General features: G+C 45.9%; 7 protein-coding genes and 3 long non-coding RNA genes across 18 annotated transcripts in view; 4 read left to right on the top strand and 6 right to left on the bottom strand.

The window, feature by feature from the left end:
- The window catches only part of LOC117415496 (ryanodine receptor 1-like), a gene marked incomplete in the record, with an annotated part of 96,898 nt that extends 75,828 nt beyond the window's left edge, over nt 1–21,070 (top strand). The window contains 19 exon segments of the mRNA XM_059026618.1: nt 1,257–1,286; nt 6,260–6,289; nt 7,696–7,777; nt 8,202–9,517; nt 10,104–10,171; nt 10,491–10,662; nt 11,075–11,161; nt 11,430–11,657; nt 13,970–14,100; nt 14,248–14,290; nt 14,383–14,513; nt 15,206–15,266; nt 15,434–15,580; nt 16,144–16,278; nt 16,616–16,772; nt 17,092–17,156; nt 18,002–18,102; nt 18,544–18,595; nt 18,904–21,070. Of these exon segments, the coding sequence (XP_058882601.1) occupies nt 1,257–1,286; nt 6,260–6,289; nt 7,696–7,777; nt 8,202–9,517; nt 10,104–10,171; nt 10,491–10,662; nt 11,075–11,161; nt 11,430–11,657; nt 13,970–14,100; nt 14,248–14,290; nt 14,383–14,513; nt 15,206–15,266; nt 15,434–15,580; nt 16,144–16,278; nt 16,616–16,772; nt 17,092–17,156; nt 18,002–18,102; nt 18,544–18,595; nt 18,904–18,999 (3,132 nt within the window).
- Nucleotides 21,071–24,268: 3,198 nt separating this feature from the next.
- LOC117415510 (galectin-6-like) lies at nt 24,269–34,244 on the top strand. 3 transcript variants are annotated; one of them, XM_034025990.3, is made up of 13 exons: nt 24,269–24,379; nt 25,375–25,463; nt 25,896–26,100; nt 26,751–26,873; nt 26,988–27,029; nt 27,350–27,382; nt 28,670–28,732; nt 29,777–29,809; nt 30,719–30,754; nt 31,319–31,348; nt 32,153–32,241; nt 33,011–33,176; nt 33,839–34,244. In XM_034025990.3, the coding sequence occupies exons 1-13, from the start codon at nt 24,335–24,337 to the stop codon at nt 33,983–33,985; spliced, it is 1,101 nt and encodes a 366-aa protein (XP_033881881.2). In that variant the 5' UTR covers nt 24,269–24,334; the 3' UTR covers nt 33,986–34,244. The 3 variants fall into 3 exon arrangements, with proteins under 3 accessions (XP_033881881.2, XP_058882605.1, XP_058882606.1); XM_059026622.1 differs by lacking the exon at nt 26,988–27,029; XM_059026623.1 differs by lacking the exons at nt 26,988–27,029; nt 27,350–27,382.
- A 1,956-nt stretch (nt 34,245–36,200) lies between these two features.
- Nucleotides 36,201–66,534, bottom strand: LOC117415498 (tyrosine-protein kinase receptor UFO). 2 transcript variants are annotated; one of them, XM_059026620.1, is made up of 20 exons: nt 66,022–66,534; nt 60,911–61,112; nt 59,662–59,762; nt 57,664–57,846; nt 55,337–55,417; nt 53,856–53,971; nt 50,859–51,036; nt 49,271–49,410; nt 48,974–49,115; nt 48,593–48,616; nt 47,998–48,121; nt 45,579–45,670; nt 42,547–42,642; nt 42,315–42,392; nt 40,655–40,747; nt 40,182–40,303; nt 39,868–39,977; nt 39,157–39,316; nt 38,334–38,470; nt 36,201–38,039 (listed from the first exon to the last, which is right to left on the bottom strand). In XM_059026620.1, the coding sequence occupies exons 1-20, from the start codon at nt 66,101–66,103 to the stop codon at nt 37,559–37,561; spliced, it is 2,742 nt and encodes a 913-aa protein (XP_058882603.1). In that variant the 5' UTR covers nt 66,104–66,534; the 3' UTR covers nt 36,201–37,558. The 2 variants fall into 2 exon arrangements, with proteins under 2 accessions (XP_058882603.1, XP_058882604.1); XM_059026621.1 differs by having other exon boundaries at nt 40,655–40,744.
- A 9,591-nt stretch (nt 66,535–76,125) lies between these two features.
- LOC117415508 (cytochrome P450 2C8-like) lies at nt 76,126–91,749 on the top strand. The gene is made up of 9 exons (XM_034025988.3): nt 76,126–76,388; nt 77,877–78,039; nt 78,788–78,937; nt 79,685–79,845; nt 82,937–83,113; nt 83,251–83,392; nt 87,917–88,104; nt 88,783–88,924; nt 90,808–91,749. Exons 1-9 carry the CDS (start codon nt 76,215–76,217, stop codon nt 90,987–90,989), a joined length of 1,479 nt encoding a protein of 492 aa, XP_033881879.1. The 5' UTR covers nt 76,126–76,214; the 3' UTR covers nt 90,990–91,749.
- Nucleotides 91,750–91,883: 134 nt separating this feature from the next.
- On the bottom strand, nt 91,884–103,239 carry LOC117415511 (cyclin-dependent kinase-like 1). 3 transcript variants are annotated; one of them, XM_034025991.3, is made up of 10 exons: nt 102,832–103,239; nt 100,729–100,910; nt 100,241–100,362; nt 98,068–98,140; nt 97,524–97,614; nt 96,167–96,367; nt 95,874–95,956; nt 95,284–95,340; nt 93,229–93,393; nt 91,884–92,755 (listed from the first exon to the last, which is right to left on the bottom strand). In XM_034025991.3, the coding sequence occupies exons 2-10, from the start codon at nt 100,894–100,896 to the stop codon at nt 92,654–92,656; spliced, it is 1,062 nt and encodes a 353-aa protein (XP_033881882.2). In that variant the 5' UTR covers nt 100,897–100,910; nt 102,832–103,239; the 3' UTR covers nt 91,884–92,653. The 3 variants fall into 3 exon arrangements, with proteins under 3 accessions (XP_033881882.2, XP_058882600.1, XP_033881884.2); XM_059026617.1 differs by lacking the exon at nt 102,832–103,239 and adding an exon at nt 102,135–102,303; XM_034025993.3 differs by lacking the exon at nt 93,229–93,393 and having other exon boundaries at nt 102,832–103,238.
- A 2,464-nt stretch (nt 103,240–105,703) lies between these two features.
- ccdc97 (coiled-coil domain containing 97) lies at nt 105,704–110,735 on the bottom strand. 2 transcript variants are annotated; one of them, XM_034025989.3, is made up of 6 exons: nt 110,562–110,735; nt 109,431–109,732; nt 108,524–108,866; nt 108,054–108,302; nt 107,613–107,727; nt 105,704–106,355 (listed from the first exon to the last, which is right to left on the bottom strand). In XM_034025989.3, exons 1-6 carry the CDS (start codon nt 110,569–110,571, stop codon nt 106,244–106,246), a joined length of 1,131 nt encoding a protein of 376 aa, XP_033881880.3. In that variant the 5' UTR covers nt 110,572–110,735; the 3' UTR covers nt 105,704–106,243. The 2 variants fall into 2 exon arrangements, with proteins under 2 accessions (XP_033881880.3, XP_058882599.1); XM_059026616.1 differs by lacking the exon at nt 109,431–109,732.
- A 292-nt stretch (nt 110,736–111,027) lies between these two features.
- Nucleotides 111,028–119,293, top strand: LOC131737459 (uncharacterized). The gene is made up of 3 exons (XR_009329076.1): nt 111,028–111,249; nt 117,477–117,548; nt 119,066–119,293. It is a non-coding gene; the product is annotated as an uncharacterized LOC131737459 (long non-coding RNA).
- A 1,382-nt stretch (nt 119,294–120,675) lies between these two features.
- On the bottom strand, nt 120,676–122,418 carry LOC131737458 (uncharacterized). Of its 2 annotated transcripts, XR_009329073.1 has the most exons (3): nt 122,107–122,418; nt 121,855–121,927; nt 120,676–121,313 (listed from the first exon to the last, which is right to left on the bottom strand). It is a non-coding gene; the product is annotated as an uncharacterized LOC131737458 (long non-coding RNA). The 2 variants fall into 2 exon arrangements; XR_009329072.1 differs by having other exon boundaries at nt 121,855–122,418.
- Nucleotides 122,419–122,478: 60 nt separating this feature from the next.
- LOC117415530 (uncharacterized) lies at nt 122,479–125,071 on the bottom strand. 2 transcript variants are annotated; one of them, XR_009329075.1, is made up of 4 exons: nt 124,725–125,071; nt 123,363–124,123; nt 122,803–123,168; nt 122,479–122,545 (listed from the first exon to the last, which is right to left on the bottom strand). It is a non-coding gene; the product is annotated as an uncharacterized LOC117415530 (long non-coding RNA). The 2 variants fall into 2 exon arrangements; XR_009329074.1 differs by having other exon boundaries at nt 122,803–124,123.
- Nucleotides 125,072–127,670: 2,599 nt separating this feature from the next.
- Nucleotides 127,671–138,402, bottom strand: LOC131696605 (heterogeneous nuclear ribonucleoprotein L-like). Its single transcript, XM_034025986.3, is given in 13 exon segments — nt 127,671–128,079; nt 128,650–128,757; nt 129,335–129,392; nt 129,506–129,707; nt 129,886–130,007; nt 130,781–130,918; nt 130,921–131,084; nt 131,241–131,315; nt 135,725–135,797; nt 136,448–136,544; nt 136,978–137,063; nt 137,527–137,764; nt 138,255–138,402. Coding segments are annotated over 13 exon segments (1,467 nt in total). The 5' UTR covers nt 138,302–138,402; the 3' UTR covers nt 127,671–128,020.
- Between the last annotated feature and the right edge of the window lie 1,958 nt (nt 138,403–140,360).

Genomic DNA, 140,360 nt, shown 5'->3' with positions numbered 1-140,360 from the left:
ATGGTCCATCGTTTAAAGGCAGTGTGATCTTGTTATGAAGCATACATGTAGCCCACCCTGGCTATCAGATGTATTGGATGCGCATCACGTCACTGCGTATCGGGACATGAGTCTGTAGTTACACCCCTTCCTAAAGCATGGTGACAGCCAGAGCTGGGCTTGTTGCTGCAGATCACAGCTCAGTGGATCACTTGCTTTACACTCCCTAGCAAGTCAGTGGCATTTTTCGCTGATCACTAACCTGGACTGACTCTGTAAATGGTTTCCAATCTCTGGCAAGCTGCATTACAGACCAATACAGTCCACAGTACAGACTAGACTAGCATATACTGACTTGTATTGTGAGAGATGCAGTCAGGCATATAGACCTACAGCTGTGGCCAAATGTTATGCATTGCCTAGAATTTTAGGATTGAGACTTTAATGTAATCAAAGACATTGTAAAATTAAATCGCAAAAGTGTGCCATAATAGTGTTTCGTATTAGATTTCGAAATTTTAAAATGGTCAGTTTTTCGTTAAGTATGTGGGCAAAGCATAAAGCAGTATGTAGTTCAGTATGTTAACGTAACATTATTGAGCAGGTTTTAGTCCACTTTATTTTAAATTCAAAGTTAATTCTATATAGAGGGGGATGCATCACTTTTGGCCAGAGCTGTTTAGAATGGAATAACGTGAATTAAAAACAGTTTTTGCTGCTGTTGTTTTTGGTTTCTTTTAATGTATTGTTTTTACTGACAGTATTTGAATTTTTTGTTCTAATGTTTTCTGTTTTAACTCACTCTGTTACACGTCATGTTAACCTGCTCTCTGCAGCATTTTTGTATTTTTATTTATAAGAACGAACGTCTCTCTCCCTGTCACAGAAGCATGAAGTGCAGTGGTTATGATCAAGAGGGCAAAAGGAATGGAAAAAAACTAGTAGGTTAGCAATATGAAAAAAAAAAAACAAAGCAATGTGACACAGAACTCTCTGACAGCTGAAATATTTTGTTTGAACAAGACATCCAGACAGCAGAGCATTTAAACAGAGCTTGTGGAATTCACAACATTCCCTGACTGAGCAGTAACCTGCGCCCTAGTGTGCTTTGACAGAGACAGAGACAGAGACAGAGACACCTGTTGTGAACTCCACCGGTGCTGCAGATGTAACAGAATTACAGAATGTAGGGGGGGCAGGGGGAGGGAGAGAGACGCAAATACAAAAATGGTGTTAAAAATGTTTCTAAATAACATTTTTATTCTGATGTGTAACAGATGCACCTTCCAGCCGGATCCCGGAATGGCGTAAGACCCTTTCTGTCATCTCACGCATAGTCTCACGCAATGCAGCGCTGGGGGGTTATATTGGGAGGGGTGGGGGGCAGGGGGGAGTGTCTTTGTTTTCATTTTTTAAATTTCAGCCAAGCCGTTTTGGAGGAGATCGCAGTAGGAAGGAGGGCTCTGAATTCAGACTCGCAGTGTAGAGAGTGAGGGGGGGGCAGGGGGGAGCGCTCTGAATTCAGACTCGCAGTGTAGAGAGTGAGGGGGGGGCAGGGGGGAGCGCTCTGAATTCAGACTCACAGTGTAGAGAGTGAGGGGGGGGCAGGGGGGAGCGCTCTGAATTCAGACTCACAGTGTAGAGAGTGAGGGGGGGCAGGGGGGAGCGCTCTGAATTCAGACTCACAGTGTAGAGAGTGAGGGGGGGGCAGGGGGGAGCGCTCTGAATTCAGACTCGCAGTGTAGAGAGTGAGGGGGGGCAGGGGGGAGCGCTCTGAATTCAGACTCACAGTGTAGAGAGTGAGGGGGGGGGCAGGGGGGAGCGCTCTGAATTTAGACTCACAGTGTAGAGAGTTGGGGGGGGCAGGGGGAGCGCTCTGAATTCAGACTCACAGTGTAGAGAGTGAGGGGGGGGCAGGGGGGAGCGCTCTGAATTCAGACTCGCAGTGTAGAGAGTGAGGGGGGGGCAGGGGGGAGCGCTCTGAATTCAGACTCACAGTGTAGAGAGTGAGGGGGGGGCAGGGGGGAGCGCTCTGAATTCAGACTCGCAGTGTAGAGAGTGAGGGGGGGGCAGGGGGGAGCGCTCTGAATTCAGACTCGCAGTGTAGAGAGTGGGGGGGGCAGGGGGGAGCGCTCTGAATTCAGACTCACAGTGTAGAGAGTGAGGGGGGGGCAGGGGGGAGCGCTCTGAATTCAGACTCGCAGTGTAGAGAGTGGGGGGGGGCAGGGGGGAGCGCTCTGAATTCAGACTCACAGTGTAGAGAGTGAGGGGGGGCAGGGGGGAGCGCTCTGAATTCAGACTCACAGTGTAGAGAGTGAGGGGGGGGCAGGGGGGAGCGCTCTGAATTCAGACTCACAGTGTAGAGAGTGAGGGGGGGGCAGGGGGGAGCGCTCTGAATTCAGACTCGCAGTGTAGAGAGTGAGGGGGGGCAGGGGGGAGCGCTCTGAATTCAGACTCACAGTGTAGAGAGTGAGGGGGGGCAGGGGGGAGCGCTCTGAATTCAGACTCACAGTGTAGAGAGTGAGGGGGGGGCAGGGGGGAGCGCTCTGAATTCAGACTCACAGTGTAGAGAGTGAGGGGGGCAGGGGGGAGCGCTCTGAATTCAGACTCACAGTGTAGAGAGTGAGGGGGGGGCAGGGGGGAGCGCTCTGAATTCAGACTCACAGTGTAGAGAGTGAGGGGGGGGCAGGGGGGAGCGCTCTGAATTCAGACGGCTTGGTTGCAATGGTATTATTTACTGTCTGAGCAGAGACAGACAGAGGCTCGCTTTATTCCATTCATTTTGATTTTCTCGAAGCTTTTTTATTTGTTGTGGCTTTATTTCATCCTTTAACCCCTTCAGTGCCTCTGCTTCAAACAATCGCAATAGTATTGATAATAATACAGGACAGTTATTTATAAAACCAAATGCTATATAAATACATATACAGCTGTGGCCAAACATTTTGCATCACCTAGAATTTTAGGATTGAGACATAATTAAATATATATATATATATATATATATATATATATATATATATATATATATATATATATATATATATGAACATAATTTAGATCTTTATTTAACATCATGTAATCAAAGAAACTACGAAACTGTATCGCAAAACTCTACCAGAAGCCATGGTAGCAGTACAGCATTTCATTTTAGATTTAGAAATGACACATTACATTTTTGTCAGTTTTTTCGCGAAGTATACGGAAAACTACAAAGCAGTGTGTGATTCAATATGTTAACGTGACATTATTCAACGATGACGCAAAGTGTGTTCATTCAATAGGGTGATACAAAGCCTTTAGCCCTAGCTGTACTGTATATACTCACTGTAACAGTGGTGCCCAAAAGGGTTGACAACGAATCAGTCGACTAATCATTAGCAGCTGAATAGAAAAATCGAAAAAGCAAAGAAACTGCAGTGGTTCTTATTTTTTTGCCACATGCGTAGAATAATATTAATAAATAAATAAGCGAAACGTCTTCATCGTCAGCACTGACACCCACTGGAGCACATCTTATCCTTGTATTATTAGGTGTGGCTGCCTTCCAGCTTTTATTAGTGCTTCTGAATGACTTGGCAAAGCATGATGTGTCCTACAGTCTAGTGTTGGATGGTAATTGACGCCGCAGAGTTATCAGGACAGCCGCGATGCACTTGAACCGGCTCCCTTTTAATGTTCCCTCCTGTAGTAGAGGCGAAACGCCTGAATTCAATAGCTTTTCCGAAGCCCAGTTAAAGCTGTAACTATATTCATGTGTGTTTGATTCCTTCCCGTCACGTTTAAACCCCAGGCTTATCATTCTGGACAAAAAAAGCCAAACTCTCATCCTGTAGACCCTCCAGAATCTCTTTTCAGCACACAATGTATATTCAAATTAGGCTAAACAAATGATCTGCAATGTCACTGTAACCAGTTACTGCTCCGACCCTAGAACAAGCGTTTGCACACGTGTGTGTGTGTGGGGGTGGGGGGGGGGCAGGGCTGTTTGTCAATCTTATACCAACAGATTAGGTTGAATCTGCCCAATATTCTGTCAGTTTGACATCTCCTGACCTATGCAACCTTGTCTATTCCTCTCGATTGGATTCAGAACAGGAGATGGCCCAATGGAACACAAGAATAAGAATATGTGATGTGTTTTTTATAATTATTATTATTATTATTATTATTATTATTATTATTATTATTATTATTATTATTAATCATTTATTTTCTATCCCCCCCTCCTGAAAAAATAATTTGCATGTGTTGCTTTTCTCTACAAAATAATATGGGATAGCGTCAAGACCTGCGGGCACCACTGCACTGCCTATTTCTAATATAGATATATAGATGTACAGAGACAGAGGGGACTGACAGGGTAAACGCTTGACTTTGCCTCTGATTGCCAGTGTTTGCTTTTCTGCAGAAACATGCACTGTATAACACTGTCGCAGCAAGGTCATTTTTTGTTCATTTTTTTCATTTTGTTCATTTATTTATTTATTTTTTTAACACTCCCCCCTGCACCCCTGACCTAACCTGCCATCCACACACAGTGCCCGCTGTCTGCCTGGTTGGAAACTACAGGGAAACTACATATATATATACACATACACACACACCCTAATTCAATTTGTAATAGTTGAATTGTCAGTTCCATATTAAAAATCCAGGTTAGACTTTAAAATAATGGCCGCAAATTCTTACGATTTCCAACATATGGCTATTTACTGTATATATATATATATATATATATATATATATATATATATATATATATATATATATCTTCAGGACTGGAAAAAAAAAATTGTTAGAAAAGAACAACAGCAAAAAACCTATTTCTTTATTTTGCAAGCCTGTGAAACTCTATTGAAACTCATATGAATTTGCATCCATATGCAAGAAACCGCAGTGGGGATCTTCGTTTGACAGCCCTGTGTTAATATAAAGTAATAATATAATAATATTAATATAGTATACTGTAAATCCCCTTATATTCACAGCCTCTTACACAACAGATTAGTCATAACAGAAAAAATGCTGTGTTGCGCTGTGCAGAACACTGTGCAATCAATATATTGAAATGAGAGTTCATCCATAACTGTAGAGCAGTCATTGCTATTATACATTAACAGTTGTATACAGTTATTTGACAAAAGATTTACCACAGTAAAAGCATAGCAAAGTGTAATACAGCACAGTGGAAGCATAGGGAAGCATTGTAAAGCACAGAGAGGTCTGGTAAAGCATAGGGAAGCATTGTAAAGCACAGAGAGGTGTGGTAAAGCATAGGGAAGCATTGTAAAGCACAGAGAGGTCTGGTAAAGCATAGGGAAGCATTGTAAAGCACAGAGAGGTCTGGTAAAGCATAGGGTAGCATTGTAAAGCACAAGAAAGCATTGTAAAGCACAGAGAGGTCTGGTAAAGCATAGGGAAGCATTGTAAAGCACAGAGAGGTCTGGTAAAGCATATTAATAAACAAACCATGGTAAACTAACCCTTATAAAAGTGTCCCATAGTAAAAGCACAGCAAAGTTTAATAAAGCACAGTGAAAGCATGGTAAAGCACAGAGGTAAACTATGGTAAATGCATGTTAATCAATTATTTAAATCAGTTCTTTTTGTACAGGTAGCTTGCATTAGATTATATTATTTATATAAACAAGGTAATTGAGAAAGACTTGTAGTCTAAAGTGAGTAAAAAAAGTTGCTTTTAGTGTTACAATCGATGAAATGGACAAAGCCAGTTTCACCAAGTTTATAAGTAAATAAAAGTGGGTTTGCATGTACTGTACACACACACACACACACACACACACACACACTGAGACACACACACACTGACACACACACACACACACACTGAGACACACACACACTGACACACACACACACACACACTGAGACACACACACACTGACACACACACGCACACACACTGAGACACACTGACACACACACACACACTGACACACTGACACACTGACACACACACACACACACACACACACACTGACACACACACACTGACACACACTGACACACACACACACGCACACACACTGAGACACACTGACACACACACACACACACACACACTGAGACACACACACACACACACTGAGACACACACTGACACACACACACACACACTGAGACACACACTGACACACTGACACACACACACACACACACACACACACACTGACACACACACACACACACACACACACACAGGCACTTGTTTTGTCTCTTTTTTTTACCCTGTATTTGTTATTGGAATGCCCACAAGGACCACTTTTGGACTAGAACTCACAGTGAGGTAAGACCAGAGAGAGAGTGAGTGAGAGAGAGTGAGTGAGAGAGTGAGAGTGTGATTGAGAGAGAGAGAGAGAGAGAGAGAGAGAGAGGTCTGAAGAGTGCCGAATCTTAAACTCTGTATTAACGTTAAAGCATACGTACAACACCACTCACTAATAACATTCATTAGTAACATTAATGCACACGATAACATGTCATTAATAAATGTGGTCATGACAGGTTTGGGCTGGATTCTCGAAGGCAGTGTGATCAGCACAGAGGAGGGGGGGCGAGAGAGAGAGAGGGAGAGGGGGTGAAGCAAAGCTGCCCACGTTCACAAAGCTTTGAATCGATTTTAAAGACTTTAATTCACCAAAAAAGAAACAGACAATGCTCTGGATTCTCAAAAACATTTACTCCAATTTGTCATTAGCATGATTTTTTTTTTTTTTTTCAGACAGTCATAAAATCTCACCCAGTAAAGCTACCAACCCAGAAATGAATAACTCAAATGTTTAATTAAGGGGCATTGAGTCTGTCTAAAATGGTTTATTGTTATTTGTTTTAGAAATGCAAGCGATGGTTTGGAGTAAATTTCTTTGTGAATTTTGCCCTTAGAGTACAGTAGTTCTGACAATCTGTCTCCTCGTTAAATTGGTTACAATGCAGAACCTGCCCAACCCCAACCTATCCCCCCTTACAGCCTCATGAGGGGTCGTCAATGGAGTTCATTCATCACCTCACTCCTACCCCAAAAACATTTCATAGTTGTACCATCATTATTATTTATCTGAAAATGTACGACCCTGTTCAAATCAACACATAATCAGAATCTGAAGCATTGAATGAATGTACGTTCCCTGTTTAAATCAATACTTTGTAATCTGAAGCATTGAATGAACATAAAAATAAAATCCAGAAAAAGCACAGTTGGCTACACAGGTCTCCAGATGTGGAGTTTTGAAAGAAACACATGTTACGGCACAAGTGTGGTTTCATTTTAAATCATGGTAGTTACCAGATATACCGGGCTGTATTTTCAAAGAGTTTCCTTCCTTCTTTATTAACTCCCTTTGTTAATGTGACAAAATGAAAAATGAAAAACACACTGAGAGAGTTTAAGAGTACTTGAAACATATCACTAGGCTGTTTGGTTCCAGTTTTTAATTAATAGGACTTAATTAAAGACGCTTGGAAAATCTAGTCTGTCGTGTTTTAAAATGAAAGTGCCTGTTTTTTTCTCAATAATGCACATGAGAAAGTGGATCGGAGATTTCCTTTAACCTGATTGGTCAACACGAGGTCTCCAATCTCTGGTAAAGGGCCTCGAGTATCATCTTATGCGATGAATAATCAGAGAAAACGATCAGTGTTTTTTTTACCAGTGTCTGCTGTGCTCCCTCACTGTCTCCCTTGTTTCTGTTGCAGGACTCCAGCCAGATCGGTTTATTGAAGGAGCTGCTGGACCTGCAGAAGGACATGGTGGTCATGCTGCTCTCCCTGCTGGAAGGTACACAGCGATACCAAACAAAAACATGACAGATTAATAAAAAACATTCCAATTTACTGAACGAGATCCTGGGCACAGCCAGCATTTACAGGATGCGCAACCCTGGTCACATTTCAAAAATAAATATTTATGAGTGATTTTTCAAAATTTTAAAAGTGTTCCATATATAGAAAGCCACGTTGGTCCATATTAGAGCTCAATATGGGAATTTTAACCCTATACAAGGAATTGAGCGCTTCCTGTTCAAATGGTTTCTTCTGAGAGTGAGAGTGATCACAGATTTATAAACCCTGTTTCATGCTCCTCACTGGAAAAATGAGAAAGTTAGCATAATGTAAATTTGTGGGAGGATACATATGTCCCTTGTACATTAAAAGGTTCAAAGTAGGTCCATCCTTTGATCGTTTGCTCACCCCCCCCACAGGTAACGTCGTGAACGGGACCATCGCCCGTCAGATGGTGGACATGCTGGTGGAGTCCTCCAGCAACGTGGAGATGATCCTCAAGTTCTTCGACATGTTCCTGAAGCTGAAGGACATCGTGGCTTCCGACGCCTTCATGGACTACGTGACCGACATGCGGGGGCTGATCTCCAAGAAGGACTTCCAGAAAGCCATGGACAGCCAGAAGCAGTACACCCCCTCGGAGATCCAGTTCCTGCTCTCCTGCTCCGAGGCCGACGAGAACGAGATGATCAACTACGAGGAGTTTGCCAACCGCTTCCAGGAGCCCGCCAAGGACATCGGCTTCAACATCGCCGTGCTGCTCACCAACCTCTCGGAGCACGTCCCCCACGACACGCGGCTCCAGGGGTTCCTGGAGCAGGCAGAGAGCATCCTGGGGTACTTCCAGCCTTTCCTGGGGCGCATCGAGGTGATGGGTCCCAGCAAGAGGATCGAGCGCATCTACTTCGAGATCAGCGAGACCAACCGCGCCCAGTGGGAGATGCCGCAGGTGAAGGAGTCCAAGCGGCAGTTCATCTTCGATGTGGTGAACGAGGGCGGCGAGTCCGAGAAGATGGAGATGTTCGTGAACTTCTGCGAGGACACCATCTTTGAGATGCAGATTGCCTCGCAGATCTCGGAGTGCGAGGAGGAGGAAGGGAAGGAGGAGAGCGACGAGGAGGAGGGAAAAGGAGGAGGAGGAGGAGGAGGAGGAGGAGAGGAAGGAGGAGGGGAAGGGGAAGGAGGAGGCGATGCCGCCGAGCCCGGGTCTGCTTTCTCGGAGTTCGTCAACGGATTTCTGGAGTTCCTGGGCATGTTCACGTTCCGGAACCTGCGCAGGCAGTTCCGCAGGCTCAAGAGGATGACCCTGAAGGAGATGGTGGTGGGGCTGTGGTCCTTCTTCTGGGCTCTGCTGATGGGCATCCTGCACTTCGCCTACAGCTTCTGCAAGGGCTTCTTCCTGCTGATCTGGACCACCCTCTTCGGGGGAGGGCTGGTCGAGGGGGCCAAGAACATCACCGTGACGGAGATCCTGGCCAGCATGCCTGACCCGACCCAGGATGAGGTCCACGGGGACCTGCCCAGCGAGGGGGGGAGCAAGGAGGAGCAGGAGGCTGCAGGGACGGCGGATTCGCTGGACCCCTCGAAGGGGGAGGAGACCGCAGACGACTCAGCTGACATGCACGGGGCAGAGAGGAAGGAGCTGGGACCCCCCGGGGGGCTGGGGGATATCGGGGAGACCACCACCGTCGAGCCCCCCACCCCCGAAGGATCCCCGATAGCCAAGAGGAAAGTGGTGAGAGCTCTTTGGTTTTTTAGCGTGTTTTTTTTTTTTTTTTGTGAACAATTTTTGTATTTTATAAACAGAATCTGTAACATAGCAAAGAACAACAAACACATAACAAAACCAAATCACAGCAGAAATAGAAAAGTGGGGAATTGAGCTCTGCAATAAGTTAACCAACATAGGCTATAAAGGTGGAGACAGCCAGCGGCCGACCAGCTAGCCACTGTCCCGAGTCACGGGTTTTGGGGAAAATTTGGATGGATGGGTGGTTGTAATCCCTTACATAAAAGTTGACTATAATAAAAGCATACCAAAGAGAGTTATACTGTAAATGCAAGGAGCAGCCTACCAGGAACATAAGAAAACCATTCGCTTGGAATGGTAAATTAGCCTGATCAACACTGGTGACCCCTAACCTGATTCAGTTAAGAAAAAATCAGGTGACCCCTCACCTGATTTTTTCTTAATTGAATAATCTGTTCATAGTTCCCTGAACTCCCCCCTTCTCAGTTTTTTCTCTCGGGTTGTGTGTGTGTGCATCTGCTCTGAAGCCCACTTTATTCTCTTCTCTTTTCTTTTCTTTTTTTTTTTCAAGCAACCGGAGGATGAGACACAAGAAACCAAAGTGATCGAGGAGCCCCCACCAGAGCCTGAAAAAGCAGAGTGAGGATCTCTATCTCTTCCCCTTCCCCCTCACTCTGTTTCTCCCTCACTCTCTTCTATCGTTCTCTCCTCCGTATCTCTGTCCCGCTCTCTCTCTCTCTCTCTGTTTCTCCCCTCTCTCATGCTCACCTGCTCTCTCCCTCCCTCTCTGTCACACACACTCCCTTTCTCTGCCCTCTCCATCTCTCTGATCCTCTCCCCTCTCTCCTATTTTACACTCTCCTCCTCTCTCGCACACAAACCCCTCTCACACTCCCTCCCTGCTCCCTCTGTCCCCCTCTCCTCCTCTGTTGGTTCTCACTCTCTTTCTCTCTCGCAGTATGGAGAATGGAGAGAAGGCAGCGAAGGAGGGGGGCGAGCAGGCAGAGGAGGGAGGAGAGGCAGAGGAAGAGGCCCACAAGAAGAAGACGAAGAGAGAGAAGAAGCCGGCAGAACCCGAGGGCGAGTTCCAGTTCTGGAGCGAGATGGAGATTCAGAGGATCAAGTTCCTGGTAAGAGCTTCGAAACAGAAATCGCAAATCAATGAGGAAGCGTTAACACCTCAGGCATAGAACAGAAGAATCTGTTTGGTATAATTTGTATAAGAATGTTTGTAAAAACACTTTTTCATGTTTAATAGTAAGTCACGTTTTTATACCGTTAAATATGCCAAAAAAGCACTGGCCTCTATTTTATGAAAGTTTTCCACTGTAAAAACAAAGTCAAGTGAAAGCGTGCTGAAGCACTGATAAACACAGCAAACCAGGGTGTAACCAAGGGAAAAGCATGAGGGGACACAGAAATACAGTGCTACATTTTTATAATTTTATAATTTTATAATTTTCTGTACTGTTGGCTTGAAAGGTGCTTTGGAGCAAAAACAAATCTTTACTTCTTTTTTTTTTCTTTTCTTTGTTTCCCCAGAACTACCTGTCCAGAAATTTCTATAACCTGCGCTTCCTGGCCCTGTTTGTGTCGTTCGCCCTCAACTTCATCCTGCTGTTCTATAAGGTACAGCCACGCTACTGCAGACCAGAGCTCCTTTCAGCAAGAAAACACACACACTCACGCACGCGCACGCACACACACGCACACGCACACGCACGCACGCACGCACGCACGCACACACGCACACTCACACTCACACTCACACACACGCACTCACACACTCACACTCACACACACTCACACACACACACACTGTGCTGTATCACAGTTTGTGATGTTACTGTGGGAAACTCTCTTATTAGGGATGTTCTGTGCATTTTGTTTTTGAAAGGTGTCAGAGTCCCCCTCTGGCGACGATGATTTCGAAGGTTCGGGTCTGTTCGAGCAGGAGATGGAAGGATCCGGGTTCGAGGAAGGAGGGGATGAGGATGAGGAGGACAGTGTGGTCTTTTTCTTCCTGGAGGAGAGTACAGGGTACATGCAGCCCACCCTCTTCTTCCTCTCTATCCTCCACACTCTCATCTCCTTCCTCTGCATCATCGGGTACAACTGCCTCAAGGTAAGAGAGCAGGGATGTTTGAGTGCTGTTGTCCATTGAGGGCTTGGGGGTCCAGTGGTTAAAGAATAGGACTTCATCCCAGGAGGTTCAAATCCCGGCTCAGCCACTGACTCACTGTCTGTGGGACCCTGAGCAAGTCACTTCACCTGCTTGTGCTCCGTCCTTCAGATGAGACGTAAAACAAACGAGGTCCTATCGGAAGTGACTCTGCAGCAGCAGTTGATGATGCATAGCTCACCCCCATAGTCTCTACGTCGCTTTGGATAAAAGCATCCGCTAAATGACTGAATAACAGACTTAGTTGAGTCTGAGTCATCAGGGTCCAAGTCCGGGTCCGAGTCACTATCATTCGAGTCCAAGTCCGAGTCCTAGAAACAAACTCAAATCAATTTACAGTTTACCTAACGGACCACTGCAAAGTTGCACAAGTAAAGAAAATGTACAAGACCCAATGTATTGCATACCGATATATATTCACATACTGTTTTCTTAATGGCTACTGGCTGATCTCTCAAGTGTCGTTTCCCTACATGGGTCTTCATGAATTCAGTGACAAATGTGTCTTCCGTGTTTAATAGAAGTTAAGTTACAGAACAAATACAATCTGTGCAGCGGGGCTGAGTCTCTGTGCAGCGGGGCTGAGTCTCTGTGCAGCGGGGCTGAGTCTCTGTGCAGCGGGGCTGAGTCTCTGTGCAGCAGCGCTGAGTCTCTGTGCAGCGGGGCTGAGTCTCTGTGCAGCGGGGCTGAGTCTCTGTGCAGCGGGGCTGAGTCTCTGTGCAGCAGCGCTGAGTCTCTGTGCAGCAGGGCTGAGTCTCTGTGCAGCAGCGCTGAGTCTCTGTGCAGCGGGGCTGAGTCTCTGTGCAGCAGGGCTGAGTCTCTGTGCAGCGGCGCTGAGTCTCTGTGCAGCAGCGCTGAGTCTCTGTGCAGCAGGGCTGAGTCTCTGTGCAGCGGGGCTGAGTCTCTGTGCAGCAGCGCTGAGTCTCTGTGCAGCGGGGCTGAGTCTCTGTGCAGCAGGGCTGAGTCTCTGTGCAGCAGGGCTGAGTCTCTGTGCAGCGGGGCTGAGTCTCTGTGCAGCGGGGCTGAGTCTCTGTGCAGCGGGGCTGAGTCTCTGTGCAGCGGGGCTGAGTCTCTGTGCAGCAGCGCTGAGTCTCTGTGCAGCGGGGCTGAGTCTCTGTGCAGCGGGGCTGAGTCTCTGTGCAGCGGGGCTGAGTCTCTGTGCAGCGGCGCTGAGTCTCTGTGCAGCGGCGCTGAGTCTCTGTGCAGCGGGGCTGAGTCTCTGTGCAGCGGGGCTGAGTCTCTGTGCAGCGGGGCTGAGTCTCTGTGCAGCGGGGCTGAGTCTCTGTGCAGCGGGGCTGAGTCTCTGTGCAGCGGGGCTGAGTCTCTGTGCAGCGGCGCTGAGTCTCTGTGCAGCGGGGCTGAGTCTCTGTGCAGCGGGGCTGAGTCTCTGTGCAGCGGGGCTGAGTCTCTGTGCAGCGGGGCTGAGTCTCTGTGCAGCGGGGCTGAGTCTCTGTGCAGCGGGGCTGAGTCTCTGTGCAGCGGGGCTGAGTCTCTGTGCAGCGGCGCTGAGTCTCTGTGCAGCGGGGCTGAGTCTCTGTGCAGCGGGGCTGAGTCTCTGTGCAGCGGGGCTGAGTCTCTGTGCAGCGGGGCTGAGTCTCTGTGCAGCGGGGCTGAGTCTCTGTGCAGCAGCGCTGAGTCTCTGTGCAGCGGGGCTGAGTCTCTGTGCAGCAGGGCTGAGTCTCTGTGCAGCGGCGCTGAGTCTCTGTGCAGCGGCGCTGAGTCTCTGTGCAGCGGGGCTGAGTCTCTGTGCAGCGGGGCTGAGTCTCTGTGCAGCGGGGCTGAGTCTCTGTGCAGCGGGGCTGAGTCTCTGTGCAGCGGCGCTGAGTCTCTGTGCAGCGGGGCTGAGTCTCTGTGCAGCGGGGCTGAGTCTCTGTGCAGCGGGGCTGAGTCTCTGTGCAGCGGGGCTGAGTCTCTGTGCAGCGGGGCTGAGTCTCTGTGCAGCAGCGCTGAGTCTCTGTGCAGCAGCGCTGAGTCTCTGTGCAGCGGGGCTGAGTCTCTGTGCAGCAGGGCTGAGTCTCTGTGCAGCGGGGCTGAGTCTCTGTGCAGCGGCGCTGAGTCTCTGTGCAGCGGGGCTGAGTCTCTGTGCAGCAGGGCTGAGTCTCTGTGCAGCGGGGCTGAGTCTCTGTGCAGCGGGGCTGAGTCTCTGTGCAGCAGGGCTGAGTCTCTGTGCAGCAGGGCTGAGTCTCTGTGCAGCAGGGCTGAGTCTCTGTGCAGCAGGGCTGAGTCTCAGTGCCACAGTCCCTTTCTCCAAACAGGTTCCTCTGGTCATCTTCAAGAGAGAGAAGGAGCTGGCCAGAAAGCTGGAATTTGACGGTCTCTACATCACTGAACAGCCCGAGGACGATGACATCAAGGGACAGTGGGACAGACTGGTCCTCAACACACCGTAAGGGACTGGGCTGGACTGGGGGGAGGAGAGGGTTTACAGATTTATTACAGGCTTTAGGGTGATAATAATAATAATAATAATAATAATAATAATAATAATAATAATAATAATAATAATTTGTATTTGTTTTATATGTATCTACAGCTCTTTCCCAAGCAACTACTGGGACAAGTTTGTGAAGAGAAAGGTGAGCTTGCGTGTGTGTGTGCTGAGGAGGGACTGGGAGGGAGGGAGACAGCACTCTCTTGATCCCACATGCCCCTCCCTTTGTGCCCACAGGTTCTGGAGAAGTACGGTGATATCTACGGCAGGGAGAGGATTGCGGAGCTGCTCGGGATGGACCTGGCCTCTCTGGATATCAGCACACAGCATGAGAAGAAGCAGGAGCCCGACAGCTCTGTGCTGTCCTGGTGAGTCTCCCGTCGCTTCTGCACAGGGCTGAGATGAGCGTGAACAGAGACTCTCCTCTCTTTTTTTCATCTCTCCTCTCTCTCACCTCTCCTCTCTCTGTCCTCTCCTATCTCTCCTCTCCCCTCTCTGCTCCTCTCTCTCCCCTCTCTCTCCTCTAACCTTAACCCTTGTCCTCTCTCCTATCTCTCCTCTCCCCTCTCTGCTCCTCTCTCTCCCCTCTCTCTCCTCTAACCTTAACCCTTGTCCTCTCTCCTATCTCTCCTCTCCCCTCTCTGCTCCTCTCTCTCCCCTCTCTCTCCTCTAACCTTAACCCTTGTCCTCCCTCCTATCTCTCCTCTCCCCTCTCCGCTCTTCTCTCTCTGTCCTCTCTGCTGTCTCTCTCCTGTCCTCCCCCCTCTATCTCCTCTCCTCTCCCCTGTCCTCTCCTACCTCTCCTCTCCCCTCTCTTCTCTCTCTGCTCTTCTCTCTCTGTCCTCTCTGCTGTCTCTCTCCTCTCCTCTCTCTCCTCTCCCCTCTCTTCTCTTCTCTCTCCTCTCTTCTCTTTCTCTGCTCTCTCCCCTCTCTCCCCTCTCCTCTATTGAGATCCAACACTGTTTACATCATTATGGGTGCATGGAAAGGGGGGAGGAAGATCTCCTGACATGGGAGAGAGAAAGCTGTGATGAATAATGAAGGCTTCGTCTTTCCTCAGGATCACCTCAATTGACATCAAGTACCAGATCTGGAAGAATGGAGTGGTCTTCACTGATAATGTGAGTAGAGCTTTATAATACACACAGTGTTTTATATATGTCAATTCATTCAATATATATGATATATACATATACAGCTCTGGTCAAAAGTTTTGCATCACCTAGAATTTTAGGATTGAGACATAATTAAAAAAAATATATATATATATCTCCTCTCTCTGTTCCAGACCTTCCTCTACCTGGTTTGGTACATGGTCATGTCGTTGCTTGGCCACTACAACAACTTCTTCTTTGCCTGTCACCTTCTGGACATCGCCATGGGGGTCAAGACGCTCCGCACCATCCTGTCCTCCGTGACACACAACGGGAAGCAGGTAGGGGGCGCCAGCGAGCTTCGGGAAACACTACCAGTGGAAAAGTTGGCACTGACTTTATTACATTGAAGGCATTGAGAAAGACTTCTAGTGGAAACGTCAGTCATTGAGAGAGACTTCTAGTGGAAACGTCGGTCATTGAGAGAGACTTCTAGTGGAAATGTCGGTCATTGAGAGAGACTTCTAGTGGAAACGTCGGTCATTGAGAGAGACTTCTAGTGGAAATGTCGGTCATTGAGAAAGACTTCTAGTGGAAACGTCAGTCATTGAGAGAGACTGCTAGTGGAAACGTCGGTCATTGAGAGAGACTTCTAGTGGAAACGTCGGTCATTGAGAGAGACTTCTAGTGGAAACGTCGGTCATTGAGAGAGACTTCTAGTGGAAACGTCAGTCATTGAGAAAGATTTCTGAGAAACGTTTGTCACTGAATTTACTAAGTTTCTTATAGTGTTTCTATTGAAGACACTGAGACAGACTTGTAGTGGAAGTCACTGAAGTTTATTTGAGTGTTTGTATGGCAGATGACTTGTTGTGTGTGTGTGACGCCCTGCTCTCTCCTGCAGCTCATGATGACGGTGGGGCTGTTGGCGGTGGTGGTGTATCTCTACACCGTCATCGCATTCAACTTCTTCCGCAAGTTCTACAACAAGAGCGAGGATGAGGATGAGCCGGACATGAAGTGCGATGACATGATGACTGTGAGTCCCAGGAACTGTGTGTGCGTGTGTGTGTGCACGCGTGTGTGCGTGCGTGTGAAGGACTGTGTGTGTGTGTGTGTGTGTGTGAAGGACTGTGTGTGTGTGTGTGTGTGTGAAGGACTGTGTGTGTGTGAAGGACTGTGTGTGTGTGTGTGTGTGTGTGTGAAGGACTGTGTGTGTGTGTGCGTGAAGGACTGTGTGTGCCTGTACAGTATTTGTATTTCTGTGTGGGTTTTTTTTCTGGGTATATGAGTGTGTGTTATTGTGTGTGCCAGTCTGTATCTCTGTGTGTGTGTTTTCCGTGTCTCCCCTCACCCCCCTCCCCCTCTCTCCACAGTGCTACCTCTTCCACATGTACGTGGGGGTGCGGGCGGGCGGGGGGATCGGGGACGAGATCGAGGACCCCGCGGGGGACGAGTACGAGCTGTACAGGGTGGTCTTCGACATCACCTTCTTCTTCTTCGTCATTGTCATCCTGCTGGCCATCATCCAGGGTGAGACTCCTTTGTCTGGAAACGTTTGTTAGTACATTAATGTTGCTTCTCCATGACCAACACACCACTTATAGGAGTGCCTGTCTGGCTGCATTGCACACATGGGTGAGTCATTGCACGCTTCTGGTTGACCGATCATTGAGTACCTAAGTTACCTGGTAGTGGCGTTAAGGCTAAAAAAATAAATAAGAAAGAAGTACGGTATGAAGGATGAACCCCTTTCACCCCGTGCCTGCAACACTTACTGAAGGCCATTGCCACAGAGTAACTGAAGAGTGTTAAATGAGTGTGCTGCTGTGTCGCCCCCCTTCCTCCCCAGGTCTGATCATCGATGCCTTTGGAGAGCTGAGAGACCAACAGGAGCAAGTGAAGGAGGACATGGAGGTGAGTCACTTCTGTGGAGAGGAGCAGGGCTGTGTGTTCTCTACAGAGCCAGCACTGAGGCACTGAAACAGCGGGATTAGCCTTATAGAAGAGTCCCACAGTAAAGTGTGATACATCACAGTGAAAGCATGGTAAAGCACAGAGAGGTGTGGTAAAGCATAGGGAAGCATTGTAAAGCACAGAAAGGTGTGGTAAAGCATAGGGAAGCATTGTAAAGAACAGAGAGATGTGGTAAAGCACAGGGAAGCATTGTAAAGCACAGAGAGGTCTGGTAAAGCATAGGGAAGCATTGTAAATCACAGAGAGGTATAGTACAGCATAGGGAAGCATTGTAAATCACAGAGAGGTATAGTACAGCATAGGGAAGCATTGTAAAGCACAGATAGGTGTGGTACAGCATAGGGAAGCATTGTAAAGCACAGAGAGGTCTGGTAAAGCATAGGGAAGCATTGTAAATCACAGAGAGGTATAGTACAGCATAGGGAAGCATTGTAAATGACAGAGAGGTATAGTACAGCATAGGGAAGCATTGTAAAGCACAGAGAGGTATGGTAAATGCTTAGTATAACCAAGGGGGAAGAAACAGCTGCTTGGTTTGTGAAGATCGCTGCTGTTCTTAGACTCTGTGGAGGAGAACAGCGATCCACACAAACCCAGGCAGCTGTTTCTACACTCGTTTCACTCTGAATGGTGCATCAGCCCGATGGACAGCAGCGACCCTCCCCTGATTGTCAGTGCCTGATTTCTGCGGAGATCTCGATTAATCTTATACAGGGTTCGTGCAGCGCTGCTGTCCGCCTCTCTGTGTCCGGTGGGCTGACCCCATCCCTGTTTGTGTTCCTCAGACTAAGTGCTTCATCTGCGGGATCGGGAGCGATTACTTCGACACGACTCCGCACGGCTTCGAGACGCACACGCTGGAGGAGCACAATCTGGCCAACTACATGTGAGTCTCACGCCAACCACACGTACAGCTGTGACCTGCAGCTTTGCATCCCCCTGTAGAGTGAACCCAGCTGTGACCTGCAGCTTTGCATCCCCCTGTAGAGTGAACCCAGCTGCACCCTGCAGCTTTGCATCCCCCTGTAGAATGAACCCAGCTGTGACCTGCAGCTTTGCATCCCCCTGTAGAATGAACCCAGCTGTGACCTGCAGCTTTGCATCCCCCTGTAGAATGAACCCAGCTGCACCCTGCAGCTTTGTATCCCCCTGTAGAATGAACTCATTTTGCTTCATAAAGTCGATTGCAACCTGCTGATTAATGTGACGCTAACATATTGAATGTTGTGGTTTTCCCTATTACTTAATGAAAAACTGACAAAAATGGAAATGTTGTTGTTTTTAATTGAAACATTTAACTGAACTGCTGTTTTTTTTTTCTTCTCAGGTTCTTCCTGATGTATTTGATTAATAAGGATGACACAGAACACACAGGGCAGGTGAGTTCAGAAGCCACTGCGCTATCTCTTCCTCTCTTTCTCCCACTCTCTCTATCTCTCTCACCCCCTTTACCCTTCTTCCCATACTTTCTCAACCCCCTTTCATTCTCTTCTCCACTCCTTTTCCCATCTGTCTTTCTTTTACCCATACTCACCCCCCTCCCTTTACACTCTCACTCCCTCTCCCCTCATTATCTCCCCCTTACTATCCCCTCTCCCTCTCTCCTTCTCTCCCCCTTACACTGCCCTGCGCTCTGCTCTCACTTTCTCTCTCTCTCCTTCTCTCCCTCTCTCTCCGTCTCTCTCAGGAGTCCTACGTGTGGAAGTTGTACCAGGAGCGCTGTTGGGATTTCTTCCCGGCCGGAGATTGTTTCCGGAAGCAGTATGAGGATCTGCTGGGATAAAAAAGAAATCAATACTGGGAAGGATGAGGGCCGCATGACACACGAACGAGCAAATTAAAAACAGTGCCCTCCTACCCCACTGTGCGAGAGAACCAGCGCGTCTGAATGAAACTGAATGAAGAGAGAGAGGAGGGAGGGAGGGAGAGAGGGAGAGTGGTAGGGTTAGTTAATTGAGATTTTGTAATAATTGATCTGCCCCAAAACTGTATTGTTGATTATTTTCCTGTGTTATCGATAGGAGTTAAAAAAAAAAAAGTGTGCCGTCTCTGTTAAGTCCCACTGTCAGCTATGCTTGCAGAAGCACTGGGTTTAGTGGGGGAAGATTACTGGGAACCAGTCTCTGAATGGTTTACGGGTGTGTGGCCCGGTTTTTCACACTTTAATAAAATCTAAACGCGACAAAATCCTTATAAAAGCTCACCGTGGTAAAAGCACAGCCAAGTGTAATAAAGCATGGCGACAGCATGTGGAAAATGCAAGGGTTCAAAAAATCTGCAAACCAAAAAAAACAACCTAAATAACACGTAGTAGAGGAGTAGACAAATAGAAAATGATAGCGTTTGAACTATGATGTGCCTTATCTCAACACACCTGTTAGGTTGACCAGGGGCGTTGCAGTCATGAGTGTGCAAATTACTCACCTGTGCTGAACAAAGCAGGGGAAAGGTAGGAAGCTTCAGATATCCTTTACATTTCTCTAGGTGTTTTAAAACAGCGTGTGCTTCAGTCACTCTGAGTGGTTCTGGGTCCTGCTTATCCAACACTGAGTTCATTTAGTATCTAATTCTGTCTTCAAATGGCTTTGAGCTCAGCGCTCTCTCTCTCTCTCTGTCTCTCTAGAGAGGTAGATAGAGAGATAGATAGAGAGATAGGTAGATAGGGACAGAGATAGATAGATAGATAGAGAGATAGATAGGGAGAGATAGATAGATAGTGAGATAGGTAGATAGGGACAGAGAGAGATAGATAGATAGAGAGATAGAGAGATAGATAGGGAGAGATAGATAGTGAGATAGGTAGATAGGGACAGAGAGAGATAGATAGATAGATAGAGATAGATAGGGAGAGATAGATAGAGACATGGCACGCATCATTCTCCAGACAAGCTCAAAGGAAGCTCAAAGCCAGGTGGAAGCAGACTTGGAGAGAAAGCCCATGATAGCTCAATACAGGAGGAGCAACTGAACCCCCCCAGAACCCACGGCGAAGCCCCCATACAACAGCAAGGGGAAATCCACACAGCACAAATAACAATATTAGAACTGTGTTCCGCCAGCTGCCAAGTTAAAGGATTTCTGCGCTGCCATTGCTGTTGTTTTATAGATAGATGTAGGAAATCCTGCTTGCACAAATAGGAGGGGTGTGTGTGGTGCCATGGCAATGGTTTCTACTTGTCTTTAACCACACAACCCCACCCCCACCTGCCGAACCCCCATCTTACTGTCTCCCCCACTAAAAAAAATCCTGGCTGCCAAATAAAGAAAATCCTACGCTTGCGTTATTTATTTTGTGTCGCTTGTTCAAATCTTTTTTTATGTGTTCTTTCTCTCGCTTCTTTACTTGTTGCCAAACGGGAGAGACGTTAGCTTATGAGTTTAATGTCCCCACCTCCGTCCCCCCGCCCCCCCCCCCCCCCCCCCGAACTCCTCAGATCTCCCACTTCAAACATTTCTCAATAGGGCGGGGGAGTGCTTTGAGTGACTGCTGTGCCCACAATAGCATTGATTAAACATTATCACTGATAGCACAGTTTACATAGGCAAGCCCCTCACACTCCGTTCTGGTTTTTCCATTGTAAGCGATTCACAGCAAAACCATAATTAACAACCACATTCAAGATGTACATTTAGCAATGGTGACAAAGCAAGAAGAAAAAAAAGCAGGATCGCAATCACGTTGCAGACTTTTCTTTTAAATTGCAAGTTGATTATTGTTTTTGTAGTTCTTCTTCACAGGTGGTAATAACTATCCTGTTCTGTACCTGTTTGTGTTTTATTGCTGCGTCACCCATTGTACTTGCAAAAATAATAATAATAATAATAATAATAATAATAATAATAATAAATACAATTTAGAAAAATATGTTTTCAGGGAGTTCAAAAAAGTTGTCTTGTCAAACCATGTCAAATAAATCGATTTAAGCACTGCTGTAAAAACCTGTGTTGGTGTTTTATTTGTTGGCTTCTTCGTGTTTTGTTTACTTGCATGCAAGTCTGCGTCCACTTCATCGTGAGCAGGCCTCCAATTACAGAGGCTACAAGTCAGTCAGTCAGTGTGCAGGATTGGGCAGAGGGAAGTACTAGACTTCTATAAGGGTTTCATAGTCGCCTGCATTGGTTTTTTCCCCCTGGACACTTATCACCCTTCCTTAAATGTGCTTTACTTGCTCTTATCTGCCCCCTGTTTTACTGCATTTAATCCTGTACTTTAGAGTACTGTAATCTGTCAAGTGTTATTTAATCTGTAGTATTTTGTATTTAATCATATCCTCATGTAACTATCACTGACACTGTTATCTGCTCCGTTATTGAATCGTATTTTGTTGTACTTGATAGAACCAAAGTCATTGTATTTATCTTGCTCTTAATTGTATTATTACTTGTACTGTGATACTTGAAATGTATTTTTGTTTACGACTGTAAGTCGCCCTGGATAAGGGCGTCTGCTAAGAAATAAATAATAATTGTCCATCGGGGTTGTGGATAAACAGTGGTGTGGTGGAGACGCAGAAGGAGTGGGTGGGATCCCCCAGTGGCTCCCCTGATAGAAGCGGGTTACCACAGGACTCTTTGGCACAGTTCAGGCTTTTTAAGTCCTATTTTCAGTAATAGAGATCCACTCTAACAGCAAATCTCCCCACCTTTATTGACCTGACCTGCAGTCTGTCAACACTGCCAGCCAGCGTTGCTGTTTCACTCATACAACCCTTATTTTAAAAGATGGAATCATTTCTATATATGGGCAATGTTTCATTCGCAGCCGTTAAACATTCTTATCGCTCTGTGTGTGAAAAGTTATCTTAAAAAAGCAGTGAGGTGATTTGTTCTGTTATCGCTGGTCCCTGGCGTACTGTTCTGACTGTTTCTTTGTGTAAGGAGCAGTGGTTCTTGACAAAAGTCCCAGTTCCCCTCCTGGACAATGCTGTAAAGGGTGTGCCTTCTCCCTTTGCAAGTTTAAAATGAAAAGTAAAATGTCTGTTGTTGGGACCAAGGGGTGTGTCTGGGGGGTAATCGAGTCACAACTGTTTGAAATTGTTTATAAGATTTTCTCGACCAAGAAAAGATGCAAAGCTTTGTGAAGTTGGGCAGCTTTGTTTCGTGCTCTTTGACACACTCTCCCTCCCTCTCTCCCTCTCCCTCCCTCTCTCCCTCTCCCTCCCTCTCTCTCCCTCCCTCTCTCCCTCTCCCTCTCTCCCTCCCTCCCTCTCTCCCTCCTCCGCTGTGCTAATAAAACTGTTTCTCTCCCTCTTGGCAAACACTCAGTTTCTGAGGTGTACACAGGCCTGGGTGTGTGCTGTTTCCTGCCGTGAATTTTCTGTTAACCTTATAAAAGTGTACTGTAGTAAATTTGCAGTTATTTGGCAGTTTCCGCTTGGGTTTACTATGCATTTACCATAGTTTTTTTTTTTTATATCCTTTACCATGCTTACCCGTGCTTTCACCATGCTTTATCACACTTTACCATGCTTTTACTATGGGAAACTTTTGTAAGGTTTAGTTTACCATGGTTTGTTTTTAAATGTGCTTATAAAGCAAACAGTTGTAATAAAGCACAGTGAATGTAAAATAATAGGGAAGCATTGTAAAGCACAGAGAGGTCTGGTACAGCATAGGGAAGCATTGTAAAGCACAGAGAGGTCTGGTAAAGCATAGGCAAGCATTGTAAAGCACATAGAGGTCTGGTAAAGCATAGGGAAGCATTGTAAAGCACAGAGAGGTCTGGTACAGCATAGGGAAGCATTGTAAAGCACATAGAGGTCTGGTAAAGCACAGGGAAGCATTGTAAAGCACAGAGAGGTCTGGTAAAGCATAGGGAAGCATTGTAAAGCACAGAGAGGTCTGGTACAGCATCGGGAAGCATTGTAAAGCACATAGAGGTCTGGTAAAGCACAGGGAAGCATTGTAAAGCACAGAGAGGTCTGGTAAAGCATAGGGAAGCATTGTAAAGCACAGAGAGGTCTGGTAAAGCACAGGGAAGCATTGTAAAGCAAAGAGGTATGGTAAAGCATAGGGAAGCATTGTAAAGCACAGAGAGGTGTGGTAAAGCATAGGGAAGCATTGTAAAGCACAGAGAGGTCTGGTAAAGCATTGGGAAGCATTGTAAAGCACGGAGAGGTCTGGTAAAGCATAGGGAAGCATTGTAAAGCACAGAGAGGTCTGGTAAAGCATAGGGAAGCATTGTAAAGCACAGAGAGGTCTGGTAAAGCACAGGGAAGCATTGTAAAGCACGGAGAGGTCTGGTAAAGCATAGGGAAGCATTGTAAAGCACAGAGAGGTCTGGTAAAGCATAGGGAAGCATTGTAAAGCACAGAGAGGTGTGGTAAAGAATATTAAAAAACTTGTCAAACCAGGGTGAACTGTGGTAAATGCAAACTATCGCCATGGGGGAAAACTGCAAAATCGCTGTGCAAATTTACAGCAGTTGACTTTTATAAGGATAAAAAAAACCTTATATGATTTATTATTATTATTATTATTATTATTATTATTATTATTATTTATTACTTAGCAGACGCCCTTATCTAGGGCGACTTACAATTATTACAAGATATCACAGTACAAAGTATCACATTACAAAATATCACATTATGAAATATCCCATTACAGAATATCCCATTACAGATAAGAGCAGTTATAAAGTACAATAAAATCAGTAGCAAATAAGATCAAATTGAAATTAGAGCAAAATAAGGAATTCAGTAAATAATTTCATGTAAGAGCGAGTTCGACTGAGAGGAGTTAACTTCTAGTAAAAATATTTGCTTCTACGAGTCAAGTCCATTAAGAGCACACAGTGAGCACGATAAGTGAGTGAGAATGATTTCAAATAAGAGCAGTTACAAAAAAAAAAAAAAATACAGAGCTCATGAAATACAGAGCGAGTGAGGACTGAAAGAAGATTGCACTGTTACTGAGCAAACAACTTTAAAAGGGCTTTGTGCTGTAACTATAGCAACAGTGCCTGGTGTCGCTGACCACACTCTGAACCAGCTAGTGACTGCAGAGTTACAGCATCCGCCCCGCCCCACCTCGCCCCACCCCGCACCCATGGCAGCTATAAGAGCTGACCCCCCAGTCTGGCTGGCTTACCTGTCCCGTCTCCAGCTGGATTCAACATGGCTTTCATTCCTCCACCAGGATACCAGCCCATCTACAACCCTGTGAGTACCGTCGCTGAGAGAGACCGTTTGTGTGATTAGAACAATCAATCAATCAATCTTTATTATATATAGCGCCTTTCATAGCGTGCTTTACAAGAGAGTGAGGAACAAAGCATAATGCATTAAATACAGTGAAATACAGGGCATGGTACATGAAATACAAACAGTAAAAAACAATGCAAATACATTAAAGACAGTGAAATACAAGGCTAGGATGTGAAGTCTAAGCATTGTGGATGCCTGTGTCGTGCCTGAAATAGAAGCAGACATTGTTAAACACGCTTTATGGATTTAACCCTTTCATGCATGAAATATTGAAAATATCGAAGAAAGATAAAAGTAATGACACATAATCTATATCTTTTCATTTGACATTGACAAGTTTATTTCCATGACTTTATATGGGGGGGGGGGGGGGGGCATATGATGCTCTCAAGCATTTGTGTCGTCCGTATGTCCCCATAGATATAAAGACTAGAAGAGTTTGATTTTTTTTGTATTTATTTTTTTATATATACACGTGTGCTTAAACTTTATTCAACCAGAAAAAATCCTGTTGAGATTAAAATCTAAATTGAAAAAAAAAAAAAAAAAAAAAAAGGTTTTCAAGGGAGACCTAGTCAAGAAGTTTTGCCTTACAAACAACTATGTGCCAGCGCTTTAGTCTTCAGAGAAAGAGAGATTAACATAGGAGACGGCAGGTGTTGGTTTCGAAACAAGAAAAGCTGTCCCCAGGTAACTTCTGCACTGAGTGGTTTATATATGAACATAATTTTGATCTTTTAAAAAATTATATCACAAGTCTGCCCGGAAGCCATACTAGTAGTACAGCATTTCATGTTAGATTTTGAAATGTCAGTTGTCAGTTTTCAGTGAAGTATCTGGCAAAACTACAAAACGGTGTGTAATTCAATATGTAAATATGTAGCTAAATGAGTTCATTCTACAGGGTGATGCAAAACCTTTGAAGCTGTTGTACTCTCCCTCCCCTACAGCCCGTTCCCTACATCGGACCCATCTATGGAAACCTGCGGCCTGGAATGTCCGTGTACATCCACGGAGAAGTCCCTCACAGGATCACCAGGTATCAGAAAACGAACCAGAAAAGCAATCTGGGAAAAGAAAACGTGTTTGCAGTCAGAGCACTTCTCTTATGGTTTCTGATGACTCATACAATATTGATCTGCCTGGCAGTTGTGTTGTGTTAGTGCTGATAGCTTTAATATCTTTGATCTCTGAGTCACTGTTAATACCTTAATGGCAGCTTACCACACAGTCATTTAACAAAGGGGTAGATTGGGTGATTAAGCACATGCATGGAACTTCTTTTTAAAATGTCAGTCTTCGCGAAGTCAAGCCAGACAAATCTGTACAAACCACAAAGATACCAACGGTGATTAACTTCCACACTTCTTTGTCTCAGAAGATAAAGAAGTCCAATCTGTATCCACCATAGTGACGAACAGTGATGACTCAGAGCTCCTGCTCCGCTCTCATCCTCTGTCGCCCCCCGCAGGTTTCAGGTGAACCTGCAGTGCGGAAACTACGAGGGCTGCGACGTGGCCCTCCACTTCAACCCACGCTTCGACGGCTGGGACAAGGTGGTGTTCAACACCTTCCAGAACGGGAGCTGGGAGGGGGAGGAGAAGAAGAGGGAGATGCCATTCAGGAAGGGGGAGGACTTCGAGCTGATCATCATTGTGAACCAGGACGGGTACCAGGTGAGAGGGGGATAGGGGAGAGGGGAGTTGATCATCATCGTGAACCAGGAGGGGTACCAGGTGAGAGGGGAGAGGGGAGAGGGGAGAGTGGAGAGGGGAGCTGATCATCATCGTGAACCAGGAGGGGTACCAGGTGAGAGGGGGGAGAGGGGAGAGGGGAGTTGATCATCATCGTGAACCAGGAGGGGTAACAGGTGAGAGGGGAGAGAGGGGAGAGGGGAGAGGGGAGCTGATCATCATCGTGAACCAGGAGGGGTACCAGGTGAGAGAGGGGAGAGGGGAGAGGGGAGCTGATCATCATCGTGAACCAGGACAGGTACCAGGGGAGAGGGGAGAGGGGAGAGAGGAGCTGATCATCATCGTGAACCAGGAGGGGTACCAGGGGAGAGGGGAGAGGGGAGCTGATCATCATCATGAACCAGGAGGGGTACCAGGGGAGAGAGGAGAGGGGAGAGGGGAGCTGATCATCATCGTGAACCAGGAGGGGTACCAAGTGAGAGGGGAGACGGGAAGAAAGGAATTCGAGCTACCGGGTAATGAAGGAGAGGGAGAGAGAGAGACGGGAGGGGGAGATGGAGAAGGAGAGGGGAATGGGGGAGAGAGCTGAGCTACCTGTTATCCCTGAAACCCTCTCTGTCCCGTCTCCTCAGATCAATGTGAACGGACAGGAGTTCTACCTGTTCCAGCACCGCATGCCCTGCGAGCGAGTCAACACTCTGGACATCACGGGGGACGTCATCATCAAGAGCCTCAACATCATCGGCGGGGGCGCGGTGAGTCACGCGGCAGGGGAGCGAGGAAATATATAGATATATACTGTATAGATATATATACTGTATAGATAGATAGTGATATTTGTGTGATGTTCTCTTGTGGTTTCCTCTCAGCCTCAAGGAGGAATGCCTGGTTATGGAGGAGGGTTCATGCCGGTGAGTTTGGGTCTCCGCGGTACTTTCTGTTCTGTGTGTTGTCATAATGAATTGTTATAACACTAGACTCTGTGTGCAGTGTACTGTAGTGCAGTGCAGTGTTTTCAGATCTGCATTGGAGCAGCACGTGCCCTTTGTGTGTTTGTTTGTTTTTTTGTGGGTGTTATTTATTTATTTTTTTTGCACGTTACAGTGCATTAAGGGTACATTTTTTTCCCATGTTCACTTTTACCCTGAGATGGCAAAGCTGTGCCTGTTGTCTCTCTGGGTGCAGCTGTTCCAATAAGCTGTTATTCTAACTCCTGCATCTCTCTAAACAGCAGGGCGGAGGGATGCCGGGATATGGAGGATCGGTGAGTGACACAATCAGAAACCAACGGCCGAACCCAAACTCTAACAGACTTAACAAGTGCCGGAACAAATTCTGGAACAGGAGGGGTGGAAATAAGACTCCCATTGCATAGCGGTTTGATCCTTTCCTGGTTTCTCTATAGTGACCGATTTTTTAATTTATTTTCCCCCAAATTCGGAATGTCCAATTATTAGGGGTGCAACCGTTAATCGATGCATCGAGTTATTGATCGTCAGTCCTTACATTTCCCGAGCTTCGATTACATATTGGTGAATCAAATTAGAGCCCAGTTTGAAGTTTTGCAGTAGAGTGTGCTTCTGTTAGGCCAGCACAGTAGATGAGCGCGTTGCTAGGATACACACCTTAGGCCTCTACATTCGTGTTGGATTAGCCCTATCCTATTCACGTTTTTTTATTTCTCGTTTCAAAGCGTGCTGTGTTTGGATTATATGGCAACATTAAATAAAAAGAAGCAGAATTTAGTACGCTAGTTAAATTAGTCCGGATTTGTGAGATTCATTCAAATGCTTTTGCTTAGCTTTTGGACATAAAAACTGTAACAAACAGCCGTAGTTAAGATAGAAATTACTTCTGTTAAAATATAGTAATTATTATTATTATTATTATTATGATTATTATTATTATTATTATTATTATTATTATTATTAAAGGGATCTCTGATGCGGACGCACGCATTTTCTTTTCAGTTGTTCAAAACTCGTCTGTATTTTTTATATATATAATCGGAAGTGTTCTTATTTGAATGTCGTGCCTTTCTGTTTAACTATGATGCACAACGTTGTTTTTAGTTATTGGATTTTCTGTTAAAAAAAACCAAACAAACGAATGCTTGTTCTTTATTTTGAAAAATAAAAACGTACATGCACCAGTTATCGTAGATAAATGTCTACACGATAATCGAATACGAATTTCAGGTGCCGATTGAACCACTACCAGTTATGTTTTTTCTCCTCACCCTGTGGCGTCGCTTTAACTGGATGAGCCACTCGGGGACTCTCTTCACTATGAAGTTAATAATAAGACACACCTGAGCTTGTTATCCGCACACACTGGGGCTGATCAAGCTCGTAGTAAAACCTGGACTGGGTGACACTGCTGTGCAACAGGAGTCTTACTACCATCCCTGAAGCAAACACTGCTTGAAATGTATTAGTTGACAAAAATGACTACTTGTTTACGTTCATATAATAGAATTTATGAAAGATTGTATCAAAGAGGTGTTTTTGTAACGCCTGTGTCTCTCTCTGTGTTTCTCTGCAAACATCAGGGAGGAGGCATGCCAGGCTGTGGAGGACAGCAGGGAGGAGGCATGCCAGGCTATGGTGGACCGGTGAGTATCACACAGGAAACCAGCCCCACACACACTGCCCTCTGCTGGTGAGATTGGTACTGCACTGCACGGAGGATTCAAAACACTTAGTCGTCACACACACACACTCCCATTGAAGAACGCACACACTCACACAGACACTCACACACTCACATTGAAGCACACACTCACACAGACACGCACACAGACACTCACATTGAAGCACACACTCACACAGACACACACTCACACAGACACGCACACTCACACAGACACACACACACTCAGAAACTCGCACACTCACACAGACACACACACACTCACACACACTCACACAGACACACACACACTCGCACAGACAGACACAGACAGACACAGACAGACACAGACACGCACACAGACACGGACACAGACACGCACAGACATACACAGACACTCTCACACACACACACTCACACAGACACGCACAGACACGCACACACTCACACAGACAGACACGCACACACTCACACAGTCACTCACACAGACACTCACACACTCACATTGAAGCACACACTCACACGGACACACACACACACACTCACACAGACACGCACACTCACACAGACACTCACACACTCACACAGACACGCACACTCACACAGACACACACACACTCACTCACGCACACACTCAGACACTCGCACACTCACACAGACACACACACACTCACACACACTCACACAGACACGCACAGACAGACACACGGACACGGACACAGACACGCACAGACATACACAGACACTCACACAGACACTCTCACACACACACACTCACGCACACTCACACAGACACGCACACACTCACACAGACAGACACGCACACACTCACACAGACACTCACTCTCTCACTCACACACTCACACAGACACTCACACAGACACTCACACACTCACTCACACAGACAGTGTACTGTACAGTTCACTGCATATCCCTCAGACAGGCTCCTTGTTATTCCTGTAATGTGATTGTTCAGCGTGCTGTAATTGTAACGGCTGTGTCTCTCTCTGTGTTTCTCTCCAAACAGCAGGGAGGAGGCATGCCAGGCTATGGGGGACCGGTGAGTATCACACACACAGAGCTCCCTTTCAGCTGAGAGCCCTAATCAGCGTTCTTTCTAGAGCACTGCTCTGCATCAAACCGCTAGCGATCTGGTGCTTTCATCTAGCAATCGTTGCTCAGATTGATTGATTATCAGGATAGTTAACCGAAGAATATCGCTCAGTTGGCAAGTTGCTGCACTTTTTTTAAAAGCATATTTCTTTACCCAGTAAAGTATGCAGCATTCAGTATGAAACGAGTTTGCTATTCCAGTACAACAGCAACCAGTCCCTCAAACGTTTCCCTCCAGTGAAAGCATAGCAGAGTGCAACAAAGCATAAAACATGGTAAAGCATAGGGAAGCATTGTAAAGCACAGAGAGGTGTGGTAAAGCATAGGGAAGCATTGTAAAGCACAGAGAGGTCTGGTAAAGCATAGGGAAGCATTGTAAAGCACAGAGAGGTGTGGTAAAGCATAGGGAAGCATTGTAAAGCACAGAGAGGTGTGGTAAAGCATAGGGAAGCATTGTAAAGCACAGAGAGGTCTGGTAAAGCATAGGCAAGCATTGTAAAGCACAGAGAGGTGTGGTAAAGCATAGGGAAGCATTGTAAAGCACAGAGAGGTCTGGTAAAGCACAGGGAAGCATTGTAAAGCACAGAGAGGTCTGGTAAAGCATAGGGAATCATTGTAAAGCACAGAGAGGTGTGGTAAAGCATGGGGAATCATTGTAAAGCACAGAGAGGTGTGGTAAAGCATAGGGAAGCATTGTAAAGCACAGAGAGGTGTGGTAAAGCATGTTAAAAAAAAACCTTTGGTAAATGCATAGTATAATTATGGGAAAGAGATGGAAGTTTACCGCGGTGAACTTGTAGAAGGGTAGGGTTAGAGTTTGGCATGGATGGCAATTTGTTCTCTTATATTTCAACAGGGAGGGATGGAGGGATATCCAGGAGGGAACCTACCGGTGAGTTTCAGTCAATCAATCAATCAGTCAATCAATCAATCAATCAATCAATCCCTTTATTTAAAAAGGGGTAAAAAAAAAACAAAAAAATCACACACTCTCACACACACACACGCACTCACACACACACTCTCACACACACACACGCACTCACACACACACTCTCACACACACACACACACTCTCACACACACACACGCACTCACACACACACTCTCACACACACACACGCACTCACACACACACTCACAGAGCAAAAAAAAAAAAAAACTACATGAACGTAATTTTCATGTATCAAATTATGTAATCAAAGAAACTACGAAATGAAATTGCAATAAAAGTCTACCAGAAGCCATAGTATTAGTACAGCATTGCGTGTTGGATTTCAAAATGTCACATTATTCTATTATCAGTTTTTCATTAAGTACATGGAAAACTGCAAAGCGGTGTGTAATTTTTATATTTGTCATTTCGTTCATTATATGGAAAACTACAAACATTTCTGAACGCCCAGTGTGTTTCATTTATTAATTTATTTCTTGTTTTCTTTACTTTTCATTTCAGGTCATGGGAGGGCCAGCTGTCTACAACCCAGTAAGCAGACTAAACACACTCTTTGATTCTCCTATTATTATTATTATTATTATTATTATTATTATTATTATTATTATTACATGTATAATAGATCATACAAAGAAAATAGCCTGTTTAGTTTTTTCTTTATAGTTTGTGTAGAATTAGTTTTGTTTGTCATGTTAATCAATGCAGTGGTGATGGGTGATTATATTAATACAAATTATATATATATATATATATATATATATATATATATATATATATATATATATATATATATATAGGCAGTGTTGTGTAGTGGTCAGGGTTCTGGACTCTTGACCGGAGGGTCGTGGGTTCAATCCCAGGCGGGGGACACTGCTGCTGTACCCTTGAGCAAGGTACTTTACCTAGATTGCTCCAGTAAAAACCCAACTGTATAAATGGGCAATTGTATGTTAAAATAATGTAATTGTATGTAAAAATAATGTGTTATCTTGTAGCAATTGTAAGTCGCCCTGGATAAGGGCGTCTGCTAAGAAATAAATAATAATAATGATATAGGATATGTTTAGGATTTCATATAAAACGGTACTATATGTCCAGTAGTTTACTCAGTGCCACCCACAGATATTTTAGGGCCTGGGACACGTTTGTAGGCCAGTGTTTCCACCCCAGACTAGCCCCGGGCGCTGAGGCCAGTGCAACGCTGCACAAGAAGACAGGCAGCTGGGCATGCCCGGGGTTCGAACCAGCCTGCTCCTGTGTGCGCTACCCCCCGGCAGCGCCTGTGGAGTCACACAGTGATGCTCGGTCTCCTCGTCTCCCCACCTCTCTCTCTAGGTTGTTCCCTACTCCAATATGATCCCAGGAGGTCTGACTTCCAAGAGGACTATCATTATTCGAGGGATGGTCCCACCCGGAGCCAACAGGTAAGACAGAGCGGGACTTTCTTCTGAAAAAGGAGTCCCTTCTAAAAGCCTGCACAGTCAGCATGGAGAGTCGATACCACGGCACAAATCTCTTTCAGCCTTTTCTGTCAGCCCAGAAGCGATTCGGCAAGCATTCGTTTTAATAGAACGCACAGTGTAAACACGTATTATACAAATGTCCTGTTTTAATATCCATTGTCAATCCTTCAGTCTCCTTCTTTGCAAAGTGTCACCATATGTTTTGTTTAGCTCGTACTAAAGGTTATTTTACCATGGTTTGTTTTTTAATATGCTTTACCAGACCTCTCTTTGCTTTACAATGCTTGCCTATGCTTTACCAGACCTCACTGTGCTTTACAATGCTTCCCTATGCTTTACCACACCTCTCTGTGCTTTACAAGCTTCCCTATGCTTTACCACACCTCTCTGTGCTTTACAATGCTTCCCTATGCTTTACCAGACCTCTCTGTGCTTTACAATGCTTCCCTATGCTTTACCACACCTCTCTGTGCTTTACAATGCTTCCCTATGCTTTACCAGACCTCTCTGTGCTTTACAATGCTTCCCTATGCTTTACCAGACCTCTCTGTGCTTTACAATGCTTCCCTATGCTTTACCAGACCTCTCTGTGCTTTACAATGCTTCCCTATGCTTTACCACACCTCTCTGCTTTACCATGCTTTCACTGTGCTGTATCACACTGTGCTGTGGTTTTATGATGGGGTACCTCTCTCAGGGTCTCTGTGCTGATGCTGTCTCCTGGCTGCAGGTTCAACATTAACTTCTTGGTGGGCTACTCGCGTGACATTGTGTTCCATCTGAACCCGCGCATCTTGGAGAACGTCGTTGCGCGGAACAGCTTCATCGGGGGCAGCTGGGGCCAGGAGGAGAGGGAGCTCGAGTTTAACCCCTTCCAGGCAGGACAGTACTTTGACGTGAGTGCAGCAACAGCGCTGTTCATCCATCACGAGTGTGAACTTAGAAACATTGCAATACAATAAAAACACAATGTGTTCAACAACAAGCGTTTCCACTGGAAGCTTTTCTCAGTGTCTTCAACAGAAACACTACAAGAATAATTAATGGTTTCCACCAGAGGTCTTTCTCAATGTCTTCAGTGTAAATTCAATTTGAATTACCCATATTCATTCCATGTCAAAATGTTTGTCACGGAATTTACACTGAAGACACGGAGAGAGACTTCTAGTGGAAATGTTTGCCATTGAATTTACACTGAAGACGCTGAGAGAGTCTTCTAGTGGAAATGTTTGCCATTGAATTTACACTGAAGACGCTGAGAGAGACTTCTAATGGAAATGTTTGCCATTGAATTTACACTGAAGACACTGAGAGAGTCTTCTAGTGGAAACGTTTGCCATTGAATTTACACTGAAGACGCTGAGAAACATTTGTCATTGAATTCATGAAGTTTCTTTTAGAGTTTCTGTTGAAGACACCGAGAAAGACTTGCGTGTCATTGAATTTCTCAAGTTTCTTTCAGTGTTGGTTTTGCAGTGAACACAGTGAAGCTCACGTCTCTCTCTCTCTCTCTCTCTCTCTCTCTCTCTCTCTCTCTCTCTCTCTCTCTCTCTCTCAGATCTCGGTGCGCTCCGGTAACCAGCGTTTCAAGGTGTTTGTGAACGGCCAGCATCTCTGCAACTTCAACCACAGGTTCATGGAGTTCCAGCAGGTGGACACCATTGAGGTGCAAGGAGACGTCCAGCTGTCCTACGTCCAGTTTTAGTAACCCCAGACCCCAGACTACCACAGTATTATTTTTGACCTCAAAATAACAGAAGCTCTATGTGAACAACAAACTCCTTGTGCTGTGTTCTGTTCAACCTTCTTCCCAAACATGTGGCCTGTTCATATAAATACAAAAATGATCATTAAAATATTAGGTGTGCGATTCACGTAACGAGAAATTATTTTCACTTAAGTGTCTGACTTGAGTAAAATATGTTTAAAATTTGGCCCAATTTAAATAAAAATGTAACGAAAAATATACTGTACCTTATGTAATCTGTTGAAGTATCAGTGTGTGTGTGTGTGTGTGTCAGTGTGTCTGTGTCAGTGTGTATCTGTGTGTGTGTGTCTGTGTGTGTGTGTCAGTGTGTATCTGTGTGTATCTGTGTGTGTGTGTGTCAGTGTGTCTGTCAGTGTGTATCTGTGTGTTTGTGTGTGTGTGTGTGTCTGTGTGTGTGTGTCAGTGTGTATCTGTGTGTATCTGTGTGTGTGTGTGTCAGTGTGTCTGTCAGTGTGTATCTATGTGTGTTTGTGTGTGTGTGTGTGTCTGTGTGTGTGTGTTAGTGTGTATCTGTGTGTATCTATGTGTGTGTGTGTCTGTGTGTGTGTGTCAGTGTGTATCTGTGTGTGTGTGTATCTGTGTGTCAGTGTGTATCTATGTGTGTGTGTGTCAGTGTGTATCTGTGTTTGTGTGTGTGTGTGTCAGTGTGTATCTGTGTGTGTGTCAGTGTGTCTGTCAGTGTGTATCTATGTGTGTGTGTGTGTGTGTGTGTCAGTGTGTATCTGTGTGTGTGTGTGTCTGTGTGTGTGTCAGTGTGTATCTGTGTGTGTGTCAGTGTGTGTGTGGGCAGGTATTACTATCAGTTGGCGGACAAAATTTGAGAAATTGTCCCCACAAAGGTAGTAACTCCTGAATAAACGATGTTGTGGGGACGTCCCCACTTTGTAAAACACCTTTTTAAGAACTAAATATGCCTTCAAAAAAACTTTAAAAATAATATATTTAATTTGTTGTCGACTTTCACCCTGTGTGAAGTTTTGTCTGGCTGGAGTTAGGAATGGTAAATAAAAATATAGTGAGAGTGAATGAGAAGTCCCCACAAACATAGGAATGCAAAGGTGTGCGTGTGTGTGTGTGTGTGTGTGTGCGTGTGTGTGAGTGTGCGTGTCTGTGTCTCTGTGTGTGTGTGTGTGCGTGCGTGTGTGTGTGTCAGTGTGTGTGAGTGTGCGTGTCTGTGTCTCTGTGTGTGTGTGTGTGTGTGTGTCAGTGTGTGTGAGTGTGCGTGTCTGTGTGTGTGTGTGTCAGTACTTGTGTATTTGTTTATTTGAGTGTGTTTGGGATAGAAGGTCGGTCAGGTAAAGTAAATGCAAATATTTGTATTTTTCATTTTTTTGAAAAGCTTTATTCAAAAGCATGTATATACAAATTAAAGGTGCACACCCTGAGTGTTACACATGCATGCAGACAAATACACTCACACTCACACACACTGACACAGACACACTGACAAACGCACACACTGACAGACACACACACACACTGATACAAACACACACGCAAATGTTTGCTCTTACAAACACCTTGTCCGTGCTCACACACACACACACACACACACACACACATTTCTGTTCACAATTCATAAAACATACAACCATACGAGACATGAAACTATACAATGTAGATTATTATTATTTTTTTGAAAAGGAAGTATATTCTCTTCTGTGATCAGAGACAAATAACGTACAAAATACAAAAATGCATTAGTTTGCAAAGGCTCTTATAAAAGTTAAGAGGGTACCTCCTTGTTTTAAACTACTGGTTAACTCGAGTCTGAGAAAACTGTCTGCATACCTGTATAACAGCAAAGCTAACTGGGCAACACATTACATGAAGTGTCTCTAATGAAATAGTAGTGACTTAGTAAATACACATGTGTGCTTACACAGCATTATTACAATGTTGCAATGGACTCCGAAAATCTTTTTGCACGATATAATCCGAATCATAACCATTTTCTGATACAATTGTGTACTTGCATGTAGCGTACAAAAACACTTCCACGTGAAGTCCGGTGTAACCCTGCATAATGACACTGTAGTCTATTTACAAAGTAACCACTGTGTAAACACACAGTCATTAGAGACACAATGGAAAGTGCTACCATTACCTTGTGATGTGGCACAAAAGCAGGTAGGTTATACATGTATGTGTGTGTGTGTGTGTGTGTGTGTGTGTGTGCGTGTGTATAGATAGATAGATAGATACACACACACACACACCCTGCTGTTTGAAAGTCTTAGACATGTTGCATTTTTCTCCTCTGATGCATTATGAGCATCAACAATTTACTCAAAGCCTCCACTGGTGTTTTCTTAGAACAACCTTGACTTGCATAAGCAAGGAGTTGAAAAATGCAACATGTCTAAGACTTTCAAACAGCGGTGTATATTATGTAATGTATTGTACATATTTATGATATACATTTATATTAGTGCAAAATATAATTTCAACATTTATACATAAAATAAAAAAAACATTAATCATGTGCTTAATTATTATTATTATTTTTTTGTGATTGTTAAGATCTCGATAGAAAGAACAAAGAAGCTTGCGAGCTTCTTAGACCGAAGTACCGTGTGTCTGGCAGTGATAAAGTGAATAATTCTACGAGGCACAGGTGCAGCTGAACCCAGTTAACTCCTGTCACTGTTGAGCTTGTTATTCCAGCAATAGCTGGTTTAATACCAGCTTAATCAGCCACTTAATCAGTCTCTATAGGTAACAAACTCAGGTGTCTCAAACTCATAGTGAAACCAGGAATGGATCACACTGCTGTGCAACGGGAGTCTTGTTTCAATCCCTGGTACTGGGATACTGTACTGGTTTTACAGTGGGATTGTACTGGGGAGCTGCGAGAGTCTGGGCTGTTTTTTTTATGGATGCACAGATCATTTTCTGTGGGTCTGGAATGATATTGCAAGCGCAGCAGCAGTTTTGCACTGGAATGTACTGCTGTTATACATGAATCCACCTAAATCGAGTTATTGGCTATTCCTAATGACGTCCTCATCGTCTGTGTCGTGGTTGTCGAGGACAGGAGTCTGGTCACTCATGGACTGGTCAGCTGGCCAGTCCCTGAGTGACCAGCATTGAAGTTACTGGTCTACTTATCAGTCCCATATTGTCCATGTCCATCTGTTCTCTCCCAGTGACAGCGGAAGGAAAGCAGTGAAGTTACTGGTCTGGTCAGTCCCAGTTATGTGTTACCAGTTGTCCCAGCGACCTGAGAAAAGTGGTGGCAGTGAAGGCACGGAGAAAGACCTCCAGTCGAAACGTTTGTCACTGAATTTTCTGAGCCACTTTTAGCATTTCAAAGCAGAAAAGTTACTGGTCTAGCGATCCGTCCCAGTGCATATCAATAAATTGTATCCCAGTGATTGTGCTGTGGAAGCGAAGCAGTGAAGCGTCTGGTCTGGCGATCAGTCCCAGTAGATCTATCGATCAGTTTCTCCTGAAAGGATAAAGCAATCCTCTCAAACCCCAGTTCAGGCTCCAAAGCTACCAGCTCAGTCACTGCCATGGGGCTTTGGGTTTGGCTTTGGGAGGTGTGCAAGGGGGTGGCCGGAGACCCGCCTCTGCCTCTTCTTCTCCCTCTCCCTCCTCTCTGCTCTCTCCCAGCCCCAGGCTCTCCCTAGACTCTGCCCTCAGCATCCTGGAGCTCTCCTGCTGGGCAGGGCACAGCACATACCTCCCCGACCTGTGGTGCACATCCACCGAGGTGACCGAGGAGCCCCCCTTGAGCGGGGGGCCCAGGAGGGAGAAGGGGGGCCCCTTGAGGCATTCGGAGGGGTCCTGGCCCCCCACGGCCCCCAACTCTGGGGCCTCGTCCCTCCCCTGGCCCTGGGGCTCCTCCATGTTCACGTACAGGATCTCCTCTCCTTCCTGGAGACTGGGCAGCTCCTCCAGGGCTTTCTCGAGGTCGCAGCGCAGCGTCTCAAACCTGGGTCGCTCCTTGGGGCTCAGCAGCCAGCAGGAGAACATCAGGGCGTAGCTGCAAGAGGAGATTGAGACATCATTAAAAAACGATATGAACATAATTTAGATATTTTATTTAACATCATGTGATCAAAGAAACTACAAAATTATTTTACAAGCCTACCGGAACCCATAATAGTAGTACAGTATTTTACATTGGATGTCACATTTTTCAATTTGTCGGTAATTGTGTAATTCAATATGTTAACGTAACATTATTCAGCAGGTTTTCAGGCTTTATGAAGCAGTAGTGTAATTCTATAGGGAGAATGTTTGTCCGGAGCTGCAGCTGAAGGGAGGGGTGACCTACATGAAGTCCAGACAGTCGGGGGGCTGCTTCAGTCGGTTCCCCTGCCGCAGGTAGTCGTAGATCTCACTGTTCTCAACGCCGGGGTACGGGGTCTGACCCCGCGTAGCAATCTCCCACATCGTCACCCCAAACGACCACTGAGAGAGAGGGGGAGAGTGTGAGAGAGAGGGAGGAGGAGAGAAGGAGGGTGTGAGAGAGAGGGAGGGGGAGAGAGAGGGGGGGTGTGAGAGAGAGGGGAGAGGGGAGGGGAGGGGAGAGACAGAGGGAGGAGAGAGGAGAGGGGGCGATAGAGTGTGTGAGAGAGGGGGAGAGTGTAAGAGAGAGGGAGGGGGAGAGAAGGGGGGTGTGAGAGAGAGGGGAGAGGGGAGAGACAGAGGGAGGAGGAGGAGAGAGGAGAGGGGGCGAGAGAGTGTGAGAGAGGGGGGAGAGTGTGAGGGAAAGTAGAGGGAGATGGAGAAAGAGTTTGAAAGTGATGTGAGAATAGAGGAAACAGAAAGGATAGAGATGGAGGAACGAGAGAGAGATAGAGGAGGGGTGTAAAAGTGATGTGTGAGAACAGATAGAAAACAGAGAAACTAGACACAAAGAGAGACGGATAGTTTGGAAGTGACGTGAGAGAAGACAGAGAGAGAGAGAGAGAGCTGGTGTTTCACAACAAGTGTGCGACACACAGATAGCTGGACAGGCAGGCAGTGTACCCCTCTACACAGCAGACAGAGAGAGAAATAAATAAATAAATAATCTGGGTGTGTTCTTGGTAAAGTCTCGGTTCTGAAGCTCGGGCTGGTTTGACGGGACGTCCCCAGGCCCCGGTCTGACTCACCACGTCGCTCTTGCTCGTATAGACCCGGTCGGCCAGGCTCTCGATGGCAATCCACTTCACCGGCATCTTGGAGATCCGGCCCTGCCGGTAGTAATCCCCGTTGTAGATCTTCTTAGAGAGCCCAAAGTCAGCCACGCACACCGTCATGTTCTCATTCAACCTGCAGGGGGAGGCGCAGAGTCAGACAGGATCGTGCATGTACAGCCTTAGAAAAGTGACCCATAGTAAAAGCACAGCAAAGTGTAATAAAGCACAGAGAGGTCTGGTAAAGCATAGGGAAGCATTGTAAAGCACAGGGAGGTCTGGTAAAGCACAGGGAAGCATTGTAAAGCACAGAGAGGTCTGGTAAAGCATAGGGAAGCATTGTAAAACACAGAGAGGTCTGGTAAAGCATAGGGAAGCATTGTAGAGCACAGAGAGGTCTGGTAAAGCATAGGGAAGCATTGTAAAGCACAGAGAGGTCTGGTAAAGCATAGGGAAGCATTGTAAAGCACAGAGAGGTATGGTAAAGCATATTAAAATAGACAGATCTACACCCTTTGCTAATTATTTTTTTTTCAATCATTACTGTTTTATGATTAAAACGAAACTTCTTTTCTGGTTTGATTATTACCATTCCAGCCATGCTGAAAATGAAAGCGCGTTCAAAAGGGTTGTTATTTTTTTTTCTTAAAGGGTTGCATCATCGGCGTGCGCGTGTGCGTCACTCACATGCAGTTCCGGGCGGCCAGGTCTCGGTGAATGAAGTTCTTGTTGCTGAGATACTCCATCCCTCGAGCGATATCCGTCATGAACCTCACAAGCATCGGCACAGGCAGGTACTGAGGGGGGAGGGGGAGGGGGAGGGGGAGGGTCAGACTGACTGACACACACACACACACACACACACACACACTCTCAAAGGCTTCTTCATACTTCAGATTCTACTAGGGTTGAGAAAGATTTGGTTGCCCTCTACAACCCAGCCCCTATAGCCAGCCCCCTCTGCACCCAGCCACTATACTATAGCCAGTCCCGATACGCACCACAGGGCTGTCTCCGAGCCGGGAGTACAGCAGGTAGCTGTGCAGGTCTCCGTGCTTCATGAAGGGCAGGATCACCACCGGGGAGGGGTACCCCTCACTCTCCACACTCTGCAGACACACGCCTGGGGGGAGATCGGAGTGAACATGGGGAGTGAGGCAGAGAGGAGAGCGAACAGAACACAGTAATGACGTACAGCTGGCACTAGAATTAAAGATTAAAACCCAGTCGGGCTAGAAATTATGACTTGCCTCTTAATAGGAAACACCTATTATATATATATTCTCAAAGTGCTTTACTACACTTTGAGAAGGGGCTGGTTCATTATCTTCTCTGTGCTTTACTACACTGTGCTGTGCTTTTACCAGGGGGATACTAAAGCAGTACACTTTGAGAAGGGTTATTGTAAAGCACAGACATAGACACACACACACACACACACACACTGCTGTACAATATAAAGGGCCTCCCTCACCAATCAGTTTCATGACGTTGGGATGATCAAACTCCTTCATGCAGGCAGCTTCCCGAAGAAAATCCTCCATCTCACTGCGTGTGCAGATAGCTACTGCAGAGAGAGAGAGACAGTGAGATGCTAACATCACACACTCGCTACTGCAGAGAGAGACAGTGAGATGCTAACATCACACACTCGCTACTGCAGAGAGAGACAGTGAGATGCTAACATCACACACTCGCTACTGCAGGGAGAGAGACAGAGAGATGCTAACATCACACACTCACTACTGCAGAGAGAGACAGCGAGATGCTAACATCACACACTCGCTACTGCAGAGAGAGACAGCGAGATGCTAACATCACACACTCTCTACTGCAGGGAGAGAGAGACAGTGAGATGCTAACATCACACACTCACTACTGCAGAGAGAGACAGAGAGATGCTAACATCACACACTCGCTACTGCAGGGAGAGAGACAGAGAGATGCTAACATCACACACTCGCTACTGCAGGGAGAGAGACAGTGAGATGCTAACATCACACACTCGCTAGTGCAGGGAGAGAGACAGTGAGATGCTAACATCACACACTCGCTACTGCAGGGAGAGAGACAGTGAGATGCTAACATCACACACTCGCTACTGCAGGGAGAGAGACAGTGAGATGCTAACATCACACACTCTCTACTGCAGGGAGAGAGACAGAGAGATGCTAACATCACACACTCGCTACTGCAGGGAGAGAGACAGAGAGATGCTAACATCACACACTCACTACTGCAGAGAGAGACAGAGAGATGCTAACATCACACACTCTCTACTGCAGGGAGAGAGAGACAGTGAGATGCTAACATCACACACTCTCTACTGCAGGGAGAGAGACAGAGAGATGCTAACATCACACACTCTCTACTGCAGGGAGAGAGACAGAGAGATGCTAACATCACACACTCGCTACTGCAGGGAGAGAGAGAGAGAGATGCTAACATCACACACTCGCTACTGCAGAGAGAGAGACAGACCGTGAACACGTCACACTAGAGAGGGAAAAGAGAGAGGGAGGGAGGGAGGGATTCTGTTTAATATAGAGAGAGGGAGGGAGGGAGGGAGGGGGTATTGTTTAATTGAGGGAGGGGGGATTCTGTTTAATAGAGGGAGGGAGGGGGATTCTGTTTAATATAGAGGGGGGAAGGGGGTACTGTTTGATATAGAGGGGAAGGGAGGGATTCTGTTTACTGTATTAATATAGAGGGAGGAGGGATACTGTTAGTATTAAGAAAAATTCTTTGTCTGTATATTTGAGTTGGTTATGCCATGTATGTGCTTTGGCAACACAATTATTTTTATTGTCATGCCAATAAAGCCAATTTGAATTGAATTGAATTGACAGAGAGATGCTAACATCACACACTCGCTACTGCAGGGAGAGAGAGACAGTGAGATGCTAACATCACACACTCGCTACTGCAGAGAGAGAGACAGAGAGATGCTAACATCACACACTCGCTACTGCAGGGAGAGACAGTGAGATGCTAACATCACACACTCGCTACTGCAGAGAGAGAGAGACACAGAGAGAGATACAGTGAAAGAGACAGCGAGACACTCTCTGCATGTGCAAAGAGCTCATGCAGAGACACACAGAGACGCTACAGTAGTGCTGGTGCTTCCTCACTTTTCATGGTCTTCACGGCAACTTTGAGGACGTAGTCCTCCTGACTGAGCTGCCCTTGCATCACCGAACCGAACTCCCCTGAGAGAAACAACAAGAACAAGGAACGATGAATACACTCTTAAAACGAGGGAGGGGGAGAGAGGGAGGGAGTGTGCAGTACCTTCTCCCAGTGTCTTTGCTAGGGAGAGATGGAGAGAGGGAGGGAGGGAGGGAGGGAGGGAGCGTGCAATACCTTCTCCTAACGTCTTCCCGAGTGTCAGTCTGTGTCGATCCACCATCACATCCTGCAGCTTCTCTTTGAGTTCGTCACTGATGCCCAGAGTGTTTACTGCAAGACAGGGAGGAGAACACAGTGTTAGTAGGGTGTAAGGTGTAAGGAGGCTTTGTGGTCCAGTGGTTAAAGAAATGGGCTTGTAACCAGGAGGTCCCCGGTTCAAATCCCACCTCAGCCACTGATTCATTGTGTGACCCTGAGCAAGTCACTTCACCTCCTTGTGCTCCGTCTTTCGGGTGAGACGTAGTTGTAAGTGACTCTGCAGCTGATGCATAGTTCACACACCCTAGTCTCTGTAAGTCACCTTGGATAAAGGCGTCTGCTAAACAAACAAATAATAATAGTACTGCATACACTGTGCAGCATTACACAGGGCTGGGCTTTACCACCTCTCTGTGCTTTACAATGCTTCCCTATGCTTTACCACCTCTCTGTGCTTTACAATGCTTCCCTATGCTTTACCAGACCTCTCTGTGCTTTACAATGCTTCCCTATGCTTTACCAGACCTCTCTGTGCTTTACAATGCTTCCCTATGCTTTACCATACCTCTGTGCTTTATGATGCTTCCCTATGCTTTACCAGACCTCTCTGTGCTTTACAATGCTTCCCTATGCTTTACCAGACCTCTCTGTGCTTTACAATGCTTCCCTATGCTTTACCAGACCTCTCTGTGCTTTACAATGCTTCCCTATGCTTTACCACACCTCTCTGTGCTTTACAATGCTTCCCTATGCTTTACCAGACCTCTCTGTGCTTTACCAGACCTCTCTGTGCTTTACAATGCTTCCCTATGCTTTACCAGACCTCTCTGTGCTTTACAATGCGTCCCTATGCTTTACCAGACCTCTCTGTGCTTTACAATGCTTCCCTATGTTTTACCAGACATCTCTGTGCTTTACAATGCTTCCCTATGCTTTACCAGACCTCTCTGTGCTTTACCAGACCTCTCTGTGCTTTACAATGCTTCCCTGTGCTTTACCAGACCTCTCTGTGCTTTACAATGCTTCCCTATGCTTTACCAGACCTCTCTGTGCTTTACAATGCTTCCCTATGCTTTACCAGACCTCTCTGTGCTTTACCATGCTTTCACTGTGCTGTGCTGTTACTATGGGAGACTGTTATAAGAGAACGCAGGACTAGGTATCTCCACGCATATCTGTCTGTGTTCAACACAGACAGGTCGGAATGCTTCACAGGTGATGATGTCATTCATGACCTCAGATTAAAGGAACACACAAAACACAAATCATGTTCTAACACGCGCTGCAGATCCCACACAGGGCTGGCTGCTACTTTTATTTTTAAAAGCAAATTCAGACAAAAGTCCAGGGAATTCTATTGCAAAAAGATGATCCATTTCCTAGTTTTGAAAGCTGATTGGAAGTGATTTTTCCTCTCGTCCGGGGAGCTGGAAAGCTTACAAAAACTAAGATAAAAAGCTAGTTGGTAAAAAAAAAATGAACAATTAAAACAAAAAAGAAATTAAATTGGTCTCTATGGCCTGTGTGTTTGGAGCAGTTGAACGGTCTCTATGGCCTGTGTGTTTGGAGCAGTTGAACGGTCTGTGTCGCCTGTGTGTTTGGATCTGCACCAGCATTGCTGAGACTGAAACCCTCTTGTTTTCTGTTTCCCTCCAGCTGAGTGACATCAGCAGGAACGCAGACATCTCTTAATCTGAGTCGAATTTTCCACGGCGCGGCGGCCAAGAGTTTCAAACAAAAACAAGTGAGGGGGACAGGGAGGGGAGGGAGAGAGGGGGGAGGAGGAGAGGGAGAAAACCCTCACCTTTTACAATTCTGTGAACTGACATTTATTTAATACCAGCTGACAAATACTTGTCTAAGGTATCAGTACACCCCAACTTCGAAGCGCCACACACAGTACTGTCCCTCAGCATTTGAACGAGCAACGAAACTGAGCATAGAAGTATAGACTGCATCCTCCATAGCCAGGCTCTAGAGGGCGCAGTACTGCACGATAGCCACTAGAGGGAGGCAGTAACGCATGGTCGTCTCTGGAGGGACTTCATGTCATGTTTTTCCAGCTGTGGGCGTTAATTGTGGAACAGCGGTCCCTGGGTGTGTGTGTGTGTGTGTTTATAAAGACCAATCTGACATCGTGCCTGACTCACTACAATGTACACGGGGAGTTTTAAAAAATAAATAAACTTTGTAATATTAAAAAAAAAAAAAAAAAAAAAAAAAAAAACTTGTTTGGACGATCCACCAAGCTAATACTTGAAGCAAAAATGGAAGCTGCTGTAAGTCGAAACAAGGAAGAGGGATAGCATTTTTTTAAGACTCGGTGCCTTTTATTTTCCAAACTAACCCTTGCATAAAACTGTAAACAATGCAGTCTGCCGACAGCGTCTCTGTCTAGTTGCTTGTAATTAACATGCAGGATCGTTGCAGCACGTCTGAGAGGCCGCGCGGCTGAGCTGCCAGAGTCTTTGTGACGCGAGGGGTCGCCGTGGCAACGCGCGTCTCAACGCAGGGTGAATGCACAGTGTCCCTCTGTGTGCGTTGTGCTGGTTTGGTTCCGAGCTAAACTTAAGTAGCTCTTATCAAGCCTTTAAATATATATATAAAAAATGGGTACATGCTGTGTCGCTGACAGTACAAAACCGCAGTAGTCCCCCCCACCCCCACTTTAAATGTTTTACAAAAAGTTGAGAAAATATGGTAGCGCTTTACATTGCGCCTCTAATGACTGTGTGTTTACATAGTGTTTATTATAGACGTGTGCTTCCACAGCTCTACAGTGTCATTATGCAGGGTTACACCGGACTTCACGTGGAAGTGTTTTTGCACGCTATATGCAAGTACACAATTGAAAAGGGTTAGGTTTTGTGTTAGGGTTATATCCTGCAATAAAAATGTACTTCTGCAAAAAGATGTACTGCGACTCCCATAGTGAAAGCACGGAGAAGCAGAACAGGAAGGCACGGCGTTTTCACAGCGTTGTTGCGTGCTCTGTCAGCGGTACTCACGCGTGGCCTCTGTGGTTCTGCGGCTGTAGGATCGCCGCGCTCGGTAGCGCACCACCAGCTCTCCTCTCTCCATCATCGGCTCGAACGCTTCCCTGCGAACAAACGCAGGAGACAGGGAGTCAGGAGACGCTCCCGGTGCAGCGCAGGTGCATTCATGGAGGCACACTGAGACGCTTGTGTGTTACAATGGAACATATTCAATGCAGTTCATTTTATTTCATTTCAATTCAGATCACTTATATGCAGTTCAGTTCAGTTCAATGCAAATCACTTGTATGTAATTCAATTCAATTCAATGCAAATCACTTGTATGTAATTCAGTTCAGTTCAATGCAAACCACTTGTATGTAATTCAGTTCAGTTCAATGCAAACCACTTGTATGTAATTCAGTTCAATTCAATGCAAATGACTTGTATGCAATTCAATTCAATTCAATGCAAGTCACTTATCTGCAATTCAATTGCATTGTATCATCTTCAGTGAAATCCCTGCTTGTTTTCTAGATGAAGATATGTTCACTCTTTGAACCCGTGCTCTGTGTGTGTGCCTCTCATGTCATTCATTCCTGGGGAGCTTCCTCAATGTCGACAGCATCTTTTCCACGGTCAGTTTGACGTTTTAGACTGTGGGGATTGGGTTGTGTTTGCTTCTGCTGCTCCAGTTGATTCTATTTAAAATGTGTTTTTTATTTTATTCGGAACTTGTGTGTGTGTGTTTTTTGTTTTTTTAATATACCTCTCTGTGTTTTACAATGCTTCCCTATGCTTTAGCAGACCTCTCTGTGCTTTACAATGCTTCCCTATGCTTTACCAGACCTCTCTGTGCTTTACAATGCTTCCCTATGCTTTACCAGACCTCTCTGTGCTTTACAATGCTTCCCTATGCTTTACCAGACCTCTCTCTGCTTTACAATGCTTCCCTATGCTTTACCAGACCTCTCTGTGCTTTACAATGCTTCCCTATGCTTTACCAGACCTCTGTGCTTTACAATGCTTCCCTATGCTTTACCAGACCTCTCTGTGCTTTACCAGACCGCTCTGTGCTTTACAATGCTTCCCTATGCTTTACCAGACCTCTCTGTGCTTTACAATGCTTCCCTGTGCTTTACCAGACCTCTGTGCTTTACAATGCTTCCCTGTGCTTTACCAGACCTCTCTGTGCTTTACAATGCTTCCCTATGCTTTACCAGACCTCTCTGTGCTTTACAATGCTTCCCTATGCTTTGCCAGACCTCTCTGTGCTTTACAATGCTTCCCTGTGCTTTAGCAGACCTCTCTGTGCTTTACAATGCTTCCCCATGCTTTACCAGACCTCTCTGTGCTTTACAATGCTTCCCCATGCTTTACCAGACCTCTCTGTGCTTTACAGTGCTTCCCTATGCTTTACCAGACCTCTCTGTGCTTTACAATGCTTCCCTATGCTTTACCAGACCTCTCTGTGCTTTACAATGCTTCCCTATGCTTTACCACACCTCTCTGTGCTTTACAATGCTTTCCTATGCTTTACCAGACCTCTCTGTGCTTTACAATGCTTGCCTATGCTTTACCAGACCTATCTGCTTTACAATGCTTCCCTATGCTTTACCAGACCTCTCTGTGCTTTACAATGCTTCCCTATGCTTTACCAGACCTCTCTGTGCTTTACAATGCTTCCCTATGCTTTACCAGACCTCTATGTGCTTTACAATGCTTCCCTGTGCTTTACCAGACCTCTCTGTGCTTTACAATGCTTCCCTATGCTTTACCAGACCTCTCTGTGCTTTACAATGCTTCCCTATGCTTTACCAGACCTATCTGTGCTTTACAATGCTTCCCTATGCTTTACCAGACCTCTCTGTGCTTTACAATGCTTCCCTATGCTTTACCAGACCTCTCTGTGCTTTACAATGCTTCCCTATGCTTTACCAGACCTCTCTGTGCTTTACAATGCTTCCCTATGCTTTACCAGACCTATCTGTGCTTTACAATGCTTCCCTATGCTTTACCACACCTCTCTGTGCTTTACAATGCTTTCCTATGCTTTACCAGACCTCTCTGTGCTTTACAATGCTTGCCTATGCTTTACCAGACCTATCTGCTTTACAATGCTTCCCTATGCTTTACCAGACCTCTCTGTGCTTTACAATGCTTCCCTATGCTTTACCAGACCTCTCTGTGCTTTACAATGCTTCCCTATGCTTTACCAGACCTCTCCGTGCTATACAATGCTTCCCTATGCTTTACCAGACCTCTCTGTGCTTTACAATGCTTCCCTATGCTTTACCAGACCTCTGTATGCTTTACAATGCTTCCCTATGCTTTACCATGCTTGCACTGTGCTGTATCACACTGTGCTGTATCACACTGTGCTGTATCACACTGTGCTGTGCCGTTACTGTGTTTAATGGTTACGAGGGGCGCAGGGTTTTTTAGGACTCACCCGTATTGCGTCTCTTTCTTGCGGAGTCGTGCGACGTACACGCCGACCATGACCGCGCAGGCAATCGCCACGGCAACAGCCATGGCAACGTACCACCAGTGCCAGGAAAACACAGCTGGTGACACTGGAGAGTGAGAGAGGGTGAGACAGAGAGTGAGATAGAGAGGAGAAAAGAAAGAAAGAAAAGGGATATATATATAGAGAGAGAGAGAGCTGTACATTAATATATCCCTATTGAAATGAATGGAGTGGTCCAGTCCTCTACAATCCCTATTGAAATGAATGGAGTGGTTCAGTCCTCTACGATCCCTATTGAAATGAATGGAGTGATCCAGGCCTCTGCAAGTATTAAAATCAGTGGAAGTCGTGTGGTTTTTCTTTTCAATGTTTGTACGTTGATTTCACACACACACACACACACACACACACACGTCACTCAACTAAGTAGTGACTTGGTAATACTTTTTGGTGAGGAGCCATGATCTGTCTATCGATGGAAAGACAGGGGGAGGGAGATAGGGAGAGGGAGAGACAGAGGGAGGTTTGTCTCTTCTCTACAAACAGTCCACAAACTCTAACCCCCGGTTCTTCTTACCTCCAGATTGCAGGCCTCCCATCTCTGTGTGAACAAGGAAAAAAGACAAAACAGCTGTCAGTGATTTCATTGAGATATCAGTGATTTCATTGAGATATCAGTGATTTCATTGAGATACAAGCTGTGTGTCTAGCATGTTAAACATGAGGCTCCTGCTCTCGTGTGCTGTGCAGTCGTGAAACACGAAGGCTTTTTCCTTCCATTAGTTCTACATCTATCGTTTTTGTCTCCTTATGCTTTACCATGCTGTCACTGTGCTGTGCTTTTACTATGGGAAACGTTTCTCAGGGTTCGTTTGGTTTTTTTGGCCAGCTCTGGGTTACAGTAAAGCAGCGTGTTTTGTTCAGTTTTGTTGCAGTCTCGGAAATAGCAGGCCCTCACCTGGCTGGAAGGAGGAGAGGCTGAGGGGGAGACTCCAGGGCCCCTGCCCCGCCCCGGTGTACGCGCACACCCGCACAGAGAGGTTGCTCCCGGGAAGGGAGAGGTTGAAGGTCATCTCTGTGGCGTTACCTGTGTCTATCAACTGCAGCCAGAGAAAGAGAGAGAGAGAGGTGAGTGAGAGTGAGAGGGACAGGGGAGGGGGAGAGGGACAGGGGCCAGGGGGAGAGGGACGGGGACAGGGGCAGAGGGAGAGGGACAGGGGCAGGGGGAGAGGGTCTCTCACAGTCAGTAGCTCACCTCTCCTGATTCCTGGCTCCGATAGGCCAGCCGGTATCCTCTCAGAACCCCGTTCAGCCGACCCGCTGGCTCCTCCCACTTCACTAGAGCGAGGCTGCCGTTGTACTCTGCGCTGACATTAGCGGGAGCGAGACTCGGCACTGAAACAATAATAACAATAATAATAATAATAATAATAATAATAATAATAATGGCAGAGGAGTAGAAGGATGGGCCAGGCTTTTCAGTGAAGGCTCAGCTGAGATTATTTCATTACCGAGCTGATGTCCCGATGTATATTTTTCTCTTGCACATGAATCTTTGTAAGTTTCACAACCAGATTGAGGCACAGATTTCCGTCAGTCGGGATTCTAAAGCTGAGGGAACACGAAGCCACTTTGCAGCTTGGAACTTCAGGAGGCAGGGCTTCAGGCCGCTGCACAGCAGGCCAGACCAGTGGAGACTTGGGCTTTTGCCTCAAACTAGGTCTCCCGGGTTTCAAACCGCTGTTCCTGAAAAAGTGGCTTTCTGCTCAACTCAGCTTAACGACACGCTCGTAAACGTTCTGGAATGTTCTGACATCTGGTGTTTTCATTGGCCGAGAGTGGCTTTATGATTTAATAATATGTGATATAATAATAATCATCATCATCATCATAATCATAGGCACGAACCCCTCCCCTCTCCCCTCTCCCCTCAGTCACTCTATTTCCTGCCCCTGCCTTGGATCTCCAGCTAGCGATGATGATGATGTCAGGAATTCGTTTTGGGGCTTCAATTGTTTCCACATGTGTCTGATAGATCCAACCCAACCCCCCCCCCCCCCCCCTCCTCCTCTCCACTCCCACGTTTTCTCCACTCAAGAACCCCCCACCCCTCCTCCTGACTGTTCCAACAGTGAGAGAGAAGGAGAGAGATCAAAGAAGGAATGGAGAGACGGAACAGTTGGAATAGTGGACGAGAAGAGAAAGAGAGAGAGAGAAAGAAAGAAGAGTGAGGGATGAGAGGGAGAAAGAGAGCAGGAGAGGGAGAGAACGAGAGAGGGAGAAAGAGAGAGAGAGAGGCGGTAACATAAATCTTAAAAGTTCAGCAGACCAGCGTTTCCTGTCCAAGACAAGCAGCGAATGGCTGCGTCTCGTTTAAATCTGAATACACCGCCGTTGGCTGGGAGAGCTTTTCCCAACACCCACACCTTTGGAAAAAGCTTGGGAACTCTGGCTGGAATCCGGGGATGCATTTGTGGTTTTTAAATTCCCACTCCATTCCTGCTCCCACAGAGATCTCATGTATTTATTTACTTAGAGAGGGGGCTGGGGGACTGAAAGACTGTGACTGTGTTTTATTTATTTAATTTGTTTCGTTTTGTTTTGTGTACACCGCTGTTCAAATCTGAAGGTTATGTTGAAACACGCCGAGGTAAAGTTCGACATCCCGCTAGAGTGTACAATTCTCAGTGCATTTTACTCGAGGTCGTCATTAACGCATTTTTTTTGTCAAAGTAAAAAAAAAAAAAAAAAAAAAAAAAAACATAATTTGACTTTCTAAAACAAATTACAGTTCATAAACCATTTTAGACGAACCGCAGAGCTGAACGCATTTAAAGACGCACCTCCTTCCAGCGTTGCCATGGTCACCCAGTCTGTCCAATCAGAAACCCCCTCGCTGCTGCGGCAGCGCAGACGGACGCGGTATTCTGTGAATGGAGCCAGGCCCGGGATCACGTGACGCAGGGGCGGGGCCTTGACGTTCTGATTGTAGATCACGTGGCCTCCGCTGAACTCGGAGACCTGTGGCAATAGAAAAAAAAGTGTAGAGGGGGCGAGTCAGCGTTTTAACAGAGCGCCCATTAGCCCTCATCTCCCAGCAAAGGAGAAGTTGAGTTACATCTGCTTTATCCAGGGCTGCGAGTCACGTCTTCTATAGGTGGAAATCCCAATCGACTTGAATTTCCTTCATCTAAAAGTGGGGAGATTGTTGGGGGGGGGGGGCAGGTTAATGGTTACACCCTGGTGTACAGAGGTCTATGAAATAAACTACAAGAAAAACACATTCATTTAGATAACTGTAATATCTCAGGCATGTCCTTCAGATACCAGAGCTGGAAATAAGACTCCTATTGCACAGCAGTGTCACCCAGTCCAGGTTTTACTACCAGCTTGATCAGCCCCCAGTGTGTGTGGATAACAAGCTCAGGTGTGTCTTAATATTAAACTCCTAGTGAAACCAGGACTGGATCACACTGCTGTGCAACAGGAGTCTTATCCCCATCCCTGAGATACCTTGAATAAAAAAAAAACAGCAGTTACATTTTAAAAAAGACTGGGACAATCTCTTGAAAAATAAAGTCCTCTAAAACATGATGAATCTGTCCTTTTTAAAAAAAACAAAACTTCGGACAGACTTTTCGACGCAGAAGCGTTTCTCAATGTCTTTGGTCAAGAGTGGCCGTCTGGAGTTACTAGCAGGTCATAAGAATGCACTAGCAAGCATATCTTCAGAGAGAACACAAAAATCCCCCATCGAACTGAAACCGCATGGCTGCTGATTTTAATTCCCAGCAGTGGTGCTGTTGAAGCAAAAACAAAGAGAAAATCTGTCTCTGTGACCTGTGTGCCATTCTGTCCTATAGCTCCTGGGGTCCCTGTGATCCCAATAACATTGAGAGCGAGAGAGAGAGAGAGAGAGCAAGAGCAAGAGCAAGAGCAAGAGCAAGAGCAAGAGAGTCCTGCACTTTGCTGGCTTTTGATGATGGAACAAATATATATTATAAAGACATTTCAGAGGGCTGGATCGCATCAATATCAGGGTCTTGTGCTGTATATTATAAAGACATTTCAGAGGGCTGGATCACATCAATATCAGGGTCTAGTGCTGTATATTATAAAGACATTTCAGAGGGCTGGATCGCATCAATATCAGGGTCTAGTGCTGTATATTATAAAGACATTTCAGAGGGCTGGATTGCATCAATATTAGGGTCTAGTGCTGTATATTATAAAGACATTTCAGAGGGCTGGATTGCATCAATATTAGGGTCTAGTGCTGTATATTATAAAGACATTTCAGAGGGCTGGATCGCATCAATATCAGGGTCTAGTGCTGTATATTATGAAGACATTTCAGAGGGCTGGATCTCATCAATATCAGGGTCTAGTGCTGTATATTATAAAGACATTTCAGAGGGCTGGATTGCATCAATATCAGGGTCTAGTGCTGTATATTATAAAGACATTTCAGAGGGCTGGATTGCATCAATATTAGGGTCTAGTGCTGTATATTATAAAGACATTTCAGAGGGCTGGATATATATATATATATATATATATATATATCTCCTTATAAAAATGTATTATGGTATTTTTGCAGTTTTCCCCCCATGATTATATGATGCGTTTGCCAGTTTATACTGATGTATCATGCTTGCCGATGCTGTACCATGCTTTCACTGTGCTGTATTACACTCTGCTGCGCTGTTACTGTGGGAGACTTGTATAAGGTGAGAGGCGACTGCAGCATGCCTGAAAGAACCACAGTGACTCATGACCTTCTGGAAACAAACATGTCTCAAAACACTGACCAGACTCACAAAACAATCGTTTTGTTTTTCATAAGAAACCAAACTCAGAGAGTGAGAGAGAGAGAGAGAGAGAGAGAGAGAGAGAGAGAGAGAGAGAGAGAGAGAGAACTGTGATGTTTGATGAATGAGATCATGATGCATGAAGGGCTGGGTACTCAGTACCAAAGGGATTGCTCATTTCCGAGGTAAAACAGTTAAAAAAAACTGTAACAATCTGTAATTCAAATCCCTTGTAAAAGTTCACAGTAAAGCACAGTGAAAGCCTGGTAAAGCACTGTAAAGCACAGAGAGGTATGGTAAAGCATAGGGAAGCATTGTAAAGCACAGAGAGGTCTGGTAAAGCATAGGGAAGCATTGTAAAGCACAGAGAGGTGTGGTAAAGCATAGGGAAGCATTGTAAAGCACAGAGAGGTCTGGTACAGCATAGGGAAGCATTGTAAATCACAGAGAGGTGTGGTAAAGCATAGGGAAGCATTGTAAAGCACAGAGAGGTCTGGTAAAGCATAGGGAAGCATTGTAAAGCACAGAGAGGTCTGGTAAAGCATAGGGAAGCATTGTAAAGCACAGAGAGGTGTGGTAAAGCATAGGGAAGCATTGTAAAGCACAGAGAGGTCTGGTAAAGCACAGGGAAGCATTGTAAAGCACAGAGAGGTCTGGTAAAGCATAGGGAAGCATTGTAAAGCACAGTGAAACACGATTGCTGGTCACTGGAGCACTTAGGGAGAAAACCAGAGAGAGAGAGAAATAGAAACCGAGAAAGAGAGAAGTGAAAGAGCTGAGGTAGCAGATGGGAGCCAGGGTCCAGTGAGATGAGCTGACCACTGCATTGCTGAATGAAACCACTGAGTCATAGCACAGCACCCGACTCCACACTCACACTGACATTGAAGGGAGACACACACACACACACACACACTAACACCCACACACTTACACAATCAGACACACACAAACACATTCAGACTCACACTGACACACACACACACACTGACACACACACAGACAGACAGAGTCTTATTTCCATCCTACCTCCATGGAGTACACAGTTATGGGGTACACCCCCCCGAACCCGGGCTCCCATGAGATCTCCAGCGACCTGTTGGTTCTTGAGTACAGCTTGAGTTTCTGAGGCTTGTCTGGGATAACTTCCGCATGTAAAAAATAAGAATTATTAAAATAAAAAAACACACGCAACTTTCAGGAAATCACTTTTTAGTTGTTGTTACTCTTATAATAATTACTACAGTAATTTACTATAGTTTAGCTACCTCTCTGTGCTTTACAATGCTTGCCTATGCTTTACCAGACCTCTCTGTGCTTTACAATGCTTCCCTATGCTTTACCAGACCTCTCTGTGCTTTACAATGCTTCCCTATGCTTTACCAGACCTCTCTGTGCTTTACAATGCTTCCCTATGCTTTACCAGACCTCTCTGTGCTTTACAATGCTTCCCTATGCTTTACCAGACCTCTCTGTGCTTTGCAATGCTTCCCTATGCTTTACCAGACCTCTCTGTGCTTTACAATGCTTCCCTATGCTTTACCAGACCTCTCTGTGCTTTACAATGCTTCCCTATGCTTTACCATACCTATCTGTGCTTTACAATGCTTCCCTATGCTTTACCAGACCTCTATGTGCTTTACAATGCTTCCCTATGCTTTACCAGACCTCTCTGTGCTTTACAATGCTTCCCTATGCTTTACCAGACCTCTCTGTGCTTTACAATGCTTCCCTGTGCTTTACCAGACCTCTCTGTGCTTTACAATGCTTCCCTGTGCTTTACCAGACCTCTCTGTGCTTTACAATGCTTCCCTATGCTTTACCACACCTCTCTGTGCTTTACAATGCTTGCCTATGCTTTACCAGACCTCTCTGTGCTTTACAATGCTTGCCTATGCTTTACCAGACCTCTCTGTGCTTTACAATGCTTCCCTATGCTTTACCAGACCTCTCTGTGCTTAACAATGCTTCACTATGCTTTACCAGACCTCTCTGTGCTTTACAATGCTTCCCTATGCTTTACCAGACCTCTCTGTGCTTTACAATGCTTCCCTATGCTTTACCACACCTCTCTGTGCTTTACAATGCTTCCCTATGCTTTACCAGACCTCTCTGTGCTTTACAATGCTTCCCTGTGCTTTACCAGACCTCTCTGTGCTTTACAATGCTTCCCTATGCTTTACCAGACCTCTCTGTGCTTTACAATGCTTCCCTATGCTTTACCAGACCTCTCTGTGCTTTACAATGCTTCCCTGTGCTTTACCATACCTCTCTGTGCTTTACAATGCTTCCCTGTGCTTTACCAGACCTCTCTGTGCTTTACAATGCTTCCCTATGCTTTACCAGACCTCTCTGTGCTTTACAATGCTTTCACTGTGCTTTATTACACTTTGCTTTGCTTTTTATTATGTGAAACTTTTATATGGGTGAAGTTGCCTTTACTTCCCACCTCGCCCCCTGAATTTTGGGGAGCCCCTAGCTTGGCACAGTATGAAGTTTAGGGACCCTACCTGTGACTGTGCCCGTCGTGGACGTGGCCACCCCTTTCTTGTTGTGAGCTTCACATGAGAACGAGCTGCTGCTGTTGAGCCCTGCAAGACAGACACACAGACACACAGACACAGACACACAGACACACAGACAGACACAGACACACAGACAGACACACAGACACACAGACACAGACAGACAGACAGACAGACAGACAGACAGACAGACACACAGACACACAGACAGACACACAGACAGACAGAGAGGAAGAAAGGGAGTTAGTCACTCAATAACAAAGTAATCTTGAGTTCAGGTCAGGAATCCTGTTCACAAAACCCCAAGGACTGTCTTAAGGAATTTTAATTCACATTTCTGTTGAAGACACTGAGAAAGACTTTGAATGTATCTTTTAAGTATCTCTGAATAGGACACAGAATACACAGGTCACAGACGCTGCAGAATCTCCTTTAACTGAACGAGTGCTGTTACGGTTTCATGTTGGAGTTTTTGGTTTTTTTTGTTTTTTTTCAAGACGACTCACGCCTTTTTGTTCCTGAAGTTTGCAATTGAAAGCAGATGGCTTCAGGAAGCGGGCTCGGTGTCGTGCTGACGAAGGGAACAGGATGTTTTTTATTTTAGTTTTTGTGGGTTTTTAAAAAAATAAAGCTGAGCAACAAATCTTGGTTCTGCTTTTTTGAAATCCTTATTCATAAGTTTTATTTTATGATTTATTTAAACGACGCTAAAGGGGTTTGGGGGGGGGGGGGGTTACTGTGGTGTATATTTGAAAGCCTTGTTTAGCACTACATGAAATAAGGGAGGTGGTGATAATATTACTAGTGCTAATGAGATGTAAAATAAATACATATTAAAACTCTGGCTAGTGCTCTTTGTAAATGGGAGGCTTGGAGGTTCAGTGGTTAAAGAAAGGGGCTGAACCTCCTTGTGTGCCGTCCTTCAGAAAGCTGAGGTCCTATTCAAAGTGACTCTGCAGCTCACCAAAAAAAAAATTTTTTTTTTATATATAAAAAACAGAGCAGACGTGGCCACCCAGATACAAGGAGGGAGAATGAAATCAAATAAAACAGTTTCGTGGTTAAAAAAAAAAAGCTCCCAACATCTGTTGTTTAGAGCCAGCTCTGCGATCCACAGTGACTAATACAAACGCTAGTTAGTCTAAATATTTATAACTTATGATTCAGTAGCTTTGTCTGACCTGACTGGAGCTGGAGCTGGAAAGCTCTGAGGCTTCTTCATATATCTGGCAGTGAGGGATACCCTTATCGTACACAGCAGAGCCTGATATTGATGCGAACCAGCCCTCTGAAATGTCTTTATAATATACAGCACTAGACCCTGATATTGATGTGATCCAGCCCTCTGAAATGTCTTTATAATATACAGCACTAGACCCTGATATTGATGCGATCCAGCCCTCTGAAATGTCTTTATAATATACAGCACTAGACCCTGATATTGATGCGAACCAGCCCTCTGAAATGTCTTTATAATATACAGCACTAGACCCTGATATTGATGCGAACCAGCCCTCTGAAATGTCTTTATAATATACAGCACTAGACCCTGATATTGATGCGATCCAGCCCTCTGAAATGTCTTTATAATATACAGCACTAGACCCTGATATTGATGCGAACCAGCCCTCTGAAATGTCTTTATAATATACAGCACTAGACCCTGATATTGATGCGATCCAGCCCTCTGAAATGTCTTTATAATATACAGCACTAGACCCTGATATTGATGCGAACCAGCCCTCTGAAATGTCTTTATAATATACAGCACTAGACCCTGATATTGATGCGATCCAGCCCTCTGAAATGTCTTTATAATATACAGCACTAGACCCTGATATTGATGAGATCCAGCCCTCTGAAATGTCTTTATAATATACAGCACTAGACCCTGATATTGATGCAATCCAGCCCTCTGAAATGTCTTTATAATATACAGCACTAGACCCTGATATTGATGCGATCCAGCCCTCTGAAATGTCTTTATAATATACAGCACTAGACCCTGATATTGATGCGATCCAGCCCTCTGAAATGTCTTTATAATATACAGCACTAGACCCTGATATTGATGCGATCCAGCTCTCTGAAATGTCTTTATAATATACAGCACTAGACCCTGATATTGATGCGATCCAGCCCTCTGAAATGTCTTTATAATATACAGCACTAGACCCTGATATTGATGCGATCCAGCCCTCTGAAATGTCTTTATAATATATAGCACTAGACCCTGATATTGATGCGATCCAGCCCTCTGAAATGTCTTTATAATCTCCTGATGGATGTATTGATCGGTGGGGTGTCCGTACCTCTGAGAGTGAGAGTGGAGGGGGACAGGGCGATGGGATCGAGCAGCGTGTTGAGGGGGGCCCCGTCCTGCAGCCAGATCACCCTCACTGGCTCCGGGGGGCCGTGCGCTCGGCAGCTCAGATTGAGGGTCCTGTTCGCTACCACGGCAAAGTCCCGGGGCTCCTCGGAGAAATGAGGTAACCCTGGAGAGAGAGGGGAGAGACAGACAGCGAGAGAATTAAATGAGGGTCCCTTAGAATATATAGCAGACCCTGATATTGATGCGATCCAGCCCTCTGAAATGTCTTTATAATATACAGCACTAGACCCTGATATTGATGCGATCCAGCCCTCTGAAATGTCTTTATAATATATAGCACTAGACCCTGATATTGATGCGATCCAGCCCTCTGAAATGTCTTTATAATATACAGCACTAGACCCTGATATTGATGCGATCCAGCCCTCTGAAATGTCTTTATAATATATAGCACTAGACCCTGATATTGATGTGATCCAGCCCTCTGTAATGTTTTTATAATATATAGCACTAGACCCTGATATTGATGTGATCCAGCCCTCTGTAATGTTTTTATAATATATAGCACTAGACCCTGATATTAATGCGATCCAGCCCTCTGAAATGTCTTTATAACATACAGCACTAGACCTTACAATAACATGAAGAATAGATAACTGTGATATTTGAGAGCGTGCGGTGCTTTGCTTTGCTTTCATTGTTTGTTGTGTCTTCATCATACACCGCAGGACACTTTTATAAGGGGACTGCAACTGAGAATGTCTAGGAATGCTTTTCCAAAAAATCTGCCCTGACGGGACCCCTATTTCCTCTCAGTGCTGCGGGCAGACTAAACAGAGAGGCGCTGTTCACCCCTTCATCTCCAGCCACCACTTCCCTATATGGAATCGGTGGGCTGCTTCTAGTTATCTTCAAAATGTAATTAGATTTATTTTTACCAGGAGAATTTGTATATGAAGACATTGAAAAAGACCTCCAGTGGAAACTTCTGTCATTGAATCTGTTTAGTTGCTTTTAGTGTTTTTTAATGCAGTCATTTCTCGCTGAGGGGGTCGCTAATTCTTTTGCACAGCCTCCTCTCTCTGTGCTGTCTTGCTCATCAGTCAGGTGCTGGCTGCTGTTGTTGTTTTGCAGTTTGAACGGATTATGCTGACTGTGCTGCCAAATGTGCTTCCCTTTGCACTCTCGTTGCCAGTACCAGCAAACGATAAAGGTTATAAAGAATGCACTAATAAACTCATAAAGGATATCTGTGTGTGTGTGCATTGTGGTGATAAACAGTCATACTGCATTCGCAAGCACTGTGTAAAAGTTCACCACAAGTGAACCTAGTATTTTGCAGTATTTCCCCATGCTTTTCCCGTGGTTATACTGTACTCTGCATTTACTATAGTTTACTATGGTTTGAAATATGTTTTACCGTGCCTCTCTATGCTTCCCTGTGCTTTACCAGACCTCACTGTGCTTTACAATGCTTCCCTATGCTTTACCACACCTCTCTGTGCTTTACAATGCTTCCCTATGCTTTACCACACCTCTGTGTTTTACAATGCTTCCCTATGCTTTACCAGACCTCTCTGTGCTTTACAATGCTTCCCTATGCTTTACCAGACCTCTCTGTGCTTTACAATGCTTCCCTGTGCTTTACCAGACCCCTCTGTGCTTTACAATGCTTCCCTATGCTTTACCAGACCCCTCTGTGCTTTACAATGCTTCCCTATGCTTTACCATACCTCTCTGTGCTTTACAATGCTTCCCTATGCTTTATCATACCTCTCTGTGCTTTACAATGCTTCCCTATGCTTTATCATACCTCTCTGTGCTTTATTACATTTTGCTGTGCTGTTACCATGGGAGGCTTTTATATGAGTTGTCCATGGCCTTCAAGTCTCTGATAACATTAACACATTTAAACCCCATTCTTCCAGCTGAATGCTTGGATCTCTGAATCACCAAGAGTCCTGTTGCGAGTCCCTACCTTCCAGCTCCAGGTAGCCCTCTTCAGAGAGGAGCTCTCCCCCCTCCTCAGTCAGGACACACCGGTACCCCCCCATGTCAGACAGCTGCACAGACGAGATCCTGGGAGGGAGAGGAAGCCAGTGAACAACAAGAAGCATGCAAACACTCTCTCACTCCATCCTTCCGTCGCCCTTCAAAAAGTTTACCCTGGTATTGTTTAACTGTGATTTTGCAGGTTTACCCCCAAGCTTTAGTCATTCTATGCATTTGCCATACAGTAGTTTACTTACTGTTTTGCCATGTTTTTAATGTGCTTTATTACACTCTGCTATGCACAGCACATTGTAATAAAGCACAGTGAAAGCATTGTAAAGCACAGAGAGGTGTGGTAAAGCATAGGGAAGCATTGCGAAGCACAGAGAGGTCTGGTAAAGCATAGGGAAGCATTGTAAAGCACAGAGAGGTCTGGTAAAGCATAGGGAAGCATTGTAAAGCACAGAGAGGTCTGGTAAAGAATAGGGAAGCATTGTAAAGCACAGAGAGGTCTGGTAAAGCATAGGGAAGCATTGTAAAGCACAGAGAGGTCTGGTAAAGCATAGGGAAGCATTGTAAAGCACAGAGAGGTCTGGTAAAGCATAGGGAAGCATTGTAAAGCACAGAGAGGTCTGGTAAAGCATAGGGAAGCATTGTAAAGCACAGAGAGGTGTGGTAAAGCATAAGGAAGCATTGTAAAGCAGAGAGAGGTCTGGGAAAGCTTAGGGAAGCATTGTAAAGCACAGAGAGGTCTGGGAAAGCATATGGAAGCATTGTAAAGCACAGAGAGGTCTGGTAAAGCATAGGGAAGCATTGTAAAGCACAGAGAGGCCTGGTAAAGCATAGGCAAGCATTGTAAAGCACAGATAGGTATGGTAAAGCATAGGTAAGCATTGTAAAGCACAGAGAGGTCTGGTGAAGCATAGGGAAGCATTGTAAAGCACAGAGAGGTCTGGTAAAGCATAGGGAAGCATTGTAAAGCACAGAGAGGTCTGGTAAAGCATAGAGAAGCATTGTAAAACACAGAGAGGTGTGGTAAAGCATAGGGAAGCATTGTAAAGCACAGAAAGGTCTGGTAAAGCATAGGCAAGCATTGTAAAGCACAGAGAGGTCTGGTAAAGCATATTAAATAACATGGCAAACCAGTAAGTAAACTATGGAAAAGCAGGGGGAGAAACTGCAGAGATATAGTGCACATTTTCTACGGGTCGGTCTTGGTGTCGCTGACAGCTCACCGCAGCTCGCTGATGGACAGCCACTCTTCCTCCACCCCCAGGGGCAGGGTCATCTGGTTGGTGTCGGACATTTCCAAGGGCTCCCCGTCCCTGCTCCAGCCGATCTCGGGGGGTTCCCCAAAACCCCGGATCCCGCAGCGGAGTCTTACAGGCTTCCCCAGCGATGAGGTCACATTCCCGGGGCTCTCCTCAAACTGCCTGCCTGTGGAACACAAACAGAGGGGGGCTCGGAACAGAGCTGATGGGAATGCGTTTCTAAAGCTAGGGTTCTAATGCCGAGCTATAACCATTTTTTTTTTTTTTTATCCCTTCATAAAATTTCCCCCTACAGTGAAATCATTGCAAAGTGTGGTCAAGCACAGAGAGGTCTGGTAAAGCACAGGGAAGCATTGTAAAGCACAGAGAGGTGTGGTAAAGCATAGGGAAGCATTTTAAAGCACATAGAGGTCTGGTAAAGCACAGGGAAGCATTGTAAAGCACAGAGAGGTCTGGTAAAGCATAGGGAAGCATTGTAAAGCACAGAGAGGTCTGGTAAAGCATAGGGAAGCATTGTAAAGCACAGAGAGGTCTGGTAAAGCATAGGGAAGCATTGTAAAGCACAGAGGTCTGGTAAAGCATAGGGAAGCATTGTAAAGCACAGAGAGGTCTGGTAAAACATAGGGAAGCATTGTAAAGCACAGAGAGGTCTGGTAAAGCATAGGGAAGCATTGTAAAGCACAGAGAGGTGTGGTAAAGCATAGGGAAGCATTGTAAAGCACAGAGAGGTCTGGTAAAGCACATTAATAAATGAACCGTGGTAAACTAACCCTTATAAAAGTGTCCCATAGTGACAGCACAGCACAGTGAAAGCGTGACAAAGCCCAGGGGAGCTTGCAAACCATTTTTCCACGGAATTTGTTTAACAAGACCAGGCCAGGAGCAACAACAACATAAATCCCAGGAATAATTTCTCCTCGGAATGCTGTTTCCTTTCCTGCATCCCAAGTGGTTTAAAAGCCCCCCGGGGGGGGGGGGCACTTTATTTTTGTTCAGCCTTTAGATCTTCGCCATGGGATAAGGGAGCAGAACTCTCCCACACTCCCCCTCTCCCTTCCTCCCTCCCTCTCTCTCACAGTGAGGGAAAGAGGAGGGAGGGAGCTGCATTTCTGAAATGACTGCTCTGTTTCTCAGGCTGTGCCCCCCAGCTAACCCCTCCCAGACCCTGTTTTATATCAAACCCATACTGAATGAGTTGGGAATAGAATCCTGTTCAATGTCTTTTGGGGTTTCACTCTTTCACTGCTGGCTGGGCGAGCTGACTTTTTTATTCTGACATTCGGATATTGTTTCAGAATCGGAAACAAATATTATTCTGTGATTTTGAATTAGCTGGATCCACTACTTCTTAGTTTCAGTGGAACCCTTCATCACCAAGTCTGTTCCATTCTCTTAACGTATTTCTAAAGACTTCTAGTGGAAACGTCAGTCATTGAGAGAGACTTCTAGTGGAAACGTCGGTCATTGAGAGAGACTTCTAGTGGAAACGTCAGTCATTGAGAGAGACTTCTAGTGGAAACGTCGGTCATTGAGAGAGACTTCTAGTGGAAACGTCGGTCATTGAGAGAGACTTCTAGTGGAAACGTCGGTCATTGAGAGAGACTTCTAGTGGAAACGTCGGTCATTGAGAGAGACTTCTAGTGGAAACGTCGGTCATTGAGAGAGACTTCTAGTGGAAACGTCGGTCATTGAGAGAGACTTCTAGTGGAAACGTCGGTCATTGAGAGAGACTTCTAGTGGAAACGTCGGTCATTGAGAGAGACTTCTAGTGGAAACGTCGGTCATTGAGAGAGACTTCTAGTGGAAACGTCGGTCATTGAGAGAGACTTCTAGTGGAAACGTCGGTCATTGAGAGAGACTTCTAGTGGAAACGTCGGTCATTGAGAGAGACTTCTAGTGGAAACGTCGGTCATTGAGAGAGACTTCTAGTGGAAACGTCAGTCATTGAGAGAGACTTCTAGTGGAAACGTCGGTCATTGAGAGAGACTTCTAGTGGAAACGTCGGTCTGAGAGAGACTTCTAGTGGAAACGTCAGTCATTGAGAGAGACTTCTAGTGGAAACGTCAGTTATTGAGAGAGACTTCTAGTGGAAACGTTAGTCATTGAGAGAGACTTCCAGTTGAAACGTTTGTCATAGTGGAAGAAAGACTTTGTCATCTGTATTGATCTCTGTTGTGTGTAACAGTGATGGGTGTTATAATAATTATTATTATTAGTAGTGGCAGGCTGGCAGTGATTCACTGAAGACACAGAAAGGACTTCCAGTGGAAATGCTGCTCATCGAATCTGTCTCGCCTCTCTAAGGATCTCTGTATTTAGCACACTATCGAGTGTTTAACAGCGCTGGTGTCTTGTTAATGTCATTTTATTTGACACACTGATTAATATATTTCCACAGGTGGCACAGCTTTCCATCTCTAGAGCAGAGGGAGGGTGAGGGGTTCGATTTGAAGTCAGTAAGAAAGGCTTCTAGTCAAAACGTGTTTTTTTGTTTGTTTGTTTGTTTTTTTAATTTAATTTATTTTTGCATTTCTAAAGAAAATAACATGTCTAAAGTCTAACAGTTATTATCCCCATGCTAATGGAGTTCAGGGTTGTCCCACGAGATTGTCAAAACCAGACCTGAGACTCAGTGCTTATGTTTAAAAAAAAAAAAAAAAAAAAAAAGGCATGAGGCCTTCTCAAAGATCCTTATTATTCCCTGTCTATCTCCTCCCCTCCCCCTCCACTCTCTCCCTCCCCTCCCCCTGCTTCCTGACCCTTTCTCACAGAAGGTTTTTCGATTGTCAGTTTCAGCTGAAGATACCTTTGTGTGCCGAGACTGGGGGAGTGTAGCTCTTTGAAAAGGAATGGAGCGACAGGGCACAATCAAACAGCAGAACAGGTTTATTATGAAAGCACATAACCTCCAGATTTTTTTTCTCTCTTTCTATCTCATTGTAAAGCACACAGAGGTGTGGTAAAGCATAGGGAAGCATTGTAAAGCACAGAGAGGTCTGGTAAAGCATAGGGAAGCATTGTAAAGCACAGAGAGGTCTGGTAAAGCACAGGGAAACATTGTAAAGCACAGAGAGGTCTGGTAAAGCATAGGGAAGCATTGTAAAGCACAGAGAGGTCTGGTAAAGCACAGGGAAGCATTGTAAAGCACAGAGAGGTCTGGTAAAGCACAGGGAAACATGTTAAAGCACAGAGAGGTCTGGTAAAGCATAGGGAAGCATTGTAAAGCACAGAGAGGTGTGGTAAAGCACAGGGAAGCATTGTAAAGCACAGAGAGGTCTGGTAAAGCACAGGGAAGCATTGTAAAGCACAGAGAGGTCTGGTAAAGCATAGGGAAGCATTGTAAAGCACAGAGTGGTCTGGTAAAGCACAGGGAAGCATTGTAAAGCACAGAGAGGTCTGGTAAAGCATAGGGAAGCATTGTAAAGCACAGAGAGGTCTGGTAAAGCATATTAATAAATTAACCTTGGTAAACTAATCCTTGCTAATATTGCACAGCAGTTTGATCCATTCCTGGTTTCACTAGGAGTTTTGTAATGAGACATCTGAGCTTGTTACCTAGATGCACTGGGGCTGATCAAGCAAACTTAGGACTGGGTGAAACTGTTGTGTAACAGGTGTGTTCTTTCCATAGCAGCAGTTCTTTTAAGGTGGTCTTTAAACAAGTGAAATATAAGAAAAACAAAGCAATGTTGTGATCTCTGTGATCTTGTGTTTGGGCACGGAGAGACAGCTCTGACAGCGCTGAACTGCCACTGCAGTCAGAGCGCTCGTTTAGCAGAGTTTCACGCTCCAGACATTTAATTACATCAACAAACCAACCACAGCATCAGACCTGTAGTTTGCGTAGAATCCCTTAACTCCATTTACCCTGTTTTTACAAGGACGTAGCCGTGAACAGTGCTAGTTCTGAACAGTGCGACATTATTTATCCTATGAATTTGTATCTATTCTATATCAATAGAAACTGCATTTAAAAAAGTAAATAAATGCAGAACCGAGCAAGTTCGGTTTTGTGAATCGGTCCCTTGGTTTGAGGAGCGCGTACACTGATCGCATACACTGTGTGTCCGAGCTGATGCTTCAATCATGCTTGGAGTACACACGAGCTAAGAAGCAGCCCCCCACAGCGACTTCTGACGACATCAATTAAGATATTTACCATGTCAGTCTCAATGAAACGTTCACCCTGCGCAACACACCACAGACCATTTACAATAAATAACTCCTCTTATTTGGTCGTTCTCATATACTATATTAGCCTACTATATAAAAAAATAAAAAATCACCTAAGTATTTTCTTTAAATTGGTAAAGTAGTCAAATATTAAATTGACTTAAGTTTGTTTGTTTGTTTTTTGCCCAAAAAAACCACATTCGCTACATAGTGTCTACTGCCTTTAGTTTATAATTAAATCAATCAAAACTACTTAAACGTTCCAGAGTAAAGTTATTTGACCCCAAATAGAAGTTCTTGCAAATAGATCACTTAATTAGCATGCAATTAACCAGGTTTCCGGTAATTGTAGATTACCGGAACCCTGGTTAATTAGGCTGTGTGGTCCAGTGGTTAAAGAAAAGGGCTTGTAAACAGGAGGTCCCCGGTTCAAATCCCGGCTCAGCAACTGACTCATTGTGTGACCCTGAGCAAGTCACTGAACCTCCTTGTGCTCCGTCTTTCGGGTGAGACGTAGTTGTAAGTGACTCTGCAGCTGATGCATAGCTCACACACCCTAGTCTCTGTAAGTCGCCTTGGATAAAGGCGTCTGCTAAATAACCAAATAATAATAATAATAATAATAATAATAATAATAATAATAATAATAATAATAATAATAATAATAATAATAATAACCCGCACTAATTCAAAATCCAAGGTACCACGGGAGCATCTACATTTGCATCTCAGAAACTTGCATTAAATAGATGTGTTTGCGACTTGGACAGTGTACCTGCATTGCAGAAGTGTTTCAAAAAGAACGAGCGCGATTCAATCTGCACTGAATTGTGCGCGCTCCTGATGGCTGCGTTCTGAATTCGCGTTTCCACTCTGGCTGTTTATAAACTGGCAGCGCTTACCTTTTTGAGCGACAGTTTTTCTCCAAGCAAAAGCGCAGGTAAGCAAAACCATCAGCGCGAGGTATCCCAAGTTTTTTCCCATGTTTGAGCCCACTTTTTTTTTTCTTTTTTATCGTTTTCCAGAATTGAAAGCAGCGACCACTGCCTAGGTAGTTTGGATGTTGTAAAATGTAACCCTGGAAAAAAATATCACTATCTCTTCGGGTGATCGGTTTAATTTCAGAAAAAAAAACTTTTTTTTTTTTCTAAGACGGGTAAAATAATAAAGTAAACTGAAGTCGAGAAAGAAACTTCAATAAATCGTTTACATTTTTCAAATACTGTTTACCACTTTACAAACACAAGAAAGCCGTTCTGCTCTGCGGCAGCGTACATAGCCTGCACTAGGATCACAATAGAAAATAAAAACTTTCTCAAACTATTTCCTTCTTCTTCTCGCATTCCGGGTTCATGCCAGTACCACCTAAATTGGCTTGTCTGTGACTAACTTTTAAAATGACTGTTTTTCTTTTTTTCACACAGGGGTGGCGATAATAACCCATTCCCTCCGCCCCTCCCTCTCTTTATTGGAATGCACGGAGTTAATCTGAGATTCTTTAAAGGGACAGGCGCCTGAATACTGACGCCCAACCCAATTATAATACAATCGCAGCAATTCAATTCTATAATAAGAACATAAGAAAGTTTACAAACGAGAGGAGGCCATTCAGCCCATCTTGCTCGTTTGGTTGTTAGTAGCTTATTGATCCCAGAATCTCATCAAGCAGCTTCTTGAAGGATCCCAGGGCGTCAGCTTCAACAACATTACAGCGGAGTTGGTTCCAGACCCTCACGATTCAATGATACAGCAAGCAGTTTAAATCTGTCAATACTGAAGCAAGAAAGACTTTTTTGTCGGGATACACAAAGGTTATATATATATATATATATATATATATATATATATATATATATATATATATATATATATATATATATATCAAACATTCAAAATCCTAAAAGGTATAGACAATGTCGACCCAGGGGACTTCTTTGACCTGAAAAAAGAAACAAGGACCAGGGGTCATAAATGGAGATTAGATAAAGGGGCATTCAGAACAGAAAATAGGAGGCACTTTTTTACACAGAGAATTGTGAGGGTCTGGAACCAACTCCCCAGTAATGTTGTTGAAGCTGACACCCTGGGATCCTTCAAGAAGCTGCTTGATGAGATTCTGGGATCAATAAGCTACTAACAACCAAACGAGCAAGATGGGCTGAATGACCTCCTCTCATTTGTAAACTTTCTTGTGTTCTTGTAATTATATATTATAATTCACTTTCTTGTTACAATCTGTGATTAGTTCACAAGCAAAAGTACAGAACAAGGAAGCTGTTCCTTCTGAAAGTTTCACTCTGAATACGAAGCACATCAGGATGGACTAAAATGACATTTTCACTTATTGGCTAAAAATCAAAGACTTGGCTGTATGAAAGAGTGGCGCTATTTAGATCTGCCAGTGTTTAGATCATTAAAATATGATTAAAGTACAGTGAAGTGTAATACAACACAGTGAAAGCATGGTACAGCATAAGGAAGCATTGTAAAGCACAGGGAGGTCTGGTAAAGCATAGGGAAGCATTGTAAAGCACAGAGAGGTATGGTAAAGCATAGGGAAGCATTGTAAAGCACAGAGAGGTCTGGTAAAGCATAGGCAAGCATTGTAAAGCACAGAGAGGTCTGATAAAGCATAGGGTAGCATTGTAAAGCACAAGGTGTGGTAAAGCATAGGGAAGCATTGTAAAGCACAGAGAGGTATGGTAAAGCATAGGGAAGCATTGTAAAGCACAGAGAGGTCTGGTAAAGCATAGGGAAGCATTGTAAAGCACAGAGAGGTCTGGTAAAGCATAGGGTAGCATTGTAAAGCACAAGGTGTGGTAAAGCATAGGGAAGCATTGTAAAGTACAGAGAGGTATGGTAAAGCATAGGGAAGCATTGTAAAGCACAGAGAGGTCTGATAAAGCATAGGGTAGCATTGTAAAGCACAAGGTGTGGTAAAGCATAGGGAAGCATTGTAAAGTACAGAGAGGTATGGTAAAGCATAGGGAAGCATTGTAAAGCACAGAGAGGTCTGGTAAAGCATAGGCAAGCATTGTAAAGCACAGAGAGGTCTGATAAAGCATAGGGTAGCATTGTAAAGCACAAGGTGTGGTAAAGCATAGGGAAGCATTGTAAAGCACAGAGAGGTATGGTAAAGCATAGGGAAGCATTGTAAAGCACAGAGAGGTCTGGTAAAGCATAGGGAAGCATTGTAAAGCACAGAGAGGTCTGGTAAAGCATAGGGAAGCATTGTAAAGCACAGAGAGGTCTGGTAAAGCATAGGGAAGCATTGTAAAGCACAGAGAGGTCTGGTAAAGCACAGGGAAGCATTGTAAAGCACAGAGAGGTCTGGTAAAGCATAGGCAAGCATTGTAAAGCACAGAGAGATATGGTAAAGCATAGGGAAGCATTGTAAAGCACAGAGAGGTCTGGTAAAGCATAGGGAAGCATTGTAAAGCACAGAGAGGTCTGGTAAAGCATAGGGAAGCATTGTAAAACACAGAGAGGTCTGGTAAAGAATAGGGAAACATTGTAGAGCACAGAGAGGTCTGGTAAAGCATAGGGAAGCATTGTAAAGCACAGAGAGGTCTGGTAAAGCATAGGGAAGCATTGTAAAGCACAGAGAGGTCTGGTAAAGCATAGGGAAGCATTGTAAAGCACAGAGAGGTCTGGTAAAGCATAGGGAAGCATTGTAAAGCACAGAGAGGTCTGGTAAAGCACAGGGAAGCATTGTAAAGCACAGAGAGGTCTGGTAAAGCATAGGCAAGCATTGTAAAGCACAGAGAGGTCTGGTAAAGCATAGGGAAGCATTGTAAAGCACAGAGAGGTCTGGTAAAGCACAGGGAAGCATTGTAAAGCACAGAGAGGTCTGGTAAAGCATAGGGAAGCATTGTAAAGCACAGAGAGGTCTGGTAAAGCATAGGGAAGCATTGTAAAACACAGAGAGGTCTGGTAAAGAATAGGGAAACATTGTAGAGCACAGAGAGGTCTGGTAAAGCATAGGGAAGCATTGTAAAGCACAGAGAGGTCTGGTACAGCATAGGGAAGCATTGTAAAGCACAGAGAGGTCTGGTAAAGCATAGGGAAGCATTGTAAAGCACAGAGAGGTCTGGTAAAGCATAGGGAAGCATTGTAAAGCACAGAGAGGTCTGGTAAAGCATAGGCAAGCATTGTAAAGCACAGAGAGGTCTGATAAAGCATAGGGTAGCATTGTAAAGCACAAGGTGTGGTAAAGCATAGGGAAGCATTGTAAAGTACAGAGAGGTCTGGTAAAGCATAGGGAAGCATTGTAAAGCACAGAGAGGTCTGGTAAAGCATAGGGAAGCATTGTAAAGCACAGAGAGGTCTGGTAAAGCATAGGGAAGCATTGTAAAGCACAGAGAGGTCTGGTAAAGCATAGGGAAGCATTGTAAAGCACAGAGAGGTCTGGTAAAGCACAGGGAAGCATTGTAAAGCACAGAGAGGTCTGGTAAAGCATAGGCAAGCATTGTAAAGCACAGAGAGATATGGTAAAGCATAGGGAAGCATTGTAAAGCACAGAGAGGTCTGGTAAAGCATAGGGAAGCATTGTAAAGCACAGAGAGGTCTGGTAAAGCATAGGGAAGCATTGTAAAACACAGAGAGGTCTGGTAAAGAATAGGGAAACATTGTAGAGCACAGAGAGGTCTGGTAAAGCATAGGGAAGCATTGTAAAGCACAGAGAGGTCTGGTAAAGCATAGGGAAGCATTGTAAAGCACAGAGAGGTCTGGTAAAGCATAGGGAAGCATTGTAAAGCACAGAGAGGTCTGGTAAAGCATAGGGAAGCATTGTAAAGCACAGAGAGGTCTGGTAAAGCACAGGGAAGCATTGTAAAGCACAGAGAGGTCTGGTAAAGCATAGGCAAGCATTGTAAAGCACAGAGAGGTCTGGTAAAGCATAGGGAAGCATTGTAAAGCACAGAGAGGTCTGGTAAAGCACAGGGAAGCATTGTAAAGCACAGAGAGGTCTGGTAAAGCATAGGGAAGCATTGTAAAGCACAGAGAGGTCTGGTAAAGCATAGGGAAGCATTGTAAAACACAGAGAGGTCTGGTAAAGAATAGGGAAACATTGTAGAGCACAGAGAGGTCTGGTAAAGCATAGGGAAGCATTGTAAAGCACAGAGAGGTCTGGTAAAGCATAGGGAAGCATTGTAAAGCACAGAGAGGTCTGGTAAAGCACAGGGAAGCATTGTAAAGCACAGAGAGGTCTGGTAAAGCATAGGGAAGCATTGTAAAGCACAGAGAGGTCTGGTAAAGCATAGGGAAGCATTGTAAAACACAGAGAGGTCTGGTAAAGAATAGGGAAACATTGTAAAGCACAGAGAGGTCTGGTACAGCATAGGGAAGCATTGTAAAGCACAGAGAGGTCTGGTAAAGCATGGGGGGGGGGGGGCAGCGAAATGTACCGGCACTTCTCCCAGGCATCTCGCTACACGTAGTGCCGCTCTGCTTGGTGTGTCTCTGGGGAGCCCAGGCTGACACAGAGTCTGACAGGCTATCAGCGAGTTGTGTTCAGACCAGCGACTGTGCTGAGAAGTCAAGCAGCACACAATCCTTCTCCCTGCTGGTCTGTACAAGGCTGGCTCCAGGACCATGTAGCATTCCAGCTCTGCTGTGTTTGAGAGGCACACGAGAGGAGCTTTTAAATGGAGCTCCTTTCTTCCTTTTCTTCTCACTAATGGGCTGAGCAGCCAAGCCTGTTGCAAAGACTAATTACACATCAATACGCAAGGGGATCGGGAGAGACGCAGCAAGACTGTAGAAATCCGACACAAGGGTCTTGCACAGAACCTGTATATTCCACGCACTCATTTTTGTTGTGGAACTTAACCCTTTAATGCATGAAATATTGAAATTAGCAGGGGGACGGGACGACTCGTTTTTGACACACAATACATTTATTTTTTTCACATTTTTTTCATTACTTTATGTGATGGGGGAAAAATGGCATCTGACACATATGGGGCTCTCATGCATCTGCGTCTTCTGTATGTCCCCATAGATATGAAGAAGAGAAGAGAGTTTTTAAAAACTAAACTGAGTCAAGCAGACCAGCGTTTGGGCTCTAGTGCCTTCATCAGCGTTACTGAAACTAAACTGAGTCAAGCAGACCAGCGTTTGGGCTCCAGTGCCTTCATCAGTGTTATTGAAACGAAACTGAGTTATTGAAAGTTAAACATTCATCTAGCCCCTTTCTTGGTGTACAGTGATGAAGGCGATGGCTGAAACGTGCCCTTGTGAAAAGCTAGAAAACCAGAAAGGGTTCGAGTAGGCTTCTGTTTGAGGAGAAACTCGCTAGACAGGAGAGTGGATGAAAGGCAGGCAGTGGAATCAAGTCAAGCTGGCTGGAGCAGTGATTACTCAGGAATGCATTCGTAATTATCATCACCTGTGCAGGAATGCTAACCCCTGTCAGGCGATTAACACGGATGAGCTCGTTAGGGCCTGTTTGAAAGTCTCGAATCGCGTTGTCAGGGTCTGCACGGGGTCTGGTTGCATGAGCCCCTCGGATATTAGTGTTAAGTGTAACACTTAAAGATGCATTTCGCCTTACCTAGGGTGTTGACTCTTAAATGTGTTCAGCTGCTTTCTGCAACACCCTTAATTTAAAGAAACGCTTCCTTGAATTCGAGGCGTTTTATGCAAGTGAGTCAGCTGAGAGGGGTGGATAATCAGGTGCAGGCTGTGTACGGTGAGGGGGAGTGAGTCAGAGAAACGGCACTCCACAGCTCAGCAGCAATCACCCATAACCACACACACACACACACACTGAAACACAGACGCTGACTCACTGACACACATACCCCCACACACACTCACTGAAACACAGACACAAACAATGATACCCACACGCTGACACACACACACACACTCACTGAAACACAGACGCTGACTCACTGACACACATACCCCCACACACACTCACTGAAACACAGACACAAACAATGATACCCACACGCTGACACACACACACACACTCACTGAAACAGACACAAACAATGATACCCACACACACACACACACTCACTGAAACACAGACGCTGACTCACTGACACACATACCCCCACACACACTCACTGAAACACAGACACAAACAATGATACCCACACGCTGACACACACACACACACTGACTGAAACAGACACAAACAATGATACCCACACGCTGACACACACACACACACTCACTGAAACAGACACAAACAATGATACCCACACCCCCACACACACTCACTGAAACACAGACACAAACAATGATACCCACACACACACACACACTCACTGAAACAGACACAAACAATGATACCCACACACACACACACACTCACTGAAACACAGACACAAACAATGATACCCACACGCTGACACACACACACACACTCACTGAAACAGACACAAACAATGATACCCACACACACACACACACTCACTGAAACACAGACACAAACAATTATACCCACACGCTGACACACACACACACACTCACTGAAACAGACACAAACAATGATACCCACACACACACACACACTCACTGAAACAGACACAAACAATGATACCCACACACACACACACACTCACTGAAACACAGACACAAACAATTATACCCACACGCTGACACACACACTCACTGAAACACAGACACAAACAATTATACCCACACGCTGACACACACACACACACTGACTCACGGACACACTCACTCACACACACACACACACACACTGACTCACGGACACATTCACTCACACACACACACACACTGAAACAGACACTGGCACAGACACAAACAGTGATACCCACACACTGGCACAGACACACACACACACACAGACGCACACACAGACACACACACACACACGAGGGGGGAGAGGGCGACAGAAGACAATGAACAAGGAAGGGGTGGGGGAGCTCAGGAGAGATATGTGTCCCATCCGGAGCTGTAGTAATCTTTGTGTGTCCCTCTCTCCCACACTGCAGATAACTTGTAACCCCCTTATCTCCTCGCTTAGTCTCACTCCTCACTGGCCCCATTGTTTCAGACATGCCACTAAGAGGCACAGTGTCTGCACACAGTCCCATGCAACTGGGGTCCACCCCTCCCCATTACATCACACTTCCTAGCTCAGGACCCCCACACAATGAATCCATGGAAACGGGAGTGTGATTAGTGATTATTAATTATTAGTGCCAAAGACAAAGCATTCAAAACGTTTAGACCACAACAGGGTCTAAAGAAACGGATACATAAAGAGCACAAGAGAAAGTCTGGACCATGCTGATTCATTTCTGAGTCATTTGCTCCATCTAGTGTTGAGAGTGGAGTTCTCTTTCCTATAGACCTCTATACAGCTCTGCAGTGTGGAGCTCTCTTTCCTATAGACCTCTATACAGCTCTGCAGTGTGGAGTTCTCTTTCCAATAGACCTCTATACAGCTCTGCAGTGTGGAGTTCTCTTTCCTATAGACCTCTATACAGCTCTGCAGTGTGGAGTTCTCTTTCCTATAGACCTCTATACAGCTCTGCAGTGTGGAGTTCTCTTTCCTATAGACCTCTATACAGCTCTGCAGTGTGGAGTTCTCTTTCCTATAGACCTCTCTATACAGCTCTGCAGTGTGGAGCTCTCTTTCCTATAGACCTCTATACAGCTCTGCAGTGTGGAGTTCTCTTTCCTATAGACCTCTATACAGCTCTGCAGTGTGGAGTTCTCTTTCCTATAGACCTCTATACAGCTCTGCAGTGTTGAGTTCTCTTTCCTATAGACCTCTATACAGCTCTGCAGTGTGGAGTTCTCTTTCCTATAGACCTCTATACAGCTCTGCAGTGTGGAGCTCTCTTTCCTATAGACCTCTATACAGCTCTGCAGTGTGGAGTTCTCTTTCCTATAGACCTCTATACAGCTCTGCAGTGTTGAGTTCTCTTTTCTATAGACCTCTATACAGCTCTGCAGTGTGGAGTTCTCTTTCCTATAGACCTCTATACAGCTCTGCAGTGTTGAGTTCTCTTTTCTATAGACCTCTATACAGCTCTGCAGTGTGGAGTTCTCTTTCCTATAGACCTCTCTATACAGCTATGCAGTGTGGAGTTCTCTTTCCTATGTACATGTCATTGAATTTACACTGAAGACACTGAGGAAGGCTTGTCCCTGATTGTATTAAATCCCTTTCTGTTTTCTAATGAAGGCATGGAGACAGTCTTCTTGTCCAAAGTGTCTTTCAGTATTTCTAAGTTCAGCCTTGTTGAGTGTTGAACAGCTGTATAGGATGAAATGAAATAAGAGTGCAGCCTTCTGCTCGTTTGGGATTTGGCTTTGTCACTCTGAGTGCATGTATTTGTGTTTGTTGGTGTTCTCTGCTAGTTAGGGAACAGGTCACTTGTTTGTTTGCTCTTTTCAATTTACCAAGCCTGATTCAACAGGATCAACTGTGCAACAGGAGTCTGTGTTTCAGTTGATCTAATAAATACTATTGCAATTATATGAATGAAGAGATGCAGTACATTGCTATCATTTTGGTTATGCTATGTGTTAATTTATGCTGTGCTTTACAATGTTTCCCTATGCTTTACCAGACCTCTCTGTGCTTTACAATGCTTCCCTGTGCTTTACCAGACCTCTCTGTGCTTTACAATGCTTCCCTATGCTTTACCAGACCTCTCTGTGCTTTACAATGCTTGCCTATGCTTTACCAGACCTCTCTGTGCTTTACAATGCTTCCCTATGCTTTACCAGACCTCTCTGTGCTTTACAATGCTTCCCTATGCTTTACCAGACCTCTCTGTGCTTTACAATGCTTGCCTATGCTTTACCAGACCTCTCTGTGCTTTACAATGCTTGCCTATGCTTTACCACACCTCTCTGTGCTTTCATTGTTTTGCTTTTATAATTGTGAAGTTTGAGAAGGATAGTTTCACACCTTAATAGTGTTTTCCAGTATATCACATATACTGTATAACATATTTACATGCCTAAAAATACATTTACCTTAGTCATCCTTAAAAGCAAAACAAAAGTGAAGTGGGACCCGTGTTTAAAGTTGAAAACACTATCAGGCATGAACCTTTGCTTATACCCAGCTTTCCAAACACAAAGCCAGACAGGAAAATATTGAGCATTCGGGGAAAGTTTATCAAGGTGAAGTTCAAACAAGACAACAGTGCGGTTCTGGAAACAAAGCACAGAGAGGTGTGGTAAAGCATAGGCAAGCATTGTAAAGCACAGAGAGGTGTGGTAAAGCATAGGCAAGCATTGTAAAGCACAGAGAGGTGTGGTAACGCATAGGCAAGCATTGTAAAGCACAGAGAGGTCTGCTAAAGCATAGGGAAGCATTGTAAAGCACACAGAGGTCTGGTAAAGCATAGGGAAGCATTGTAAAGCACAGAGAGGTCTGGTAAAGCATAGGCAAGCATTGTAAAGCACAGAGAGGTCTGGTAAAGCATAGAGAAGCATTGTAAAGTACAGAGAGGTCTGGTAAAGCATAGGGAAGCATTGTAAAGCACAGAGAGGTCTGCTAAAGCATAGGGAAGCATTGTAAAGCACACAGAGGTCTGGTAAAGCATAGGGAAGCATTGTAAAGCACAGAGAGGTCTGGTAAAGCATAGGCAAGCATTGTAAAGCACAGAGAGGTCTGGTAAAGCATAGAGAAGCATTGTAAAGTACAGAGAGGTCTGGTAAAGCATAGGGAAGCATTGTAAAGCACAGAGAGGTCTGGTAAAGCATAGGGAAGCATTGTAAAGCACAGAGAGGTCTGGTAAAGCATAGGGAAGCATTGTAAAGCACAGAGAGGTCTGGTAAAGCATAGGGAAGCATTGTAAAGCACAGAGAAGTATGGCATAGGCTATTTAAAAAAAAATTGTCAAGTCATGTAAACTACGGGAAGGGTAAACTGTAAACTTTTCTAAGGGGTATCCAGTAGCAAATGTCTATTTAGTGCAGCGGAAAGTCAAGTTAACCCTGCCTCCCTAATTTGTTTGCACTTTGATGAAATGCGGAAACACAAACCACGTGGTCATCCCTGAACTTCGCTCCGTTCTGAGCCCGTCGAAAATGTAGAATGACGCTGCTTAACTAGTGGCGCGTCCAGACGCAAGGACCAGAAGACATGGAGCTGTCCGCTAGCCTCGTCCTCGCTGCTTGTGTCGTGGTTTTACTAGTTTTTCTAATCCGTAGAGATTCGGGGAAGAAATACAACCTGCCTCCTGGTCCCTCACCGCTCCCTGTCATTGGAAACTTACACCAGTTGGACATCAAGTGTCTGTTTCAATGTTTTGCCAAAGTAAGTTTATTTATTTATTTATTTATTTATTTATCTATTTGTTTGACAGACGCCTTTATCCAAGGCGACTTCACAGGTGTTACAGGGCAATACAAGGTTACAATGCAAGCGTTATATTTAAATACAGTGTAGCGTAAAGAAACAAGGACCAGGGGTCATAAATGGAGATTAGATAAAGGGGCATTCAGAACAGAAATTAGGAGGCACTTTTTTGCACAGAGAATTGTGAGGGTCTGGAACCAACTCCCGGTAATGTTGTTGAAGCCGACACTCTGGGATCCTTCAAGAAGCTGCTTGATGAGATTCTGGGATCAATAAGCTACAAACAACCAAACGAGCAAGATGGGCCGAATGGCTTCGGAAACTTTCTTATGTTCTTAAAGTAAGTGCAAATAGTCATACTACTAGACTACAATATGTGTTAGAGTGCAGCAAGTTAGAGTTACAAAAAGTCCTATCCCAAGCCAAGCAAACGTAAATATAAGCATTGTAGTTTCCTTCATTGTAGCGCCAGCGAAATAATCATGATCATTTAAAACAACGAAGTTAGGCAGTTAGTCTTTGAGTCGCGTTCCTAATTCACTGAACGTTCGTGCCAATGTCATCAACACTCCCTCTCCCAACACAAAACAAAGTACGAAATGGCGAGTCCGCCCTACATTTAACACCAGAGCAAAAGAAGAAAAAAATCTGCCTGTATGGGTCTGAAAATAAGAAAGCGAAACATCGCGAATGTTTTCTCGCCTAAGTGAGGCGCATACTGTTAATCGAAGGACAACTGGAGACATTGTAATGGATAAAAACAAATGTCTTACCCTGAAGGAACGGGTTTAACCTGAAAAAGACTTGACGAGGTCTAAAATAAGTGACTTTTAAAAACCACAGTAAATGTAAAAAAAAAAAAACACTAGAGAAGGAGGTTTGGTTTTTTAACGTGCAAGTTTTGCACAGTTGAAGGCTGACTTAAACTAATGCATCGGTTTTGCATAATAGTTTTTGTAAACAATACTGTTGAGTTTAAATTGCTCACCCTCCCCCCCTTCACCCACACCATCCCTCTCACCCTCACCCTCACTGTCTCTGCCTCTCCCCCTCCCCTTCCCCCTCCCACTCACCCCACCCCCCTCATCCTCTCCCTCACCCTCCCCCCCTCACCCACACCCTCCCCCTCACCGTCACCCCCCCCTCCTCCTCTCCCCCTCCCTCCCCCTCCCCCTTCATCTCCCTCCCCCTCCCCCTCCCCCTCACTCACACCCCCCTTCACCCACACCCTCCTCCTCGCCCCCTCACCCCCCCTCTCCCTCCCCCTCACCCTCCCCCCCCCTCCCCCTCACCCACACCCCCCTCACCCACACCCTCCCCCTCACCCCCCTCTCCCTCCCCCTCACCCTCCCCCCCCCCCCCTCACCCCCCCCCCCCCCCCCCCTCTTAAATCTTCAGCTCAGTATTTGAATTCTGTCCGCGTGTGTTTTGGGTCCCTCTCTTCAGTTAAGCGAGCGTTACGGTCCTGTGATGACAGTGTACCTGGGCTCCCAGCGCATGGTGGTTCTGAATGGGTTTGAGGCGGTGTGGGAGGCGCTGCAGGATCACGCAGACGAGTTCTCTGGGAGAGCGCACATCCCCATCATGGAAAGGCTCACAGAAGGATACGGTAACAACGAGTCTTAGGAAAGCACACCCCAGTAAATCTGCACTGCACTTTTCACAGGATTACACTGCTTTTACAAAGGCTTGTGTTTTTCTTTTTAATATGCTTTACCAGACCTCTCTGTGCTTTACAATGCTTCCCTATGCTTTACCAGACCTCTCTGTGCTTTACAATGCTTCCCTATGCTTTACCAGACCTCTCTGTGCTTTCCAATGCTTTCCTATGCTTTACCATACCTCTCTGTGCTTTACAATGCTTCCCTATGCTGGGGCAGCAGTGTGGAGTAGTGGTTAGGGCTCTGGACTCTTGACCGGAGGGTCGTGGGTTCATATCCCGGTGGGGACACTGCTGCTGTACCCTTGAGCAAGGTACTTTACCTAGATTGCTCCAGTAAAAACCCAACTGTATAAATGGGCAATTGTATGTAAAAATAATGTGATATCTTGTTACAATTGTAAGTCGCCCTGGATAAGGGCGTCAGCTAAGAAATAAATAATAATAATAATAATAATAATAATACCAGACCTCTCTGTGCTTTACAATGATTCCCTATGCTTTACCAGACCTCTCTGTGCTTTACAATGCTTCCCTATGCTTTACCAGACCTCTCTGTGCTTTACAATGCTTCCCTATGCTTTCTCATGCTTTCACTGTGCTTTATTACACTTTGCTATTTCCTTTTATATATTGTCTCCCTCTCTTCCCTCTCCCTATCCCTCCCCCTCTCTTCCCTCTCCCTCGCTCTCCCCAGGTCTGCTTGTGAGTAATGGGGAGAGATGGAGACAGCTACGTCGGTTTTCCTTGACGACGCTCCGGAATTATGGGATGGGCAAGCGAAGCATCGAGGAGTGGATCCAGGAGGAGGCTCGGAATCTCGTGGAGGAATTCAGGAAAAACGTAGGTGAGGACAGCATGGCCGGAGCACCCAATCAAGAGAGGGGAGCTCTGAACCCCAGGACTGGGTGCAGCAGCAGCAGCAGCAGGGCTAGTGTGAGTTTGTAACCCTGCTCAAACTCCTGGCTCCTGATCATTTCAATATTAATAATAATAGACTTCATTGAGGGGAGTTCTGAACCCCAGGATTGGGTGCAGCAGCAGCAGCAGCAGCAGGGCTAGTGTGAGTTTGTAACCCTGCTCAAACTCCTGGCTCCTAATCATTTCAATATTAATAATAATAGACTTCATTAAGGGGAGCTCTGAACCCCAGGACTGGGTGCAGCAGCAGCAGCAGCAGGGCTAGTGTGAGTTTGTAACCCTGCTCAAACTCCTGGCTCCTGATCATTTCAATATTAATAATAATAGACTTCATTAAGGGGAGCTCTGAACCCCAGGACTGGGTGCAGCAGCAGCAGCAGCAGCAGGGCTAGTGTGAGTTTGTAACCCTGCTCAAACTCCTGGCTCCTGATCATTTCAATATTAATAATAATAGACTTAATTGAGGGGAGCTCTGAACCCCAGGACTGGGTGCAGCAGCAGGGCTAGTGTGAGTTTGTAACCCTGCTCAAACTCCTGGCTCCTGATCATTTCAATATTAATAATAATAGACTTCATTAAGGGGAGCTCTGAACCCCAGGACTGGATGCAGCAGCAGCGGCAGGGCTAGTGTGAGTTTCTATCCAGGATGTGTGATCGTTCTCCCCCCCCTCAGGCTCCCCTTGTGACCCCACTTTCTTCCTGAGCCGAGCGGTTTCCAACGTGATCTGCTCCATGGTTTTTGGGGAGCGGTTCGAGTACCAGGATAAGAACTTCATCCGATTGCTGGGTCTCATCAACAGCACCTTCCGCTTAATAACCAGCCCCTGGACCCAGGTAAGAGATCCTCAAACAAACCGGGGTAAACTAACCCTTATAGAAGTGTGTCATAGTACAAGCACAGCACAGTGTAATACAGCACAGTGAAAGCACAGCACAGAGTAATACAGCACAGTGAAAGCACAGCACAGGGTAATACAGCACAGTGAAAGCACAGCACAGAGTAATACAGCACAGTGAAAGCACAGCACAGTGAAAGCACAGCACAGGGTAATACAGCACAGTCAAAGCACAGCACAGTGTAATACAGCACAGTGAAAGCACAGCACAGAGTAATACAGCACAGTGAAAGCACAGCACAGGGTAATACAGCACAGTGAAAGCACAGCACAGAGTAATACAGCACAGTGAAAGCACAGCACAGTGAAAGCACAGCACAGGGTAATACAGCACAGTCAAAGCACAGCACAGTGTAATACAGCACAGTGGAAGCACAGCACAGAGTAATACAGCACAGGGCAATACAGCACAGTGAAAGCACAGCACAGTGTAATACAGCACAGTGAAAGCACAGCACAGTGTAATACAGCACAGTGAAAGCACAGCACAGTGTAATACAGCACAGTGAAAGCACAGCACAGGGTAATACAGCACAGTCAAAGCACAGCACAGTGTAATACAGCACAGTGGAAGCACAGCACAGAGTAATACAGCACAGTGAAAGCACAGCACAGGGCAATACAGCACAGTGAAAGCACAGCACTGTGTAATACAGCACAGTGAAAGCACAGCACAGTGTAATACAGCACAGTGAAAGCACAGCACAGTGTAATACAGCACAGTGAAAGCACAGCACAGTGTAATACAGCATAGTGAAAGCACAGCAGAGTGTAATACAGCACAGTGAAAGCACAGCACAGAGTAATACAGCACAGTGAAAGCACAGCACAGTGTAATACAGTACAGTGAAAGCACAGCACAGTGTAATACAGCACAGTGAAAGCACAGCACAGAGTAATACAGCACAGTGAAAGCACAGCACAGTGTAATACAGCACAGTGAAAGCACAGCACAGTGTAATACAGCACAGTGAAAGCACAGTACAGTGTAATACAGCACAGTGAAAACACAGCACAGTGTAATACAGCACAGTGAAAGCACAGCACAGAGTAATACAGCACAGTGAAAGCACAGCACAGTGTAATACAGCACAGTGAAAGCACAGCACAGTGTAATACAGCACAGTGAAAGCACAGCACAGTGTAATACAGCACAGTGAAAGCACAGCACAGTGAAAGCACAGCACAGTGTAATACAGCACAGTGAAAGCACAGTACAGTGTAATACAGCACAGTGAAATCACAGCACAGTGTAATACAGCACAGTGTAATACAGCACAGTGAAAGCACAGCACGGGTAATACAGCACAGTGTAATACAGCACAGTGAAAGCACAGTACAGTGTAATACAGCACAGTGGAAGCACAGCACAGAGTAATACAGCACAGGGCAATACAGCACAGTGAAAGCACAGCACAGTGTAATACAGCACAGTGAAAGCACAGCACAGTGTAATACAGCACAGTGAAAGCACAGCACAGTGTAATACAGCACAGTGAAAGCACAGCACAGTGAAAGCACAGCACAGGGTAATACAGCACAGTGTAATACAGCACAGTGAAAGCACAGCACGGGTAATACAGCACAGTGTAATACAGCACAGTGTAATACAGCACAGTGAAAGCACAGCACAGTGAAAGCACAGCACAGTGTAATACAGCACAGTGGAAGCACAGCACAGTGTAATACAGCACAGTGAAAGCACAGCACAGTGTAATACAGCACAGTGAAAGCACAGCACGGGTAATACAGCACAGTGTAATACAGCACAGTGAAAGCACAGCACGGGTAATACAGCACAGTGAAAGCACAGTACAGTGTAATACAGCACAGTGAAAGCACAGCACAGTGTAATACAGCACAGTGAAAGCACAGCACGGGTAATACAGCACAGTGAAAGCACAGTACAGTGTAATACAGCACAGTGAAAGCACAGCACAGTGTAATACAGCACAGTGAAAGCACAGCACAGTGTAATACAGCACAGTGAAAGCACAGCACAGTGAAAACATGGTAAAGCGCATTCATAATGTAGGTACATCCTGCAACTACTCCCCCCATTTTCTTTAAAAAACATACTTTACATGTAAAGTCTTTACACCTTTTTCACCCTGTGTGGCAGAAGAAGAAAACTTTCTACATTACATAAAAGCTTTGTCTTGATAAATCTTAACGTTTCCCCCCTCCAATATCCAGACCCCCCTCTAATATCCGGACCCCCCCTCCAGTATCTGGACTGCCCTCCAATATCCAGACCCCCCCCTCCAATATCCAGACCCCCCCTCCAATATCCAGACCCCCCTCTAATATCCGGACCCCCCCTCCAGTATCTGGACTGCCCTCCAATATCCAGACCCCCCCCTCCAATATCCAGACCCCCCCTCCAATATCCAGACCCCCCCTCCAATATCCGGACCCCCCCTCCAGTATCCGGACCGCCCTCCAATATCCAGACCCCCCCTCCAATATCCAGACCCTCCTCCAATATCCAGACCCCCCCTCCAATATCCAGACCCTCCTCCAATATCCAGACCCCCCCTCCAATATCCAGACCCCCCCCTCCAATATCCAGACCCCCCTCCAATATCCGGACCCCCCCTCCAGTATCTGGACCGCCCTCCAATATCCAGACCCCCCCTCCAATATCCGGACCCCCCCTCCAATATCCAGACCCCCCTCCAATATCCAGACCCCCCCTCCAATATCCAGACCTCCCCTCCAATATCCAGACCCCCCTTCCAGTATCTGGACCGCCCTCCAATATCCAGACCCCCCCTCCAATATCCGGACCCCCCCTCCAATATCCAGACCCCTCCTCCAATATCCAGACCCCCCTCCAATATCCTGACCCCCCCTCCAATATCCGGTCCCCCCATCTAATTCCCTAAGAAAGCAAGGAGAGTGAAGGACTGTGCTGTGCATTCGAAGGGGTGTTATTGAATTCAGACCTTAACTATGCATTCGTCTTTTTCGATAGTTTTTTTTATAAATTGTGCCACATGAACGAATACAAGCATGTGTTTGTTTAGATTTACAACACTTTCCCGAGAGTCCTGAGCTGTCTGCCCGGGCCTCACAATAGAGTATTGGAGAACGTCAAGGAGCTGAAAGCCTTCATCGCGGAGATGATCGAGAGACACAAACAGGAGTTGAAGCCGGATTCCCCGAGAGACTACATCGACAGCTTCCTCGTCAAAATACAGGAGGTGAGGACAGGGGGGCAAACTACGGGGCTTGTCCAAAAAGGGTCACATTTCACAGAAAGAAACTCATGTAAAAAAAATAATAATAGCCATCATAACTAATCCGGAAACACCTCCTGTATTTTTGTCTTTATTTTTAGGAAAAGGAGAGTCCTTCTTCTGAGTTCCACGACAAAAGCATGCTGAATTCGGTTTTGAACCTCTTCGCAGCCGGGACAGAGACCACGAGCACAACCCTGCGATATGGACTGCTGCTTCTCATCAAATACCCCCACTTTCAGGGTAGAGCACTAAGAGAAAACAAAGCATTGCTCTGGTCTCAGCTGTCTCACCTAGATTCTCTCTCTCTCTGTCTCTCTCTCTCTCTTTCTCCCTCTCTCTCTCTCTCTCTCTTTCTCAAATTCAAATTCAAATTCAAAAATGCTTTATTGGCATGACGAGAGCGCTCAGGTATTGCCAAAGCTTTTATAATACAAAACAGAAATAATAAAACAGAAATACAATTACAGAACATAACAAACACAAAAAACCATTGTTCCCTTCCCTTTGAACGATATAACTACCTCCCTCCCTCTCTCCCTCTTTCCACCCTCCCTCCCTCCCTCCTCATCACCAGTGACCCATGGTCGTGCATGCAGGGTGTCACACACTGTCCCTCAGGTTGTGGCAGGCAGACACATACTGTGCTGCTAGATTTGCAGTTCGCTCCTCCTCTCCTAGAAGGATGGGGATTTTACTCGAATTGGAGAGGAGGTTAAACTCTGCCATTTGTTTTTTGAATTGGGGGATATATCTCTCCCGTATCTCTGTGTATTTTGGGCAGGACAACAGGAAGTGCATTTCTGTTTCTACCTCTCCCAGATCACAGTGACAGCACAGCCTTTTTTCTATGGCAATCCAGGTTTTTTTGTGCCGGCCAGTTTCGATGGCCAGGCTGTGGTCACTGAGTCTGTACTTGGTCAGGATCTGTCTATGTTTTGTGTTTTTGACCCTGACCAGATATTCTGCCAGGGTAAATTCTTTTTTTAGGGCCAGATAGCATTGTAATTTATTGTGTGATTCAATTTCGTTATTCCAATGTACTTTATAAATGTTTTCCAGATTTAGATTAATTTGTTTCATTTTTTGTGCTGGGAGTTTTTTGTTGGTGGTGTTCTGAAGTTCGCTGGTATTAATTTGACTTATTTGGCTGAGCTTCAGTACCATTCTACTGAGGGGATTCTCTTGTGGGGGCTGTGAGCAGCTCCGCAGTGCAGTGTGGTGGTAGGACTGCGGATCAGCCTGCTGTAGATGGACCCAGTAGTGTTCTCTCTGTCTCTGTCTCTCTCTCTCAATTCAATTCAATTCAATGGTGCTTTATTGGCATGACTTACAATAGCAGGTGTTGCCAAAGCAATTATACAATACATACATGTGTATATACAATGCATCATGAATACATACATATAAACAAACTGATTGTTGTGTATGCCTACATACACAACAACATACATACTGTATATACATAAGTGTGTGTGTCTCTGTGCAGAGCTCTCATTGTGTGTCCCTCAGTCTGTGACATGCAGACACATACTGGGCTGCTAGTTGGGCTGTGCTTCCCTCCTCTCCCAGGAGGATTGGGACTTTTTCAGCATTGGGAAGTTTGGGAGGGAATTTGCAATATTTTTTTAAATGTTTGTCTATTTTCTGAGTATTTCTTACACTGAAGAAGGAAGTGCATCTCTGTCACGACCTCTCCTGTCTCACAGTGACCACAGAGCCTTTCTTCTTTAGGAAGCCAGGTCTGCCGGTGACGGCCTTTCTCAATGGCCAGGCTGTGGTCACTGAGCCTGTACTTGGTCAGGATCTGTCTCTGCTCTCTCTGTGTCTCTCTCTCTCTCTCTGTCTCTGTCTCTCTCTCTCATTCATATATATATATATGCTGTTATTGGAATGCAGAGAAATCTGAAAACACGTAAATAGACAACAAACAGTGCTTAGAATCCCATCTCGTTGTCATGGGAACGGTCTACTGTTAGTACGTATAACAAAGAAGAAAGTGGGTCAGTGTTTACATGTATATCTATCCACAGAGAGAGATTTTTTTAAACTGCTACGTGCCATAGTGTTTAAACATTCATAAAAATGTACCAAAATGCACATCCCTGGAGTCTGTTAGCCTTTGTGTTAAAACGTGTAAATCTATCTATCTATCTATCTATCTATCTATCTATCTATCTGTACAATTTGAAATAGGAAAACGTCTGTGTATCAGAAAGGAACAAAATCGAAAAGAAAAGGCTAATGACGTAGGTACATAAGTGTTAATAATTGCTGAAGGACTTGTAGTCCCAAACGTCCTAATGCAATTAATTTTTTTTTTTTTATAAATGATTAACCTTTTTATGTACCTACATATATATATATATCTATAACAAGCATGGGTATATCTAGCGTGGGTTACATTTGTGTTATTCCACTTAAGCAGGAAACTCTCCTTGATGGTTTCCGGAGATGTGCTGCATCGTTGCGCGTGTATTTTGCATCGTTTCTGTATTCACGTGTATTTTGAGCGTCGTTCCTGTATTCGCTGGTTTCGTTTCGCTCGCGTGTATTTTGAGCGTCGTTCCTGTATTCGCTGGTTTCGTTTTGCTTGCGTGTATTTTGAGCGTCGTTCCTGTATTCGCTGGTTTCGTTTCGCTCGCGTGTATTTTGAGCGTCGTTCCTGTATTCGCTGGTTTCGTTTTGCTTGCGTGTATTTTGAGCGTCGTTCCTGTATTCGCTGGTTTCGTTTCGCTCGCGTGTATTTTGAGCGTCGTTCCTGTATTCGCTGGTTTCGTTTCGCTCGCGTGTATTTTGAGCGTCGTTCCTGTATTCGCTGGTTTCGTTTCACTCGCGTGTATTTTGAGCGTCGTTCCTGTATTCGCTGGTTTCGTTTCGCTCGCGTGTATTTTGAGCGTCGTTCCTGTATTCGCTGGTTTCGTTTCGCTCGCGTGTATTTTGAGCGTCGTTCCTGTATTCGCTGGTTTCGTTTCACTCGCGTGTATTTTGAGCGTCGTTCCTGTATTCGCTGGTTTCGTTTCGCTCGCGTGTATTTTGAGCGTCGTTCCTGTATTCGCTGGTTTCGTTTCGCTCGCGTGTATTTTGAGCGTCGTTCCTGTGTTCGCTGGTTTCGTTTCGCTTGCGTGTATTTTGAGCGTCGTTCCTGTGTTCGCTGGTTTCGTTTCGCTCGCGTGTATTTTGAGCGTCGTTCCTGTATTCGCTGGTTTCGTTTCGCTCGCGTGTATTTTGAGCGTCGTTCCTGTATTCGCTGGTTTCGTTTCACTCGCGTGTATTTTGAGCGTCGTTCCTGTATTCGCTGGTTTCGTTTCACTCGCGTGTATTTTGAGCGTCGTTCCTGTATTCGCTGGTTTCGTTTCGCTCGCGTGTATTTTGAGCGTCGTTCCTGTATTCGCTGGTTTCGTTTCACTCGCGTGTATTTTGAGCGTCGTTCCTGTATTCGCTGGTTTCGTTTCACTCGCGTGTATTTTGAGCGTCGTTCCTGTATTCGCTGGTTTCGTTTCACTCGCGTGTATTTTGAGCCTCGTTCCTGTATTCGCTGGTTTCGTTTCGCTCGCGTGTATTTTGAGCGTCGTTCCTGTATTCGCTGGTTTCGTTTCGCTCGCGTGTATTTTGAGCGTCGTTCCTGTATTCGCTGGTTTCGTTTCGCTCGCGTGTATTTTGAGCGTCGTTCCTGTATTCGCTGGTTTCGTTTCACTCGCGTGTATTTTGAGCGTCGTTCCTGTATTCGCTGGTTTCGTTTCGCTCGCGTGTATTTTGAGCGTCGTTCCTGTGTTCGCTGGTTTCGTTTCGCTCGCGTGTATTTTGAGCGTCGTTCCTGTATTCGCTGGTTTCGTTTCGCTCGCGTGTATTTTGAGCGTCGTTCCTGTATTCGCTGGTTTCGTTTCGCTCGCGTGTATTTTGAGCGTCGTTCCTGTATTCGCTGGTTTCGTTTCGCTCGCGTGTATTTTGAGCGTCGTTCCTGTATTCGCTGGTTTCGTTTCGCTCGCGTGTATTTTGAGCCTCGTTCCTGTATTCGCTGGTTTCGTTTCGCTCGCGTGTATTTTGAGCGTCGTTCCTGTATTCGCTGGTTTCGTTTCGCTCGCGTGTATTTTGAGCGTCGTTCCTGTATTCGCTGGTTTCGTTTCGCTCGCGTGTATTTTGAGCGTCGTTCCTGTATTCGCTGGTTTCGTTTCGCTCGCGTGTATTTTGAGCGTCGTTCCTGTATTCGCTGGTTTCGTTTCGCTCGCGTGTATTTTGAGCGTCGTTCCTGTGTTCGCTGGTTTCGTTTCGCTCGCGTGTATTTTGAGCGTCGTTCCTGTGTTCGCTGGTTTCGTTTCGCTCGCGTGTATTTTGAGCGTCGTTCCTGTATTCGCTGGTTTCGTTTCGCTCGCGTGTATTTTGAGCGTCGTTCCTGTATTCGCTGGTTTCGTTTCGCTCGCGTGTATTTTGAGCGTCGTTCCTGTATTCGCTGGTTTCGTTTCGCTCGCGTGTATTTTGAGCGTCGTTCCTGTATTCGCTGGTTTCGTTTCGCTCGCGTGTATTTTGAGCGTCGTTCCTGTGTTCGCTGGTTTCGTTTCGCTCGCGTGTATTTTGAGCGTCGTTCCTGTGTTCGCTGGTTTCGTTTCGCTCGCGTGTATTTTGAGCGTCGTTCCTGTGTTCGCTGGTTTCGTTTCGCTCGCGTGTATTTTGAGCGTCGTTCCTGTATTCGCTGGTTTCGTTTCGCTCGCGTGTATTTTGAGCGTTGTTCCTGTATTCACTGGCTTCGTTTCACTGGCTCGTTTGCAGACAGGGTTCAGCAGGAGATCGACTCTGTGGTCGGTCGGGATCGCCCCCCCGCCATGGAGGATCGCAGAAAGATGCCGATCACAGACGCCACGATCCACGAAATACAGAGATTCGCGGACATCGTGCCACTAAACATTCCGCACAAGACCACACGGGACACCAGCTTCCGGGGGTACAGCATTCCTGAGGTGAGGCTCCGAACAGCTCGCCACGCCACAGCACGGCAGGGCACCGCATGTTATCAGTAGTGTACCTGCTTCTCGTTTAAGGAATAAAGCGTCTGCAGGGATGGGAATAAGACTTCTATTGCACAGCAATACCACCCATTCCAGGTTTTACTACCAGCTTGATCAGCCCCATTGTGTCTAGGTAACAAGCTCAGGTGTGTCGTATTAAACTCATTGTGAAACCAAGAATGGATCAAACAGCTGTGCAATGGGAGTCTTATTCCCTTCCCTGTTAATGGCTGTATCCCTCTCTCTCCCCTGCCTCCCTGTCTGTCGGTCTTTGTGTGTCTGTGTCTCTCTCCATGACTCTGTGTCTGTCTGTCTGTCTGTCTATCTCAATGTCTCCCCATATGTGTCTCCCCTGTCTCTGTGTCTCTCTATCTCAATGTCTCCCTGTGTGTCTCTCCCTTGTCTCTGTGTCTCTCTATCTCAATGTCTCCCTGTGTGTCTCTCCCTTGTCTCTGTGTCTCTCTATCTCAATGTCTCCCTGTGTGTCTCTCCCTTGTCTCTCTGTCTCTCTATCTCTATGTCTCCCTGTGTGCCTCTCCCCTGTCTCTGTGTCTCTCTATCTCAATGTCTCCCTGTGTGTCTCTCCTCTGTCTCTGTGTCTCTCTCCCCTGTCTGTCTGTGTTTCTCCAGGGCACGGTGGTCTTGCCAGTGCTTCACTCGGTCCTGTATGACGAGACGCAGTGGAGTTCCCCCAACTCCTTCGATCCCACAAACTTCCTGGATGAAAACAGTAGCTTCCGGAAAAACCGTGCTTTCCTGCCCTTCTCCACAGGTGCGGCCTTTCACCCTGGTCTGCCATGTTTACTAATGTGCTTCCCCAGACCTCTCTGTGCTTTACAATGCTTCCCTATGCTTTACCAGACCTCTCTGTGCTTTACAATGCTTCCCTATGCTTTACCAGACCTCTCTGTGCTTTACAATGCTTCCCTATGCTTTACCAGACCTCTCTGTGCTTTACAATGCTTCCCTATGCTTTACCATGCCTCTCTGTGCTTTACCAGACCTCTCTGTGCTTTACAATGCTTCCCTATGCTTTACCATACCTCTCTGTGCTTTACAATGCTTCCCTATGCTTTACTAGACCTCTGTGCTTTACAATGCTTCCCTATGCTTTACCAGACCTCTCTGTGCTTTACAATGTTTCCCTATGCTTTACCATGCTTTCACTGTGCTGTATCACACTTTGCTGTCTTGCAGAGTGTATATTTCCTGTGTGTTCAGCGTGCCGGCGCTGTGTGTGTCTTGCAGAGTGTATATTTCCTGTGTGTTCAGCGTGCCGGCGCTGTGTGTGTCTTGCAGAGTGTATATTTCCTGTGTGTTCAGCGTGCCGGCGCTGTGTGTGTCTTGCAGAGTGTATATTTCCTGTGTGTTCAGCGTGCCGGCGCTGTGTGTGTCTTGCAGAGTGTATATTTCCTGTGTGTTCAGCGTGCCGGCGCTGTGTGTGTCTTGCAGAGTGTATATTTCCTGTGTGTTCAGCGTGCCGGCGCTGTGTGTGTCTTGCAGAGTGTATATTTCCTGTGTGTTCAGCGTGCCGGCGCTGTGTGTGTCTTGCAGAGTGTATATTTCCTGTGCGTTCAGTGTGCCGGCGCTGTGTGTGTCTTGCAGAGTGTATATTTCCTGTGCGTTCAGCGTGCCGGCGCTGTGTGTGTCTTGCAGAGTGTATATTTCCTGTGTGTTCAGCGTGCTGGCGCTGTGTGTGTCTTGCAGAGAGTATATTTCCTGTGCGTTCAGCGTGCCGGCACTGTGTGTGTCTTGCAGAGAGTATATTTCCTGTGTGTTCAGCGTGCCGGCGCTGTGTGTGTCTTGCAGAGTGTATATTTCCTGTGTGTTCAGCGTGCCGGCGCTGTGTGTGTCTTGCAGAGTGTATATTTCCTGTGTGTTCAGCGTGCCGGCGCTGTGTGTGTCTTGCAGAGTGTATATTTCCTACCCCAGCGTGCCGGCGCTGTGTGTGTCTTGCAGAGTGTATATTTCCTGTGTGTTCAGCGTGACGGCGCTGTGTGTGTCTTGCAGAGTGTATATTTCCTGTGTGTTCAGCGTGCCGGCGCTGTGTGTGTCTTGCAGAGTGTATATTTCCTGTGTGTTCAGCGTGCCGGCGCTGTGTGTGTCTTGCAGAGTGTATATTTCCTACCCCAGCGTGCCGGCGCTGTGTGTGTCTTGCAGAGTGTATATTTCCTGTGTGTTCAGCGTGACGGCGCTGTGTGTGTCTTGCAGAGTGTATATTTCCTGTGTGTTCAGCGTGCCGGCGCTGTGTGTGTCTTGCAGAGTGTATATTTCCTGTGTGTTCAGCGTGACGGCGCTGTGTGTGTCTTGCAGAGTGTATATTTCCTGTGCGTTCAGCGTGCCGGCGCTGTGTGTGTCTTGCAGAGTGTATATTTCCTACCCCAGCGTGCCGGCGCTGTGTGTGTCTTGCAGAGTGTATATTTCCTACCCCAGCGTGCCGGCGCTGTGTGTGTCTTGCAGAGTGTATATTTCCTGTGTGTTCAGCGTGCCGGCGCTGTGTGTGTCTTGCAGAGTGTATATTTCCTGTGTGTTCAGCGTGCCGGCGCTGTGTGTGTCTTGCAGAGTGTATATTTCCTGTGTGTTCAGCGTGCCGGCGCTGTGTGTGTCTTGCAGAGTGTATATTTCCTGTGTGTTCAGCGTGCGTGTGTCTTGCAGGGAAGCGCTCCTGTGCTGGGGAGGGTCTAGCCCGTATGGAGCTCTTCCTGTTCTTCACGACGCTCCTGCAGAATCTCTCCTTCCGCTCCCAGGGGGATCCTGGGAAGATGGACGTGACTCCGGAGGTCAGCACTTTCAGCAAAGTGCCACGGCGCTTCGAGCTCATCGTGCGCAGCCGATAGAAACGTGCCTTCGAACCCGAGCCAGTCACTTCACCTCCTTGTTCTCCGTCCTTCGGATGAGACGTAAAACAAACGAGGTCCTATTGGAAGTGACTCTGCAGCAGCAGTTTGTGATGCATAGCTAACCCCCTAGTCTCTGTACGTCGCTTTGGATAAAATTTAATAATAATAATAATAATAATAATAATAATAATAATAATAATGTGTATTACCAGTCCACGTGTGTTATTGTTCTAATACTGGGATGGAAATGAGACTCACTTGCATGGCAGTTCCTGGTTTTACTGTGTGTTTAAGAAGACGCACCTGAGCTTGTTATCCACACACACTGGGTCAAGCTCATAGTAAAACCTGGACTGGGTGACCCTGTTGTGCAACAGGAGTCTGATTCCCAACCCTGATGTGCATATACTTGCTGTACAACAATATTCAGGACCATGAATGCTTCGACTGAAAGAGAACAATAATCAAATAAATCTAAATAGATAGATTTCAATTATACTAATTGCTGGTTGGGAACTATTGTTTGAGACAAATAACATTGCACACACAAACATTCAATTTCATTGTTTTATTATGATGACTATTAGAATTTTGTTTTTATTCATCATCATTAATAATTCAACTTTCCAAAGACATTTATAAGATACTTGTGTTTAATTATGTATTGAAATGCCACACTGTCATCCTTTAAGCTACAAAACTGAATTTTTATTGTAGATCAAAGCTGTGAAAATAATAAATAATAATAATAAAACAATTCTCAGTATTTTTTTAGAGTGCTGCTATTGTAATAGAACTACAGGGTCCCTGTGCTGCGTTTCAATTTTGTACAGAAAGAAAATACCCAAACTGCACACCCATGCTGCTAAACAAGTCTAGCTCATTAACTGCATTACAGTTACAATGACAGAAAGAACTGAAATGGAAGAGTTGTTTTCTTTTTAATTCATTTTAATTCTCCTGTACATGGATGACATCACAATAGATGACAATTGATGTAAGGGGATGACATCACAATAGGTGACAATTGATGTAAGGGGATGACATCACAATACATCTTTTTCAATCTTCTGGGGGCCCCTTTTGAAGTCTATCGTAACCCCCCCACCCATCCAAAATAAAACTATTAAATAATATAGTATAGAAATGCATCAATATGTCGATTTCTAACATCAACAGAATTGTATCGTTCTAAATCAGACAGCCTTTCACAGCACAGCTCTCCACAGCCTATTCACTGCAATGGAAGAGACTGAACAGCTCAAATGAATTACAAAGACCGGAGTCAGTCGGATTGCGAGGTGGGCAAGGCTTCGTTTGTGCTTTCGGAGGACACCGATTGGAAATTGCTTTTCTACGGGAACAAACGTGTCTTAACATCCTATCTGCACCCCTCCCACAACTATAGAAAAATATCACAGAAACGCTAAAGGAAACTTTGTAACAAATTACGTTTTTAAACTGCAAGCAAATTGCATTGAAGAACGAAGACATTGTTAAAAACCACAAAGCCGCGCTGCAGCAGTCTTTATAACGCGCGGCGAGTTTTACAAAGTTCATTTTATTATTTCTTACTATTCACATCAAAAAGGTGGGTATCCCATGCTGAATTTAGGGCTGTAGACACGCCCCCTTCTAACCAGGCCCCCCCCCTCCCTCGCTCAGATGTTTGGAAGGTGATGGTCTAACTTGTGTTTGAAGTGCTTCTTCACTTCTGGAGCTGGGGAGATGTTGCTGCTGGCTAGCTGGGGTAGGTACTGCGGCTACAATAAGAAAATAAATTAATACACTTTAAATAAAATAAATAAAACAGATTAAATAAATATGTAGGCAACTGCATCCAGAGACACTGCATACTGTTAATAAGATTGCTGCTACTTACAGCAGTAGGGGGTTAAGAAATTGTCTCTTCCGTCTATCACTTGCCCAATGCTTGTCCTCTGTATATATTGTATAGCCATTATTTCAGTACCCCTGTCTGTCTGTCTGTCTGCATCGCCACTGAAGATCATTTAGGGTACAGTTGGCACACTGTGGACCCATTCTACCAGCCTCACCCCATTGCCGTTGTCTTACACTTGCGCTGCTACTGCAGATCATTTTGGCAGAGTGTGGTCCCATTCTACCAATGACCCAGCCCCCCTCTCATGTCTCTCTGTTGTGTATTGAGGTGTGTATTGCTGTGTGTTCTGAGTTGTGTGTATTGCTGAGTGTTGTGTGTGTTGCGTTTCCTCACCCCCTGCACTCTCCTCCTGGCCCCCCTCTCGTGTCTGCGCCCCGCCCCTCTCTCAGGGTCCCGGGACCCCCCCTCGGTGTCGTCCCCTCGCTGGCTCTCGAAGTACGACAGCTCGAGCAGAGCTTCACAGGACATGCGGGACAAGGGGTCCATCACCAGACACGCCTGGGACAGAGCATGGAGGAACAGCGATCACGACCCCACCACAAACACCAGGACTCACTGAATCTCAAGAACCGGGGAGAGGGGGAGAGTGGAAGGGATAGAGAAAGAGAAGGGGAGAGAATGGAAGGGATAGAGAAAGAGAAGGGGAGAGAGTGGAAGGGATAGAGAAAGAGAAGGGGAGAGTGGAAGGGATAGAGAATGAGAGGGGGAGAGAATGGAAGGGATAGAGAGAGGGGGAGAGAGTGGAAGGGATAGAGAGAGAGGGGGAGAGAGTGGAAGGGATAGAGAGGGAGGGGGAGAGAGTGGAAGGGATAGAGAATGAGAGGGAGAGAGTGGAAGGGATAGAGAAAGAGAGGGGGAGAGAGTGGAAGGGATAGAGAGAGAGGGGGGAGAGTGGAAGGGACAGAGAGAGAGAAGGGGAGAGTGGAAGGGATAGAGAAAGAGAAGGGGAGAGAGTGGAAGGGATAGAGAATGAGAGGGGGAGAGTGGAAGGGATAGAGAAAGAGGGGGAGAGAGTGGAAGGGATAGAGAGGGAGAGAGTGGAAGGGATAGAGAAAGAGAAGGGGAGAGAGTGGAAGGGATAGAGAGAGAGGGGGGGGAGAGTGGAAGGGATAGAGAAAGAGAGGGGGAGAGAGTGGAAGGGATAGAGAAAGAGAAGGGGAGAGTGTGGAAGGGATAGAGAAAGAGAGGGAGAGAGTGGAAGGGATAGAGAAAGAGAAGGGGAGAGAGTGGAAGGGATAGAGAATGAGAGGGAGAGAGTGGAAGGGATAGAGAAAGAGAGGGGGAGAGAGTGGAAGGGATAGAGAGAGAGGGGGGAGAGTGGAAGGGATAGAGAGAGAGAAGGGGAGAGTGGAAGGGATAGAGAAAGAGAAGGGGAGAGAGTGGAAGGGATAGAGAATGAGAGGGGGAGAGTGGAAGGGATAGAGAATGAGAGGGAGAGAGTGGAAGGGATAGAGAAAGAGAGGGGGAGAGAGTGGAAGGGATAGAGAGAGAGGGGGGAGAGTGGAAGGGATAGAGAGAGAGAAGGGGAGAGTGGAAGGGATAGAGAAAGAGAAGGGGAGAGAGTGGAAGGGATAGAGAAAGAGAGGGGGAGAGTGGAAGGGATAGAGAAAGAGAGGGGGAGAGAGTGGAAGGGATAGAGAGAGGGAGAGAGTGGAAGGGATAGAGAAAGAGAAGGGGAGAGAGTGGAAGGGATAGAGAGAGAGGGGGGAGAGTGGAAGGGATAGAGAAAGAGAGGGGGAGAGAGTGGAAGGGATAGAGAAAGAGAGGGGGAGAGAGTGGAAGGGATAGAGAAAGAGAGGGGGAGAGAGTGGAAGGGATAGAGAAAGAGAAGGGGAGAGTGTGGAAGGGATAGAGAAAGAGAAGGGGAGAGAGTGGAAGGGATCGAGAAAGAGAAGGGGAGAGTGGAAGGGATAGAGAATGAGAGGGAGAGAGTGGAAGGGATAGAGAAAGAGAAGGGGAGAGAGTGGAAGGGATAGAGAATGAGAGGGAGAGAGTGGAAGGGATAGAGAATGAGAGGGAGAGAGTGGAAGGGATAGAGAATGAGAGGGAGAGAGTGGAAGGGATAGAGAAAGAGAAGGGGAGAGAGTGGAAGGGATAGAGAATGAGAGGGGGAGAGTGGAAGGGATAGAGAATGAGAGGGAGAGAGTGGAAGGGATAGAGAAAGAGAAGGGGAGAGAGTGGAAGGGATAGAGAGAGAGGGGGAGAGTGGAAGGAATAGAGAGAGAGAAGGGGAGAGAGTGGAAGGGATAGAGAAAGAGAAGGAGAGATAGGAGTGCCTTCATGAACACCAAACAGGTTAGTTGACCCAATTCTTGTTTTTACTGCTATGCCACTGATGCAGTCAGAACCTCAGACCCGTTTGGACTTGGTTCAGAACCAGTGTCTCACCTTCATGACGACGAGAGCCTGGCCTGACACGTTATGGAATCTCTTCTCCAGGGGCTCCTGTGGATCGGAACCAGAACCACAATCAGAACAAAGCTTAACAAAACGCCACAAAATTCAGCAGTTTAGAGAGAGGTTTTTATTTTTTGCCTGTTTATTTATTTATTTACTTATTATATAAAACATTTTTTAAGCAGTAAATTTGTATTAGTAGTAGTCGTAGTAAACTTTTTATAAGGGTTAGTTGTTTTTTGTTTTGTTTTGTTTTAAATATGCTTTACCAGACCTCTCTGTGCTTTACAATGCTTCCCTATGCTTTACCAGACCTCTCTGTGCTTTACAATGCTTCCCTATGCGTTACCAGACCTCTCTGTGCTTTACAATGCTTCCCTATGCTTTACCAGACCTCTCTGTGCTTTACAATGCTTCCCTATGCTTTACCAGACCTCTCTGTGCTTTACAATGCTTCCCTATGCTTTACCAGACCTCTCTGTGCTTTACCATGCATTCACTGTGCTGTGTTACACTGTGCTGTTACTGTGGGTAGTGCTGAAAGGAATGCATGTTTAGCATGTTGGAGGCGTGCTGCGCACCGTGGTGTCGGGTTCGGGAATGCTGACTCCACTGAAGAACAGATTGGATCTGAACACCTGCTGGTGCCGCGGGATCAAGTCACCTGGGGGTCAAAACAGAGCAGGGGGGTCACCCAGGGGTCAAAGGGGCACCTTCACCAGCCACACCCACACCCCCTGCGCCCCGGGTTCAAATCCACACACACACACGCACTGAGACGCAGTCACACACTGACACACAAAGACACAGTCAACGACACACGAACACACACAGACACTGACACACACACACACACACACAGCCTCTCTCTCACCCAGGCTCCTGCGTATCAGGTACAGTTGATCCACGTCGGATCTGCCTGGCCACAGCGGGTTTCCTGACAGCAGCTCTGCGAAGACGCAGCCGATCGCCCACACGTCCACCGGGGGCCCGTACTGGGTGTCCCCCACCAGCAGCTCCGGGGCCCGGTACCAGCGCGTCGCCACGTAGTCTGTGTAGTCATCACCCGGACCCGCTGAAAGTGGGGCGAGGCACAATGTTACTGAGCATGCGCGGGGCTCCAGAGATCATCTTTATTATTTCAATATTCAAATATTCAAACTAACTCAGCTTGAAATGTAGAAACGTTTGCCATTGAATTTACACTGAAGACGCTGAGAATGACTTCTAGTGGAAACGTTTGCCATTGAATTTACACTGAAGACGCTGAGAGAGACTTCTAGTGGAAACCTTTGTCATTGAACTTACACTGAAGACCCTGAGAAAGACTTCTAGTGGAAACGTTTGCCATTGAATTTACACTGAAGACGCTGAGAGAGTCTTCTAGTGGAAACGTTTGCCATTGAATTTACACTGAAGACGCTGAGAGAGTCTTCTAGTGGAAACGTTTGCCATTGAATTTACACTGAAGACGCTGAGAGAGTCTTCTAGTGGAAACGTTTGCCATTGAATTTACACTGAAGACGCTGAGAGAGTCTTCTAGTGGAAACGTTTGCCATTGAATTTACACTGAAGACACTGAGAGAGTCTTCTAGTGGAAACGTTTGCCATTGAATTTACACTGAAGACGCTGAGAGAGTCTTCTAGTGGAAACGTTTGCCATTGAATTTACACTGAAGACGCTGAGAGAGTCTTCTAGTGGAAACGTTTGCCATTGAATTTACACTGAAGACACTGAGAGAGTCTTCTAGTGGAAACGTTTGCCATTGAATTTACACTGAAGACACTGAGAGAGTCTTCTAGTGGAAACGTTTGCCATTGAATTTACACTGAAGACACTGAGAGAGTCTTCTAGTGGAAACGTTTGCCATTGAATTTACACTGAAGACGCTGAGAGAGTCTTCTAGTGGAAACGTTTGCCATTGAATTTACACTGAAGACACTGAGAGAGTCTTCTAGTGGAAACGTTTGCCATTGAATTTACACTGAAGACGCTGAGAGAGTCTTCTAGTGGAAACGTTTGCCATTGAATTTACACTGAAGACGCTGAGAGAGTCTTCTAGTGGAAACGTTTGCCATTGAATTTACACTGAAGACACTGAGAGAGTCTTCTAGTGGAAACGTTTGCCATTGAATTTACACTGAAGATGCTGAGAGAGTTTGCCGTTTGCCTGAATGTATTATTAATTAAGCGGCAGGAGTGTGAGCAGATGAGCACAGGAGAGACTCACTGAGAATGCGCGCAAAACCGAAGTCACACAGCTTGATGATCCCGGTCTTGGTGAGCAGAATGTTCTCAGGCTTCACATCTCTGTGGATACACTGAGAGAGGAGAGGAGAGGTGAGGTGAGGTGAGGTGACGTGAGGAGGGGAGGGGAGGGGAGAGGTGAGGAGAGGTGAGGGGAGAGGTGAGGAGAGGTGAGGGGAGGTGAGATGAGGAGAGGTGAGGTGAGGAGAGATGAGGAGAGGAGAGATGAGGAGAGGAGAGGCGAGGAGGAGAGGAGTGAGGAGAGGTGAGGAGGAGAGGTGAGGAGGGGAGAGGTGAGGAGAGGTGAGGTGAGGAGGGGAGAGGTGAGGTGAGGTGAGGAGAGGTGAGTTGAGGAGAGGTGAGGTGAGGAGAGTCCACTGACAATCAGACACACAGTGTATCATGACATGTGGGTCACGGGGGTGGAAATGAGACTGACGTTAGTGTATCATGACGGTAGTGAATCATGACGGTAGTGAATCATGAGGGGGGAGGGGGGAGGGGGGGGAGAGAGGGGAGTTACTCACGTTGTGTTTGTGACAGAAGTTGACGGCCTGCAGTGTCTGCCACACAATGCTCTTGAGAAGAGACTCCGGGACACTGGAGAAACAAGACCGACAAGTGAGCAGGTGAGGAACAAGCAGGGTCTGTGATACACGAACACCTTCACAAAGAAAGAGTCCCATAGAACAGCACAGCACAGTGACAGCATGGTAAAGCATAGGGAAGCATTGTAAAGCACAGAGAGGTCTGGTAAAGCATAGGGAAGCATTGTAAAGCACAGAGAGGTCTGGTAAAGCATAGGCAAGCATTGTAAAGCACAGAGAGGTCTGCTAAAGCATAGGGAAGCATTGTAAAGCACAGAGAAGTCTGGTAAAGCATAGGGAAGCATTGTAAAACACAGAGAGGTCTGGTAAAGCATAGGGAAGCATTGTAAAGGTCAGAGAGGTCTGGTAAAGCATAGGGAAGCATTGTAAAGCACAGAGAGGTCTGGTAACGCATAGGGAAGCATTGTAAAGCACAGAGAGGTCTGGTAAAGCACAGGGAAGCATTGTAAAGCACAGAGAGGTCTGGTAAAAGCATAGGGAAGCATTGTAAAGCACAGAGAGGTCTGGTCTTAGCCCACTTTGCTGTTTTATTTTTATATTACTGCCAGAAAATAAAATCATATCTCAGTAGGATAGTTCTGTGGTTTGATTTCAAGACTGTCGGTCTTTCGCCTTCCCATCATGCACTGCAGGTTGAAACCCGATTTGCCCCCCCACCACCCTTGAAAACAAAGCTTGTGGTTGCCGGGGTAAACAGCAGTTTTGTTGTTACGGCAACAGGAGCAGGCTGCATTTGCTGCTGCTTGGGGCCTTGATTAACGGGACAGCGTCTCGTTTAATCTGTGAGGAATTACACTGAGCAGTGGTTCCCTCCCAGCTCAGAGCAGCTCTCTTTGAAGGGGGCTGGTCTGGGATATCCGAACCAGTTACCCAGACCTCCCACCCTGAATAATTGAACGCAAGTCCCAGGGAAGAGTGGGGTTACCTGGGCAGGTGTCCGGTGTCTCCGACCGACACAGAAAACACAATCCACTGTGGAGAGAGAGAATTAGCAGAGAGAGAGAGAGAGAGGGAGAGAGAGAGAGAGAGAGAGAGAGAGGAGAGAGGGAGAGAGCCCTTAGAAAAGATTCCCACAGCAAAGTGTGGTGAAGCAGTGACAGTATGGTAAAGCACAGAGAGGTCTGGTAAAGCATAGGGAAGCATTGTAAAGCACAGAGAGGTCTGGTAAAGCATAGGGAAGCATTGTAAAGCACAGAGAGGTCTGGTAAAGCACAGGGAAGCATTGTAAAGCACAGAGAGGTGTGGTAAAGCATAGGGAAGCATTGTAAAGCACAGAGAGGTCTGGTAAAGCATAGGGAAGCATTGTAAAGCACAGAGAGGTGTGGTAAAGCATTGGGAAGCATTGTAAAGCACAGAGAGGTCTGGTAAAGCATAGGGAAGCATTGTAAAGCACAGAGAGGTGTGGTAAAGCATAGGGAAGCATTGTAAAGCACAGAGAGGTCTGGTAAAGCATAGGGAAGCATTGTAAAGCACGGAGAGGTAAACTAATGCATAGTATAACTGTGGGAAAAGCTTGGGGCCCAGGCGCTGGCTTGTGTTTCTACAGCAGCTCCAACACAATGTGAAACTCCTTCAATGAGTCTCCCCACTCAACCCAGCAGAACAATGACACAGCATTCCATCCCGCTCGGTCGTCTAGCAACAGCCCCCCCCCCCCCCCCCCCCCCCTTTGAGGGTTCTCCACCCCCCCACCATTCCTTCAGAGACTGGAAACCCCTCTCTGCTTTCTTATCCTCCCCATCTCTCTACCCCTTTCCCTCTCTCTCTCTTCGTTTCCCTTGCTCACCCCTTCCTTCCTTTCTCTTGTATTACTTCTGTGACAGAATTGCAACTACTAAATTCAACGACAAATATTTTGACTAGAAGTCTTTCCCAGTCTTTGTTTCTTTCTTTCTCACCCTCTGTCTCTCTCCCCATCCCTCCCTCAAACACACACACACACAGTCAACAACACAAACACACAGATAGACAGGCAGACTGACACACAGTGACACACAGACAGCGTGACAGACAGACAGACACGCAGACAGCGGGACAGACCGATGGAAGGAGGGACAGTGTGACCGATGGAAGGAGGGACAGCGTGACTGACCCGCGGGGGTGTCTGTCCAGCTCGTGCAGCACGGTCTGCTCACAGAACTCAAACACCAGCTGCAGCTTTCTCTTCCTTCGGAACACCTCCAGCAGATTCACCAGATTCACATGCTTCAGTTGCTGAGGAGAGGGGAGAGGGGAGGAGAGGGGCAGGGGGAGAGGGGAGTGGAGAAGGGAAAGGAGGGGAGGGGAGGGGAGAGGGGAGGGGAGAGAAGAGGTGAGGAGAGAAGAGGAGGGGAGAGGAGAGAAAAGAGGAGGGGGAGGTGAGAGGGGAGGGGAGAGGAGAGGAGAGAAAAGAGGAGGGGGAGGTGAGGAGTGAGGGGAGGAGAAGAGAAGAGGAGGGGAGAGGAGGAGAGAAGAGGAGAGAGGTGAGAGTGTGAACGACACGTGTTTAATTGTGCTGTCTGTATTTTGCAGTTGTTTGATTAGACTTTGCGATGGTCCTTTGCATAGTTTTCCAGGACCCCCTTATCATCGAGCTCACACCTTGAGCATGCGGATCTCTCGCAGTGCGATCTTCTTGATCACAGGGTCGTCCTCCGACTCCACAAATTTCTTGATGGCCACGATCTGTCCCGTGTCTCTGTTGCGGCACTTGAACACGACCCCATAGGAGCCCTCGCCGATCTTCCCCAACTTCTCGTACTTCTCCATGGCATGAGGGGGGGCTGCAAGGAGAAACTCAATAAATCAGCAAAGAAACCCCCCCCCCCCCCCCCCCTCAGAAGTGTCTGTCCACGGTCCGCCTCCCTTTCCCTTCTCATCAATTCCAATTCCAAGTCCTTCAAAAGAATTCCTACAAAGGCTGGTTCTACCATGCTTTTCCTTCTTCATAGGGAATTCCAAAACAACAAACATCATTCTATCTATCAATCTATCTGTCTATCAATCTATCTATCTATCTATACACACATGGATGAAGGCTGTATTTGCATCCTGAGCCATTTGAAAAAAAAAGTCATAATCCCAAAGTTGTGACGTCAAAAAGCGATAATTAATCTAGAGGAAAATATACTTGAATTTTGACCCATTCGACTCCACGAGACCGTCGCTTTCAATTCAAAACACAAAATGTCTCGTTTTCAATCGCTCGACAACACAGTCCAGAAATGTTCATGTAATGATAAACGAAATGAGAATACATAAAAAAAAAATAATAATAATAATGATGTAAAGCTGGTACATTGGTATCTCAGAGGAACGGGAAATTAAAACAAGGTAAAGGCGATCATCCAAATAAGGCTGAGACACAGAACGTCTGCACAGCGCTGAAACACAACGTTTGAAAAAACAAACTCAACTGTACTGCTGAACCTCGTCTTTAATATCAGCATCACTGGGGTATTCATGGATGAGAAAAAAATAATAGACGGGCCTCTTCAGTGAGTTACAGGAAAACAAATCCATCTCGGGGATCTGTAACAGTTTAGAAACTCCACCTTCGCTCTCGTAGTTTATGACGTCACAGAAACCCTAGATGTATAATAATTATTTTCCTGTAACTCACTGAAGCCCATCTATTATGTAGTACAGCATAGTCCTAATGTGTATGTGTGTGTGTGTGTATATATATATATATATGCATGCTTTTCTTTTTTATTGAATAGTAGTTTGTGTGTCTAGTTTTTTTGTTGGTTTTTTTTGGTATGGGTGTCTCTTATTACGATAAAACATGTTGCTGCTCTCAGGTTTAACACAGTGCTGATCTGCAGGTAACTGGAGCCTGTCTGACACCCTGTAGAAAGAGAGAGCTAACACGCACACACACACACACACACACACACACTCACTCACTGACGCAGACAGACACAGATACACACACACACACACAGAGACAACCCACATAAGTGATTTCAAAACAAACAAACAAAAAATCCATATAATTACAGTACCTAAAAATCCAGGTGTGTTTTTTTTTCCCTTTGTTTAGTCGTCTACAGTCCCCTTTCTTCTGAATGCGTGTGTGCGTGAGAGCGAGAGAGTTGTTTTCAAAACAGTACAGCAGCCTGCTGTATTTCAATAGACAACTGAACGCCGTTACACAGGCCGGCTTTGCAATGCTTTTGAGAAAGGCAGCGCTGTTTCCTTGGTTACCATGTTTCTAATCTGTGTAGTTTTTTCGCCTTAATAATTATCCGATTATATCTGAGAGATAAATGTTTTGTTTTTTTTTAAAATTGTATTTCGCTTCATTCTTCTGCGATTGTGTTCGCCGTTATTGTTTAAGTTGTTTACAGTGTTTACAGAAATAGGGATTTACAAACAAACAAACAAACAAACAAACAAACAAACAAATAAATAAATAAATAAATAAATAAATAAGCCGATTTTGTGGATTATATTATTTTGCTAATGTATTTAAAAAATAAATTATATATATTTTTAAATCAACTTCAACTCCTTCGTCTTCGCGTTTTCCACAGTTAAAAATATCTGTTCTTAACTTACAGTTGTTATTACTTCAATTATAACAACGCACAACACAGTGCTTTCCATAAATACACATCCCGACAACAAAGCACCCTGCAACTTTTTTTTTCAATTTATTTGTTAAAACATTTTTGCTGAAATGTAACATTATGAACCCACCTGTCTCCTCGCAGTGTCCGCAAAATGTTCTAGCCTGACATACAGTCCATGATCAACGGGCGTATATAATATAATATAATATAATATTATATTATATTATATTATCCTAGCACTGGGGTTTGACTGGCGATTAAGTAACCCCGGTTCGATGACGTCGGTGCTTTTCCACAGGTCTATGAGTTTATTTGTATCACGCAAAAGTGCTCCCGTGGGTAATGTTGTGTTGTGTCGCGGGTCTGTCGCCGCCGGTCCGCAACGCCAGAACCGTCCACGCCCGAGCTGTCAGTCAAACGGGGACGGTTCATTTTACAGAAATTAGCCAGCTCAGCTGTGCCAAAACTGCTGCACCACCCCCTGTAGAATTAATTAATGATTACAGTATTGTTATGTGTTTTTAACAAGCACTTTACAGCGCTGAACGAAATTTAGGCGCTGTGACTTTAAGAACAGACTCCGTCTTGGGTCACGTGACTCCTCGCGGCCAATGGGTCCGCTCGTTGTCAGGTTGCTAAGGAAGTGGCAAGGCGGCGCTGGCGCTGCAGAAACCTGTTTTTTTTTTGTTTATTTATTTATTTATTTATTTATTTATTTATTTATTTATTTACTTACTTACTTATTTTAAGTAATTTAAATACGTATTTTGACTATAAGAAAAGGTAGGAATTTAAACTTTAACACGAATGATACATTTAATGCGATATTTAAAAGAGATGAATGCAAACACAGTTTGTAATTTAATCCGCACACAGGGTGTCACGGAGATTTTGCAAACTACCAACTGCCACAAGAAACGCGTTTTTATAATTATAAGTTACAGATTGAATAAATAAGCGTTTCTGTTGCGTACATTTCTGTTGTGGTTTTGAACTGGGTAAATATTGTTTATATGGAAACACGTATTTAAGTAAAACGGTTTTTGTGTTTTTTTATTTACTTTTTGTAATAGCACACAAATAAAACGACTCGTTAATTAAGAGATATATATATATATATTCCACTGTAAAAATATAGCAAAGTGTGTAAAAACGCAGTGAAAGTGTAGGGAAGCATTGTAAAACACAGAGAGGTCTGGTAAAGCATAGGGAAGCATTGTAAAACACAGAGAGGTCTGGTAAAGCATAGGGAAGCATTGTAAAGCACAGAGAGGTGTGGTAAAGCATAGGGAAGCATTGTAAAGCACAGAGAGGTCTGGTAAAGCATAGGGAAGCATTGTAAAGCACAGAGAGGTATGGTAAAGCACAGGGAAGCATTGTAAAGCACAGAGAGGTATGGTAAAGCACAGGGAAGCACTGTAAAGCACAGGGAAGCATTGTAAAGCACAGAGAGGCCTGGTAAAGCATAGGGAAGCATTGTAAAGCACAGAGAGGTCTGGTAAAGCATAGGGAAGCATTGTAAAGCACAGAGAGGTCTGGTAAAGCATAGGGAAGCATTGTAAAGCACAGAGAGGTATGGTAAAGCACAGGGAAGCACTGTAAAGCACAGGGAAGCATTGTAAAGCACAGAGAGGCCTGGTAAAGCATAGGGAAGCATTGTAAAGCACAGAGAGGTCTGGTAAAGCATAGGCAAGCATTGTAAAACACAGAGAGGCCTGGTAAAGCATAGGGAAGCATTGTAAAGCACAGAGAGGTCTGGTAAAGCATAGGCAAGCATTGTAAAGCACAGAGAGGTCTGGTAAAGCATAGGGAAGCATTGTAAAGCACAGAGAGGTCTGGTAAAGCATAGGGAAGCACTGTAAAACACAGAGAGGCCTGGTAAAGCATAGGGAAGCATTGTAAAGCACAGAGAGGTCTGGTAAAGCATAGGGAAGCATTGTAAAGCACAGAGAGGTGTGGTAAAGCATAGGGAAGCATTGTAAAGCACAGAGAGGTCTGGTGAAGCATAGGGAAGCATGGTAAAGCACAGGGAGGTCTGGTAAAGCATAGGGAAGCATTGTAAAGCACAGAGAGGTCTGGTAAAGCATAGGGAAGCATTGTAAAGCACAGAGAGATCTGGTAAAGCATAGTGAAGCATTGTAAAGCACAGAGAGGTGTGGTAAAGCATAGGGAAGCATTGTAAAGTACAGAGAGGTTTACGTTATAAATGTCTTTGCTGCCAAAAGGTTCCAGTGCTGCTGTTGCTTTTTAAATGGACTCACCACACTGGCGAGATGACTTTTAAAGATACCCTGAAATCCCTTTCCCTCCACCCAGCCCCCCAGACCTGGCTCTGAGTCGGCTTCTTGTTGTGGTGCACAAAAAATTATTTCATTCATTTCCTGTTGGACTCTCTTTGTTTTTGTCGTCCAAAAAAAAACAAAAAAAGAAGCTTTTAAAACTTAAAAATTAAAAAAGAGAGACTTGAAAGTGTGCCTGTAACATGGCTGGAATGAGAGAGACGGGACCAAACCCTATCGGTGCAGTGCAGGCGGGGGAGAGATTAGAGAACAGTTCGCTTGTCAAAGTTTAAACTGCGTTCCCTATTCCATTTTTTTCCCCACATTGGCTCTGTCCAGCGAAACACAGGCACGCATCTGATTTCATGAAGGACTATTTTAGTTAAAGACACGCATTAAACGAGACCGGCGGGAGTGTGGATGAGACGTGAGATTTAATGCAATTGTGATGAAACAAGTTATCGAGGGTTTCAGAAGCTAAGGGCTGTCTGTCTGCCAGATTTACAGATACAGGTAGAACATGTCTCTCAGGACAGTCCTTTGCACGTTTCTGACAATATCAGAATCTAAGGTGGGATGCCTTTTAATTACATTCCCTTTGAGAATTAACTAAAATGTATCAAAGACCGGTATGTAACTTCTATTGGTGGTGTAAGACGCCTCAATGGTGCAGTCTGGTGGTGAGATCATGGTACAGCAACAGAGTCACACACACAAAAAAAAAATACTGCAATTTTTATTTAATTGTGTATTTACGCATCAAAACACGGTACACAATATATATATTTGCAGTGACATAATATCCCCATTTTTTTTAACAACCTAACATAGTAACCAATCTTAATAACATTACCAGTAAAAAATGCTTGTTCCACTATATTTTTACTGCATCAGGACTGGTAATAAGACTCCTATTCCACAGCAGTGTCACCCAGTCCAGGTTTTACTACCAGCTTAATCAGCCCGTGTGTCTAGATAACAAGCTCAGGTGTGTCTGATTATTAAACTCCTAGTGAAACCAGGAGTGGATCACACTGCTTTGCAGCGGGAGTCTCGTTCCCATCCCTGCATATGCAGCTGTGTTAATAATGAGCAGATTTTTTAACCCCCTTTTCAGAAACAGACAAGCAGATCAGAAGTTATACAAAACAAATTATAATAACAACAGAACCACATTTGTAGATTATTTTACAAGCGTTTTTTTTTTTTTTTTTTTTTTGCAGTGCGCGTTGTCGTGGCTCTAGCCCCCGTCTGTGAGCCTCACTGCGTCTCCATCTCCTCCATCTCGTCCGAATCTTCATCAAAGTATTTCTCCTCCTCATCCTGAGTCACAATGTCCAGGTTATCATAATCGGGGTTCTCATCCACTTCACTGAAACACAGAGGCAGACAGAGACACACACAGACATACAGACAGACACACACACAGAGACACACACACACAGACAGACAGACACAGACAGACACACACAGAGACAGACAGACAGACACACACACGACACAGAGACAGACAGACAGACACAGACACAGACAGACACACACGACACACCGAGACACAGAGACAGACAGACAGACACACAGACACAGAACAGGTAGTGGTTTTTTAATCATTTTTTTATTGAAGGGGTCATATCTGATCAGGCACTTTGGAAAGACACGCATTCATTTCGACTGCCGTGCGCTGAAGTCACTGGACGCAAGAACGGCGAGGCACACTGTGGTGAATAACCAGGGGACAAAACTGCAAACTGACCACTGTTCTCGTCCCCGTCACTGAAACGGGTGCCGGTTTTACTGTAGCGCTCAGATGAAGAGATGCACAGTCAATGCTTCAGTGTCACTGCTTTTCTTCTGCAGTGTTTGAGTACCAGGTGTTTTGTAAAGAGCGTCATTTATTAAAAAAACACTTCATTGCCTGGTTGCACAGGATTAGTGTTGTTGCCCGGACAGCAGATACTATATTGCAGAGTTTGTGGAAATGTGAAAAAGTTTTTCATGCAAACAGATGAAAAAGATTTTCACAACCTGCCTTGATTAAAGTGGGGCTCATTTAGGAATTGTAAATTCAGACAAAGATTGCGCTAATGGTGATGTTGTGTAAGAGCTTGAAGAATGGAGCCCTTTGTGTCTGTCAGTGTGTGTGTGTGTGTGTGTGTGTGTCTAAGTCTCTATCTGTGTGTGTGTCAGTCTATCCTTGCCAGTGTGTTTCTCTGTGTGGCAGTGTGTGTGTGTCAGTCTCTATCCTTGCCAGTGTGTTTCTCTGTTTGGCAGTGTGTGTGTGTCAGTCTCTATCCTTGCCAGTGTGTGTCTCTGTGTTTCTCTGTGTGGCAGTGTGTGTGTGTCAGTCTCTATCCTTGCCAGTGTGTGTCTCTGTGTGTGTCAGTCTATCCTTGCCAGTGTGTGTCTCTGTGTTTCTCTGTGTGGCAGTGTGTGTGTGTGTCAGTCTATCTGTGTCAGTGTGTGTCTCTGTTTCTTTGTGTGTCAGTGTGTGTGTGTCAGTCTGTCTGTGTCAGTGTGTGTCTCTGTGTGCTAGTGTGTGTGTGTGTGTCAGTCTATCTGTGTCAGTGTGTGTCTATGTATGGCTGTCAATCTTTCTCTCTGTGTCCGTGTGTCTCAGTGTTTTCCTAACCTGTAGTTGAAGTCCTGGTCCTTGCCCTCCAGGAAGCGTTGGTGCATTCGGCTAAGAAACTCCTCCCTGAGCAGAGCCTTCTCCTCGGGACCGGGCTCCCACAGCACCGGGGCGTCTGAGAGGGAGGGAGGGGGAAAAAAACACAACTTACCGGGTAAAATCTCACAACAGGCAACTTCCTCCATTATTCATTTTATTACCATAGTTGCAAAGTGTAATAAAGCACATTGAGACACACACACACCTGGGATTGGAAATAAGACTCCTGCTGCACAGCAGTGTCACCCAGTCCAGGTTTTACTACCAGCTTGATCAGCCCCAGTGTGTCTAAGTAACAAGCTCAGGTGTGTCTTTGTAAACGAAACCAAGAGTCTTATTCCCTTCCCTGAGACCATACCCCGAGACAGAGACACGCACAGACACCCCGAGACAGACACTCACCCTCCTCCTCCTCCTCCTCGTCCTCCTCCTCCTCAGCCCCCGCCTCCCTCTCCTGCTGCCTCTCCAGCCTCCTCTGGATCAACCCCTCCTGGTAGGAGGACAGCAGCAGGTCCGCGAGAGAGCCCGGCTCAGAACCGGCCCGGCTGCCCCGCTCCAGAACCTCCTCGTCCGTCAGGTACTGTCCGATGCACTGCTCGTAGAGGAGGGGGTCCCGGGAGCGCATGCAGTCCTCGCTAAAATACTCCCCGCCTGAGAGGAGAGACAGGGAGGGGGAGGAGAGAAGAGAGAGAGGGAGAGGGGGAGGGGGAGGAGAGAGACAAAGAGAAAAGTAGTTTGATACAGAAGATTTATGCAATCTAACAACCACGCCCCTGTCCCATCTTGATGCTAATATTGTCGCGCAGTTATTGTGCAGACACCGTCATAGAATTGACGTCAGTGTTAACACAACAGGAACCCTCTCGCCTCACCCTGGATGAGTTTCTGCAGGGCTGCGTATCTCTTGTTCCTGATCCGGGTGAGCCCGCTCCTCTTCCCGGCGGCGCCGGCCCGTCGGATCTCCCTGCAGTAGAACTCCGCCTCGTAACCCCCAGCGAGGTGCTGGAAGCAAGGCAGGTCCTCGCTGCGGATCTGAGCCCTGAACCGCTCCAGGAAGACCAGGGGCTTGCTCTGGTACAGCCCGCCGAGCACAGCCTGCTTCTGGGCCAGCGTGAGGTCGGGCTCCCCCTTCTGCTGGCTTTTCACTGGAGCCCCGCTGCGGGCGATTCTCTCCAGCATGGAGGGCAGGAGCTGGGCGCAGGGTCCGTCCGCAGCCTGGGGAGGAGATCAAAGAGACAGTGAGCTGGGCTGGGCTGGGCTGGGTTGTTCCCGTTTTACTTCAGTTCCATTTCTGATTTATTTTGAAACGCGAGAGCGACTCAACTGTCCCGAGAAGGAAACTCACCATTTGCACGACCAGGCTGGAGCCTGGCAGTGCATTTGAAACCCTGTTTCGTGCCCCTCTTTGCAAACATAACATCAAAAAAGTCACCCCCTTGTACCTTAAAAGGGTTCAAATCAATGTGCAATTTAAATTCCTATTCCCTTTTAATCAATTTCAACACGTCATTGATCGCAATTGCAGTCCGCAGCATTCCGTTAATTTTTCTTCTCACAGGGGCCACAACTAAATGTTAAACCGAAGTCACGATTGTGTCTAAAATATCAATTCCTTCGCAGTCATTGGAAAATTCATTTTAAAAAGGAACCGTCATGTAAAAACAGTACATCGTTATCAACGCAATAAAACTACAATAAAAATGAACGTTTGAAAACACAAAACAGCCACAGCAGCACCGCTGTAAACGGGGTGTAATTAACACAAAGCCTTCAGTGCACCTGCAGAGCAGCTCCAGCGAGGTTCCGAGCTCCGCCGCCTGCCTCGCTGTCCAGCGGTGTGGCCGGCTGCTCTTGAGCACCCCCTCCCGGTGAGGCAGCCAGACCGGGCTCTCCCCCAGCCTCCACCTCACTCCCTGTGCAGCCGGGGCAGGTGACCTCATCCTCCCGGCTCTCCTCCCCCTCCCGTCCCGCTCCGGAGCCGGCAGCCTGGAACCTCATCCTGGAACCTTCTAGACTCCCCCGGGCCGGAGGAGGGGTGGCTCCGGGTTCGATCTCTCCCCAGTTAGCTGAAGAGGCACAGTCTAGAACAGAGATCGAGAACGTGAGCGGCGTGGAAGAGAGACTGAGAACGCGAGGGGTCTGGAACACAGATCGAGAACGCGAGGGGTCTGGAACACACACCCCCCAGGCTGGGTGCAAGTGGTTTTGAAAGTTTCGCACCAGTGAGTCTACTGGTGCTAACTGATCAAGCCCCGCCCCCTTCAACTCCACCCAACAGGAACCTTCGCTCCCGTGTATGTGGGCGAGGTGTGCAGACCCAATGGAAAACAGCATGACGTACGGCTGCTAAGGAGTGAAATATATATATGGGCAGCAGTGTGGAGTAGCGGTTAAGGCTCTGGACTCTTGGCCGGAGGGTCGTGGGTTCAACCGCAGGTGGGTGGTACCCTTGAGCAAGGTACTTTACCCAGATTGCTCCAGTAAAAACCCAACTGTATACATGGGTAATTGTATGTAAAAATAATGTGATATCTTGTAACAATTGTAAGAAATAAATAATATTAATAATATAATGTGTGCTTGTATCGTGTGTTAACGGAAGCTACGGTCGTGTAAAGCTTGCTAGTATTTGTACAGTCTGATGAAGCACTGGTTTTCTGTTTAAGCACAAAGCCACGTTGAACGCCTTTCCTATTAGAAGCGCCCGTAGCATCTTCTGTAGGGCTTACTATATTTGTGTATCTGAATGCATACGAAATAAAAAAAAGTTTTTTTTTTTTTTTTTTTAGGGTAGTATTGAGTTTGCTATTTTTAAATCCTGTTTTCGTTCTATAAAAAATAAATAAATAATTAAATAACAGCGCTCAATGTTATTTATGAAGCTCAAGAGAAATGGACGGCTCGCCTTACCCGAGATCATTTCAGCTGTACTATTTGCCGGGGTGAAGCGTTCACATCATTTTGTGTCAAACAAAGATTTTAAAAAAGGTTTGTAACGCCGAGGAGTGACAAGTCCGTGCTCCTGCGTGTCTCACAGTGTTATAGTTCCCCCTCCCCGCCGCCCCGTGTCTCTCCTGCTGCAACACGAACGCGGGGCTTTAGTTCCGCTTTGAGAAAGTGTGACTACGGTAATATAGAGAGAAAGGCGACTTTGTCAAATAAACAAACGACTGTAAATACTGCACCGTGAACGTAACAGAGGATTTGTTGAAATGAAAAAACAAATAACACACGTAATAATAATAATAATAATAATAATAATAATAATAATAATAATAATAATAATAATAATAATAACAGAAACAGTGCTGAATTACCGCCGTTGACCAGCAGGGGTCGGTGTCGACGGGCAGGGTTCGCGGCCCCGCCCACCTCCACCAGCCAGGCCTGTAACCACGCCCCCTCACTACGCAACCAAGATGGCGGCACGGCGTGTTTGATGTGATGGGGGAGAGTTTTTATTTTTTTTATTGTTTTTTAGTTATTGTTTGACGTTTTTCTAGTGCGGTTCCAGCTTGGTGCTTTTTAAGAGTTTCAGCAAGAGAAGAAACGGCGGGTTTGAAGCAAGAATCCGCGTCGTAGCTTGAGTTGAGTTGAGGTGAGTGAGTGCGTATGTTTGCGTATTTGTTTTTTGTTTGTTGGTTTTGTAAATACATAGAACCAGCGGCTAACCAACGTAGGCTTGCACGTTAATATAATGTAGACTACTAAAAAAACTGTCACACGGGGCCATTTCTTTATTGATTTCTTGATTTATGTGCCAGAATAGGAACCCAAGGAGACACCGCAGGACAGTCCCGCGTGAGGGAACTGGGGTGAGTGTTTGCATTGCTGGCGTGCTTCCTTCACACTGAGAGCCAGTGGAAGAGACAGTTTCACAGCGTGTGTGTTTTAGACATTCGGAAAGCAGGGTGTGGAGCGAGATCCACTGAGAGCAAGGAGCATGGAGCGAGATCCACTGAGAGCAACGAGCATGGAGCGAGATCCACTGAGAGCAAGGAGCATGGAGCGAGATCCACTGAGAGCAAGGAGCACGGAGCGAGATCCACTGAGAGCAAGGAGCACGGAGCGAGATCCACTGAGAGCAAGGAGCACGGAGCGAGATCCACTGAGAGCAAGGAGCATGGAGCGAGATCCACTGAGAGCATGGAGCGAGATCCACTGAGAGCAACGAGCACTGAGCGAGATCCACTGAGAGCAAGGAGCATGGAGCGAGATCCACTGAGAGCATGGAGCGAGATCCACTGAGAGCAAGGAGCATGGAGCGAGATCCACTGAGAGCAAGGAGCATGGAGCGAGATCCACTGAGAGCAAGGAGCATGGAGCGAGATCCACTGAGAGCATGGAGCGAGATCCACTGAGAGCAAGGAGCATGGAGCGAGATCCACTGAGAGCATGGAGCGAGATCCACTGAGAGCAAGGAGCATGGAGCGAGATCCACTGAGAGCATGGAGCGCGATCCACTGAGACAAGGAGCATGGAGCGAGATCCACTGAGAGCATGGAGCGCGATCCACTGAGACAAGGAGCATGGAGCGAGATCCACTGAGAGCAAGGAGCATGGAGCGAGATCCACTGAGAACAAGGAGCATGGAGCGAGATCCACTGAGAGCATGGAGCGAGATCCACTGAGAGCAAGGAGCATGGAGCGAGATCCACTGAGAACAAGGAGCACGGAGCGAGATCCACTGAGAGCAAGGAGCATGGAGCGAGATCCACTGAGAGCATGGAGCGAGATCCACTGAGAGCAAGGAGCATGGAGCGAGATCCACTGAGAGCAAGGAGCATGGAGCGAGATCCACTGAGAGCAAGGAGCATAGAGCGAGATCCACTGAGAGCAACGAGCATGGAGCGAGATCCACTGAGAGCAAGGAGCACGGAGCGAGATCCACTGAGAGCAAGGAGCATGGAGCGAGATCCACTGAGAGCAAGGAGCATGGAGCGAGATCCACTGAGAGCAAGGAGCATAGAGCGAGATCCACTGAGAGCAAGGAGCATGGAGCGAGATCCACTGAGAGCAAGGAGCATAGAGCGAGATCCACTGAGAGCAAGGAGCACGGAGCGAGATCCACTGAGAGCAAGGAGCACGGAGCGAGATCCACTGAGAGCAAGGAGCATGGAGCGAGATCCACTGAGAGCAAGGAGCATGGAGCGAGATCCACTGAGAGCAAGGAGCATAGAGCGAGATCCACTGAGAGCAAGGAGCATGGAGCGAGATCCACTGAGAGCAACGAGCATGGAGCGAGATCCACTGCAGCCCTTTTACAATATGAGAATGACAGCTTCAACCAGGAGGGGCTTCAGTGTTACAATATTAGTTGAACAGCTGTAACCAGCACACACACACACACTGAGACTGAGACACACACACACACACACACACACACACACACAAATTCAAATTCAGAAATGCTTTATTGGCATGACGAGAGCGCTCAGGTATTGCCAAAGCTTTTATAATACAAAACAGAAATAATAAAACAGAAATACAAATTACAGAACAAAACAAACACAAAAAACCATTGTTCCCTTCCCTTTGAACGATATAACTACCTCCCTCCCTCTCTCCCTCTTTCCACCCTCCCTCCCTCCCTCCTCATCACCAGTAACCCATGGTCGTGTATGCAGGGTGTCACACACTGTCCCTCAGGTTGTGGCAGGCAGACACATACTGTGCTGCTAGATTTGCAGTTTGCTCCTCCTCTCCTAGAAGGATGGGGATTTTACTCGAATTGGAGAGGAGGTTAAACTCTGCCATTTGTTTTTTGAATTGGGGGATATATGTCTCCCGTATCTCTGTGTATTTTGAGCAGGACAACAGGAAGTGCAGCTCTGTCTCTACCTCTCCCAGATCACGGTGACAGCACAGCCTTTTTTCTTTGGCAATCCAATTTTTTTTGTGCCGGCCAGTTTCGATGGCCAGGCTGTGGTGACCGAGTCTGTACTCGGTCAGGATCTGTCTATGTTTTGTGTTTTTGACCCTGACCAGATATTCAGCCAGGGTAAATTCTTTTGTTAGGGCCAGATAGCATTGTAATTGATTGTGTGATTCAATTTCGTTATTCCAATGTACTTTATAATTGTTTTCCAGATTTAGATGAATTTGTTTCATTTTTTGTGCTGGGAGTTTTTTGTTGGTGCTGTTCTGAAGCTCGCTGGTATTAATTTGACTTATTTGGCTGAGCTTCAGTACCATTCTACTGAGGGGATTCTCTTGTGGGGGCTGTGTGCAGCTCCGCAGTGCAGCGCGGTGGTAGGACTGCGGATCAGCCTGCTGTAGACGGACCCGGTAGTTGAGCGCTCGTTTCTGTATGGAGTGGAGCAAGGGGAACGGGCCCAATTCAGCCCTGCAAGCGCTATTGGCTGCGCTCCTGTGAACCCGCAGGAGGTGTTTACAGAATTCCAGATGGAAATTCTCTATGGGGCTTTGATCCCATTTTTTATATTCAGGGTTCATAAGGGGACCCCATACTTCACTACCATACAGAAGGATTGGCTTTATTATGCTGTTGAAAATTTTTAGCCAAATTTTTATTGGTGGTTTAATTTTGTATAGCCGATTCTTTATTGCACGAAAAGCCCCGCGCGCTTTATCTCTTAATGCATTTACAGGCAGGTTGACCCAGGTAATTGTAGCTGGTGCTGTGCTCCAGGGTGTTGTTTCCCAGGGTGAAGCGGTACCTGTTTCCCTGAGATCTGGCTTTCTTCTGGAATACCGTAACTCTGGTCTTGTCCGGGTTTACTGTCGGTGCCCATTTCTGACAGTACTGCTCTAGCAGTGCCAGGCTCTGCTGCGACTCCTGTTCAGTGGGTGACAGCAGGACCGGGTCATCTGCATAGAGCAGGAATTTGATTTCTTTGTCGCGTAGAGTGATGCCAGGGGCCGCAGACTGTTCCAGCACCGTAGCCGACTCGTTGATGTAGATGTTGAACAGTGTTGGGCTCAGACTGCAGCCCTGTCTCGCTCCACGCCCTTGGGTGAAAAACCCTGTTCTTTGGTTTCCAGTTTTCACACCACACTTATTCTCTGTATACATTGACTTAATGATGTCATTAATTTTACCCCCTACACCGCTCTCAAGAATTCTAAGGAATAGACCTGGATGCCAAATTGAGTCGAATGCTTTTTTACAATCTATAAAACAAGCAAAGATTTTTCCTTTATTTTTTTGGTGCACATGTTTGTTGATTAGGGTGCGTAGGGTGTAAACATGGTCAGAGGTGCGGTAATTTGGTAGAAATCCAATCTGACTCTTACTCGAGACGCTGTGTTCGGTAAGGAAGGCCAGTATCCGGGCGTTAACGATACTGCAGAACACCTTCCCCGGATTACTGCTCGCACAGATGCCTCGGTAATTATCGGGGTCGAATTTGTCTCCGCTTTTATGAATTGGTGTTATTAGCCCTTGGTTCCAGATGTCAGGGAAACAGCCCCCAGCCAGGACGAGGTTGAATACTTTGAGCAGGGCCGCCTGCATCCTGGGGCTGCTGTGTTTCAGCATCTCGTTTACGATGCCGTCGGGCCCGCAGGCTTTCCTGGGCTTGAGGGCTTGGAGCTTTTCTTGTAGCTCCGGTCCTGTTATTGGGAAGTCCAGCGGGTTCCGATTGTCCTCGATTATGGTTTCCAATTTGTGTAGTTTTTTTTAAATAGAATTTTGGTCCGGATTTAATTTGTTTTCGTCTAATTCTCGATAAAGTTTATCAAAGTCATTTTTCCAAATGTTACCATTTGTGATTGCCAATTGGTGACTAGTTTTTGATGTGTTTAATTTGTTCCGTAGTCCCCGAAAGGAATTTTGCTCTATGGATTCTTCAATTTGGGATAATTGTTTGGACCCGTGTTCTTCTCTTTTCTTATCGAGAAGGTGTTTGTATTGTTTCAGAGCCTTGCAGTAGCTGAGTCTCAGTTCGATATCGTTTGGCTCTCTGTGTTTGTGGTTTGACAATTTTCTTAATTCTTTTCTGTTTGTTTTACACTCCATGTCAAACCATTTTTCATTTGATTTCTTTTTAGAATTAGTTGGTTTTCTTGAGTTTTGATTTTGTAGCTGTTGTTTTGAATATAACATTGATTTCTTTGATGGCCGAATTGATTCCATTGTTGTCTAATTTAAAACATTTAGTTAGAAAGCCGTTTAGCATACTTTCTATTTGTGCACTATGAATTGGTTGTTTATATTCCTCAGCACTGCTTTGTGTCCACTTTTAGGCTGGTTCAATTTGGCGGGTGGGGTCGGGTTTGAATTATGTAGTTTTGGGTTCGTTTTTAGATACGGGACTGTTTGGCAGCGGTCCGATAGGGGGTTTTGTTGCCGGACTATAAATGCATTAATAGATTCTGGGTCCACGTCTGCGATGGCGTAGTCCGCTACACTATTACCTAGAGCAGAGCCGTATGTATATCTGCCCCGGGAATCCCCTCTGATCCTGCCGTTAACGATGTACAGACCCAGGCCTTTACAGATATGCAGGACCTGCTTCCCACTCTTGTTCACCACGCTGACAAAACTATTCCTCTGCGTGGTGATGGGTGTGTGGTACAAAGAGGTCTGCTGTCCGATCCCATGGCTGTTCCCCTCTGTGCTGATGTAGTCGACCTCTCTGCCGGTCCTGGCATTGAGATCTCCACACAGCAGCACAGAGCCCAGGGACTGGAAATGGCTAATTTCTGATTGTACATTTTGGAAGCACCCCTCTCGGTGGTAGGGGGAGTCAATTGGTGGCATGTAAACTGCGCACAGGAATGTGTCAGATTGGGATTGGATGTTTGTTTTTTCAATTTTGAGCCATAAATGTGTCTCTCCTCTTTTAACTCTGAGACACACACACACACACACTGAGACTGAGACACACAGTCACTGAGACGGAGACACACACACACACACACTGAGACTCACAGACATGCACTGAGACTGAGACTCACAGACACGCACTGAGACTGAGACACACACACACACACACACTGAGACTCACAGACACACACTGAGACTGAGACTCACACACACACACAGTGAGACTCACACACACACACTGAGACTGAGACTCACACACACACACTGAGACTCAGGTGCACACACAGTGTATAAGTTGGTGAGTATTGTCCTACCCATTGCGGACGTGTTTTAGTGCTGCACAGCACAGTATTGTGTTAAAATGAGCTGCTCACAGTGGCAACAAATTACTTGAATTGTTCAGTCGCTTGTTTGTTAGTCAATTAAAGTGGCTTCATACGAAAGCAGTTGAACAATCACAGCGGTTCTTCTGATGTCTCTAAAACGTGAATTCCTTTGAAAGAATTGCAAATGATTCAAATGGAATGGGGGGGGGGGGGGGGGGGTTTGATTTTGAAAAGGAATTGGAAACGTAGACGCGGGGCTGTGCGCGTCGCGTCTGGCGCGCCCGACCTGCACGACACTGCGTCCCCGAGCGGGACCTGCGTGCAGCGTTGCCAGTTAGATGAAGCGCTTGTCAGGCTCTCTGGCCACGTCGAAGCGCGTCGCGACGTTCCGCGGCGGCTTGAAGCGTTTTGTTCTGTTGCGTTTCGGACGGCGCTTTGACTGCGGTCGCTCTGCGGAGAGCGGTAGGGCCGTGCGCTCCGGGGAATCTGTGTTTGCGGCTGCAGCGAGTATTCAATCCGCCCGGCGATGTCTTTGAGTCTGTTTGAGTTTGCACGAAGCCCTTGTCCTCTCTGTCCCTCACACACTGCACCCCACCCCGCGCGGCGCGTGACTCTGACGGGGAGCCGCGCGGACGCTGCCTGAAGGCAGCCGCAGAAGAGATGTTTGGAGGAATGCGTGGTGTTGTATGTCTCTGTTTATCGCTGCAGGTGTTGCGAGTCCAGTGTCGCTGCGGTTTGCTCGAGGGATGAAGGATTGCGCTCCATCGACGCGCAGCAAGGGTAAATCTGTCTCGTTTAACCCTACCCCCAACCCTGCCCCCCCCCTCCCACACCCCCACTCTCCTGTAATATTGAACCAAACAGCGTGCGATCCTCTGACAAGCGTTGAGAACAGAAGGCAGTGAGAAAGACGTGAGTAAGGATTGCACGCGGTTGCCTTGCGTTGTTTCGGTGTGTTTTTTTTTCGTATTAGTTGCGTGTTGACGTGGAGCCACAAAAGAAAAGCCGGCGTGTGCAAAGTGTGATGAAACGCTCGTCGTTTTAAAGCGTCGGGCGAGAGAAGCGTTTGGTTTCAGTCCCAGTGCGGCGCGTGTCCTCGTGCGAGTCAGCAGCGAGCGTGGAGTTTGAATATTGTCTCTGCACAGTCCTGTACAATGCAGCGTGAGTCGGAGTTAATCTGTGCGCGTGTGTTTGAATGCAATGTGATGTTTTGTTTGTGGTCTTTCATTGGTGAAGAAGAGTTTGAAACGTTTCCCAGGCAAAGAGAGACTTGTGCTGATCAAAAGCCTCCTGATGATGCAGTTTGAAGAAGTGCTCTGCAAAGCCTGCTGGGTTTGCCGTGAGTGTTCTGTAATTGTCGATGAACACGCAATGCAGACAGCTTGATGCGCGCGCGCCCGAGTCTTGTCGTCCGTCCTTCCTCCCTTCCTCCTCACTGCTGCTGCATCTCCTGTGCGTTGTTTGGTTTCTGTGTTTTCTTTGTTTGATGTGCTTGCGTGGGCTCTGCGCCTCGCTTCACTCCCTTGCTTGGTTGGGCTGGCTGGGTCTGTGGCCGAGTTGTCGCAGTTTGTTGTTCTGTTCTTTTCTTCATTTGTTTGTGCTCTGTGTCCGAGTTGTGTTTCGTATAGGTTTTCACTCTCTCTCTTGCTCTGTGTTTAGTGCCTTTGCAGTGGTGTTTGGATTGGCACGCGATGCTGTGGTTTGCGCGGCTGTCTCGTGTTTGAGGCGCCGCTGTTGTTGTCCCTCGTGTCAACGCTTGCGTTGTGATGTGGTTGCAGGTGTACCGTGTTTCTCGTAGTGGTTTTGTTCCTGTAATGTGTTGGGGATTGTTCCACTCCTGCTGTTGTGTCACTTTTCAGTAGTTGAGGGGTGTGTGTGCTTTGTGTTTACAGTGTTGAGAGGCAGGTGCTTTGTGTTCCAGTCTCCCTGTGTTTGTTGTGTGTGATGTGTAGCCCTTGCGCTGTGGTCTCAGTCTGTCTTGCGATTGTTCTGTAGTCCCGACGTGCTCTTTAGATGGTGCAGTGTGTGTCTGTATTGCAATCCTGTTCTTTGTTGGGTTGTGTGTTTTTTGTGCAATTCTTCCTTCCAGTTTGCTTGGTCCATCTGCGTGTTTCCTGGCAGGTGCTGCGACTGGTCAGCCAGCTTGTGGAGGGTAAGGGATTGAATGTTGTTACAGAGTGCTTTTCTTCTGTGAATTTGCTTGGGGCTGGCTGAGAATGCAAGTCAGGTGTGTGGCTCTATCGTTGGCATTGTGCGTGTGTGTACGATTGCGGTGTGCCTCTTGTGTTTCTCTCCAGGTTGGTTGAGGATGAGGCCCTGATCTGAAGAGGCTGGGTTTGGCTCGATGGGAACTGAAGAGAGTGGTCCTGTCCCATGTTCCCTCCCCTTAATAAAAGTGGTTGTGGTGTGTTGGCTCATCATTGTTTCCTTCTCTCTTTGCAAATGTCTTTTCCTAAGAGCTCCAGCAGTTCAGTCCTCCTTCTCTATAAAAGGAGGAAAGAGAAAAGGGAGGGAAAGGTAGATAGGAAGAGGCTAGGGAGGGAAAGGAGAGAAGGGGTGAAGGGGTAAGGTGGTGGGTAGGGTAAGGGGGGGGAGATGTAGTAAGGTGGCAGGAAGGTGTGAGACCAGTTGTTATCTGACACAAGATAAATTCCTGCTCTGAACAGCAAGGGGCAGTAGTAGTGCTTGAATCGAGTGTGAGCCATCTCCCAACGCCACATGTGGGAGATAGGTTCTGGGCCTACTATGAGTATTGTTGAATGGCTGTTTGATATATATTTTTTTAAGTCAGGAAAGTGCTTTGGGCCCTTGTGGTGGGGCAGCCTCTCCTCCCAGCTCCATTTCAAAGGCATTCCAAATGAAATTGGTGCAATTTCATTTGTAATGTGCCTCCATGGAGCTGAGAGGAGAGGCTGCCCCACCACAAGGGCCCAAAGCACTTTCCTGACTTAAAAAAATATATATCAAACAGGTTCTGGGCCTACTATGAGTATTGTTGAATGGCTGTTTGATATATATTTTTTTAAGTCAGGAAAGTGCTTTGGGCCCTTGTTGTGGTGGGGCAGCCTCTCCTCTCAGCTCCATGGAGGCACATTACAAATGAAATTGCACCAATTTCATTTGGAATGCCTTTGAAATGGAGCTGGGAGGAGAGGCTGCCCCACCACAAGGGCCCAAAGCACTTTCCTGACTTAAAAAAATATATATCAAACAGCCATTCAACAATACTCATAGTAGGCCCAGAACCTGTTTGATATATATTTTTTTAAGTCAGGAAAGTGCTTTGGGCCCTTGTGGTGGGGCAGCCTCTCCTCTCAGCTCCATGGAGGCACATTACAAATGAAATTGCACCAATTTCATTTGGAATGCCTTTGAAATGGAGCTGGGAGGAGAGGCTGCCCCACCACAAGGGCCCAAAGCACTTTCCTGACTTAAAAAAATATATATCAAACAGCCATTCAACAATACTCATAGTAGGCCCAGAACCTGTTTGATATATATTTTTTTAAGTCAGGAAAGTGCTTTGGGCCCTTGTGGTGGGGCAGCCTCTCCTCCCAGCTCCATTTCAAAGGCATTCCAAATGAAATTGGTGCAATTTCATTTGTAATGTGCCTCCATGGAGCTGAGAGGAGAGGCTGCCCCACCACAACAAGGGCCCAAAGCACTTTCCTGACTTAAAAAAATATATATCAAACAGCCATTCAACAATACTCATAGTAGGCCCAGAACCTATCTCCCACATGTGGCGTTGGGAGATGGCTCACACTCTAACCCCCACACACAACTTCAGTCCTGCCCATGTCAAAGCCCCAGTCACACTTTCATTTGTGACACATTCAACACACCCTTCATTCACACTCAAAAGAATGGCCCACAGAAACACAATAAATCAAGACAGACAACTCTATCCTTTCAAATGCTTTATTTCACAAAACATGCAAGGTAAATGCAAAAACAGGTCACATTTATACCACCATTTCAAAACACTTCATTATACAATGCTTCACTTAGATACATCTTACACTTCACATTACAGCAATGAAAGAAAGAACAAACAACCCCCCCCCCCAGGCAGTCAAACCAGTCAGGTGGCATACTAAAGTCAGGGCAGTCCAGAAAGTCAAGTCATTCCAGGGTGTGGCACAGGACAAAACTATTACACTACACATACCTCCATCCTGAAGCTGCTCTGTCAAATCCTCCTTCATGCTGCAAAACTACACCACCACAAGACACCTGAAAAGCAAAAATCACCAGCCTCCAGTCAAGGGAGAGGAAGCTATGCAACCCTTCTTGAAACTGCAAAACAGAAAAACTCTTGCCTGCACACAATACATACAAAACTAAACCAGCAATACAACATCAGCGTCAAGTCTTTCAAAAGTAACGAGCACTTTGCTCATCCACTTCAGCAGCGTTGCGGTCACAACTCCATGCCAAATCTTCCAGTTCCTTTCCCAGCACCAAATCAAACTTCTGGAGCAGCCGTGACAACCACAGCAGCACACGTGCTAAAGGCAGTACTCCAAAGAGTCATACCAGCACCTGGAAAAGCAAAAAACACAAAAAACTGTTAGTCAAATATTTACAATAACCTTCCACAAAAAAAACAGCCAAAAAGCCACCTCAGTGCCACCAGGTGTGCAGACAGGAGCCACCACCAGAGATAGACAGGGCAGCAAGAAGCACTCGGAGAAACTCACTACAGAGAGAGAGCTACACTTTCAATACCACAACGCTTCTGTCAAGCAATTACACAAACATTTCAAAAAAACACCCCACCCCAAAATACTACTTTCAATAACTTGCACACACTCAATCTTAACACTAGAACAATGCTCTGACTTTACATTACTTTTATACACACACCAATGTTTGCACATCATTACCTATTAACAGGTCTTGATTTAAATTTTTATTTTAACCTTGCAGGCGTGTTTTTACACTCCATATAAAACAAAACTGCTTCAGTGTAGTGCTGCTACTTCCCTCAGCTTCCCCAAAATCAATTCAGCTGCACTCTACAGATACACTTCATCAGCACTACCACACAAAGAAACAAACCCAATGGGTCACAATACTCAACTTTTCATTCTTCAACTTTAACTGAAGGCAAAACACAGGAGAGGAGGCAGGCCAGCCAGCAGCACGATTCACATCTAAAAAAAAAGACAGAACACACAAACAAAAATTCACAACAGACTCCAGGTCACAGCCTCACTGCATCAGTCACAAACCCCAGGGTGCTACCAGTGACCTCACACCCCATGCAAAACACAGGTTAATACAGACAGTCACACAGCACATGAAGGCTTCTAAAACAAAAACTATACTTAACTTGTAACCAGTCTGTATCGTGCTCGCCAAACACACCGCCAAGGAAATCCACAAGTCTGACCAAACCTGTGCACAAAATCAAAGGAGAATCAAGTCAGCTCTTCAATACAAACCACATCATACATACAGCTCACAAGTGCCACCGGCGTGCAACACACAAAACCCCCCAAAAATTCCTTCATACTGCGCTCGTCCCCTTCCTCAGATGAAGTCCCACAGGGGGGGGGGGGGGGAGGTTGGCTCAGCAAGGCACTGCCCTTTAAAACCGCTCAGATGAGGATCACAAGAGCCATACAAAACTTAACACCCCACTACATGCATCTCAAGTGCCAACACAATGCCCCTCCTGAAACTATACAAAATAAGCTACTTGCCTCAAGTCGTGAAACGCCTTCGAAAGTAAAAACACAGCTGCAGGAACAGCCACTGAAGCCAGGACTCTGTCAAGAAAGACAAACACATTAATAGCAACCTTCTGCAGGAGACTGAATTTAAAAAAAAAAAAAAAAAAGTCAACTTTTCACAGTGTACACCAGTGACCCCACAGTGCAGCATGCGGAGCACAAGGTTAATGGGGGGGGGGGGGGAGGGACACGAGGAGAATCGATATACATGTAGTACCTCTTCACTAGAGATCCAAATGCACACATTTCAGCTACTACACACTCCCTTTAAAACAGAAACGTGTGTAAATCACCTGTCAAATCCACGCAACATGCAGGAACAGACTAAAAATCACTCCTCGTCTGAGTCAGGACCAACCACTGGAGCAACACGGTCAGGAATCTGTCAAAGACACACAGATCAGCAACAACAAAACACACAAGTACATTCTAGAAACTGGGATGAAAAACATTTAACAAAATTAGTTACGTGTTACGTGTTACACTCCCCGGACCACACTTTAAAATACTTTTACAAACTAAAACCACTTTCAAATACACTGGAGTTAAAGTCTCATTAGGATATGAATCTGAAACACTTGGGCAGAAAAATAAGCGTAACATTGAAACAAATACTTAGACTTCAGGGATCGTCACATCCACATCGGACTTCTGAAATTCTACAAGACAAAAACACACACCTTTACGATCAGGCTCGCGCAATGGCATAAAAAAAAAAAAAGAACAATTACATCTCACGTCAACACCAAAACATTTCATTCACTCGGGTCTTCCTTGCAAAGTTACACATGCAACACATCAAGGCCTGTGGAATCTACAAACACATTTATAAAAACAATAAACACTAAATTACCTCCTCCAACCTCTTTCTGCATCGCTCAAGTCTGAAAAACAAAAACTTTACATTTACAGTAAAGCAATGTATTTTCACGCACACATTGAAACACGAGCGAGCCTTTCCAGCTATACAAAGCAATGCTGCGAGAGAGATCAAATGCAAAAAAAATAAAAAAAAAAATTCTCCAAGTGCATAGCAAGCCTAAAACTCTCAAAACGTTTATGAAACATTACTTGGGCAAAAAAAAAAAATACAAAAAAAATAGCTTATACACTTCTCAAAACACCAACTTGCAGGAAAATGCCTTAAAATGTGTTGGCACAAACAAACTTACCTTGGAAGACAACAGAACTGGTTTCAATCTAACGTCACATTTCAGGAGCTAGATTTACAAATCTTCATCAGGATTGGTTTCAGCCCGCTGCTCGGCACACCGGGGGAGAGTCGGGGGGTAATGCAGCGTCAAACTGGATCCCCCGTCTCCTGGAACCAGGGCTCAAGCTCATTTCTTTACATGAACATAAACTTCAGGTTTAGAAGTTAAAATTTCAAGCATATTGGGAAGCCAGACTCATGCTTTTAGCCAACCATAATTCCTGAACGAAACGAGCACCAGTGTGAAATACTTCAAAACTTTTATAAATAATTGAAACACCACACACCTTGGCCAAAGTCACAACATTGTAAATGAAACGCATTATCTTCGTTATTATAAAACACACACTACACTTATCTTTGAAGGTCTGGAACAGGTTAACTTGAGGATTAGAGTCCATCTGCACACAAACACAGGAGAAGAAAAACATATAATCGAAAAATTACAGTTATTTGACGAGTCAACACAATTTTACCTTTGTTTTTATTTGAAGAAACGCGGGACCCACATGTCTGCTAACATCACATAAAATCAACACATTTTATTGAACCGAGCGCCACAAAGCCGAGACAACGAGCAAACTTTAAAAGCCAAACAAACACGGCTATGCGGAGAGACCCAATACCCTAAACATTGGAGAAAGAAGAAAAAAAAAAGAAAGAAAAACCATTCACCGCCACCGCCATCCACCGAAGCGCTGCCGTCGGCATCAGTCACTGTTCTCTACCGCCCAAGCGGTCCTATTTAAATCGCAGATGTAATTAGTTAATTAATAGAGCGCGCTTCAATTTGCACGTGGAATTCCAATCAATGCATTCGTTTATTCTATCCATCCATCCATCCATCCATCCATCCATCCATCCATCCATCTATCTATCTATCTATCTATCTATCTATCTATCTATCTATCTATCTACACCATCGCCACTATTTCGCTGCTAACATTAGCCGTACACAAAACACATTCTTAAGATTATAATACCCACTTTCTCTAAGCTTACCGTTCATAAGATATATCCCTCTTTCTTCAGCCTTCAGTCTAGATTTGGAAACATTGTAATGAGCCCCACTGTACTCAATGTCCGTTGCTGGTGCGGGGTGTTCCTAATATAATGGCCACGCCCTCAGCGCTGTTTCGGCTAATCCAATACCGTAACAATGCTGCCACCCAGTGGCGACAAAATGGAACTGCTATACAAGTTCGTGTCTCATGTGGTCAAATTCAACCAACTTGGCAATGCAGTTTTCCGTTGTGAGGCGTAGGCACACTGTATGTATATACCATTTTTAGATACGGCATTTAGACATTGTACTGTTTTGTCTGCTATTATATAAGATGGTATGCAAATCGAAAACTTTAGCAGCCGCCTCCTCGCTACAATTGGATTGGTTACACGCAGATCCATCACAGATGAACAGCCTATCAGATGAGGGAGCGGGCGGTGTGATGATGACGCTGTCGGGTCTATAAAAGCCCCGGTGTTCAGCTCAGTCCCTTGGGGAGACCGGGGTGTTATTTTTGATGGTGGCGGCAGCAGCCTTGTTTGAGTCGCTGCGCATCTGCAAATCCTCGGCAAACGCGACGTGAAGATTAGCGATTGAAATCGTGCAGCCTCCTCGGGATGCGGTGGGGACGGACGGTCAGCCTCCCGATGCTGCGGCGCTCGCCGCTGTGCCCTGACGGGTCCCGGAGAGGCTCAGTGTTGCAGGTAGAGCCGAGCCGAGCCGAGCCGCGCCGCGCACAGAATTGCGTTTCTCTGAGCTCCGACACGCTTCTAAATGTTATCCTCGTATTTGAGCTTGTCTTGTCGTTTTATTTGTGTTTCTGTATTTTGATGTGGAGTTTGATTTATTTTCAGTGTATTTATTTAATGACAGTTTGCCGGAGTTAGATTTCATTGCTCTCATTTAAAAGTGGTTTGTTACTTGAGAGCTGTGGAGTGTTTACACGCTTGTTGAAAGTTATTTATTTGAAACCATGTTTCTGAACTCCGATGTCTTGTTTTTAAGTCGCCAAGCATCAAGTGCACATTGAGTAGTCTAGTTGATTTAAAACTGTAAGGAAATTAACGAAGGAAAAACGTTCCAGTCACAACGAAGCGGGGAGAGTCACAAATACTTTAAAAACTCGTTTAACTTTTAAATAAAGCTTTTTTTTGTTTTGTTTCTTACCTGCTGTTCTTAAACGCTGCTGATAATAGTAGAAAGCTAACGCTCTGTCTCTCTCACACACGAGCTCCCTACACAGACCTCCCACGATGCACCCCCTGTTTAAAGTCACGTGACTACACAGACCCCCCACGATAAACTCTCTGTTTAAAGTCACGTGACTACACAGACCCCCCACGATAAACTCTCTGTTTAAAGTCACGTGACTACACAGACCCCCCACGATGAACTCCCTCTTCAAACAGTCACGTGACTACACAGACCCCCCCCCCCCCCCCCCAGTAATGATAGTGAAGCATGGCTTTCCTTATTCAGTAAGATGTATATGTGTGCTCTAATCAATCTACCAGCAGCTACACTTGCAAACGGTCCTCAAACACTTACTTCGTGTTATATCACGGAGGATATATATATATATATATATATATATATATATATATATATATATATATATACACACACACACAAACAAACTGCAAATTGTTTTTCTTATTGTACAATGTTCAGGCTTCTTCAGATAGCATGGTTGGAACAGCAGGGTACACACACACTGACACAGACACACACAGCACACACACACTCACACACACAAAAAGACACTGACACAGACACACACACTCACTCTGATCTCTTGGCTTCTCCTACCACATTTGCACTGGTGTTTCCCAGAACTACCTGTCCTTCTCCTCGGACTCCCACATCTCAGACCGTGTCTCACCACCTCAGATTCATCCTCTAAATCCAACTTCTGCACTTTCCTTCCAGTGTCCCGACATCCCCTCCGACTGGTCATGCCTTCACTCCACTGGCCATCCTCCCATGCGCTCCAGCACTGCTCCACCTCCTCCAGACCCCCCTGTTTAGACTGTGCATGTAGATCTCTTGATCCGCCCCTCCTGCTCTGCGCTGGACTCGCCTGACCTCAGCACCACATCACTGGATCCTCAGCTGATGCGCTATCCTTACACTGCTAATCTGTCACTGTAGATAGAACTTGCTGTAACCCTGGCTGCATCCTAGTTCATATTGTATTCAAGTCATATTATTTACATTTACTGTAAACACTGTTGTATGTACACACACTAGGTTAGCTGGCTCTCAGATCCACAGTACAGCACTGAGTTCTCTATACTAGACTGTATTGAATTAGCTGCTCTCAGATCCACAGCACTGAGTTCTCTACACTAGACTGTATTGAATTAGCTGCTCTCAGATCCACAGCACTGAGTTCTCTACACTAGACTGTATTGAATTAGCTGCTCTCAGATCCACAGCACTGAGTTCTCTACACTAGACTGTATTGAATTAGCTGGCTCTCAGATCCACAGCACTGAGTTCTCTATACTAGACTGTATTGGATTAGCTGCTCTCAGATCCACAGCACTGAGTTCTCTACACTAGACTGTATTGAATTAGCTGGCTCTCAGATCCCCAGTTCAGCACTGAGTTCTCTACACTAGACTGTATTGAATTAGCTGCTCTCAGATCCACAGCACTGAGTTCTCTACACTAGACTGTATTGAATTAGCTGCTCTCAGATCCCCAGTTCAACACTGAGTTCTCTACACTAGACTGTATTGAATTAGCTGCTCTCAGATCCCCAGTACAGCACTGAGTTCTCTACACTAGACTGTATTGAATTAGCTGCTCTCAGATCCCCAGTTCAGCACTGACTTCTCTACACTAGACTGTATTGAATTAGCTGCTCTCAGATCTCCAGTACAGCACCGAATCATCTTGGAGTAATATAATAATATATATAAAAAGACACCACAAAGTTTTATATTTAATCAATTTTTAATTGAACTATAGTGCTGGTAAGTAATGCAGCATAGCAATGTCAAAAACAAGACCATTTAAGAAAAAAAGAAATAAACTTGTACAAAAAGTTGTATTTGCCTCTCTCTAAAAACAGAATACTTTCATGTGCTTTATTTTATTTGATGCAACAGAAACAAAAAAAGAAAAGCAAGCACAAGACTGCTTGAAGAAAACATCCTTTCTACAAACACGGGCATAAAAAGGGGGCGAAGGACAGGGGCAAGTTTGTAGTCAATGGGAACAATTTTTTTTGGGGGGGGGTTGCAGGGTCTCCTGGCTCGTCTCAGCTTGGGGGTTCGCTGTGAAGTTAGTTTGCATTCTGGGCCGTGGAGAAGCACAGTTTCAGGGTGTAGGGATACGGACCATCTAGAGGAGAGAGAGAGAGAGAGAGAGAGAGAGAGGGGAGAGAGGAGAGAGAGGGGGGGGGGGGGGAGGGGATTAGAAAGCTTTTGCACAGAAAGGTTGAGCATCACAGGCAGATTTAAAACAAAAAGTCCCTTTGCAATAAAAAAATTTTAAAAAAAAACCCTCAGCATTATTCATGCGTCCAAGATCACTTCGCTACTTCTCTCGAGCCTCAAAATGTCAAACACTGCCGTCTGTCCTAACTGCTGTAACACATGACCTCATTGGACGCGTCCAACTTTAAAATGGCCACTTATTTCTCTTCAATAAATTAAATCAATCACACACAAAATCAAATGCATTTAAGCCGGTATTAAACAAATCCCTTGTTATTTGCAGTTTAAAAAGTACCCCATTGTTACGCAACGATGCATGCGTAGCCCCAGTGAACGGGAGTCACGTTTGCAGGCTGTTACGTGTTACTGCAGAGGAGCCTTGTGTGCAAACATAGATAAGAGGGTACAAATATTCACGACACCAGCGGTGCCCCCCTCCCCTCCCCACCCCCCGGCAGGTGTGATTGACACTTACTGGGGTTCTTCATCTGGAAGTGGTTCAGCATGGCCAGAGCCTCCATGGCATCATTGATGGACTCCCACTCAAGCAGCCCGGAGGAGCTCCTCTCACCCTGACCCACACCTGAGAGGAGAGGAGAGGCAGGTTCACTTACACTGCATGACACACACACACACACACACACACACAGTAATACAGCCTGACCCACACCTGAGAGGAGGGGAGAGGAGAGGCAGGTTCACTTACACTGCATCACACACACACACACACACACACACATAGTAATACAGCCTGACCCACACCTGAGAGGAGAGGCAGGTTCACTTACACTGCATCACACACACACACACAGTAATACAGCCTGACCCACACCTGAGAGGAGAGGAGAGGCAGGTTCACTTACACTGCATCACACACACACACACACACACATAGTAATACAGCCTGACCCACACCTGAGAGGAGGGGAGAGGCTGATTCATTCACACTGCATCACACACACACAGTAATACAGCCTGACCCACACCTGAGGAGGGGAGAGGCTGGTTCATTCACACTGCAGCACACACACACACAGTAATACAGCCTGACCCACACCCGAGAGGGGAAAGACAGTTTGACATTATACATCCATTTTCATCACCCCCCCCGGTCAGAATTAAGCCCCCTCCCCCATTTTTACCAGCCACTATATACTTACTCTTTCCTGAAAACAGTTTCACAGACGACGGGCCCTTGACTCCCAGGTCCTCGCAGATCTGAAGAGAGAGAGAGAGAGAGAGAGAGGAGCAGAGTCAGGAGGATCACATACCAGCTCTGCCTGCTCCAGTAAGGAAGGGAGGCGAGGCGCAGCGCGGGCACGCCTGCTCACCTGGCTGAAGATCTCCACAGACACGTCGGGCTGGGCGTTGAAGAAGTGCAGCACGTTGCTGGGGTGCTGGATGCGGTTCTTGGCTGCCTGCTCTGGGGAGGTGAAGCGGTTGTTTCGGGTCCCGTGGAAATCCTTGAAGCTGCTGCTGCCGTCCTCCAGCTCGTAGGACTGGCCGGGCATGATGGCCTGCTGCTTGGACACGCTGGGAGGGGAGGGGGGCAATATAATTCACATACAGGCTCCATTCCCATTCCCTCTTAATCAATTCCAAAACAATTCTAAGTTACAAATCGGCAGCATTGTGTTAAAGTGAGCTTCTCACGCTGGCAACGTTACTTTAACTTTTTTTGGGGGGGGGGCGGGGGGGGGCTTGTACACACCACACGTTGAGCTTCTGTCCAAACAGGAAGTTGTTGTTGAGGTGAGTGATGGCCCGGTCCACTGCAAACCCGTCTCCCATCTCCACCATGGCAGCACCAGGCTTGCTTTTCATGAACTTCACCTTGGGAGAGAGGAGAGAGTGTGTGTGAGTGCGTTTCTCTTACCCTCTCCACATTACAGTACAGCTCTGAGTCTCTATGTTTCTTACCCTCTCCACATTACAGTACGGCTCTGAGTGTGCGAGTGTGTTTCTCTAACCCTCTCCACGTTACAGCACGGCTCTGCGTGTGTTTCTCTAACCCTCTCCACGTTACAGCACGGCTCTGAGTGTGCGAGTGTGTTTCTCTAACCCTCTCCACGTTACAGCACGGCTCTGCGTGTGTGTTTCTCTAACCCTCTCCACGTTACAGCACGGCTCTGAGTGTGCGAGTGTGTTTCTCTAACCCTCTCCACGTTACAGTACGGCTCTGCGTGTGTGTTTCTCTAACCCTCTCCACCTTACAGTACAGCTCTGAGTCTCCGTTTCTCTTACCCTCTCCACGTTACAGTACAGCTCTGAGTGTGTTTCTCTAACCCTCTCCACGTTACAGTACGGCTCTGCGTGTGCGAGTGTGTTTCTCTAACCCTCTCCACGTTACAGCACGGCTCTGCGTGTGTGTTTCTCTAACCCTCTCCACGTTACAGTACGGCTCTGCGTGCGTGTTTCTCCAACCCTCTCCACGTTACAGCACGGCTCTGCGTGTGCGAGTGTGTTTCTCTAACCCTCTCCACCTTACAGTACAGCTCTGAGTCTCCGTTTCTCTTACCCTCTCCACGTTACAGTACGGCTCTGCGTGTGTGTTTCTCTAACCCTCTCCACCTTACAGTACAGCTCTGAGTCTCAGTTTCTCTTACCCTCTCCACGTTGCCGTACAGACAGAACACGTTGAAGACCCGGTCCGCGTTGATCTTGCTCGGCTCCAGGCCGTACACCATCAGCACGGGGCTGTCTGCGTGGGAGCTGTACTCTGGGGGAGGGGGCGGGGGGGGGGAGGGGGGTGCCCGTACTGCGGACCCCCGTACCGCTGGCTGTGGCCCCCGCGTCTCGGCCCTCCCATGGGGGGCCCCATCCTTCGCCCCCCCTCGTAGTGGGGAGGGGGGGGCGGCCCGTAGCTCTCGTCGTGGTAGTGGCCGCCGTGGTAGCCCCCCTGTGGACCACCTGGGGGAGGAAGTGGCAAGGTCAACGCCTCTTCAATTCAATTCCCCAATTCCTTTTTAAAAATATATCTCCTCCCTCCCTCCCATTCCCTTTCAATCAATTCCAACACATCACAGTTGAGGAGAACCCCAATCCGCAGTGTCCAGTCTCTCGTACCGTATTCCGGAGGGTGATCACCCAGCAACGCCGGCTGTCTCTGCCTCTTATTGGGATTGGCGTTCAGGTCCGCGACTTCAAAAAAAAAAAAAAAAAAAAAACAGCGAGATAGAGACTTCAGAAAAGGCACAGCAAAAAAACAAACAGGCAATAACTCGCTTGTATTTAATAATACATGTTTAATAGTAACACAGGTTCATAACATCTATACTTGGATCAGCAGGGGCACCAATTATAAAGCCACATGTGTTGCAATACTGCCATCTGGTGGATCCGGTCTGCAATTAGTTCAACTCAAGAGAGAAAGTAATAAGCCAACAGCAAATAGAAAATGACATATATATATATATATAAAAGGAAAAAACTAAAACTGCTATTTCAAAAAGATTCCATTTCACTATGGCAACATGCTGAACATCTGTCTGGTAGCATCACAGATTTAGAATAAAATATAAATATATATATGTAAAATATTTCAAAATATAAAATGAACTGTAAAGGGAGGCGCAGCACTATTTCACCTTGCTGTAGCGACTCAAAAGGGTTCACAGAGTTTGAGGTGTTGATTAACACACAGCAGCAGGTTTGTTTTTGTTTTTTTTCAGGCTGTAACGCTCCAGGGCGTACGAAACCAAACCTACTCAGAAATCTTAACAAAACTGTTAGGAGGAGGAGATCTGCTGAGCGAGTCCCAGGAGTGACACTGGACGAGAATAATAAATAATAATAATTAAAAAAAAAAAAAAAAAAAAAGAGACGACTATAAAAACAGCAACCTAAACAAAACACAAAATCACAGCACATGATAAAGGAGGACGCGCTCACACAGAGCAGGCAGGGTTGACACAGGACTGCACTTTAATGGTTTTTATTGCATTGGTATATAATAGAATCAGCAGCAGGAGCAGCAGCTGTGAAAACCAATCAACTCTCAGCCCAACAAACCCAGGATCTTAAAGCAATAAACATGCATTTAAAATGAGATTGTACCTATATAAAGATATATATATATATCTATATATACACACACACACACACACACACCTGGGTAAAATGGTTTTATAAAATGGTGTCAGTGTGTTTTTATGCTAGGTCGCTAGTGTACAGAGCATACCCAGTCACTGCTGGTCATCTGCAGAGCTCTGCTGTTGCATTGTAACTTGAAACACCCCGGCTTTAACACTAGGTCTATAATGGGGGCTGATGACAAACTGAGATTAAGACTCACAGCACAAGTCAAAATTAGAGCAAGCACACCCCTCCCTTGAAGAGGGAGAAGCTCCAAATCTGGGTTGGGATGCGGGTTCAAAGATTTCCACAGCTGCCCGATTTACAACACACACTTTCTTTCCACTATACAAAGACTGACTACAAAAAATTACATTGCGCATGTATAAAATAGATTTTACATACTTACAGCAAGACGCAGTGCCGGGTTGTGGAGTGAGGGGGAGGGAAGGAGGAGAGATGGACTGCGTCCCACACAAACCCCACCCCCACACACTCTCGGAATAGCCTCCAGATTTTGTTTCCTCCTCAGAAACAGTTAATATCCAAAAAGGGCGTTTCCACTGACCATGGCAACGCTTCGGCAGCGAGGCAAATTTGCACGGTTGTGAAAGAGGACGGCGTCCGCGTCCAACACAGACTCGGACCCTGCATCACACGGGCGTGACAGGACGTCAATCACAGACAAAAACAAACAAAAAAAAATCATAAAATAAAGAGGTTCAGCTTAAAAAAAAAAAAAAAAAAAAAAAAAGATAGAGCAAGAGATTATATATTTAAATAAAGAGGTAAGGGGGAAAATAAATTAAAAAAAAAAAAAAAAAAGACGCTCACGACATGAAAAAAAGACAGACAGACACAGACAGGAGGTATATTGAAAAGCAGGGTGCGGATCACAATGGAGTCTGTGCTGTGTTGCTGATGCTGTGGTGTTCTGCAGTGGGCTCTGTATTCTGTAGTATGGTGTTGAAGGCGACAGCTGCTTCTTCTGTGCAAACTGGTCCCTCCTCCCCTCACACACAAACCCAAGGTGTGCTTCCTCTTGAAGGCGAGGCTCACAGAGGAGAGAGGCTTAGCTATGCCCCGGCTCTGCGTACGCATGTCTGTAGTGCGTGGAAAAACAACACAGCCAGGGAAGGAGAGATTTAGAGGAGACGTGGAGGGTGTGCTTGAATGGACGTGTGTGCCTCTGGCTGTCTGTGAATGGAGCCTCCTTTTAAAAGCCAATGGGAATAGTCTGTGGTGCAGCGGTAGGAATGGACAGAAGTTAGCCGGGCATGTTTCGTGCTTCATTAGACACACACACACACACACAAACTCTCCTTTTTAAAAACATGGCGGAAATGTATGTGAGGAAACAATGCAAAAAACAAAAAAACAACAATGCAAAGAAAAGAAATCTTCCTGATTTGAGTTTGCTGTAGTAGTTGCTGTTGTAATACATGTCTGTACAAAATGTCTGAGGCTCAGTGTTCTCTCCTTTGAGTTTGCTGTAGTAGTTGCTGTTGTAATACATGTCTGTACAAAATGTCTGAGGCTCAGTGTTCTCTCCTTTGAGTTTGCTGTAGTAGTTGCTGTTGTTGTAATACATGTCTGTACAAAATGTCTGAGGCTCAGTGTTCTCTCCTTTGAGTTTGCTGTAGTAGTTGCTGTTGTTGTAATACATGTCTGTACAAAATGTCTGAGGCTCAGTGTTCTCTCCTTTGAGTTTGCTGTAGTAGTTGCTGTTGTTGTAATACATGTCTACAAAATGTCTGAGGCTCAGTGTTCTCTCCTTTGAGTTTGCTGTAGTAGTTGCTGTTGTTGTAATACATGTCTGTACAAAATGTCTGAGGCTCAGTGTTCTCTCCTTTGATTTGAGTTTGCTGTAGTAGTTGCTGTTGTTGTAATACATGTCTGTACAAAATGTCTGAGGCTCAGTGTTCTCTCCTTTGATTTGCAATGGTGCCATACTGTTTGTTTGGTCTGTCTCCTTGTTTCTCTGGTCTGAAATGTGAGATGCATGTTCCTCCAGTGAACGGGACTGTAGCAGCTGCTGTAGTAGTACGAGGAGGAGTTGTAGCAGCAGCAGCAGGAGCAGCGGCTCGTGTTTCTGTAGTTGCTGTTGGTCGTGATGTGGTTTGCTGTTGCTGTTTTGTAGCCTGTGTGTGCGCGCGATAGGGATGTGGAGAGCCAGGCCTCGCAAGAGCAGGTCAAGCAGCAATCTTCAAAATGCCAGGGAACCGCGTAACACAGCCCACGCCCCTCTCCCTCGACCTTACAGCGCATCACACAAGCAGTCCGCGTATTGGGATGCATATCGTAGAGCGACCTGCGTCTGCAGGGCTTGTATCGGGGCGTTAGTGTATCGTCATACCCAAATACGGAAGTGTTGGAGAAATGCAAACCGTTCTCCAATAAATGGAAGAAACATAAAGTGTTTCGTCCCCCCCCCTCCTCTCTCTCTCACGTGGCGATTTTAAATTCTCTATCAATATGGAGAAGTGCCTGCAAGATGGACCTTCACTATTATTAGAAGAAATGATCAAAAACTATAATATACCATAAATCTATAAAAAAAAAAAAAAAAACACCACGCTAAAATAAAATTCCAGGATCCCTTTTCTTTACAGTGGATACACTTTCCAAATACAAATTTTGGAAATAAAAATGACCACATAAATAGAACTTTTTTTTTTTTTTTTTGCAGTGTGCATTCCCTAAACCAGGTAGGAACTGGGGGTGACTCAGAGAGCCCCACACCTCAGCTAGGGCAGAACGTGACAGCCCATTACATTGAAGGCAGCAGGACTTTCACAGACAGGAAGAGGGCTCATTCTGCCGGGAGCTGCACAAAACCCAATTCCTAATTTAACCCCCCAGTTTGACTCTCTCAACTCCAATATACTTGCAGCACTTCTCTGCCGTGGTGGGGCAGCCCTACTGCCAGCAGTCTTTTAGGGTCAGGGGGTCAGCCACTAGATTCACGTGTTAAAAATCTGTCTGCTTGACTCAAGGTCGGAGAGTTCAGAAATAAAAACGTAATGAAAAAAAATTAAAATGCCCTTCGCGCGTACGCAGCGAGGTGAAACCCACACGTGACACACCCACCCACGCGTGTAGAAACCGCACACGCGTGTGACACGAGCGCTAGACCTGCGTGACCTGGAGCGGGGGAGGCTCTTCACATCCCTACTGTGTTCCCGCACCAAAAAGAAATAACCCCCCCCCCCGCCATCCCCAATGTCCCGTTAGAAAAAGCAAAACAGACCGCAAGATCTATAATGCCACCAAGCCAGAAATATATAAAAGCTTAATTGTATGTACTTAAAACATCATATCATTGGAGCTACCCCCCCCTCCTTAAAATGCTTTGACAGCAACGGTGTTCCTCCACCTGTTCCTCTGGCCTGTGGCATTACAGTGCACGGAGTCTAGCTGGAATACCCTGGTGGCAATGAGAGTAACATTAATGGCGCTCCTGTCTGGGGCTTTACCTTGTCCGCTGAGGTTGGGGTTGGTGTAATCCCAGGTGTCCTGGTCATTCTTGAACACATTGAGGCGGGTGGGCTGGGGAGGAGAGAGCAGAGCCAGGTTATCAGCAGGACGATCCGAGGGGACGGAATCGGGGAATAGGGTTTCCTTTCTACAGACCCGCTTCTCTCCAGTACCGTGCCCCAGCCACCTCCTGGTTTCACTACGAGCTTAACACACACCTGATCTTGTTACCCACACACGCTGGGGCTGATCAAGCTGGTAGTAAAACCTGGACTGGATGACACTGCCGTGCAACAGGAGTCTCATCTCCATCCCGGATATCTATGCCGGCACACCCCAATATACCATACACCAGTACTACTATCGGAGGAGTGTAATACAAGTGTATATCAGCATACGGTATAAAACAAGTTATAATAATAGAGAAAATAGCTATAGAAATAATACTGATATCTAGCCAAGTAGATGGGTATATTGGAGAAAATGGTCTGTGTTTATCCTGTATCTTTGCTGACTCCATAGAGACGCCCGATTAGACATTGTATTTAACCACTGAGAGACTGATGTGTTTGTCCTATTTTTCCAGTTTAGTAAAATTACTTGTTTTGCAATAGTGAGGGATTGTAATAGTTATTTTCCTTTTGCAGGGGTTTTGAATTGTGATAGATCCCCAGGTATACACAGCCCACGATACAGGACACAGAGCTCGGCGCACAGCTCACCTTGGCATACTCGATCTTCAGGGTGCAGCAGCCGGAGTAGATGTCGGCTCCATTGAGGGAAGCCTTGGCTCGCTGAGCGCTCTGCACAGAGTCGAACGTGCGGGGAGGGGGGAGTCAAGGAATCATTACAAACAGGATTTGTGCTGCAGCGGTTAGAGAAAGGGGCTGGATAACAGGAGGAGGTGCCCCAGCTCACTTGTGCTCCGTGCTTCAGATGAGACGTAAAACAAACAAAGTCCTATCGGCAGTGACTCTGCAGCAGCAGTTGATGATGCATAGCCCCCCCCCCCCCCCCCCCCCCCAAGTCTCTACGTCACGATAAAAGCATCTGCTAAATGGCTAATATTATCATCATCATCACTGACTGATTAATAAAGAGAGAGAAAGACTGAGAAAGAAGGACTAGAGAGAGAGAGAGAACGAGAGAGAGAAAGATTGCTCGTCCATATGTAAGAGCCGGTAGAGCCGCTCTCCAGGAGGGGCGATGGAGTGAATGACTTTTTTTTTTTTTTTTTTTTTTTAAAGGATATTCTGCCATGGCCTGCACCCCGTTCTTCCTGAAGATAACGATCCTCTGCACCGGCCCGCAGGGGTTACAGATTGTGTACAGGACGTCCTGCAGAGACAGCATGGAGAACGCATTGGTACAGGCAAGCGGAGGGGGGGGGGGGGGGGGGGGGGGGGGGAATAACATACAAATGCTGCGGGTAAACTAATACTAAAAGTTTATTTTACGGAAAGTGTGGGGTAAATGTTTGTGTGTGTTCCTCACCGTGGTGACAGGGTGGATATCAGTGTGTGTGTGTCTCACCGTGGTGACAGGGTGGATATCAGTGTGTGTGTGTGTGTGTGTGTGTGTTCCTCACCGTGGTGACAGGGTGGATATCAGTGTGTGTGTGTCTCACCGTGGTGACAGGGTGGATATCAGTGTGTGTGTGTGTGTGTTCCTCACCGTGGTGACAGGCTGGATATCAGTGTGTGTGTGTGTTCCTCACCGTGGTGACAGGGTGGATATCAGTGTGTGTGTGTCTCACCGTGGTGACAGGGTGGATATCAGTGTGTGTGTGTGTGTGTCTCACCGTGGTGACGGGGTAGATGGGGTTCATGACAGTCAGCAGCAGCACGTTGTTGACACTGCGGGAGTCGTCGGGGTCCCCCGGTCTCGAGATCTTCTGGCTGGTGGAGTAGTTCACGAAGGCAGGGTGCCCCGCGATGTACATCTGGTTGTCGGTGGCGTAGCTGACAGCGTTGCAGGCGCCGTTCAGATCCTCGTACTCCACCAGGGCCTGCCTCTTCTTTGGCATCACCACCACGTAGCTACCGCGAGGACCAAGCACAGAATCAATCAATCAATCACTCAGCCAGCGAGGCACTGAATCAATCACTCAGCCAGCGAGGCACTGAATCAATCACTCAGCCAGCGAGGCACTGAATCAATCACTCAGCCAGCGAGGCACTGAATCGACAACGTGGAAAAAACAACAAAACAATACACCCCTTTCATTCAGGGGAGGCCAAAGTCCGCCCCTCCACTCCTGGTCTTTGTTCCAACCTGTTTTAAAATTGCCTGGGCACCCCTGCTTTAACTCCAACGCACACAAACACGTGCAGTTAAAAATATCCCACCAGAGACCGAACTAAGATTCCCACTGCATAGCAGTGCCCCCCCCCCTCCACCCCCACCCCCACCCCCACCCCCAGTCACTTCTGCATATAACAATATGTAGTATAACAATAATAATAATAATAATAATAATAATAATATTACACATTTCTGAATACAAGTGCAGCAGGAGCCGGTGCTTACCTGATGGGTCCGAACTCCTGCATAGACTCGACCAGGTCAGCCTCCATCACCCCGTCGACCAGCCCCCGCACATGCACCACCGGGGAGGGTAGCGTCTTGTGAGGGTCCTCATAATCCGTCCTGGAGAGACAGAGACACACCGTGAGACACACACACACAGAGCCAGGGAGAGGGGCAGAGACACACAGAGCCAGGGAGGTGGAGAAAGAGCAGTTAAATTGGATTTAGCACTGCTTTGTAAAACTAGACCCTGGTGTTTAGTTACTGAAGCCTCGTCCACGTGGCTGCCTGACTGTAGTAACTTTAAATGGATATTGGGATTTGTATTGTATTAGTTTAGAGTCCACAATTTATGATGCATTCAAGGTATGAAACCAAAACAGGTTAGAGGCGTGTGTGTGTACACATTACACTGAGACACGAAAGCCGGTGTGAATTGGGTAGAGTTGCATAAGGACACACCTTCGACCATAAAAAGCGAGCTCTTCACAGTAGCATTTTAAAAATCACGCAAAAAATGTTTTTTTTAAATCTGACCAGGTTCGCAAATCCTGTAAAAACTGACTGTGACCACTGTAAATAACAATTGTGGTTATATATATATATATATATATATATATATATATATATATATATATATATATATATCCTGTTTATGGTTGTTTTAGTGTTTTGGGTTTTTTATATATATTTCCCCCCCTTCAGTACATCGCAAGAGTTCTATCCTGGTTAAATTAAACACATTTGAAAACTGCCGGCTTATTCCTTCCTCTGTGCACAAAATGCAAATTTCAAAGCGCGTTAATTGAACGCGGGAGCGGTTATATTCAATGGGGGGAGGGGTGCGGTTATATTCAATGGGGGGGAGGGGTGCAGATTCGGGAGAGGCCTGGTTGAAACGCAGCATCTGTTGAAAGGCTGGCGGCGATGCGCACAGGCAGCGTGGCACCCCAACGCGGTCCCACAATTACAAAACGAGGGCTTTTAAAATATATCCATACACCGACGCGGTTAATAACAGTGCAGTCAACGTACCCATTCACTGCGGCGCCGTTTACATAACTTCCATTTATTATTTTTCAAATTGGATACCGATTTTTTCTCAAGCCAGCGGATCGCCAACAAAACTTAACACGTGCATGGATTCCGATAAGAGGGCGATTTTTTGTTTGTTTGGGGTGGGGGTTAAGAAATACTACTGTACTATACAAGAGAGAGAGAGAGAGAAAGCGGACTCTAAAAGCCTCGTTTACTACATCATGTCTGCTACGGTAACGTACCACTTTCTCGCTTTAGTTTGTAAGACTTACATTACACTAACGATGCGTTTGTGTTTAATCAAAATACTCGAAAATAATAAGAAATATATATTTTCAGTCAAAATGAAACACTAACAAATATTTAACATGAATATATAATAATAATCATATCAAAAACCACATTTTTTTTTTTTTTTTTTTTGCCGTTAGTACGTAGTGGAAGATAATGTTATTTATTTGCATATCTAGAAAAAAAAAAAAAGTGGAGAGTAAATATATTTCTTGTATCTGTAGCTATTATTGCTCACCCCAGAGATTCCTCCTTCGTTATTGTTGTCGGTTTTCTGTCGTTTCGGCGCCCGTCCGCCCTCATTGTAAAATCGACCCGCAGCAGCAGCCATTTTGTCCCTTGTCTCTCTGAGCTGTGTGATGAAGAAGGTCCGACGGCGACGGCGCTCGACTAGAATACAAGACACCACCGCGGACCGCCCGCCGACCAACAGGACTGGTCAATGGCACTGTCAGTCACGCCCACCGAGCCTAACGATTGGGGGGGAACGGGAAACTGACTGCCACTCTAACCAGGTCGGGGAGGAACCAGTTAGTAACGCCCAGCGAGACAAACGAAGAGAAAGCCATTGGAGGAGGCGGCCGTCTATGTGGCAGACGATTGGTGTAAACCAGCAAAAGTACCACAAGGGACAAACGAATTGGCCAATCAGCATTATATGGGAGCTCAATTCGAATCGCTACATGGGTCCTTTGCCGTTTTAATAACGCAACGTTTAAATAAATAAATAAATAAATAAATACATACACAAATAAATAAAACACCGTATACCTTGGC

The sequence above is a fragment of the Acipenser ruthenus genome, chromosome 7 (assembly GCF_902713425.1).
Source record: "Acipenser ruthenus chromosome 7, fAciRut3.2 maternal haplotype, whole genome shotgun sequence".
In the NCBI taxonomy this organism is placed as follows: Eukaryota; Metazoa; Chordata; class Actinopteri; order Acipenseriformes; family Acipenseridae; genus Acipenser; species Acipenser ruthenus.
This window is presented reverse-complemented; position numbering and strand designations above follow the sequence as displayed.

What these genes read in the sequence shown, in the direction of transcription:
- LOC117415510 (XM_034025990.3), top strand. Translation starts at nt 24,335, where the DNA reads ATGGCTTTCATTCCTCCACCAGGATACCAGCCCATCTACAACCCT. An exon ending in ACCAGCCCATCTACAACCCT is followed by an intron (nt 24,380 to 25,374) that starts GTGAGTACCGTC and finishes CCTCCCCTACAG; the next exon opens with CCCGTTCCCTACATCGGACC. An exon ending in TGCCAGGCTATGGTGGACCG is followed by an intron (nt 28,733 to 29,776) that starts GTGAGTATCACA and finishes CTCTCCAAACAG; the next exon opens with CAGGGAGGAGGCATGCCAGG.
- LOC117415498 (XM_059026620.1), bottom strand. Translation starts at nt 66,103, where the DNA reads ATGGGAAAAAACTTGGGATACCTCGCGCTGATGGTTTTGCTTACCTGC. An exon ending in GGGCTACCTGGAGCTGGAAG is followed by an intron (nt 57,847 to 59,661) that starts GTAGGGACTCGC and finishes CTCTCTCTCCAG; the next exon opens with GGTTACCTCATTTCTCCGAG. An exon ending in ATACGAGCAAGAGCGACGTG is followed by an intron (nt 38,471 to 39,156) that starts GTGAGTCAGACC and finishes CCTCTCTCTCAG; the next exon opens with TGGTCGTTTGGGGTGACGAT.
- LOC117415508 (XM_034025988.3), top strand. Translation starts at nt 76,215, where the DNA reads ATGGAGCTGTCCGCTAGCCTCGTCCTCGCTGCTTGTGTCGTGGTTTTA. An exon ending in TGTTTCAATGTTTTGCCAAA is followed by an intron (nt 76,389 to 77,876) that starts GTAAGTTTATTT and finishes CCCTCTCTTCAG; the next exon opens with TTAAGCGAGCGTTACGGTCC. An exon ending in TAACCAGCCCCTGGACCCAG is followed by an intron (nt 79,846 to 82,936) that starts GTAAGAGATCCT and finishes GTGTTTGTTTAG; the next exon opens with ATTTACAACACTTTCCCGAG.
- LOC117415511 (XM_034025991.3), bottom strand. Translation starts at nt 100,896, where the DNA reads ATGGAGAAGTACGAGAAGTTGGGGAAGATCGGCGAGGGCTCCTATGGG. An exon ending in CGGTTTTGCGCGCATTCTCA is followed by an intron (nt 96,368 to 97,523) that starts GTGAGTCTCTCC and finishes CCCCACTTTCAG; the next exon opens with CGGGTCCGGGTGATGACTAC. An exon ending in TTCCCGAACCCGACACCACG is followed by an intron (nt 95,341 to 95,873) that starts GTGCGCAGCACG and finishes TCCGATCCACAG; the next exon opens with GAGCCCCTGGAGAAGAGATT.
- ccdc97 (XM_034025989.3), bottom strand. An exon ending in CGAGGAGGAGGAGGAGGAGG is followed by an intron (nt 107,728 to 108,053) that starts GTGAGTGTCTGT and finishes CCTCCCTCTCAG; the next exon opens with ACGCCCCGGTGCTGTGGGAG. An exon ending in GACCAGGACTTCAACTACAG is followed by an intron (nt 106,356 to 107,612) that starts GTTAGGAAAACA and finishes TCTGTGTTTCAG; the next exon opens with TGAAGTGGATGAGAACCCCG.